Below are 130,159 nucleotides of genomic sequence, written 5' to 3'. Positions count from 1 at the left end.
AAAGTTTGTTGATAGGTGGGCAGGGCAATGGAAGTCTCTGCCTGGAGAATGGCAAGGCAGATTAAGCAGGTCTGTTTTTCTCCGCTTGTCTGGGTCCTCTGATTTGGGGTCTCACGCTGAGTGCCTCAGCCAGGGTGGACCCCGAGTTCCAGAGCTCCAAAGTTCCAAAGGGCAGGCTCTAGACAGCGAGAGTGGCGCTGGGACCCTACAGAGGACTTCAGCCAGAAATGGAACCAGCATCTCTGAGGGGCGGGTGCCCAGAGCCTCCCTGTGTGACCGGCGGCTTGATGCCGGGTGCCCGGGCTGGAAACAATGCAGCTGGGGAGGGATCTGGAGGGGGCTGGGACCGGAGACTTCCACACACGAGTAGCACGGCAGCAGTGGGGGGAGGGGCGCAATATCTGGCCTTGCGTGGGACTGACCCCAGCACGGTTGGTGGTGGGCTGGGGGATGGGGGTAGCGAAGTGATAGCCTTTTTGGGAACTCACGTTCAGAGAATCTCACCAGTTCACCTATGCCGTCGCCATCTTGCCCCGTCTCTCCCTGGTGCAAGATTTAAAGGATAGAAAATTATTATTTCCCATTACCAGAGTTTTTGCCAGAAACAAGCGCCCGGTGGAAGATTCAAGGGAAAAAAAAAATAAAACCACATTTCTATTTAATTGATCTTAGTGTCTTCTCAAAAAACAGATCATTAAAGGGTTTCTTCCTTGGTGTGTCTAGAGCCTTAGAAGTTTCCAGTGCTATCAAGGTCTCTGCCATTTCTCCTTTGGCTTTGATCTTTTTGCCTTCTCTGGGTGTTCGCAGTTAGCTTTTCCCTGTGTGTGACTTTTTCAATGATGTCTCTTAAATGCTCAGCCAGTGGAGATCGGAGGTTATGCCCAAAGCAAATGATGCCGACTTGAGGGATTTTATCTTAAAGACTGGCCTTTGCTTTGTTGCAAATACCTTGACATCCTGCCTGACACTTCCCCTCTGCATAGTATTTCTGACTTCAGGCATGTGGAGGGCTAGCAGGGGAACAGATGCTATTCTGAAGGTGAGAACAGAACACACTGTGTGGCAGACACTAGTTTAACTGCTTTACATTTGTTACCTGCTTGTTACCTGCTGACTCTTTACACCAAATCTTGGAGGTAGACATGATTTTTACCTTCTTTTTACAGAATCAAATAGAATGGTTTCTGTGGTTTCCTATTCCTATGTTCTGGTCCCACATCAGGGTTCAGCAAACCTTTTTTTGTGTGCTGGGCCAGCTAGTAAATATCTTAAGCTTTGCAGAACATACAGTGTCAGTTGCTACTACTTGAGTTTGTTATTGTAGCACGACAGCATCCATAGACAACACACAGACAAATAGGCATGGCGGCATCCCAATAAAACTTTATGGACACTGAAATTTGAACATCATATCATTTCCATGGGCTATGAAATATTGTTCTACTTTTGATTGCTTTCAACCATGTAAAAATGTAAAACCTGTTCTTAGCAAAATCAGGTGATGGTCCAGATTTGACCTGCAGGCTCCAGTTTTAGATTAAAAGTGGAGACATCAGGCAGAATAATGGCTAGCAAGAATCTGAGTCCCAATCCCCAGGAGCTGTGAATTGATAACCTTCCATGGCAAAGGGGACTTTGTGGGTGTGATTACATTAAGGATCCTGAGATGAGGAGAAGATCCTAGACTATCCAGTGTAATCACTTGGGTCCTCGTAAGTGAAAAATCAAAGCAGGAGACTCAGAGAAGGTGATAATGACAGAATCAAGGTTGGAGTGATGTAACAGGAGGACTCAACATACCCTTGAGGCTTTGAAGACAGGAGTGGGTCTGCAAGCCAAGGAATGCAAACAGCCTCTATAAACTGGAAAAGGTGACAAAATGGATTCTTCCCAGAGTCTCCACAAGGGATGCAGTCTTGCCTTTGAAATTCAGTTGGGACTTCTGACCTATATAATGTAAGCTAATAAAGAAATATTGTTTCATATCACAAAAAAACAAAAAAACAAAAAAAAAAGGCTGGGCATGGAGGCTCATGCCTATAATCCCAGCAGAAAGGAGGTGGAGATGAGAGGATTGTCTGAGCCCAGGGTTTGAGACCAGCCTGGGCAATATGGGGAAACCTCATCTCTACAATAAATAAGAAAGTTAGCTGGGCCTGGTGGCACACATCTGTAGTTCCAAATTCTTGAAAGTCTGAGGTGGAAGGACCACCTGAGCCCAGCAGGTCGAGGCTGTGGTGGCCGTGATCATGCTACTGCACTTCAGCCTGGGTGACAGTGAGACTCTGACTCAAAAAAAAAAAAAGACATCCTTGCTCTCTCATCAGGTCTGAATATCAGTTACCTGGGGTGAATTGACTTGTAAGATGCGGTGCTTAGCATTTAAAAAAATATTTTATTTTAATTTTATAGACTTAGCAGGCATAAGTGCTGTTTCATTATGTGGGTATATTGCGTAGTGGTGAAGTCTGAGCTTTTGGAGTAACCATCACCTGAATAGGATACATTGTATTCTTTTTTATTTTTTTTTAGTTGAAGTCTCACTCTGTCGCCCAGACTGGAGTGCAGTGGCCGCTCCCGGCCACCGCAGCCTCGACCTGCTGGGCTTCGGCGATCCTTCCTCCTCAGCCTTCCAAGTAGCTGGAACTACAGGCACGTGCTACCATGCCCGGCTAATTTTTGATTTATTGTAGAAATGAGGTCTCGCCAAGTTTCCCAGGCGGGTCTCAAACCCATGGGCTCAGGCAATCCACTCACCTCAGCCTCCCAAAGGCACGGGATTACAGACTGAGCCACCAAGCCCGGCTGTATTCTTTATTTCTAATCCCTCACCCCTCTCTCACCCTCCCTCCCTTCTGTGTTTCAATCTCTATGATTCCATTCTTTATGCCCATGTGTAACATTATTCAGCTCCCACTTGTAAGTGACAATATGCAGCATTTAACTTTCTGTTTCTGGTTTATTTTACTTTATTTTACCTTCAATTCCCTCCATATTCCTTTTTTGGTTTAAAATAAGAAATGACATAAACCATGTCATTTTGAAATGCTGTGCCATAGCATCCAAAAGAGCAGCTGGCTCTTGACCATAAAATATTGGTAATGAAGTTGGTTCCAACCCTGAAAAGCACTTTTGAATGAGGTCAACTTACATTTGTGTCTTGTGTTTGTACTTATTAGCCATGTAGCCTTGAGCAAGTCGTTTTCCTCTTTGAGTGTCAGAGTCCTCACCATAACATGAAGATAAGAATTCCTCTTTTATGAATATTAAGTGAAACAATATGAATATTACTTGGCAACATAAAAAATGGTATGCTGCTTGGAATAGTAGGGTTTGGTGAAAGATGTATCTACTATATTCCTGCCCAATACTGTTAAGTGCAGGGGTCCTTTTAGATTGCATCATATTTCATCCAATGATTCTGTAATTAAAAAGGCAGGAGTTGTATCTCTTTTAATCATTACAAAATATATAGTACATAGAAGATTACATAACAGAGTATATACAATATATGTGTCATTTAAATAATAATTGAAAAATACCCATGATTCCCTAACTTTGCTTGTGAATCAGAACATTGTCAGTTGCTCTGGACTCCCATGTGTCCCCCCCGGACGCCTTCCCTCCCTCCCTCACTCTTCTGAGTTTTGGGTTAGTCATTCTCTTGTTTTGCTTTTGCAAATGTACAACGGGGACGCGAAAAACCAGAATTATTTTTTTGAAGGGCAAGTCCCTTGTAGTACAGTCTTCCCCTGCTAGATGAATGTTCTAGGAACCTATCAGCATCAGTGTACCAGCTAGCGTTGTTGTGAGAGGCTGCATTCAACTTCAGTGAAATTTTTTATGGAGATTCTTTCAACGCATTTGCCCATTTCATGATGGGTGACTTATGAGTGCACCTACCTACACCACGCTGAATGTTCAGCAGCTTTTGCCTGAAACTGGCATGACTCCCATGCCCCACCCTCCCTGTTCACTTGATCTCACGCTGAGTGACTTTCTTTTTGTTTCCCTGGATGAGAAAAGTCCTCTAAGGCAAATGTCTTGCTGATGTGAAAGAGGGGAAACAAAAAATGGCAGAAATACTAAAAGGCATCAAAACTGATGAGTTCAAAAATTGTTTTAAGCAGTGGAAAAAGCGTCTCAGTAGATGTATTGCATCAAACAGAGAGTACTTTGAGGGTGAATGAAGTTTAAACATGTAAGAATAAGTACACAATTTTTTATAAATAAATTCTGTTTTTTTAAAATCCTCTCTTGTTCTTCATACATATTATCAGTAGATAATGTATGGCTTTATTTTTGCCTATTTTTACTTTTATATGAATGAACTCATACATTCTTGCGTCTCATTTTTTCTCTATGAACATTATCATTCTGAGGTTCTTCCACATTGATGCAAACAGCCATAGGTCTTCCTTTTCACTTCTGCATAATTAATTTTCTATCGTAGGAACAAGCCACATTTTTTTATGTGTCCGTTCTCCTGTTGGAGGACATTTGGGTTTTATCCAGGTTTTTGTTATTACAAGCAAAGTTGCTATGGTTTCTTGAATAATTCTCCTGAGGCACATGTGCAGGAGTCCCTAGCCTAGGTACAAACCTAAGTGAGGAATTGTGGGGCCATACACACAACTTTGCATACCTTTAGCTTTTCTAGGGAATGGCAGTTTGCTGAAGTGGTTGCTTTAGCTTATGTTCACACCAGCAGTAGATGAGGGTTCCCGGTGGTTCACACCCCTTTTAATTTTTTTATCAAACTTATAAAAGTTGAAGCATAACACAGAGTCAGAGAAGGGTGCAAATGTAAAGCTCAATTAATTATTACAAGACAAGACTGTATGTAATCACCACCCAGGTCAAATAGAAAATTGGCAACACCTCAAAAGCCCCTGTTAGGCCCTTCCCGATTTTTCCTTTTTCCCTTTTCCTCAAAGGTAATCATATCTCTGGCTTTTAGCACTTTAGTTTTATTTTGCTCATTTTTGAAAGCCATGAATGTCCAAGTGAATGTGTGTGCTTGACAGACAAAGAGAGTGCCTTATTATATGTGAATTCAAGACTGATCTGTATGGCTCATTTTTTGGTGAAAGGCAAGATATTACTTCAGGAACTTATGAAAAAGCTGTGGAGAAATACCTGTATGCAGTGAAAAAACTTTCAAAAGGATCATTTTTCCATCTCTGCCAATATAGTTGGTGACTTTCTTGGGTTTATTGTCATTTTATCAAAAGAAGAACTAATCACAATCACTGTATCTTGAAAAGAAAACCAACACTAGTAATTAAAAGGGCCCACACAATGCTAATCAAGATGAATAAATGAAGATGCTCCCTATATATATCACAGTGACATACCAGAGCACTAAAACTGAAGAGAAAATCCTGAAAAGCTTTAGACTTAATTTTTCTAAAGCATGAATTTGAGTTAATTCCTCAGGAGTATTCTGTAAAGGATGACTTTAAAATGATCTCTTCTATTAAAATAAAAAGGTGGCATATGTAGCTACCTTCTCTTTCTTGCCCAAACTCTGATGGATCATAGAAAAATCATTAAAAAGGGTATATGAGGAAGCATACCACCATTGGATCAGAAATCCTAAGACATGGGATTATAGAGATAGAAAGATAGGAAATGGGGAATCCAGGCCAAACACAAACAAAGGGGAAGTAGTTCTGGGTGCTTCAGGCAACAGATACATACAGTGGCCATCATGGTGAGAGCGGGCAATTGCATCTGGACAACTCTCACCCCTTCCTCTGATTCACTTGTGCTGAGTCATGGACAATAGCAGGCTTAAACTGGAGATATCCTGGGTGTGGGTAACACCCAGAAGGAACTAGAACCTTCAGCCCAAAAGCAAGTTACCGATACACACTGTTCACACATGGCATATCCCATGCTTCCCTACAACCTCTGGAGTCAATTGAGTTAAAAAGATACATCAAATATAAAGATGAATGACTAACCAAGAATCAGCAAAACATCATTTCCATGAATGAGAGACTCAGCCTAGCACACAAAAAAGACTTTCACCAAGAAAGTGGCAATAATGGAGCCAATAGGATTAGACCTTAATAAAAATGAAGTGGTCTCCCTCAGAGGGATAAGGAATTATGTTCATGAATTGAGAACACACTGGTGTTTCAAGATTCAAATAGATACTACATTTGAAATGAAATAGTTAATTGATATCTTAAAAATTTATAAATGAGATGAAAAGCAGAATGTACATAGCCAAATAATAAGTTAACAAGTTGGAGTTTTGATTGAAGAAATAATTCAGAAAGTAATACTAAAAGAGATTAAAAACAATGAAATAAAGGCAAAAAGTCATGGAGGACAAAGAAAACCATCAAGAGAGTAGACAACCCACAGAATGGGAAAAAATATTTGCAAATTATGCATCCGACAAAGGCCTAACACCCAGGATCTACAAGGAACTCAAATGAATCGAAAGGAAAAAAACAAACAACCCCATTAAAAAGTGGCCAAGGACATGAACAGACACTTCTCAAAAAGATGACATGCAGGCAGCCAATAGACACATGAAAAACTGCTCAGTCTCACTAATAAGAGAAATACAAATCAGAACTACAATGAGATGCTACCTAACTCCGGTAAGGATGTCTATCATTAATAAGTCAAAAAACAACCGATGCTGGCATGGGCACAGAGAAGAGGGAACGCTTCTATACTGTTGGTGGGACTGCAAACTAGTTTAACCTCCTTGGAAAGCAGTGTGGTGATTCCTAAAAGAACTAAAGATTGACCTTCCATATGATCCAGTGATTCCTCTCCTGGGTTACCAGAGGAACATAAATTGTTCTACAAAAAAGACACCTGTACGTGCATGTTTATTGCTGCACTATTCACAACAGCAAAAACATGGAACCAACCCTACTGCCCATTGAAAGTGGAGTGGATAAAGAAAATGTGGTACAAATACATGATGGAGTATTACACAGTCATAAAAAAGAACAAAATCATAGACTTCACAGCAAATTGGATGGAGTTGGAGACCATGATACTAAGTGAACTGTCACAGAAACAAAGAACTGAATACTGTATGTTCTCACTTATAAGTGGGATTTGAACACTAGTCACATTAGCCCAAGGGAGGGATCAGCAGTTGCTGGGCACTGCTAAGGGAGGGAGAGAGGGAGGAAGGTGCGGACATGAGACAATACAAAGGGTACTTGGTCTACTACCAGGGGAAATGAGGGCCAGTTAAGTGCCCATACTTCATCTGCATGCAGCCTACTTATGTAACTAATACTCAATTGTAGCCTACATCTCTATAATAAAATCAATTTTTAAAAAAAGTGGCTGGGCCCGGTGGCTCAGCCTATAATCCCAGCACTTTGGGAGGCCAAGGCAAGTGGATTGTCTGAGCCTACGGGTTTCACTGGGGCAACTTGGCTAGACCTCATCTCTACAATAAATCAAACATTAGCCGGGCGTGGTAACACACGCCTGTAATTCTGGCTACTTGGAAGGCTGAGGTGGAAGGATTGCCGGAGCCCAGTAGGTCGACGCTGAGATGGCCGGGAGTGTGCCACTGCACTCCAGCCTGGGCGACGGAGACGCCAACTCAAGAAGAAGAAAAAAAAAAGTCATGGAGGATACATTCAGGGGTTTCAAAATCCATTTACTAGAGCCTCTCAAAGGAGAGAAGAGAGCGAGTGTGATTGGGGGTAAGGAAGGAGGGAGGTAGGGAAGAGAAGAACAGAATTAAGAAATGATAAAGAAATTGTATCCCCCATCTTTAAAATAAAAACTTAAAAAAAAAGAAATGATAAAGAAAGATATGTGTTGTTGGATGAAAAGAGTCTACACTGTGCTGATCATGATGAATAAAGATGCTTCTTAGACATATCAGAGTAACTTTAGACATGTTCTAACTTTAGTATATTAAACGTAAAGAGAAGATCTTGAAAGGTTTTAGGGAGAAAGTAGATGGATGCTGTTTTGATGTAGAGGTATGATGACACTACACTGCCTCGATGAGGTGTAGGAGAAGTCCATCTCTGAGGAGAAGCTTGGGTGGAGAGAGGTTTCATATTGCAGTATAATTTTACATCTTAAAAATAAAAATGGATTCCCATTGTTTTCTGTAGCAAACTCTTCTTGGGCATTAGAGTGCTATAATTATCCTTGAAGGAATGGTTCAGATCCTCAAATATACATGTAATATCATTGTGGGTCAAAGTGAGGTTTTTGAAATATTGCACAATCCAAGTTTAGAAGTCAGCCCTGAAAAAACTCCACAGTCATCTATATTTGTAGGTAGCCCTTTTTTCACCGAGGCCAAAACCGTGTTTACCACCCTGAAGGACAGTGCTATGACTATTGGATGAGATTTCCTTTCAAAATCCAGGGCTCTCCATGGGTTGGTTGACAATTCTCTTTGCCCAGATGGCTCTGTTTGGGCTTGTTGACTGGGTAACAGGATTACACATTTTCAACCCTGAGCAAGAAGGCATGCCAATTACTCTGGATAATCTTTTAAAATGAATAGGAAAGAACAGATGCTGAGGTTTATTTTGTATTAAGATTGAATTTGCAAGGGCCTCCTTATTGGTAACTTGATAACCTTGATTAACTGTACGGGTCACTGGAGTACTTGGAGTATGTGTGATGGAACAATTAGCTAGAGAACATGAGCTCGGATTCCTTAAGCAAAGGACTCCTTGTGTTGAGAGATAATGATCAGTCCAACTGATTACCATTTATGTTTTTCTCTTTATTTAGCTTAGAATATCATACCTTATTGAATGAAGAGACTCCATGTTTCTGTTCTTTTCCATTTAACTTCCTCAACTTTTCTTGTGTGATTTTAGAGGACAAAGCCCGCCGGTTGCTGAATTTAACCTACTCCTGAAAGCTCACACTTTGGAAACCTATGGGGTGGATCCTCACCCCTGCAAGGTAACTGCCCCTCACAGCAGGCCACCATATGATTGCTGTTTTGCCCAAAAGGGAATTAATTGGCGTGCAGGCCTGGGAGAGCCCTCTTGGGCCATTTCCTTAGCCTGACCCACAGCTCCTAATTGAAAGAAACAACAGCGGGCTGTTGCCACATATGTTAGCAGTTGATTTTCTCCACTGGAGATCTCCAGTTGCGCACTAATTGCTATGTTGTAGCCACATTTTCCTAGACTAACAACCATGGACTCACTCACTAAGTGGATGGTTTACCCTTGAGGAGTTCCAGAATCCTGACAGATGGGCTTCCAAGGCCCTTGCCAGCCAAAATGCAGTCTTTAAAAATGGGGAAGTGGAAGAAAAAAAGAAAGATTTCAAATGACATTTTGGCATTAGGAGCAATTGCTTTTATTTTTTTCCTTTACTCATATTGCTTGACAGCATTTGTCTTAAGAGTGAATCACAGACCTATATCAGAATTACCTTGGCCTCACCCCAGAGCTACTGACTCGAAATTCCTGGGCTACAACCAGGGAATCTTGCTTTTTTATCAGTCTCCCAAGGTGATGCCTGTGGGCACACTTTCCAGAAATGTTTGGTGGATGCATTTTTCGCCTTTCCTCATATTAAAACTAACTATAGGTCAACCAGACACAAGCCCCTTTCCTAAACTGAGCTTTTATATCAGTCAGGCTCTTAAAGAGAGGTTCTTGAGTTTTAGTGGATCCTTGTTTTACCCAGATTGGCCTGGCTGATAGCGTTTGGTTAAGCACCAGTTCTGAAGCTCTCAGTTCAGGCTGCTCCTTAGAAGCACCCGGAAAGCTTCATAAAGCTCCTGCTGCCAGAACACACTCCACACCGATTACATCAGGGCCTGTGGGGGGTGGAGGCCAGCTTCCCAGATGATTCTAACTTGCAGCCAAGGCAGAGAGCCAGTGATGCTTGTCTATATTGGCATTTGCATCCTCTTGTTCTGCCTACACAATTATTTCAGAATATTTGCCAGCTGCCTCTTCCTAGTAATGATATTAATCAGTCTATTCCATTTAGTGAATTGGCTTTTTAGACAGAAATTTGAGTGTATTTATTTTACTTATAACTTGTAGACTTGGAGACTGTCTTGATCTTTTTGTTGTTGTTATTCCTTTGCCTTTGCTTGTCTATGAGATGCTTAGTTTCCCTGGTCTAGGCTGGAAGCATGGTCGTTTTTCATTTGTTGTTTTTTTTTCAACTGAAATTGCCAGAAATCTATGAGGGATTGAATTAAGTTAGATTAGATGCCCAGGGCTTTAGTTTCATTGCATTAGAGTGCTAATGGCAACCAAGAACAGTTTTCTCACATTACAAAGCAAATCTAGAACACAAGGAGCCCCAGAAGACACTTGGAAGTAGACATAATAATTTGTGACTAATCTGTATTTTTCCCAGGAGGTTCCTGGAGGGGCAGAAAGTCCTTTCCTCAAAGGGAAAAGCTACATATTCCTGGACCATGTCCAGATTTTGGAAGGGCTGCTCTTAGAGTTTTCACTTCAGAAGCCTGGTTCATTGCTATAATCATTGAAATTAATCTGAGATTAACCTAGGGCGAGGATGAATAAGTATATTGTTTATCATTTATTTTATTTTCCTCAGTCCAAACAGGTTTTTTTTTTCTATTTTTTTTTTTTCAGGATTCAACCGGTACAACAACATTTTTAGGATTCACTGCTTCCGGCTTTGTGGTATTCCAGGGAAATAAGAGAATCCATCTGATAAAATGGTGAGTACCTCTTTGGAAGACTGGCTTACTCTTTTTCTGGATCTTATCTCTCCTCTTCCCTCTTTGACTTTTTTTATTTGGGGGGTGGGTGGGGAGTTAGGTAGAATACCTTGTATTCATTTACCTGGCTTGGAGCTATATCATGAAAGGATTTATCCAATCTAGGTTGCCCTTAGTGGGGAATTGGGTTTGCCAAACTGAGGGGTCAATTTAGGAGTTCTGCCTAATCTCAGGAGTTCTGCCTTCAAAGAGAAGGTGTCCAGTGTTTCCTCACCTGTAGCTTCTCTGATTCTGGCCAGAATGGAGACGTGGGTGGGTCAGGGCAGGGTAAAATCTTTAGATCCTGTGAGCAACTCAGGACCCATTCCCCGCCCCTCTGCTCACTTCTCTGCACTCTCCTCTTCTGTTGACTCTTTGGTGCTAATTCGTCCTTTGTTATTCAGTGTATCAGTGAAGATGATTTTGGCAACAAATAACAGGAATGTCTACTCACAATGGCTCATGAATAAGAGGACTGATCAGCTCACAAAGCAAATGTGGAGTGGTTCCACAGTCTGTCAACTTAATTGACTGACAACATGTGACAGATTTAGGTATCCATTTTCTTCTCTGCCATTCCAGGGTGGTGGCTTTGGTCCCCAGGATCATGTTCCAGAGATGGCTATGTCCATGACTGGCCTTCACATCTCCCCACATCAGTGCCCAGAGCCTGGAGGAGATCAGTCCCTTCCATCTGTCTCCTTTTTAAACAAGGGGAACTTTTTAAAAAGTCCTGTAGACTTCCTGTATATTTAATTGGACAGAATTGGGTCACATGTTTCTACTTAAACCAGTCCTTGCTGAAAAGAATGGCAACTCCATACCTGGGGTGCTTGAATCAAGATCTATCCCTGGGGGCTGGAAAGGGGACAATCTGCATGGACAACACCTCAAGGAGGAGTAAAGTCAAGGCTGTGTCAGCAGGGAAGCGGTAGGATGGAGCAGGGTAGGTGACCAGTTGTGCTTGCCATATCCAATCAAGTGACAAAATGGTTTTGATAAAGAGTGAGGAAGGCTGAATGTTGCATGAGCTTTGGAATATTATAAAGGCTTAGTCTTGTTCATACCTGCAGCTTGACTCAGTTCCCTCTCTGATGGCCTCTGACAGGCTTGTCATCCCTGGGTCTTACCGTGTTGTGGACTTGCCCTTAGGTTTATGGTTCTTTTTTCCCCCCTCTCCCTCTGTGGTTCTTCCTGACGGGTCAGATGGCACCCTCAGGCCTGGGTTGGATGAGTTCTTGCACTTAGCCGAAGCTTAGCCTATTGGTTCTATTAGAGTCAGGACTTCTTCCAGCACTTCTCTATCAAATCCTTCCATCTCTTAGCACTCTCCTTGCAGCACTTACCTTCCTTTCTAACCTTCCCTGCTAGGTTAGGCTCAGTCAGCAATGTCTACTCCACTTCCTACATCTTCTGCTCTTGGTTATAATCAGTCCTCCCTCCCTAAGACCCCCAGGTTTTCTAACTAGTGTCCTTGCCCCCTCTATCATTGTCTCTTACTCAATTCATACTTTCACCTCCTCTCTGGGCCCACTTCTTCCACAATTAGCCTTCTTAAAACTCTTGTTTGTCTTTGATATGTCACTTAACTTCTCTGAGTTTCATTGGACACATCCATAAAGTGAGGATCAGAGGGAGGGAAGGAAGAACATGGGGAGGAGCAAATGAAGGAATGTGTGTGAAATCTGTAAATCTGGTGTGGTTTGTGAGCTATAAAGGGCAATATACATATAGCATGCTGATGTTACCCAATTTATTTTTCTGTATTTTCTGTACCTTGCAAAGAAACGCCATTGTTAACCACCTTTAGTCCATTCTGCAATATCCTTCCTAGGAATTCCCACTGACTTTGGGGAGCATGAGTAATTTGGAGACTTCCCCTATCTTACCCTAGGACTGCAAAAGGCCTGGAAGTCCTGAAGGATATTAGATCCTCAGGGTTCTGAGGAGTAGTTAGGTTAGAACCTGATGTGTCCCAGTGCAGAATCATTGCAGATCTCTCTCCTCATTGGGTCTCATTTTCATCTTGGGTACATTGAAGAGTGGAGAGGGATAATCTCTGGGCCATTTGTTTCTGGCGTCTACATCTTGTTTACTTCTCGTTGGTGTTCCCAGTGTGGTGCTGATACAGATCCATCCTTCCTAGCTTCTGCTTAGGCACGTGTATTTGGAACAGTCATGTGCATGTTACAAAAACAAATTTTCCTCTCACATTAATTTTCTTTTTTTTTATCCAGTGAGCTTTGTCATGCTCATAAATCCTCTACTTAATTTAAAACAGATTAATGTGACCTCTCTGTTCTTATTCCCTTGGGAAGAGCATGAGCATGCATCACTATCCTAGGAATGAGATCAAAGAAATAAAAATAGAATTCTCTCCTCTCTTTATTCAAATCTCATCAGGGAGGTGACCTGGGGTCTACATTTCCGGCAGCTTTTAACTGAGCAGCTCCTTAAGATGATACCTAAAGTCGCTCTTTTGACCACGGTTTGTCATTCTTCAAGTTGTTCTCTCAATCTTGAACATCTCAATATATTAAAAAAGCAACTCATTTGTCAACAGAGAACAGGAATGGACATTTTGCAGTGTGGTGGTTGTGTTTCTTGGAGATGGATGTGGAAGGATGAGAAAGTCAGACACTGTGAATCCACATCATTTCATTAACAGAATCTGAAATAACCACACATATTTCCTACCTTGCCAAGTGGGCTGGCCAATCAATGTGGTTTTGGTCGTTAATGTTCACAAACACTGTAGAGCTTCTTGGAAGAAAGATGCAGCCTAACTGTAAAAAAAAAAAAAATGGAATAAATAATTCTGAGCTGTCTATAGATCCTCTCTTGGGAAGAAAATTGCTGTATAATTCACTTGGGGCTTTTTGCTGCTCATTAGACCTTCACCGATGATAAGATAATATCTTGCTTCATTGCAGTCTGCTTGCATTTGTGAGTCAGCCGGGTTCCTATGGGAAAGTCAGGTACCTTGGGTAGCTGCCACTTTTTTTCTCCTCACCCAGAGATTTTCTTTTCTTAGGCCAGATGTCTGCAAGTTGAAGTTTGAAGGGAAGACGTTTTATGTGATTGGCACCCAGAAAGAGGTCAGATACTGCTTTTCTAACTACTGTTGTTGTGTGTGCGTGAGAAAGATTCAAGGATAAAACAGACCTTTGGTATTATAGCTCCCAAAGCCTGTGGCTTGAAGTGTGTGATGACAATGATGAAAGCTATATGCTGCAAACATCTTAGAGGTAAACAAAGAAATGCTGGGTTTGCACATTTAAGAATAAAGTCAGTGAGCAATGCTGACTTTACACCCCTGCGTAGAAAATAGAATGAGATAAACCCCTACCTCTTTTTGCCAAGATATACAAGAGAAATAAGGAACACTTACAGAGCTTAATATCAACAAGTGCTTGTTAGCCTGTTTTAAACAGATCCGTAAGTTCTGCAAATCATAAAATAAAGGTGTTACCAGATAGAGGTTGTGGGTTCATTAGGGGATGCATTTTAGAGAAGGCCATTGCCAAAATGTTAACCCTCAGAGCAGTTCTAGAAGTTGGCAGATTTTTTGACCCTGGTTTTCAGCTCAAGTACTAGTTCTTCAAGGACGGCAAGTAAATATTTTAGACTTAGCTAAGTCTGATAGGGAAGTAGATAATGCCTGGAACACTGAGAAGAATTGTAACCCAACTTTTTATCAAAAATAGTACCTAGATAGATTACTAATATCTGGAAAGGGTGGAAGAAGGGGATATGCCATTTCAACAGTGCTTTCAAGAACATAATAATGTGTGAAGTTACCTAAAATCTGTGTAGTAGGAGGCAAAACACAAATGGGTAAATATCTGAAGGTAAAACATAAAATATGCTTAACATATTCTTTCTTGTTTTGTTATTGTTTATTAGAAAAAAGCCATGTTGGCATTCCATACTTCAACACCAGCTGCCTGCAAACATCTTTGGAAGTGTGGAGTGGAGAACCAGGCTTTTTATAAGTGAGTAGCTTATATTCATTTAATCATAGATTTTAAAAGCACCCATGGATCCTTTTATGCATTACAAATGACTGCGTATTTAATTTCTTTTAATACAGTCCCTTGTATTATATTTAAGTGAATTATAAATTTAGTATGAAGGGGACCCAAAAAACCCAGAATTATCTTTTAGAGGGCAGGCGCCTTGTAGTGCAGGCTTCCCATGCTAGGTAGGTAGGTGTTCTATGAACCATCAGCATCAATGTACCAGCTAGTGTTGTTGTAAGAGACTGTGTTTGGCTTCAGTGAGTGTGTGTGTGTGTGTGTGTGTGTGTGTGTGTGTGTGTGTAGATTCTTTCAATGTGTTTGTCTATTTCATGATGGACAAAGTACTGAGTATTCAGCAGTTTTGACTAAGGAGCATGACCTCCCATGCCCCACCCTCCCTATTCACTAGATCTCACCCTGTGAGGCTTTGTTAGTTTGTGTGTTCCCCTGGATGAAGAAAGTCTTCAAAGGGAAATGTTTTGACAATGTGGAAAAGGTGAAAAAAAATGGCAGGAGCACTAAAGGCATCAAAATAGGTCAGTTCAAAACTGTTTTGAGCAGTGGAAATAGTGTCTCAATGGGTGCATTGCATCAAATAGAGAGTACTTTGAAGGTGACTAAAGTTAAAATATGTAAGAATAAGTATACAATTTTTTATAAATAGTCAAAAAGAAGGAACAACTCAAATGATCATCAATGGATAAAGGGACAACCAAAATGTGGTTTATCCAAACACATCAGAATATCTTCATACATTGTTTAGGGCTTCTCAACCATTGTTGGCCTGACCAAGCCCCAAGCTCAATACTGGGTGTTTCCCATAGGATTGCTGTGGGCTAGTGTGTGTGTGTGTGTGTGTGTGTGTGTGTGTGTGTGTGTGTGTGTGTATGTTTGTTTCAAATTGCTATTTCTGTGAAATGTGTCACAGAATCAGTTGGTTGGGTGTCCCTAAAAGCAGACCTTGAGTTACAATTAAATGTAAGCAGCCTATTTGGGATGTGAGGATTATGTAAGAAAGGGAAGCCAGGACTATAGGGTACATTACTGAGCAGAAGCCTGCTGTGGGTAGGTAAACTCAGATCTGCCAGGGAACTCTGGACACTGTTTAATATGCCTCAAAGTTCTTCCACTGACAGGCAAAGAGGTGAGACTGTTTATCTACTAATTCCCCATTCATTTTGGTTGAGGGCTGCGTCGGAGGCAGAGTTAATACTCTCTGTTAATTTTGCATTTCTCTAAAGATGAGTTGTATATGTTCTCACAGCCAGAAAAGAGTCACATGTGTTCACTGTAAGAAGGATATAGAAAGGAGAGCCAAGTTTTTTTGAGTGGAATGCTGTCAAAGTCTAGGATCGTAGGACGTGGGTTCTGGACAGGACTTTAGAAACATCCATAAAACTCTCAGGTTTCAAAAGAGGTTGAAAATGGGGATCTGTCCTGGAGTTCCACCTTCTCCTCTTAGACCCACTTGCTGATTGGAAGGGCAGTGATGATGGACACAGTCAAGAACCTAACCCAGCCCTGCCCACATCACCTGTCTATCCCTGGACCCCATCCAGGTAGCTTTTGTTCAGTTCTCCCTCTGCAACGGTGAGATTCTGTCTTACACATTGGACTCATCTCACTGAAAATGTTTCGTCTCTGAACCTTTTGGGCTTTGACTGATGGGAGCCCTTGGGATAATCATGGCTTGGGTCATGACTTTCAAACCTGTTTCAGTCACAGAATACTTTGCCTCAAAGTGAAGGGATAGGCAAAGTCTAGTATGTAAAAGAGAGAAAAAAAATAGAGAAGTTGTGTTTGTAGGTGGACCCCTGGTTGGTATTAGAGATTGAAGACCCTTCACCTTTGCTTGTTGCTCTTCAGGGGCTTGGAAGACCAATTGTCCAGGTGCCTAGGACTTTCTCAGGTTGAGCACTGAGAGATCATGTTGCAGAAAATGCCTCAGTTCTGGGAAAATGCTATCAAGAGCATAATTTGTAAAGCTCTGGAAGAAATGACCTATTAAATGGGTTGCTTCAAGCAGTGACAGGAAAAGGTGATATTTATCAGTAGACTTTCCCATGACCATCAACACCTCAAGGCCTCTGTGTGCCTCTTGCAGTATCTGGAGATTGGTAAAAAAAGAATACTCATTGGCCTCTGAAAAATCAGCATGTCTAGAATGTACCACCTACATGAGAGTTCAGCGAGGGAGGCACACAGTCTTTAGTCAGAGCCTAAGTTTGTTTTTGTTTTTTTTTTTGAGTTGGAGTCTCACTCTGTCACCCAGACTGGAGTGCAATGGCCGCTCCCAGCCACCGTAGCCTTGACCTGCAGCGATCCTTCTGCCTCAGCCTTCCAAGTAGCTGGAACTACAGGCGCGCGCTACCATGCCCGGCTAATTTTTGATTTATTGTAGCGGTGAGGTCTCGCCAAGTTGCCCAGGCAGGTCTCGAACCCGTGGGCTCAGGCAATTCACTCACCTCGGCCTCCCAAAGCGCTGGGATTACAGGCTGAGCCACTGGGCCCGGCTAGAGCCTAAGTTTTTAAAAAAATCATTTTAAAAATTGAATTCTCACTTACATGCCATCAAATTCACCCTGTTAAAGTATACAATTTAGTGGTTTTTTAGTATAATTCACAAAGTTATGTAACCACCACCACTATCTAATTCCAGAACATTTTTATCACCTACCCTCCCACCAAAGAAACTTTGTACCTATTGGCAGTTGCTACCCTCTCCCCAGGCCCTGGAAACCATGAATCTACTTTCTTTCTTAATGGATTTACCTATTTTAGACATTTTATATAACTGGGATCACAAATTACGTGGCCGTTTATGCCTGACCTCTTCACTGTAAATAACGTTTCCAGGAATCACCTGTGTTGTCACCTGTGTCAGTACTTCATTCCTTTTATTGACTGAAGACATTCCATTATTTGGATAAACCATATTTTGCTTATCCAGGTATCAGTCGATGGTCATTTGGGTTGTTCCTTCTTTGTGTCTATTATGAATTTATGAATAAAACTTCTGTGAACATTCTATACATGTTTTTGTGTGGACAGTTCTCTTGGGTATATGAGGGAGCACCCCAAAAAACCAGACTTTATTTATAAAAAATTGTGTACTTATTCTTACATGTTTAAACTTCAGTCACCTTCAAAGTACTCTCCGTTTGATGCAATACAGCTATCGAGACACTTTTCCACTGCTCAAAACAGTTCTCGAACTGACCAATTTTGATGGCTTTTAGTGCTTCTGCCGTTTTTATTTCACTTCTTCCACATCGGCAACATGTTTTCCTTTGGTGACTTTTTTCATTCGGGGAAATAAAAAATAAGTCTGTCAGGGTGAGATTGGGTGAATAGGGAGGGTGGGGCACGGGGGTCATGTCGTTTTGGGTCAAAAGTCAAAATCTGCTGAACATTCAGCGTGGTGTGGGCAGGTGTGCTTCTAAATCACCCATCATGAAATGGGCAAACGCATTGAAAGAATCTTAAAAAAAAAAAAATCACTGAAGCCGAACGCAGCTCTCATAACAATGCTGGTTGGTACTTTAATGCAGATAGATTCCTAGAACACTTACCTAGCAGGGGAGGCATCTACTATACAGGACCAGCCGTCTAAAAAGTAATTTTGGGGGGAGGGGTCCCCCTTGTTTACCTAGGAATGGAATTTCTGGGTCATAGTGTCATTCTATATTTACCTTTTTTGACAGGTTATTTTCAGAACCTAGGCTTTGGGAACTCTTCTGTTCCTCCTTTAATGAAGTCTTATCAAAGAATAACTTAGAGCTGCTCAGTTAGTTATCGTCAATGAATATTTTCTCACAAATGAAGGAGTTGAATGGAATCACAAACAAGGTACATCATGAGACCTTTTTACTGTAGATTGTTACATACATATCTGTACTAGAGCTGGTCTCTCTTTTATTGGGGATTTTTTACATACATAGTTGTACTGGATTTGATCTCTCTGAGGGCAGAAACTAGGTTCTGCTTTTCTTTGTATTTCCTGAAGACCTCAAGCATTGGAAACATATTTACTAGATAAAATTGGTAAAGCATGGTTTCTGCCCTCAGATTTTTCTTTCATGTAAGAGACCAAGAGTGAAATAAAATATAAAAAAAATATAAAAGCAAGAGGGCAGAGAAGAGGGTGAGTCTTCCTGCCAGGGGAGCTCAGAGATGGAAGACCCTGTCAAGTGGAGGAAGGACGTCCTATTCAAGTAAGGGACCAAGGCAGGAACAGGGAAGATGCAATTTTGGGAACATGAGTGGCCACAAGGCTGGAGCAGAGGGTAGATGAGGTATAAAATTAGATGATGAGGGTCCAGGAGGTCTTGGTGCCAGACAGAACAGCTCAGCCAGCATGGCAGAGGCAGCAAAGGCGCATCTACAGCAAATGTGGTTGATGGCTCCTGATGGCCCAGAGGCAGGACTGGGACAGGAAGTGGTAAAGAAGACCCAGCAGACAAGCCTTCTTCAGAGCCACCCCGTGCAACCCGTGTGGATTTTGGCACATTCCTGAGGATCCTTTTGTGAAATCACAGGGTCCCTCTCACAGAATAACTTAGAGACATCAATTCATTATTTTTACACTTGTTGTTTTATCGTGTGTGACGAAGTCATTTGGGAGTTGGAGCCAAATAAAGGCAAACACCAAATTGAAGAGGGAGGAGAGAGGGAAGGGGAACACTGCAAACCAGGGAATCGGCTTTGCACATTTTGGGTAAGTGGATTAGCTGGCAGCTGGCAAGGAGGTCCGTCTGATAATTCCATCATTGATTAGGTCAAATAGGTATGTCAAAGAAACCCCTTCCAGTCATTTGTGCATGCTTCAGAAGACTTGGAGGGTTTAGCTGGGAGCACAAGTAACAGACTGTATACAGTTGATAGAGTCCTTGGTTTAGCACCTCTGTCTTTGGCCATGCGACTCTGCCTGTCTCGTTCAGTTTCTGACCCCTAAGATTTGTACTTATTTGAGATTCGCCTAAACCTTTGTTCCCCCATTATTCCATAACCATCCTTGTCTTTAGGAAGAAGGGGAGATTGCGTTTGTTCTGATCCAGCTGTGTGACCTTGGGCAATCACTTTAGCACTGTCTGACCTCAGCCTTCTCAGCTGTAGAATGGGAGGTTGGGAGCTGACCGGTGCCATTGCTCGCACTGCTGTGGCATAGTATAACGAGCATGGGCTTTGGAAGTAAACAGGCTTGGGTGCCATCTTGGGGTTCTGTTTCTTACCAGGAGTGTGGCCTAGAACAGAGCCCTTACACTCTGAGTCGTGTATTTAATTTTTATCTGTGAAATGCAGTTGGTGATGCCTGTCAGTCCTGTCAGGCATATTAGCCAGCGAGAGTGGCAGCTGCTGCTATGGCTACTAGTACTGCCCCCTCTGCTAATGATGAGAGTTTTGTGAGTACCAGCCGGATGAGGGCCCAGTCCCTCTGACTTTGCCAGGTGTGATTCTGGGAACCTTGGGGGTGGGTGCCTGTTTCCTCTGCAACGCCCACCCTCCCCAGGCAGAGGTCCTGGTCCTGCCTCTGGCTCTGTCTGTCCCACTGACACTGTGTTGTAATGGTTTCAGCTGGCAGAGCAAGGCCCTGGTCTTGTTTCCTGGGTGGTTTGTTCCTTTCATTTTTACTTCACCTGTGTGGGAAGGGGGTGGCCCCATGGCTGCTGCTGACTATAAATCCCTAGGGTGCTTTTAAGACGTGAATGTGCTGCTGGTTGTCAGCTGGCCTGGGGCCACTGATCTGTTTTGAAAACCCTGGCTCTGAGATCTGCTGCCTGGGAACAGAGCCCAGATGTAGAAACTCTGATTTCTCCACCTACTCTGGACCCCAGGGGATCCCCCACATAGCGTTGGTCACCATTTAAGAGCTTCCTTTATTCCATGTGTTGTCTGTCGAGGTGCTGCCAAACCCTGGAGCTCGCTGTTCCTGGGCGCTGGTCCAGTGAGAGACATGAGACATGTGGGAAGATTCTGTGGTTCATTGGTCTCTATCTCACCCCTGTTCTATGCTGTGCACTGTCCTTGGCACTGAGGACACAGCAGAGGCTCAAATATCACTCCCTGTCACCAATTCAGTATGGAACTGTGTGCAGGAGATAAAAGCAGTCCCTGACAAGTTTCTTATTCAGAGTTTGGTATGCATTTTGTCAGAGAAATAATATTACACTTGGTAGGTAAGAACCCAGAGTGATTTCCTAATCTATTGCCTCTCATATGTTAATGTACACAGAAATTACCTGAAGGGCTTGTTAAAATGCAGATTCTGATTCAGAAGGTCTGGGGTGGGCATGAGATTCCCCATTTCTTTTTCTTTCTTTTTTTTTTTTTTTTTTGAGTTGGAGTCTCACTCTATCGTCCAGGCTGGAGTGAATGGCACACTCATGGCCACCACAGCATTGACCTGCTGGACTCCGGCAATTCTTCTGCCTCAGCCCTCCAAGTAGCCAGAACTACAGGCCCCGCTACCACGCCCGGCTAATTTTTATTTATTGTAGAGACGAGGTTTCACCAAGTTGTCGGGCTGGTCTGGAACCCACGGGCTCAGGCAGTCCACTCGCCTCGGCCTCCCAAAGTGCTGGGATGACAGGCGGAGCCACCGAGCCCGGCCAGAATATCTTTTTAATAGACATTTTTTTTTTTTTGAGTTGAATTTTCACTCTGTTGCCCAGACTGGAGTGCAGTGGCACGCTCATGGCCACCACAGCCTCAACCTGCTAGGCTCAGGCGATCCTTCTGCCTCAGCCTTCCAAGTAACTGGAACTACAGGCGTGCACCACCATGCCTTAATTGATGCACCACCGTACTTCTTTTTTTCTTTCCCATAATCTGGATATGGTTTATTATATTGTTTTTCAGAATAATATAAACTGTACCACAAGATCACTTCAAATTCCATTCCTTCAGAAGAACGACAAATTGACTATTTCTGATAACTTTTCTAAACATCATTTTAGGAATTCAGGGTTTTCCCATGTCAAGATTCTATTTGTATCCACTGCACACTCTGTTTATATCCTTCCTTATGTTTGCACTTAGGTTTGCTTGTAAAACTTGAAGATAATCCCATCAGAAATTATGTTTAATCAGGGTGCAAAATGGGATTTTTCTGGTTTTACACTGTTGTCAACCTAGCACTTTAGAGAATCTCAGAATTGCAAATGGTCTCTTTGGAGATGACAGAGCCTTTCACATCCCCTCCTCTACAATTAGACCTATTGAAAATCTGTGGTTGGCCTTGTCACTTCCATTTTCTAGAACCTCATTACTTTGCCAGACCCCTTACTGCACAGCAAGAGGACTCAAATTAGAAAGTTCTTTCTTTTTTTTTTTTTTTTTTGAGTTGGAGTCTCACTCTGTCGCCCAGACTGGAGTGCAGTGGCCGCTTCCGGCCACCGCAGCCTCGGCCTGTTGGGCTCCGGCGATCCTTCCGCCTCAGCCTTCCAAGTAGCCGGAATTACAGGCGCGCGCTACTACACCCGGCTGATTTTTTGATTTATGGTAGAGATGAGGTCTTGCTGCCCAGGCGGGTCTCGAACCCGCGGGCTCAGGCAATCCACTCACCTCAGCCTCCCAAAGGCACGGGATTACAGGCTGAGCCACCGAACCCGGCAGAAAGTTATTTCTTATATTGAATTTTAATCTCCCTTTCTTTTTTTATAATCAATATTTTTTATTATGATATTGTGGGGTACAGTTAAGGGTTAGTTATACAAATATGCTTCGTTCAGGCACCCTTGTTGATAAGAGGTGTCTTCCCGTCCCCAGACAGATATTGACTACTGTTAATCCCACTTCCCTTCCCCTCCCCGCCATAGTTTCCCACCACTGTCAGTCACTTTCTTATAGTATTACGTTGGATGATCAAGGTCCACTATATGAGTGAGAACATGTGATACTCAGATCTTTGTTTCTGTGAGAGGTCGCTCAGTGTTATAGACTCTAGTTCCATCCAGGTTGCCACAAAATTCATGATTCTGTTCTTTTTTATGGCTGTGTAGTATTCCGTCATGTATATGTACCATACTTTTTTGACTTATTGTAGAGATGAGGCCTTGCCAAGTTGCCCAGGCTGATCTTGAACCTGCAGGCTCAGGCAGTCCACTCACCTCAGCCTGCAGGTTCAAGTGCTGGGATGACAGGCTGAGCCACTGAGCCCGGCCTCCCCATTTCTAGTAAGCTCCAGGTGACACTGTGGTGCAGGTCCATGCACCACACTTTGCATAATAAGGTTTTAAACCAGCGGTTCTCAACCCTGACTGCATGCTAGTATCTCCAGGGGGAGCTTTTGAAAAATTCCAGTGCTGTGGGTGCTTGGATCCTACCCCAGGCCCAATTAAACCAGAATCGGGGTCCTCACCAACACTCGCTCAGGACTGTTCACAGTAGCATTATTCCTAGCTAAAAAGTGATGACAACCCAAATGTTCACCAATTGGTGAATGAATAAGTAAAATGTGGCATATCCATACAATGAAATATTATCCAGTCATAGAAAGGAATGAAGTACTGATCGATGCTACAACAAGGATGAACTTTGAAAACAGTATGCTAAGTAAAGGAAGCCCTTTGCAAAATACCACATATTGGATGATTCCATTGAAATGCCCCAAATAAGCAGATATATGGAGACAGACAGCAAATCAGTGTTTGCTGAGGGCTGGGAGTAGGCGAGATAAGGACGGAGGAAGGGGAGTGACTGCCAATAGGTACAGGGGTTTCTTTTGAGGGACAAAAAATGTTTTCATATTAGATTGTAGTGATTGATATTTTGGTCAATTTTTAAAAAATGTGTGAATTACACTGAAAACCACCGAAGTGTTCAATCTAAAAGTTGAACTTTATGGCATATGAATTCTATCTCAACAAAACTGTTAATTTAAAGCATCTGAATCTGGGATGAGGGGTCTAGGTGTTGGTAATGCTAAAAGTCTTCCAGTTGGGCTAACATGCAGTCCAGGTTGAAGACAGTACTCTGTCCCAGTGATTGTCTCTGTAGGGCTCCAGGACCAGCATCAGCACTCCGGAAATTTGTAGGAACTGCAGATTCTTGGACTCTACTCCAGACCTATTAAATCAGAGACTTGTGTTTTAAAAAGGCTTCCAGGTGATTCTGCTGCTCACTAAAGTATGAGACCCTGTATAGCTAAAGCATTATTTTTAAAACAGTGAAATCAGGCAGACTTGGATTTGCAACCTTTTTTGTAGGACCATAGTTAAGTGAATGAATCCTTCTGTGTCTTGGTTTTCTTTTATAAAAATGTGAATCTCTATCCTCTTGTGAGGATACAATGAATTAGTGTATTTAAAGCGCTTTGCATGGGACATGGCCCATAGTAAGGGCTCAGTAATGACAGATGCTGTTATTGTTATACTTACTTGGGAGCTTGTACCATGATATCAGTAGAAATTGTGCAGTTAATTCTAGAACTGGTCTCTTGCAGCTTTGTCCAGTGTCCCCCTCCCCAGCACCTATCCTGACCTCCATCCATGCCCCTGCAGTAGCAGGTGTCAGGGAAGAAATCACAGATCTGGGTGAAGGGAGAGGTGCTCCTGCAGAGACTGACTGAATTTCTCTGTGAGGTCAGATGTGTGAACATAGTCAGGCTTCCATGTTGGGATTTTGATGGGGAGTGGGAGGTGGAGGTGGGAGAAGACAGGCAGAAAAGCAGGCTGAGGGTCAGAGGGGAGCACATTGCTAGTCTAACTAGGTTGTGAATTCTTTGCTTTCCGTGGGAAGACTTCCCCTGGGCTTGATGTTGATGAGGAAGTCTGGTGAATAGAACAAATGGAACGTTTTGGTTAGAGTTAGAGCTCTTTTATTTGCTTTCAGAGTGTTTAACATGGTTCTCTGGAACCTCTATAGTTTTGAGAATAGTTTTGAGGTGCTTTCAAAACATTTAATCTTGTGTAACTCTTCTCAGAGTACCATGAAGTAGGTATTATAGCACCCTCCCACTTTACAATACTTGGAGAAAATGGGGTTCAGAAAACCTGCACAACGTGACCAAGGTCACAGAACCCAAAGGAGGTAGGAATCTGAGCCACTGTTCTTTTAGGTGAAATGTCACCTCTTGGGTCATCCAAGAATATGGGGATGCAGAGTTTCTCCAATGTTGCCTTGGAATCACCTTGGAGTGCTTGATTAAAATCAAGCCCCTCTTCAGACCTGCTGAATCAGAATCTCATGATCAAGCCTGAGAACCTGTGCTTTTAATACATACTCCATGTGCGGCTGGGTTTGGGCATCGCTACCCTGGATCTGTGCACCTTAACCCAGGCACCATTCTCTTTCCCTGCCACTTCCCTACCCACTACAGTCTGTGCTTCCCAATTCCCAGTGGGTTTATGTTGTTTGAACTTTCATAATAAACTCCCCTGTTAAAGTTCTATTAAAAATCTCAACTGAAACGTTTTAAGAATCTGCCTGGACATTTGGGAGGGCAGGGAATTGGCAGTAGTGCTCTTGGGAAAGTGTCTCTGAGCAAATCAAGTGACACAAATAATCATCCAGGGGAAACACCTGCCAGAAAGGAGCAAACACTTTTTTCTCTCCTTTCATTCTGAGCAGACAGTTATTGGCTATTTTTGTTAAATGTATCTTTTGATCTGTATTTCTTGAGTCACGTAAGAGGGTTTTTTTGATGAGGTCTCTCTCTAAGAGGTCAATCTGGGTCTAAAGGGACAGTAGTGGCCTTCTCAATGGAGGCTAGAAGGGTGGGAACTGAGACTGAACCAGTGTAAAAGAGCTATCACCTCCCCTGCACAGGCTCCTTGTGACCCTGGAGGTTGAATAACTACCGTGCTAATTGCAGGTGTGACTTCTGTAAAATGGCCACAGTGTTAAATTTGAATTTCAAAAATCCATTGAAGGCTCTTAATCTTTTTTTTTTCTTTTTGGCAAATAACTTTGCCCCAAGGATCTTTAGGAACCTAGAATAAAATAATAATAATAAAGTAGAAGCTTTTTAAAAGCTTTCTCTTCCCCCAGTCTGAGAACTTGGGAACAACAGCTCCACTAAGACAATGGGGAAAGGACATAGGTGATTATTATTCCCTCAGGCTCAGTAGACAAAGTGTCCGGCTTATAGCTTTGTAGGGCTGGTGGGGAGAGGGTGTAGATGGGCCCAGAGCAGGGGTGTCCTCATAGGAGGAGAAGGAGGATGCAGCCAGTACCACCTTAATGTGGCTAGCTACGGATTTCTATCCTCTTGGATGGGTGTGCTCTGTCTATGACCAGCAGGCTGTGCTGCCAGTCCTCGGTGTCAGGACCCTCCAAGGTGTGGCTCTCCTGTCTCCCTGTGTGTCCTCAGGGATCTTGCACCATCTTCTCTGGGCCCTGCATTGATGGGAATCTCTCTATCCCCACAGAGGTTCTCAACCCTCCCTTGCCTGTGTCACTCTCCCTGTTTATCATTTGTAGCCAGTGCCCAGCTGGGTCTCAGGCTGTTTACACAGATTCAGGGGAGAAGGAACTTTTTGGCAAAAGATAGTTACTCTGGCTTTCCATTGTTCTTTGGATAAAGATACAGATTTTTTTTTTTTTGAGTCGGAGTCTCACTCTGTCGCCCAGACTGGAGTGCAGTGGCCACTCCCGGCCACCGCAGCCTCGACCTGCTGGGCTCCGGCGATCCTTCCGCCTCAGCCTTCCGAGTAGCTGGAACTACAGGCGTGCGCTACCACGCCCGGCTGATTTTTTTTTTTTTTTATTTATTGTAGAGATGAGGTCTCGCTGCCCAGGCGAGTCTCGAACCCGCGGGCTCAGTCAATCCACTCACCTCAGCCTCCCAAAGGCGCGGGATTACAGGCTGAGTCACCGAGCCCGGCTAAGATACAAATCTTTAACAAGGACACTTAAGATCAGGTCCTGCAAAATTGGACTCTGCCTACCTCTCCAGGTTTACATTATTCTACTCTGCATATCTGTATATTCACTTTTCTTTATTAGGAAAAGAAAAAATATGTGTGCATGATAATAATAATAATAACCACAACGGTGGAAAAATGCACACTGGATTTCTCCAGTTCCCTAAATGCGCAGGCATTGGTGCCTGCTGGCTCTTCTGGGTACATCCACCACTGTCCCCTGATTGACACCTTCCTGTCCCTGGAACTCAGCTCAGATGTCCCTTTCTCAGGGCACCTTACCTGGCTCTCTAGACTAGACCAGCCACGGGCTTCCTTGTGCTTACCTTGGTGTGTGGAGCAGGGTTGGCACTCAGTTAATAATTGCTGAGCGAATGAATGGAGGTCAGGAAGCTCAGATCGCTGGCTACCCTGGGACTTTCCTGGCTCTTCTCAGAATTCCATCGAACGTACTGGTTTTGTGTGTGTGCATGTGTACTTAAGATTTCATGACTATCAATATTTTAAATGATCCTGAACTCTGGGAGACCTGATCTTTCTAATTTGTTGGATTCAATTGCGTAAGTCTTAAAGTGACAGCTAAAGAACCAACATTGCTGACTGTCACAGTAATTCAGGGTCCTGTGTGCAGCCTCCAGGCAGCCTAGGTTCTAGAATGCTTTTCAGCGTGTTGCTGTTTGGTTCTTATTTGTGAGTACAGCTCAGAGGTGCTGAATTAGTGCTTGGCTGGGTTTCTTGCTCCTCGTGTATCTTAGTCATCTACCAGTGTGGGTTCTTTTAAAGGGCACTGGGTCATGGTGACATAGAAGCCAGTGGCCATTCCCGTGGTGACATGGGGTCCTCATTCCCTCCCTTGGGCAGTACAAAGTAAGTGAGATTTTAGTGACGCAGTCAGTGACCCATGTTGCTGGGAAGCTATTTTCTGCTGCAATGTGAATATGGGCTTAGTTAACAAGGTGCTCCAATGCTAGTGAACTTACCGATGCCATGTCACAAAATTCCATGCTCTCCATGTCTTTCAAATAGAAATTGGGGAAGAATCCCTTCAGACCATTAGCATTGCCTAGTCCTTTTTGAAGGTATGACTCAGTAATGAATTATGAAACCAAATGTGTGGATCATGACTGGAATTAAAAAAAAAACAAAAGGAAATAGCATAGACATATATCAACTTGCAATACCCATAGTGAAACTTTTGTGAAACCTTTCTTTCTTTCCTCTCCTCTTCTCTCTTTCCTTTCCTTTCTTTTCCTTTCCTTTCCTTTCCTTTCCTTTCCCTTTCCCTTTCCTCTTCTTTCCTTTCCCTTTCCCTTTCCCTTTCCTCTCTCCTTCCCTCCCTTCCTCTTTCTTTCTTCTTTCCTTCCTCTGTCTCTTTTTCTCTCCCTTCCTTCTTTCCTTATTTATTTTTTGAGTCAGGGTCTCAATCTGTTATCTAGGCTGGAGTGTAGTGGTACTTTCACGGCTCACTGCAATCTTGACCTCTTGGACTCAAGTGATCCTCCTTCCTCTACCTCCCGAGTAGCTGGAACTACAGGCATGCACCACCATGCCTAGCTATTTATTTTTGTAGAGACGCGGTCTCTCTCTGTGTTGCCTAGGCTGGTCTCAAACCCTTGTCTTCAAGCAGTCCTCCCACTGCAGCCTCTCGAAGTACTAGGATTACAGGTGTGAGCAACTGTACCCAGCCAAAATTTTTTTTTCAGTGTGTGTGTGTGTGCACATCTGGGTCACACTATAAAATTTATTTCATTCTTGCAGTCAAAATATCCCATGACCACAGCTTTAGAGCATGTTTTACTTGGACTTTCCAGTGTCATTACCACCTGTGTTTTGCTTTTCTTAAAGGTATGCAAAATCCAGTCAGATCAAGACTGTGTCAAGCAGCAAGATATTTTTTAAAGGAAGTAGATTCCGATACAGGTGGGTACCAATGGGTCCTTTTTGGTGATGGGGTAGGGATGGGGGAATCCATTTACCTTTGAATATTTTGTTTATAAATACGTGCCCTTGGGCTTGTGGCTCTGCTTTGTCTTCTGTCTGCACTCTACAGCTCTCTCATGCTCACAGGACCCTCTCAAATTCCATGGTAATTTACCCTCATGAATTTCTATAGCTGGGTCAGGCCACTGTGGAGTTAAAAAATGGTGCCTGTGCATATCCCTGCCCATCTACTCTGAGTGTCTGTGCACACACATTGTGTCCCTGTCTTTTTCAGTGGTAAAGTTGCCAAAGAGGTGGTGGAGGCCAGCTCCAAAATCCAGAGAGAGCCTCCTGAGGTGCACAGGTGAGTGGTTGGGTGGTCCTTTTGGGTTCTGGGTGGCTTCTGGGATGGACAGAGGGATTTAAAGGCTGGCTTTTCCAAATTCCCTGTAATGTTCCTGTGTGTAGTGATGTCCAGCATTAAATAAGGACACTCTCACCTCCTTGATAGTCTTCCTCAGACAAACTTAGCTGGGCTGTGGTGACGTGAGTGCAGCTGAGCTCCACTCTGAGTTACTCACTCTTTGGAGAGTCATTGGTAGGTCTGGAGTGTCACCTGAATAAGTAGGGTATGGGAGGTGCGGCTGTACCTCTTGGTACACTCCTGGCCAAACTCTGATATCCTGTCCTTTTAGAAGTGCTCTCTGTTCCTGCCTGCATTCATCAGATTTGGCCGGTTTCCACCGGCCTACTCCTACTGGGTAGGCTGTCTTACACGAGGGGAGAGGCCTACCTCTCATGGGGCCCGTGACTCCCAAGGGTCATACAGAGGAATGAAGGACTGAGTTATTGATGGTTCAAGATTTGCATCTCCACTAAGGTAATGATGTGTGGTGCTTCTTAGGAATTAAATATTCTCTTGGCCATGTTGAACTTCTTACCACCACAATTTACACGAATCATTGTATATTCCACACCTCAGACATGTTAAATATGTAAAGCTGAATATTCTTGTTATGACACCTCCTCCTTTTAAAGGCAAGATCATCATAAGTTATATTCTTTAGTAAGTTCCACAGATACTGTTTGATGCCTACCCTTCCTTTTCCTTCTTGGAACCTAGAGATGTCTACCTTATGCTCAGATTTGTCCAATCTCTTCCATTAGGGTGACTTCTAGAGTGAGCTGAGTGACTTCCCACCCTGTCTCCTGGGGTTGTCAGTGGGAGGAGGCTGTTGTTCCTAAGAAATGTGGTTAAGCCAGCCTGGCATGGCATCTAGACGACACTTCTCGCCCACACCAGGGGTGCAGAACTGCAGTTGTAATAAGATCTCGTGCAGATGATCATTCCTGTTTTTGGATGGCCCAGTGGGGAGCCATCACATGCAAGACTGCAAAACCAGTCACTCCTGCTTTAAGAAGCAGGAGAAAACTGCAGGGCTAGAGAAAGCGGAACACCTTGGCAGTGGGCACCTCTGGTTAATACCTGAATATCTTTGGCTTGCCACACCAATGAGAAAAGTCTCTTGATGGACCCCTCCCCTGTCCCAAATTGTGGTTATTCAGTGCAGCAGCAATGAAAAAGAAGAAACGGTAAAACGGATCGTTTCATCTCTTCCAGAATCTTTGTTCTGGAAATGATCTCAGGGACTGCCTAGTCTGATGCTTCTGATTTATAGACCAGGAAACTTCAGTGTCAAACAATTTAAGTGATTCATCCAAGGCCCTAAATTTTTTTTTTTTTTGAGTTGGAGTCTCACTCTGTCGCCCAGACTGGAGTGCAGTGGCCGCTCCCGGCCACCGCAGCCTCAACCTGCTGGACTCCAGCGATCCTTCCGTCTCAGCCTTCCAAGTAGCCAGAATTACAGGCGTGCACTACCACGCCCGGCTGATTTTTTGATTTATTGTAGAGATGAGGTCTCGCTGCCCAGGCGGGTCTCGAACCCGCGGGCTCAGGCAATCCACTCACCTCAACCTCCCAAAGGCACGGGATTACAGGCTGAGCCACTGAGCCCGGCAGCCCGAAATTTTTTTGATGGCAGACATAAGCCTAGACCTCCAGTATCCTGCTTCTGCGTTCTGAGCATTTTTCTATGTAGCACCCTGAAACCTTCTGGCCTTTTCTTGGAAGCTAGTAGTAGAGGCAGCACAACCCCGAGTGGTTAAGTTTGGGTTTTATTCTTCTTGTTTGAAGCTCTACTGTTTTATCTTAAATACTTGTTACTAGAGGAGTTTCTTGAAGGTACAAACACAGATCAGAAAACTGGTTTTTTTGACAATTACTTTCAGAGAGACAAAAAATATAAGGCTTTCCAAGAGTCTCATAGTTACCATCTATGGGTGGTTAATGAATACTTCTCTTATAAATTGAGGTCTGCATTATTCATGGAAACCAAGGTTTCCTGGCTCAGGGTCTCTCAAACTTGAACTTTCACAGGGATCACCTTGGGATCCTGTTGAAAATACACATCCTTATTCAAAAAGTATGGAGTGATACTCCCTTCCTTCCTTCCTTCCTTCCTTCCTTCCTTCCTTCCTTCCTTCCTTCCTTCCTTCCTTCCTTCCTTCTTTCTTCCTCTAGTCAGAATCCCACTCTGTCACCCAAGATGGAGTGCAGTGGCATAATCACAGCTTTCCACAGACTCAAACTACTGGGTTCAGGCGATCCTTCTGCCTCAGCCTCCTGAGTAGCTAGGACTTCAGGCACCCGTCAGCACGTCCAGCTAATTTTTTTGATTTTTGTAGAATCGAGGTCTCACTGTCTTGCCCAGGCTGGTCTCAAACTCCTAGGCTCAAGTGATCCTCCCACCTCAGCCTCCCATAGTGCTGGGGTTATAAGCATGAGCCAGTGTGCCTGGCCTTAGTCTGTAGTTCTATGTAGCTTCCAGGTGTGGCCATTTGGCTGGCTCTTTGAGTGGACAGGCTCTTGATAAAAGGTTGTGGAGGGATGAAGGGAATGGGTTTTCTGGAGTGAAGCACTCTTCCTGGAGTGGACTGAATCCCTGATGTAGAAGGGAAATGAATACATGCTGAGGCATCCAACAATTCATTGTTTCCCTTTTCTAGAATCTTCTAAAATCTTCCAAGGTATTACGGCAAAAAAAAAGACTTAGAAACCCTTGAGACCATATTCACATGCTCTTTCTTTCTCTTCTACCACCTCCAGTGTATGCAAGAGACTATTGGGTCCACATCCTCAGGATGCCTCTGTGGTCATCTGTTCTTTGGCAGCATCTCTCAGATCTCTGACAACACCAGAAAGAATTTGGTTGAAGTAATGCTAAAAGCAAGCTCTGGGAGACAAGGGCTGTATCTGTCTTGGTCATCTCCATATCCCTCAGCACCCAACACAGTGTTTGGCATATAGCAGAGGCCAGTACACATTTGTTGAATGAATGCATACACTAGGAGTGTGGGAAGACAGCCACACCTGTCATTTTTGGAAACGTGAGATCTGTCCAAGGTGCTGCCCTAGGGACCTTGATTTCCCCTGAGGCAGCATTGTGACCAGAGCCATGGTGATGTGTAATACTTTCTTGCTGGTAACTCCTCCTTCCTTCCTAGTGGCCAGTTGTATCGGAGTAAATTGTTTCTCTTTGATAATTCTTTTATTTCCAAATTATTTCAAGTTCTTTGGTGTGGCTCTCAAAAGTGAGAGTAGAATAATGGGCTCTCCTTTTCTTTTTCTCCTTGTCAGTAGGCACTCAGAGGTAACTATTAGTCTAGAGTGGTGATGATAAGGTTTTCATTAGCTGTCTTTCCTCACATCTGAGATTCTGCTTGTCAAAGAATGACAAGTTTAAGGAGTCCTACTTCTGCTGAGGAGGGTGTGTGTGTGTGTGTGTGTGTGTGTGTGTGTGTGTGTGTATGTGTATGTGTGTGTGTGAGAGAGATGAACTGAAAATACTGATGACAAGATTTCCAAGCAGAGATTTCCCTGACTGGCTACTGAGTGAGAATTACTTGCCCATCCCAGAGGCCCAGGGAGGCAGACAACTACAGCTTGGTGAGCCCAGGGCTGGCTGTAAGCCACCTGGGCATAGCAGCCACCCCCAGCAGACACCCAGAGGCATTATTTGTATCTGAAATGAGCAAATGTGCAAGAGTCACAAATGGCTTCTCTTCTTGGTTGTGTCACTTACCAGCTGTGTGGCCTTGTGTGAGTCACTTAACTTCTCAGTTCATCAGTTTATTCATCTATAAAATGAGATTCATAACATTGCTTTGTCTGTTTTTTAGGTTTTATTATAGGGACTAAAATAAAATGCTTTAAAAATCATAAAGAGCCACATACATATGAGGTGGAGATATTATTTCTACTGTCTCTCACCCAAATATGAGAAGCTAGACTATGATAGATGCATTCACATTACAATCCCTCAGATGAAGTTTTTAGAGGCTAGATAACAGGCCAGCACTACTTTTATTTTCAAGGAGAGGTACTGGAATCCCATGAGCTTAATTTTAGACATTATATTTTATGCCACCATAACACATTTTTAGTCAGGTTATATGACATCAGTTTTCTCATCTGTAAATAAGGTATTTTTCTTACCTATCTTACAAGCACATTGAGAAAAACAAATGGGTAAAGTGCCAGTGTTAGAATGTCCTTGCAGTTTCCAGAGGAACCCTTTCTTTCTCAACTGAGGTCTTAATGACAGTCCAGAGTTTTCATTTGGAGATTGTTCTATGCTGGGAGTACATGCATGAGTGGACTGCAAAGTGGACCAAGCATTTTTGCAGATCAGCTGATGGATGGATTCTGAGAGTGGAGAAACTGGGCACATATGCCAGCCTGTCCTAGGGAGACCCCAGCCATAGAAGTGATACTGAGGAAATCAGGTGAAAGTGCAGAGTGGAAGCTGGCTGGGACATTTGCCCATACTTTAGAAAAGTGCTCAACACAGTGGGACCTCATGTAGCTAGAGACAAAAGGGCATTTTAGGGGGAGGGAACAGAGTCCCCTTGGTTTGTTTCAGGCTGAATCATGTAGAAAGGCAATGTGGAGTGCAGCAAAAGCACCAGCCTACAATCAGATGATGTGGCTTTCAGTCCTGAGTCTGCTCATATAAGTGTCTTTAGTCAAGACACTCTGAGTCTTGGTTTCTCATCTGTAAATATGGCATTTACCTTGCCTATCTTATAGGCACACTGAGAAAAAAAGATGAGATAAAGTATATGTAAACCACTTAGCAAATGAAAAAAAAGGAGCCATTCAAGTTCTGGTATTTTATTTGTTGTTAGAACAACTGTGCTGGTGGGATCTTGCTTTAAATGAAGCCTAGATCAGTTGGCACCTTAAGAAAGTTGCAAAAAGAGAATTAGATAAAAAGGCATAATCTTTAGCCCCAAGGAGTTTCAGTTATATTAATTCATTCAGGCTGCTTTAGCAAAATATGACAGACTTGGTGACTTATAAAAAACAGAAATTTATTTCTCACAGTCCTAGAGGTTGGTAAGTCTGAGATCAAAGTGCCTGCAGATTTAACGTCTGGTGAGGGTTCATTTTCTCATAGATGGTGCCTTTTTACTGGGTCCTCATGTGGTGGAAGGGGGAGACAAGTTCCCTTAGACTTTTTTATATGGACACTAATTCTATTCAAGGTGACTATAACCTAATCACCTCCCGAGGGCCCCGCCTCTTAATACCATTACATTGAAGATTAGGCTTCAACAAATGAATTTTGGGGGAACCCAGACTTTCAGACCATAGCAGTAGGGAAAGGTGAGAGCTCTGCATTATTTTTTCTAATCTTGCTTACTTTTTCCCCCCAAGCTGTCATAGTGTCTAACACCAGGGCTTGAGACCCTGGATTCTAGTTGTGTCTGTCTTTGGGTTTATCTGCATCTTATACTTATCAGGGAAGAGATATTCCTCTCTGAAACATAATTTTGGAGAGTCTTGGGGTTGTAACCCATTGCTGGAGTCATCTGGTCTAATCCCAGGCATACCCTGTATGCCCCTGTCCGTAGCCATGAGCTCCTGCTACAACACAGCAGCAGAAGCCTGTGAGCATCTGGGTTAAGATGGCATCCTCCTAGCCATCCAGTGTCAAGGCACAATCAAGCCTAGGAGTTCATCCCTGGTGAGGTCAGCCTATCCTAGGACCATGTAATTGCCTGGACATTGAGATGTTGCAGGGTGGGCGGCAGGATGCTTGATACATCCAGTGGAAGAACGTTAGGAGGAAGGCTGATGGTGAGCAAAAGTTCCCCATAAAGCCTGGCTGAGAGCCCATCATTGTAGCATAAGCAGTGATTCCTAGGGATTGGACAGCTGCCAGCTCAGCTGATAGGGATGGTCAGAGATGGGGTAGAGCCATTCAGAGTCACTTTGTGCAAAGGTGGATGGATGGGCTTTTCAGAGCTACAACAGTCCACATCTACATGGCAATATGTTGTGCTTTGCAGAGTTAGAATTACAATCATGAACGACCATAGGGCCAGAGTAAATCCCAGGAGAGCTAAAAAATGGAGGACCTTCACAACAAAAGAAGGAACTGCTCATGGCAAAGGAGCTCCTCTCTCCCTTCCTTCCTTCTTTCTGTTTTTTTTTTTTTTTTTTGCAATTTTAAAGATGTGGGGCACAATTCAGGGTTAGGTATGCAAATGTTCATTATACAGGTACCCTTGTTGATGAGGTGTGCCCCCCCTTCCCTGGCAGTTTCCCACTACTGCCAATCCGGCTCCCCAGTCCCATGGCAGTTCCCCACTACTGCCAGTCCCTTTCTTATAGTATTATGATAATTGTTCAAGGTCCACTTATGAGTGAGAACATGTGATACTCAGTTCTCTGTTTCTGTGAAAGATCACTCAGTATTATAGACTCTGATTCCACCCAGGTTGCTGCAAAGTTCATGATTCTTTCTTTCTTTATGGCTGCACAATGTTCCCAATCCTTTTCCTATAAAATCCACTGTGCTCATTAGAGCTTACTGCAGGTGTCACCGCCCATGGGAGGTTGTCCCTGGCTCTTCCCTCAGTCACACAGGGTCGGGGTCCCCTCTTTAGTACGCTCATGTGACCCTTAGTCATCAGTCACCTTCATAAGAGGCATGCTTTTCCAGCTGTGGTTATAGTACATTAGTGAGTCATGAAATGAAGACCGATGCTTCAAACAAAATGAAGTCGAATTTTAAAAAATAATGACTTATAGCTACAGTTACTACTGTTGCATAAAATATTTATTTTGGTTGTGTGTCTTCCTGTGTGTGTGGCAGGGGAGACAGAGAGGGAATATAAAATGTATATCTTAATGTGGGTCTCAGACAAGTTGGACAATCATGCTTCTAGATCCTGAGTTATTTAAGGCAAGGACTACAGTTTCCCAGAAGAAAGCAGAATGTCTAATACATACATATCAGCTGCAAAGTGAGTGTATGTAGAATGAAAGAATAAAGAAAAGGACTCTGTGGTTAATTTACTTTCCAGCCAGTGCCAGCTGTGAGAACTTTTAAATCAAGACACTAGCAGGTATCTTACTCTTTCTTGCTCCTCCCACACCCAATGGAAATGCTCAGGCTAGAAGGCAGAACCAGCTTAGGGAGTACTGGCCAGGTGGAAATGGCAACCAGGACTGCATTCAGTTAACTTCAGTTTCAAACCTGAACACACCTTAACAGGACACCTACTGGGGCACTGTGAGGACACGGGAATAGCTAGGTCAGTCTCTGCCTTGAGGCGCTTGTTAAGTGGAACTGGTACAGACGCCAATCACTAGAGAGAGGTGACAAATGAGCTGAGCTGTGAAAGAAGAGAGAGCTGTGTGTGTGTGTGCGTGTGTGTGTGTGTGTGTGTGTGTGTGTGTGTGTGTGTGTGTGTGTTGCAAGAGGCAACCCAGGAGGACTTCAAGGGGAAGGACACATTTGACACCATCTTCAAAGGATAGGTTGGTTTTGGTTTTGATGGGTAATATGCGAGGGGGAAAGGTGCTCCCTGAAGACTAGGGAAGGCGGCTGGTCTTCCTGCAGCAGGCAGTGTAAACAGGCATCCTAGCCACCTGCCAATAGTCTTCATGAGAAACCTGCACAGTTTCATTGCCATCTGCTGCCGGTCACAGCCACTAACACCCCTGCATGCTCCTTTCCGAAGGAGAAAACAGCCGTGACCAGCTGATGAGTAGGGAGTAACTGAGAATATTAAACACTGATGTTAAACATTGGACATCCAGCAACACAGAGAGTTCGTAGCTGTAGAACATCTGTGCCATCTATCTGGCAGGGTTTTGTTTGTGTTTTGTGGTGGTTGTCCAGTGTCTCTGAGCCATACCCTTCATCACCTTTCTGCATTTCTAGTTCGGTGATAACTGCCTCCCCAACTTTTTGTTTACTGTTTCTCTTTAAATGCCCTGGTTGTCACCTAGCATGCTCAGGTCTGGTGACACGTAGGGAACTCTATTTTCTTTCACTGGGTTGCATGAAGACATATGGACATCTTGTCAGGACCATAAGGACAGAAAGGGCTATGTGTCTTGAGCATTATGTCATCTTTACACTGGTTCAAGTGTGTGTCTAGATGCCGTTTCCAGCCTGGGTAGACCACTGAGTTGGAGGGGCCAGCTTTCGCACTAGAAACCAACTCTAACTGGCTTGTGTCTGTTTCCAGAGCCAACATTACTCAGAGCCGCAGTTCCCACTCCTTGAACAAACAACTCATCATTAACATGGAGCCTCTGCAGCCCTTGCTTCCTTCCCCTAGTGAGCAAGAAGAGGAACTTCCTCCGGGTGAGGGTAAGTCATCCATTTCCTTCCAAAGGCTCACTCTGGAGGAATGAAGGAGGCACCCATTCTATGTATGTTGGATAGTGAGTTTTGTGGGGAGGGTTCTGGGGTGAGTCATAAACTATGTTTTCAGTAAGTAAGCTTTTCACAGCTGGAAGGCCGTGTGATGTTGTGAGTTCTATTAGTTTCTCCTAGAGAGAGTTCACTGGTACAAAGTATTTCTACAATTACACGTGGAAGCACTAATGGTGTCAGACCTACACTAACCAAGGTGGTAACCACTAGCCATGTATGGCTATTTAAAACAAAGTTTAGGTTCGTCAGAATTAAAAATCCAGTTACTCAGTCACACTAGCCAGATTTCCAATGCTTAGTAGCCACATGTGGTTGGTGGCTGCCATATCGGACACTGAAACTTGGAATGTTGTCTTCATCACGGGAAGTTCTGTGTGATGGTGTTGTTTTCTACTGTAACCACAATTAAATTGGTAATTATAAAGAATTCTCCACAAGTATCTCTACCCTGGGCATCCCCTTTCTGCCTCACTATTTTCCCAGCCTCTTGTTTCCTTTTCCTCAGTTATGTTGGCTAACGGTTTTGATACAAGCCTTAATAAATGAAATGTTCACTTCCACCCAAAATTTTTTATATTTTTAAAGACAACCATGTATGTCTAGGCTTTTTAAAGAACGTCAGGGAAGAAGCTCATCACACTGCTTGCTGCAGACACCTGGTGAGGCAAATCTCACATTCTTATTAATTTCAAAGTAAATTGAAAATAAATACATGCAAAATAAAGGTTATTGGAATCCTGGATACCAACATGACTTTCTTAACATTTTATGATTTTTTGTTTCATCCTTGAAAATTTGGCAGTTTCAAGAGAGTAGTTCATTCTGTTCCCAAAAGATCACCTTCACCTCTAGCTTCAAGTGAAGGCTTCTGTTCATAGAAGAAAACTTTTCAGTGCATAATAATGCTATGGCTATCTGCATACTGTTGGGAGAGGTACCAGTAACTGATGTGTAAAGAATTTTGACAAATAATTTCCTGAAGGGAAACTTTGATGGTTAGAAGGAGAACTGGGCAGCTGGAGCCCAACAGGTTGAGGCTACAGTAGCTGGGCATGTGCCACTGCACTCCAGTCTGGGCAACAGAGTGAGACTCCAACTCAAAAAAGAAAAGAAAAGGAGAACTGACGGTTGAATGCCAAAAATGGATAGAGGGAGAGTATGCAAAATATATAAGATGGGCTCTTGGAAGACACCTTTTATCCCCCACTGGGTCACAAAATACAATGATAATAGTCTTGTTTTAATGACCTTCCCTGTCTGTCTTAACAATGAGTTCTATAAGTTTCGTGTTAAATTTAATTTTCCTAGCCAGAATCTCTGGGTCCATGTTGCTTGTCTATGTTTTTCAGCAGATTTGTTCCACATCTGTTTGTGTGTGTTTTGCAAGTGAAAAAAAAAAGCAGCTTTCATTTCTGATCACTGATAGTTTTCTGGGTTTCCTCCCGTGTATGCCCCGAATATTGCTTTGAGTGACTTTTTCTGAAGGTCATGAATGTTGAATGAAGGAGGATGTGGTTAATGGAAGAGAGAGGAGAAAGGACAGCTCCCAACTGGAATTTAATTGTACCTTGTCTGCAAAGATGGAATCCTAGATGGAAATAAAATTTAGAGGACCAGACTGGTTGATTGGTTGTCATGGGGAAATATGGAACCCAAGCCATGACTGTCTAGGAGTCCCCCAGGATGTGAAGGGTTACCTGGGCAAGCTTTACTCTGGATCTCTCACCCCATTCAATTAGAAACATCCATTTTCTGTAGTGATTTCGCTGCTACATATTGGCTGTGTCTTTAACATAGAAACTATATTGACAGTAGACAAACCATCATAATTAACTGCAATATATATTTTTTAAAAATTCATGGTGCATGATAGGAATGCACAAGCTACCTTTTCAGTTTTCCCAGATGTTTTAAAGAACTACATTAAATCCTTTCATCAGTGGTAAAGCCAAACTGATGGTTCTCTCTCTCTTAAAAAGTCTGCAATAGCTCTATAAGTGTCTAATAAAATTATTTTCTTCAGGAGATTTGTCTCCTTATAGGACATATTTGTAGGTTTTGAAGAGCAGACAAATCACAACAACCTCTAGGTTATAGAATCAGTTTAAAAGGAAGAGGAGTAGAAATATCAATTTTATTAATTATTAAGAAAATGCAGTGATCTTCCTTGTCTGGAGTAAGAGCAAAATAATGCTAGGCACCACGAAATTAAAAGGCTTATTCCCACAGCGGACACAGCTCTGAGTTGTGGATAACATTGCATCTTGGTTACAGGTCGAATTCTGTTCCACGTCTCTTGTCTTTGAGTGTCAGGCAATGAGATTCAGACATTCCATATGATGAATATTTATTTTATAGATTTATGGCTGATATATAAGAGAAGAGAGACAGAGAATGTAGCTCTAAACAACGATGGCATTTCTGCCTTTGTGGATGGGCCCTGTGGCTAGGCTTTTGAGCACATGATGAATTTTGTTTTGTCCTTACATTTTAATATTTTATTACTTATGTCTGAGCAAGAGCCAAACTTAAAGAGACTGGGAATCATTCACTCCTTAATGCAACAGCTGTAACAGATGCCACTTAAACAGCTTGTGGACCACTCCTGCTGTGGGCTATAGAGATGGAGACTCTCCCAGGAGACTCATAGCCTGTTGGGGAGATGGCAGTGGAATCACAGAGGCCAGAGTAAGTTCTCTTTCTGCTGCTTGAATTGTGTGCTCGCTTTTCTGTGTGTCCAGCCAGATATCAGGGCCTTGAGCTGCCTGAAGAACTTCCTGTTCCTTTTTAGTCACATTGGAGCATCTGACATAAAATTAGTAGGCAGAGGAATAAATGGATGAGCTGGACAGGAAGGAGTGATGAGTGGTCTCTTCCACCTGCATTGGTTGCGTGTGTGGTTTCAGGGCAGAGGGCTTCAGGGAATGGTAGAGGTGAAGCAGAAAATTAGAAAAGGGCCAGATCACGATAGGTCTACTGTTCCTTGCTGGAGAGTTTAGACTTTCACCTGAGAGCAACTGGAAGGCGCTGAAAGATTTCGGGCATGAACTTGACCTCAATGGAATGGTATTTAGTATCACTCCGGTGGCACATAGAGAACAAATCAGAGGTGGGTGTGGCTGAAGCCGAGTTTCTCAACCTCAGCGCCATTGATCTTTTGATTGGGGCAGTTATTTGTTGGGGGACTATCTTGTGCACTTGTAGGATGTTTAGCAGCACACTTGGCTTCAACCCCACCCGTCTTGACAACCCAAAATGTCTCCAGATTTTGCCAAATGTCCCCTGGGGAGCAAAATGGCTCTCTGCTTGTAGAACCACTGGTTTGCAGGCACAGAGACCACGCAGGAATCACTGGAATAGTCCAGAGAGTCGATACGCAAGGTTGAAGTAGCCAGAGAGAATGCAACTAGGGAGGATTCAAGGCACAGTAAGAGGCAGAGTTGTGGAGACAGGGTTACTGATTACTTAGCAGGTTCACGGTCTATGACTCACATTGTCCAGGTCCTGCCCTGTCTCAGAAACATAAAGTGTGAGTGAAAAACCTTCAACTCTTTATTTTAAAGATGAAACTGTAGAGACACAGAAAGGTTATAGAGGTGTGTCAGCATCATGCAGAAAGTGCATAGCAAATACATGATTTCGTGGAGTTGTCAGAACCATCAAGAGAGTCATGTATTGCTGGTGCTTCTCTGAGCTTCAAGCACAGAGTGGTGAGACTCAGATGTCACCACTCACCTTTGATGTTGCTGTTCCCTATCTGGATATAATGGCTTGGATTCTTGCTTGGGGAAGTTTTGAATGACATATTTTGGAACTAGATTGATAAACAGGTCAAGATCAGCAGCCTGAGCCCTGTTAAAAAGAGTTGTCTAATTAGGAATTTTAAAAAAATCAGGTTGGGAGAAGAAAGACAGTCTTAGCCCTGACCTTTAGAAGCTCCATCTCCAAGTCATGAGAAGGTCCTGCCACCTTGTCTTGGGTGATGTAATTGTTAGGGGCATCTCTGCTGCCACCATAGCTCTCTGGGGTCATGACAACCCATTTATCTGACAAACTCTTTCCATTCTTTTCACGTTTCTCAAAGACAGCTGGGAAAAGTATTATTACCCAGATTAAACCAGTGATGTTTTGGAAGAATGTGTGACCCCATTCACCCATATGACAGCTGGAGGATTAGATCTAAAGTTGGCTGTGTCTGGGTAGAGAAAAAACAAAATCAGTTCCTAGGCACCATTAGGCAACAGGAACATTTTCAATGCTCACCCCAAAGTTGCTTGGTTACAGGATATGAGAGAACTAGTGCTGTGGACAACTTTAGATAACAAGGGCAAACGGTTCGAAAAGTGCCACTTAGCGCTTATAAGAATTTCGGGAGAAGAAAAACTTGAGAGTGGGAATTATTCTGGGTGAAATGACATTTTAAGGAGTCATTCATCTGAGTGATTTCACAAAATGGAGCCGGTTATCCTTGATGTAGATAGGAAAACGCCTGTGTGTTTTATTGGTGGAGTGTGTTTCTCATTAGGGAAGAATGATGGATTATAGTAGAGAAGGAAGGTGAAATTAAGTGTGCGAGACTTGGTAACTGGACATAACTGACACACCGTGAAGATCATTCTTGTCAGCCATAGCAACAGTATATTAGACATGGTAGAAAAGCCATGCTTGGGAGGTAAACCTAAATCAGGGCTGAAAAAGTTTGATTCCTCTCTGCTGGCAAAACAAAAGCACAGTGAAGATGCTTGAATTTCTACCAAGGAGGATCTTGAGGGTGGCCATATGGTTGGGTTAAAGGGCCGTTTGAAGTTTATTTTGCATGTGATTGAGAAAATGGATCTATTAAATAATAGGTGGAAATTAAAGAGAATGATAAAACAAACTCTCCTAAACCACCTTTTACCATCGTCCCTATAAATGTTTGTGTGTGTGTGTGTGTGTTTGTACTGTGTGTGTATGGATGCATGCATGTGTTGTGGGTGTGTTGGGGTGTGTGTAGGGAGGACAGCAGGGGTGTTTAGAGGGTTGTTTATTGTGTCTAGCCCTAATCATAGATGGCTTAAGTGGCTTCGTTGAAATTCTAGAGTGTCTGCATGTGAACATGTGAAGGCATTTTGAGCATATAAAAAGAGTATTGTCCTCATCCATCAAGGATGCCATACTCTTGGTCCGACCCACCCTCCACCCCAACATGTAGCAGGTGACCAGGAGGGCCTGCTGCGTTGTCCATGTGCTTGCCTTTCACGCACGACTCAGCTGCTCTGATCCGTCATTGGTGAAGTCTCTGACAGCCCAAGGCCGCTGTGGTTACACTATGGTGAATTCCTTTTATCACATTCCATGTTTCACATTCTGGTCTCCTCCCTGCCTGTCTGATACGAACATTCTCCACTGTCTTTTCTTTCTTTCTGGAGTTCCATGGTTATGGCTCAGACAGATTGACCCTCTTCTTACACTTCAGTGCCTTTTTTCCCCCACCATTTTACCCAAGTGCTACGTCATTTCTTTCCTTTGGCTTGGGTATGTCAGGACATATCCATTAGCAGCAATGCACTGGGAGTTCTGAAATTTCATGAAACAGTAGCAACTGTTGATAAATCCTAGTTCCTGCTACTTGGTATTGGCAGATCAACTGTCACCAGCTCTAATTACACTTGTCCCTGCCAAATGCTTTTTTGGTTACTATATGCTTTGTTTTCTCCTTATAAAACTAGTGCACATCATCATCAATCAGTTTTAGAAAATACAAAAAAAAAAGCACACATAACAGAAAAAAGTCACCTCCCAGATTGTCCTCTTCCTAGAGGCAATCCATGTTAGGGTTTTTGCAAATTTCCTACTCTATGCATTTGAATGCAGCTGTGATCATCCTGTATATACAATTTTTAAAATTCCTGCTTCATTGGCTTGATGTTGAAAACACCAGTGCATGAAAATACATCATACATTGAACTATTGGTCAAGCAATGAATTGGGAACATATTTAACACACATGCCGACAAATGGCAAATGACTTAACGTCCTAAATTAGAAGGAACTCATACAAAGCACTGGTTTAAGCCTCAACTTCACACTGCACGTGCTCAGTCTAACCTGAACATTCTCATTCAGTGACATGCACAGCTCCTTGCTTCAGACAGGCCCAGGCAGCCAGTCTTGCTTCTGCAGGAGCTAGGAGGCCTCCACAGAGCAGAGGACAGCTTCTGCTTTTATGTATAATTGCAATATAGGATTTGCAAAATCTGAATTCAAAATTCATTGTTGCACTTACTGAACTCCAGAAGAAAGCACCGGTTTGGGTCGACAGCTTCCCTAGAGTAGGAGATGCCAGCAGCAGCTCACGAAACAAGATAAAGGCCTGAGCAGACTCTGCAGAGTTGCACTTTGCAGTCTCTTCAGAAGCTTTCCACCTTCCCTTGCATACTGTTTTTTGGCACCATCTCATCTTTGGAACTCGGCTTTCTGGTATTTACTGACAACTTAAGTGCTCACAAGATGTTTGAATCACTTGAAAGAGGTCTTTGAGATTTTGAGTGTTTACTGTGCTATAAGGAGGCTCAATGCTTTGTTCCTGATGCAAGCTCTGTTCATTTCATCTTGCAGAGATTTTGTGTTCTACACCTTTTTATTTTTTATTTTTTTGAGTCAGTGTCTTATGCTGTCACCCAAGCTGGAGTGCAGTGGCATGATCACAGTTTACAACAGCCTCTAACTCCTAGGCTTGGGCGATCCTTTTGTCTCAGCCTCCTGAGTAGCTGGGACTACAGATGTGAGCCTACACCCAGTTAATTTTTTGATTTCTTTTTTTTTTTTTTGGTAGGGACAAGGTCTCACAACGTTGCCAAGGTTGGTCCTTAACTCCTGGGCTCAGTCAGTCCTCCTGCCTTGGCCTCCCAAAGTGCTGGGATTACAGGGGTGAGCCGCCGCATCTGGCTGTGTTTGACATCTTAAGCTGCCAACAGTGTGCATCATTTCACAATAGGCTAATTCCCCACAAATAGATCATTTTGTGGAGTATAGTATTCCTCAATGAAAACATAGTGCTTCAGGTGACTGCTCTATTTATGCATGAATGTCTTGGATGGACCCTGGTCTTGGCTCTGCCACCAAGCAGAGACCACAAACAAGACTCTTCACCTTTTGGAATGCCATTGTTTTTGTCTATGAAATAAGAAGATTGGACTTGAGCACCACTCAGATGCTTTCTACCTCTAAATTCTGATTATTTTGCTGAATGTCAAAGTCAAAAATCCAAGACTATGGATAGAGATCTTTTTGAGGACAGGGATATTTTTCATAGCTTTTGAGGGTTATTCAAAGGGAATGTTGAGGAAAGTCTAGCCTAGGGTTCAGCAAAGTACAGCTGTGGCTGGCCCAGTGCCTGTTTATTTCTGGACTTGAAGCTAACAATTATGTTTTAAATGATTATGTAAGTATCTATATAATGTCCTCGATTTTGCCCCTTTTGAGCAAACCTGAACTTTGAACCTTTGAAACTTCATCTGTAAACCTTAAGATTTCTAATCTAGGCCTTTATAGAAAAAGTTTGCTGACCCCTGATCTAGCATATGTTCTCAGGAGTCTTGACAAATGGGAAGGCTTGGGAGGGTGAAAGCATTTGCCCAATGTCTCATAGTATAGGAAGTATTTGGACTGGGATCATATCCTCCCTCTCAAATTTGTGGCCTAGGTATCTCAGATGACACCAAACACCTCTAAAATGACTCAACTCCTCTGGGCACAATGGTTCATACCTGGAACCCCAGCACCTTTTGGAGTCCGAAATGGGAGGATTGCTTGAGCCCAAGAGTTCAAGGAGCCTGGACAACACAACAAGACCTTGTCTCTACAAATAAATTTAAAAAATTTAGCCAGGTGTGGTAGCATGTGCCTGTAATATAAGCTACTTAGGAATTCAAGACTGTGATAAGCCATGATTGTGCCACTGCATTCCAGCCTGAGTGACAGAGTGACACCCTGACTCAAAAACGAAAACAAAAACAAAAAAAGAAAAGAAAAAGGGCTCAGTTCCTTCTTGCTAAAACAGAACGAGTATCTAAGAAACTATAGTTATTTTTCAATTATGACACATGAATTATAAGAGGAGATAACTTATTTTATATACATGTTGGACGTTTCTGTGATTCCGTGAGAAGGGCTCCTGTGTATTTGTGATCCTCTGAAGCCTTGAGTCTTCTGTTGCAGCATGCCAGGATCTAGTGACTCCTTGGAGACTTCAGACCCCTTAGAATATGTGGTAAGGAGGCTGGTGACCCAGTGTGCTGCAATGAACAGAATTCTTTGTAAAGCCAGGCTGCGGGGTGGGGTGGGGGTGGGGGGTTGGAGACAGACTTCCCACAGGAAGCTCGTTCCCTTCTGGGAATCAATCCTAATTTTAAAGTCAAATTCATTAAATAAGGAATGACTCACTCCGGGGCTAGTTCTAATTACTCATTTGCTCACAGTCTATGATAAGGTTTACTAGTAGAAACGATTTGGTGGTGGAGCTTCCCAAATCATCACTCCTGCTCAGGTGAGCATCTGGTTGCTGCTCTTAAGCATTAAAAATTCATTGTTTTTTTTTTATCTAGAGGGAGAGAGATAAATAAGATGGAATGGTAATGATACAGCCTCGATACTGGCACAAAAACAGATACATAGACCAATGAAACAGAGGGAAAAGCCAGAAATTAATCCACACATTTACAGTGAACTCATTTTCAACAAAGGTGCCAAGAACATATATTGGGTAAAGAACAATCTCCTCCATAAACGGCGCTGGGAAAACTGGATGCCCATGTGCAGTGGAATGAAACTAGAACCACTGAAATTAGCAAAGAACTGGCACTGTTTAGTCTAAAGAAAATAATGAAGCATTTACCAGTATTCAAATAGAGTTTATAATTAATTATAAGCAAAAAAAAAAATTGTTTTAAAGGATTCGGCTAGGGTGAAAAAATATGTTGGTCAAGCATCCTGTGAAACAATCCAGTCATAGTCCTCAAGGGCTGGGATTTGGGCCAGCAGAAAGTGTTAGTGTGACCATCATGATAGCCAGCGTGGTCTGCGAAGGGGAACACATTTTGCTTGGCATTTAGACAAGCAAATACTCCCACCGTTTCCCTAAGAAACCGCAGGAGAGGAAGAGTGAAAATATTACTAAACCCCTTGTTGCTAGAAAGCAGAAGCTAGAATTTTCTGAGTTATAGCTGCATTCCACAACTAGCATGAGGTTCTTTTTCTGTTCTTTTGCATTTTTGTGAGTGGGTTGGTAGTGAGTGTTAAGTAGAAGTTTTTCACTTGTGATACCCAGGCTTAAATTGAGGCGAGATCTTACAGCCTCTTCTCCCCCTCCTCTCTTCTCTTAAGACCTAGTGCCACTTACATGGGGGAAAATTTGGGGCATTGTGTGCTAGTTTCATTATTTTAGGTCAGCCCATACATGGTAGGTCTGTGAGAGTACAGACAGGGTTCAAAAAAGAGGCTCTGGTCTGTTGGCCCAAGGCTGGTTGTTGGGGTGTCCACTAGGGTATATGCCCAATGCCATATAAAGAGGGATACAGCCTTCTTCTTGGTTTGGTGGCTTATGAATTGGGGGGCCCTAGAGCCATGGTTTCCAGAGAGAGGTGCATGCACAGTAGGTGCTTACAATGATCCACTTGAGTGGAGGAAGAAACCATTCAGACTTCTGCTGATTATTTAATTTTTATTCCTTCCTTATAAAATTTCTATTGTGTAGGTTTTATAATGTGCGTAATTTATAAAGATAGCTATACACATAACTAATTTACAAATAAATTTGCAGTTATTCATAAGCATGTGCAAACTTTTTTTCCCCAAAAGAAGATTTGGATGCAGCCTCTCTGGATCTTATCGATGAGTCTATCAAGAAGAAAAGGGGGGGCATGTTTTGGAAACTCTGAAATCCCTGTTCATGCCAAAGCCCAGATTCCAAAATAGATGTGTGATCTATCTGCTCTAGTTACGGTGGTGGTGACACGCTATTTTACATGCTTTTGGTCTATCACTCCGGTAAGCCAGGGTGAGTCACCTAAGCATAGTCTAGGCTTTTGCTAAGCTGTTTGGTAGGTGCTGTGTCACTCTCATTTAGGTGTCCTATGGTGACCCCTGAGTTCCCAATTTTCATGGGTGCTGGACTCTGTTTTGTGGACACGGAGCACAACAGTAGTGGAGATTCTCTGGTGGTGGAAAGAGCACTGGATAGAGAATGAGAGAGTAGGACTTCATTCATTCATTCATTCATTCACTTGATAGACATTTACTTCTTATCTGGCACATGCCGGGCTGACACCTAGATTTTCTTTCTCTTCTATAAAACAAAGTGAGATAATCCGGCTTTCCTTCCTGTCCTGATTGTTATTTGATCATTCTTCCCTCAAATTGTTGCTGTTCTTATATATATATATGCTGTAGGGTCATTGGTCATTGCTTTTGAGAGCAAAAGGTATAGCCCCTCTTTTAAAAAATGTGCTAAATGAGCCAGTAAGAATGTGGGACAATGATTTCCAAAAGTAGGGTTCAATTTTGTTTTCCTTTCTCTTTGTGAGTTGCAAATTTCCAGCATAAAGTAGAAAATTAATGACAGATAGCTTAAAAGGGAATATAAAATGAATGTTTTCTCACTTGAAAGAACCCTTGTTTCCTTTAGAGGAGTCCATTTGGGAACTTTTTACACTCTCAGATCTTCACTTCAACTTTAGGAATATGGAAATGGGCAGATGCTTTGGTTGAAAAGAAATAAAAAGGATTTTTAATATGACTGAAATGATAATCTGAACATAGTCTGGAAACCTTTCTCTTAAAGAAAAGAGTATCTGTATTTTTAAAGAAAAAATAGCATCCCTTATGATTTGTGGTCTTGTCAGTTCCTGCCTGGCTCCCTCGGCCACAGCTGAACAAATTGGCCAATAAATACTAGCTTGGCCTCACTTGGGCTCTAAGACCAATTGTACCCTGCCTTACGAGGGAACTGAGAAGCCCAAGCCCAACGCTTTGTGTGGGCTCTTAGTCTGCTCTGTCTGTTGCTCTATCCTGCCTTCTGGCCATCATCCAGGCTTGTCCTCTTTCCTGAGCCCTGGTGGCCTTCCAGCATTCTACTCCCCTAGGACCTTGATGGTCCTTCTTTCTGGGGCTAGACTACACCCCTGACCCTGACACAGTAGCTGGGGACTTGCCCCTGTTCTGCTGATTCACAGTCTGCGTGGGTCTCCCCTTATGTCTTGTATCCCCTGGGGCCATGTTCGGTTCCTTCCCAGCCTTTCCTAGCACTTGCCTGAAAAGTAGAACCAGGTTTGTAAATGCCTGCTTTCCCGGGTCAAGCTTTTCCCAGTGCCCTGTGGTCATTAGATATTGAATTGTCAAATCCATCTGCAAAATCCTGTTTAACATTTTCAATAAGCCCTAGATTCATTTCCATCATGCCACGCAAGCTGCAGCCACTCATTTCTGTTTACTGGATGCTACAGTTATATATAAAAAGAGGGTCTTTTTATCCCTCTTCTCCACCCGTGTTTTCTACACAGCAGCCGGGATGAATTTTTTTATAGGTGGAACGCAGATCTAATTATGATAAAAATCCGAACTCCTTCCTCTGGTCTAGGAAGCCCTGTGTGCTTTGCCCCCTGGTACCCCTCAGGCTCTCTTTCCTTTCATCTCTATATTCCCACCATGCTGGCCTTTCCATTCTTTCCTGAATATGCCGAGCTCATTGCTACCTGAGGACCTTTTCACGAACTGTTTCCTCTACCCAGAAGGGCCTTTTCTCTGGTCTTTATATGGCTATTTCTTGTCTTTACGTCTTAGCTCAAATTTCAGCACCTTGGGAGATCTTCCCTGAGTGCCCAATTCTGGTTACTTCCCTCAGTCTATTCATGTGTGTTCTCTCATGCCATCACCCTGTTTTATTTCCTTCAGAGCACTTGGCACTATTGAACCCTTTCTCATTTATTTATTCGTCTTCCTATTTATTGATTGCCTTCCCCGAATAAAACATCAGCTCCATGAGAGCAAGGATTTTGCCTCCCTTGTTCCCCTCAGTCTCCCCAGCATTTAGAGATGTTCTGGCACACAGTAAGAGCTAAATTACTAGCTGAAGATCAGCGAATGAATGAATGCATTAATTCTAAATGCAACCAGGACAGCATTTGTTTATACAAAAGAAAACATACGCTTGGCGCAGAGGCTCACACCTGTAGCTCTAGCGCTTTTGGAAGCTGAGGCAGTAGGTTCCCTTGAGTCCAGGAGGTCGAGGTTGAGGATGCTGCAATAAACTATAATTATACAACTGCACTCCAGCCTGGGTGACAGAGCAAGACCCTGTTTCAAAAAACACACAAACAGAAGAAGGAGAAGGAGAAAGAAAAGGAGGAGAAAAAGGAAAGGAAAGGAAAGGAATAAAGAAAGGAAAGAAAAAGAAAAAAGAAAGCATATATTTTTCTGGGATTAGGATTTACCAGGAGTGGAGCAGTTCATTTGTTTGTTTCTTTTGCTTTTTAAAGTGAAATCAAAAGCAATACCATAGCCATTGTAGAAAACACAGAAAAATATAATTGAAAAACAACCTACAATCTCTGATGTTCAAACTGTGATATAAATGTGTACAATCTATTTATACATTGTAAACATAATTTTAACAAAAATGTACTGGAGAGGTTATTTAATAATCTGCTTTTCCACTTTACAATATGACAGGTATATTTCCCCATGACATTAAATATTTTCTCACAATTTTATTTTTATAGACATATATTATTCTGCCACTTAAATATACAAAAATATCTCTCACCTCCCCCTCCACCAAATCCCACCAAACTGATATGAGAGTGTCTCTCATTGCAGCCTTACAAAAACTGGGTATAACAATTTTTAAGAATCTTTGATAATTTGGAAGGCAAAATCTAAAGTGATTGGACATTTTTCTTGCCTTTATTGACCCTTGTCTTTCCTTCCCTCCCTCCCCTCTTCCCCCTCCCCTTCCTTCTCCCTCCTTCCTTCCCTCCTTTTCCTTTTCTTTCTCCTTCCTTCCTTCCTTCCTTCCTTCCTTCCTTCCTTCCTTCCTTCCTTCTTTCCTTCCTTCCTTCCCTCTCTCTCTCTTTCTTTCTTTCCATGTCATAACTAGAATGCAAGAGAGAGGTGCCCTTGGTAGTATGCTGGGTGGAGGGATTGGGCTTTGCTACCTCTAGCTTCTTGATCACATAGCCATAATACACAGTTCCAGAAGAGCCTGGGTTTTTCCACAGGGAGACACAGATATCCTGTTTCTTAATACCATCTGCAAAGCTGTTGAGAAATATGGAGGAAAAATCAGAGCTCCATTTATTTATGCAATCTAATCTAATTTCCTTTACTCAGAGAGAAATGGCTTATCTGTAAGGATGGCTTGTACCTGGAAGGAGTGAGATAATAAAGCAGAAGTGATGGGGAAACAAAGTTATCCTGTTCAGAGACCAAAGAAACAGATTCTTGCCTGAGAGTATTACACACAAACCAAAGGAAGCTGTGCTAATTGAAAGCAGAAAGTACAACGGGTGTCACGCATTCTTCTTCCAGCACTCAGACATTGTTCCCAGCTCTTCCCCCTGCGGCTCTGACTTCATTTCAGAGCTCCTTTCTTGTTGTTTCTTGGAACATTGCAACATCGTCCTTATTGATCTCCCTGTAACCCATCCTACTAGTGCTGTTGCTTGAAGTGATTTCTAGAACCTACCCACTGACTGGAAGGAGAGTCTAATCCCACAGGGTGTTTGTGGCTCCTCACACACTGGCCCCCGCTCAACTCACCATCTTGTTTCCATCCTTTCTTCCTGCCTCGACCCTCTGATCATGCTAAAGCAAAGCTTTCCCTTCCAGTGCTGAGGGCTGTGCATGTCCATCCAACATACGCTTGTTCCTTTGCTCCTGCTGTCCTTTTTTCTTTCCTTTGCTTCAGTAAGTAACTCTATGCTGATTTCTCAAGTGGCTCCTCTTCTATGACACATTTCTTGGCTCTTGACATGACATTAATATTTTTCTTATTTGTGTGTGTATTTTTTAAATTATGCTACTTAAAACACCTCCTTCTAACCATCAGTTCACATGTCTGGCATAACTGGGGGCCCTATCCCAACACAGGGCCTGAAACCATCTTGATAAAGTATTCTAACTGACTTTTCTGGTCCCAACACGAAGCCGTAAGATGAAATATATAAGTCCTGCATTGTGGAATAAAAGTCAAAATTCAGACTTCTAATCTGCTTTCATTGAGAACTCAGAGCAAGTACTATGCAGATTTATAATGCATTAGGCTTTTTATATCATTAAAAAGAACAAGTGGCCTTTAAAAAATACTCTTTACTCTAACTTCATTTGAAAAAGCATTTAAACATTCCCATGTTGGAGCAGAGTATGACAATTTTAAACACTTTGTGCAGTAATCCTACAGTCAATTTTTTTGGGGGGGAGGAATGTGAGGGACTAAATGCATTCTTTAGAACACAGAAGCAATGACTCAACAAAAGCATTTATCTTGAGTCACAAGCATGCTTTTTCACTTTCCTTACTCAGAGCTGACGGCTTGAGATAATAGGCTCTTTCCTGTTTAGAAGTCAGTTGGAGAGTCAGAAAAATATGAGGAACTAACTGTGAGGAGGTTCTTAGAGCTACTGAGAACAACGGTGTTGAAGAGAGCCCAGCTACACTGCTTGAATCCTTCTCCTCTGCAACTGTATTCTCTGGAAGATTTTTATTGACCCTTCTCTCCACACTACAAGGCGTGCCCAGGCCCACAGAGCAGTGCTTGCAACATATGGGCAGGAAACGTGCAATCTGTAACGGCAATCGTAAGAAGAGTATCTACTATGTCAAGGGATCGTGTTTGTTTGGGGTTTTTTAAAATGTAAGCTAACATAATTTGATACTCATGACCATTTCTTTGAAATGGTTAGAACAGATATCGTTGCCTTGCTTTCCAAACGAGGAAATTGAATTATACAGATGGTGGATTACCTGGCCATGTGGTCCTGTCTCTCAGTGATGTTGGGAACAGTTTCCATTTCTCCTTACTATCACCAAGGATATATCCATCCTATCCACAAGTATCTTATTAACATATTTCCTTTAGTATTTATCTATGTATTATTTATTATATTATAAAATTAATAAAATAATAGAAAAGTCTTCTGGTATATGTGATAGTCCCAGGGATTCTTTTTTATAGTTTTTATTTCAGTGGCTTTAGAGGGTATAAATGATTTTTGGATACACAGATACATCATATATTGGTGAAGAGGTCTGGGTTTTAAGTGTACCCTCTACCCTCAACCTGAGCACATTGTACCTGATAGGTGATTTTTTTCATCCCTACCTTCTCACACTCCTTCTTCTGAGTTTTCAGTGTCCATTATGTCATTCTATATGCCTTTGCAGTTTTTAAGTTTAGCTTCTAATAAGTGAGAACATGTGGTGTTTGGTTTTCTGTTCCTGCATTACTTTAATTAGGATGATGGTCACCAGTTCTATCCAAGTTGCTGCAAAAGACATTATTATTTCATTCCTTTTCATGGCAGAATAGTAATTTATGTTATATATATCACAGCCCACAGACTGGGAAAAATTATTTACCAACTGTATGTCTGACAAAGGCCTAACATCTAGGATCTACAAGGAACTCAAACATGCCAAAAAGAAAAAAAAAGCCCCATTGCAAAGTGGGCAAAAGATATGAACAGACAGTTCTCAAAAGAAGACATACGAGCAGCCAACAGATACATGAAAAAATGCTCAGCCTCACCAGTCACCAAAGAAATGCAAATTAAAACTATGCTGAGATACCACCTAACTCCAGTAAGAATGCCATCATCAATAACTCAAACAACAACAGATGCTGGAGAGAATGTGGCAAAAAGGAACACTTCTACACTGTTGGTGGGAGTGTTAACTAGTACAGCCTCTGTGGAAGACAGTGTGGTGATTCCTAAAATTTCTAAACATCAACCTTCCATATGACCCCGCAATTCCCTTACTGGGAATATACCCGAAAGAACTCAAATCACTCTATAAATAAGTACTTGCACATGTATGTTTATTGCAGCATTGTTCACAGTAGCAAGAACATGGAACCAACCATGCTGTCCATCAAAAGAGGACCGGATAAAAAAAAGTGTGGTACATATACACGATGAAATATTACGCAGCCATAAAGAACAAAATCATGAACTTCACAGCCTGGATGGATTTAGAGTCTATAGTATTGAGTGATCTTTTACAGAAACAAAGAACTGAATATCACATCTTCTCACTCATAAGTGGACCTTGAACAATTATCATAAAACTATAAGAAAAGAATTGGCAGTAGTAGGAAACTACCGGGAGGGGAGCAGGAAAGCCAGATTGGCAGTAGTAGAAATCTGCCTGGGAAAGGTGGGGGGGGGGCACACTTCATTAATAAGGGTACCTGCATAATAATGAGCATTTGTATACCTAATCCTGAATTGTACCCCACATCTTTAAAATAAAAAAAAAGAAAATCAGTTGGTTGTAGGTTTTTTTGGTTTTTTGTTTTAGTTGGAATCTCGCTCTGTCGCCCAGACCGGAGTGCAGTGGCCGCTCCCGGCCACCTCAGCCTTGACTTGCTGGGCTCCTGATATCCTTCCGCCTCAGTCTTCCAAGTAGCTGGAACTACAGGCACGTGCCACCACGCCCGGCTTATTTTTTGATTTATTGTAGAGATGAGGTCTCACCAAGTTGCCTGGGCGGATCTCGAACCCGCGGGCTCAGGCAATCCACTCACCTCAGCCTCCCAAGGTGTGGGATGACAGACTGAGCCTCTGAACCCCGCTGGTTGTAGGTTTTTGGGTTTATTTATGGAGTCTCTATTCTGTTCCATTGGTCCTTGTGTCTGCACTTGTTCTAGTATCAGTACCATGCTGTCTTGGTTACTATAGTATTGTACTATAATTTGAAGTCAGGTGATGTGATGCCTCCAGGTTTTCCCTTTTTGCTTATGATTGCTTTAGCTATTCTGGCTCCTTTTTTGTTCCATATGAATTTTATGGTTGTTCTTTCTAATTCTGTGAAAAATGACATTGGTACGGATTGTGTTGAATCTGTATATTACTTTGGGTAATATGGTCATTTTAACAATGTTGATTTTTCCAGTCCATGAGTGTGGGATGCTTCTCCATTTGTGTCTTCTGCCATTTCTTTCATCAGTGTTTTGTAGTTCTCCTTGTAGAGATCTTTCACTTCCTTGGTTAACTATATGTCTATGTATTTTGGCTTTTTGGCTGCTATTGTAAATGGAATTGAGTTCTTGATTTGATTCTCAGTTTGGTTGCTACTGGTGTATAGAAGTGCTACTAATTTGTGTGCGTTGATTTTGTGTCCTGAAACTTTACTGAATTCATTTATTAAGTCTAGACATCTTTTAGAGTAGTCTTTTGGATTCTTTAGGTAACTCATACATATCATCAAAATACAGAGATAGTTCAATTTCTTCTTTTCTAATCTGGATACACTTTATTTCTTTCTTTTGACTGATTGCTCTGGCTAGGAATTCCAGTACTATGTTGATAGGAGTGGTGTAGTGGGCATCCTTGCCTTGTTCCAATTCTGAGGGGGAGTGTGATTCACTTTTCCCCATTCAGGATAACACTGGCTATGTGTTTGTCTTATACAGCTTTTTTTATTTTGAGGGATATTCCTTCTATGACTATTTTGCTGAAGGTTTTTTTTATCATGATCGATGCTGGATTTTAGCAAACGCTTTTTCTGCATCTATTGAAATGATCATATGAGTTTTTAAAAAATTCTATTTATGTCATGGATCATATTTATTGAGTTGTGTATGCTGAACCATCCTTGCATCCCTCAATTCCATTTTAATGTACTGTTGAATTTGGTTTGCTAGTATTTTGTTGATTTTTGCATCTATGTTCATCAGGGATATTAGTATGTAGTTCACTTTTTTTGTTGTTATGTCTTTTCCTGGCTTTAGTATTAGAGTGATACTGGCTTTGTAGAGTTAGAATTCCCTCCTTTTTAATCTTTTTTTTCTTTTTTTTGAGTTGGAGTCTCACTGTGTCACCCAGGCTGGAGTGCAGTGGCGTACTCACGGCCACCCCAGTGTTGACTTGCTGGGCTCAGGTGATTGTTCCGCCTCAGTCTTCCAAGTAGCTGGAACTACAGGCACCTGTTACCACACCCAGCTAATTTTTTTATTTTATTGTAGAGACGAGGTCTCACCAGGTTGCCTGGGCTGGTCTCAAACCCACAGGCTCAGGTAATCCACTTGCCTCACCCTCCCAAAGTGCTGGAATTACAGGCTGAGCCACTGAGCCCAGCCTTCTTTTCAATCTTACGGAATAGTTTTAGTAAAATTGGTACCAGTTCTTTTTTGAATAATGGCTTTTTAAACACTAAGTTTATTACAAAGAACATTTGATGAATGTAATAATAGTTTATTATCTTTCAACTTGGAATTAACAGTTATCTAACTTTTCAGTGAATCTCCAAGACTATTTTAACTAATGACTAAATCCACTACACCTCTGAAATCTGTTAATAACCAAAAGAGTTTATTGATAACATAATTATAGTTAGTGTTTATTAAGTGCCTACTTTGCAGTAGACACCCAGTCATGGAAGCACCAGCATAGTCACTATTTTTTACAGATAGAAAAACTGCATTTCAGCAATCTTCTGTAACTTCCCCAGGGTAACAGGGTTAATAACCAGCAATACTGCTACTATTTGGGGAGAAATAACTAGTAATGACATGTTAAAGAGACAGATGGTTGACAGAAGGAAGAGAGTCCAGACTATTTAAAATCCTTACTGTCTTCTTCTGGAGCAGTTAAAACAGACAAAAATAAAATGAGCATGTGTTAAAATAAATCACTAACATTTTAAAATAAATTGCTGTGTGAGGCACTGATCTGAATGTGTCTCGTAATCACTTGATTAATCCTCACCACAATCCTCAGAGATACACACTGCCTTTATAACATGCATTTTACAGGTGTGAAAACTGAGGTTCAGAGATGAGAAATTGTGCAGTCAGGATCACAACTGCTCCACAGTCTGTGCTTTAAACCTTGCTTTCTACAACCACATAGTACGTTCTGGTTCATCGACTAGGAAACAGCACTGTGTTAGGCACCTGATATGCATATTTCATTTCCTTGTCATAACAACCACTAGAAGAGTTACTCTCTCCATTTTAGAGCCCAGGCACTAGGGCTCCAAGTTGTCTAGTAATGTCTAGTCATCCACAAAGTAGAGGCAAGTTTGCTGAAGGAGCAGACATGGAATTCAGGTCCATCATTGAATGCTATTCTTCCTCTTGTGGCTTCTGTCTGATTTAGCAAGCCATGTTTCTGACAGCTCATTATGGAAAATCGATTCTTCTTTTCATCCACCCTCTGCTTTTGTGGGCCTCTTGTCACTGCCAGACATGCATTCCCAATTCTTCAAACAGACAAATGGCTCAGAACAGGGAAAGTATTCAAGGGCATCCAAAAGTCATGCTCCTAATGGTGTTCTGTTGAGCACAGTGCCTGAAACAAGAACAACACTCACGGCAGTCTCTATCATGAATAATCTTCAGGTTGGCTCCATATTCCTGCTTCCCTTTGCTTCTTCCTCTTCAGATATGTTCTTCAGTGACCTAAAGAGTTTTCAGTAGTCCTTCAAGAACCACTGTTGGTGACTAGTGAGGGAAGCCTAGTAGGTACTGCTACAGGGCCCCACTTCAGTGTCAGTCTATCTGTTTTGCATATAAGGATTCTGCTCAGAATTATACCTTAAGAGGAATTGCAAAGGGCGGAAGATTTTGTGAGCTTTTAGGGGTCTCTTCCTTTCGAGTTTCAGTAGCCACACCTTTGGGCAAAGTCAGACAAGGTGGAGAGGAATGACTGGGGCAACACAGAATGTTGGCCTGATAGGTTCTCTTTCAATAAATAAAAACAGAAGATCCACAAAAGAAAGAGAGTGGAGGAATCTACTTAGGATCTCTGAAAAGTAGCACAGAGAGCGAGAACAAATTCAGGGGAGAGAAAAATGCAAACCATATGAAATGCTAAATAGTATGACTGGCTGTAGTTAAAAATGACAATGATTAATAGTTAAAAAATGAAAGATAGGAAGGAGTATTTGAAACAATGGTGAGTTGTTAAGCTTGAGAAGTAATGTCCCGGTAGAAAAGAACAGAAGTGTGGCAGTGGTTTTGTTTCAGGTTTTTCACTTTCTTTCTTTTTTTATTTTTAATTTTAAAGAAGTAGTGTACAATTCAGGGTTAGGTATACAAATGTTCATTATGCTGGTACCCTTGTGGATGAGGTGTGCCCCGCCCCCTCCCCTGGCAGTTCCCCACTACCCTTTCTTATAGTATTACGACAGTTGTTCAAGGTCCACTTATGAATGAGAACATATGGTACTCAGTTCTTTGTTTCTGTGATAGATCATTCAGTATTATAGCCTCCGGGTCCATCCAAGTTGCTGTTTCACTTGCTTTCTGATTTGTTTTTGGGAAATCTGTTCCAAGTGATCTCTCGGGTCAGAAGTTGTTGAAACATGATGATAAGCATGAAGATTTATCTGTATTCCCTCCCAGCAGGCCAAAGGGAGATTTCCTTAGTGCTGAGCCTTGGCCTACTGCCATGCAAAATGAACCCTCATTAAACTTTGGAATTCTTCATCTGTGTTACTGCAACATAGCGGTTCATCTGGGAAAGTGGTCTTCAGATACAGTCTTCAATGTCCTAAAGAGTTTTCAGTAGTCCTTCAAGAAGCACTGTTGGTGAGAAGGCCTGGTAGGTTCTGCTACAGGGTCCCTCCTCTGTGTCAGTCTATCTGTCTTATATATAAGGATTCTGCTCAGAATTATGCCACCAGAATAATTGCAAAGGGTGGAAGATTTTGTGAGCTTTTAGGGGTATCTTCCTTTCAAGTGACAGGTTTGAAAATTGACCAGCCCCCTTGAGAGTAGGAATTGCTGTGTCATATGTGGGGCTGCTAACCCATGAGAGGGGAGTGGGACCCCTGTGAGACCCCCAGAAGTGGCCTGCCCCACCTCAATCATACTATATGGCTGGCCATGGCTTCTTCCCTCCTAGAACTTACTATCAGTCTTATCTTTTTGTCTGTATGCATTTTTACATAGTTGAAGTCACACTGCTTATCTAAAGGTGCTTTTTTTCATTTGATGGTATGTTGCAAGCATTTTCTCACATCATTAAATTCCTTGAATCATGAATGTTAATTTCTGTACAATATTCTACCACATATATTTAACCATTTTCCCACTGCAAATTTAAATGAACTTTTGTTGAGCTATAATAAATGAGACTCTGATGCACATCTTTGTCCAAAATTTTTTTATCAACACTTCTGATTATTTCCCTCAGGACAACATTTGAGGAATGCAATAATTCCTAAAAGTAGGATTTCTGGGTCAAAGAATACCACAGCTGTAAAACTCCATACATTTTGCTAAATTTCCTTCCAGAAATGCTAAATTAATTTATATTCCCACAATGAAGCATAACAACGCAGTATTTCAGCTGACTGCGCTGAATAATAAGCCTTTGTTTCATTGGGAAGGAAAAAAGAATATTTTTCTTATTAGAAAAATCGTCTTTTGGTGGCAGTAGCTATTTAAAGAAGGAAAATGTATGCATGCATGATGAAGTTGTGCGAGGGAAGTTTTTTCTGCTGAAAGTCAGGGTGAGAAAAATGTATCAGCCAAGAAATGTAACTCTTAATAAGATATGATGAAGGGGCAGTTATTAATCAGTTGAAAATTTTCCAAATTTTAGCACGTCCCTAAAAAAAATGAAAACAGTTTGTTTCTTTGAGCACTTATACTGGGATGCAAGCACATTTGATGCCTCCGATGTACAAGTGCAGGACTTTCAAAGCACTAAGATTCAGAATGTGATGGTTGGTTGGTTGGACCCTGCATTTAAAACACTAGCAACTCTCATTCTGGGATTTTAAAGTCAGCTAGTACTGGTTGAATGCCTAGGTTCAATCATGGCTTTGCCATTTACTGACATTGTGATTTTGGTCAGGTCAGTTACTCTCCAAGCCGATGTTTCTTTATCTATAAAGTTAAAAAAGAAAATCTTAGCATTGTTGTGGGGATGGAGATAATGTGTGTGAGGACTCAGCACATTGTCAAGGGCCGTGCTGTCCAATATGGCTGCCCCACGTAGCTACTGAACACTTGAAATGAGGCCGGTCCGAATTGAGATGTGCTATATGTGTGCCACACACACCAGTTTTAAAGACCTGGTCCCCCAAAAGAATGTCAACAGTTTTATGAAAAATTTTCATATTATTTCATGTTGAGATACTATTTTAGAGATCTTGACTTCAAATAAAAGACGTTATTAAAATTAATTATAATATATTTTCTTTACTTTTTAAATGTTTCTTCCTTGTTCTGAAGTGGCTTGCATTGTATTCTTGTTGGACAGTACTGCTCTATCTAGAACACCGTGAAGCCTCAATAAGTAGTTTTTAAAAGAAGTCAAGGTGGATTATTTTTCCCTTTGGGAGTTACCCCCATTGTCATCGTATCTCCTGGGGGCATTTGATTCTTGGGAAACTGGAAGTCAACTGCCCAGGGTCCACTGGTCTGGATGGGCTAGAAAGGTTGGGGTCGGGATGATGAATAACATTTCATTGTTTGTTAGAGGAGTGAGTGGAGAGTTTAAAAATAGCATCCCCCTCCTTCCTCCCCTCCTGATGCTGATCCCTCATGAGTTATTTCTGTTGGCGGCATTAGGAACCTGACATTTGATTCATTCAGCGGGTCCTGCCTAGGTCCTTTATAACAGAATGGACGGTTAGGGAAAGGCTGCCCTGGGCCATGACCGGCAGAGGAGACCAAGGGAGGTTGGAATAACCAGTATGGCAAAATGCTTGGTCAGGATCCAGACTCGACGAAGCCTTCACTTGCACATGGTGAACCACTGCAACAGTAACGTATTTGTCCGTCTGCTGAGACACGGCTCCAAGGTCACAGCTCGGAATGCCGGTATGTGCCAGACCCTGGGCTGTCATCCCGTGCCTGGAGAAGTGTGCGGGTTCCCAGCTTCCTGCTCTCCCCTCTCTGGAGAGAAGCCAGGGTGAATTGGCTTCAGAGGTTTTTGACAAGGGTGGGAAGAGAGAGAAGGAGGAAGAAATGCAGAAACAAGCAGGAGGAGAGGGAGCAAGCTAGTGCAAAGGGGAAACGGGAGGGTGTGTTCCCTTGCTCAAGGAAAATGATGTCAAGTGGTTATAAAGACAAATGATGCCCTAGTCAGCAGGGAGGTACAGGGGGACAGCAGTGGTGTGCCCCTTCAGATTGCGCAGTAGTGAGAGGAGATTACAGAGAAGGCAGATTGGACGATCAAAACACGCCTCCCTCTTTTCATTGTTGACAGGGTCGATCTCAGATTTGCTTGCCGGGGAGGAGGCAAAGTTCCCCTTGACCCTCAAAGCAGAGCTTACTCCAAGAAAAGATTAGCTGAAGAATTGGGATCAAACTGACATTCTGCCAGTTTCGTTTTCGTTGTAAATATTACATTTTATGATCCTTAGGGAAAATATAAATTGAAATAGTAATTTTAAAAGTCAGAGCTTACAGCCGGAAAGAAGCTTTGATTCTATGTGTATATGTAGTTTTTATCCATTGATTAAAACCAAATACATCCTGGGAAATGTCTGGAATTGATCATATCTCACGTTCATGTGTGGAACTGACTCCTAAGTGAATTGAAATGAAATTAATTGTTTTTGTATGATGTACGTAATATATGGTGTGTGCTTGTAGTAAAAGATTTTTAAAGCACAGATATGTAGATGTTTTCCTTTACCTAAGACTCCCAATAGCCAATCTATGAATATTGCCATGTGGGATATGGGATGATTTTTGCATGAATGGGATTGTTTGAGGTATATTATTTTATAATTCATGTTTTTCACTTTATCATATGACTTGGAGGACTTTCCATATCAGTATATATTAATGCACATCCCTTTGTAAAATGACTGAATAATATGTAATACAGAGATACAATAATTCACTCATTTAATTACCAAATTATTGCTGGAAGTGGAAGTCTTATTTTTTGACTATCACAGATGGTGCTATAATGAATGTGTATATGCATGCATTTTGCTATGATAGAGTCCCAAAAGTGTAATTGTTGGGTTGAAGGTTATACACATTTTAACCTTTGAGAGAGGTGGACCAATTATCCTCTAGAAGATGAGTACTCACTAACAAAGTGAGTATTAGAGTGTCTACTATCTCACATGATCACTAGCCCTGATACGGTCAATTTTGCAAGATCATTGAAATAAAAATGGGATTTTATTGTTTTAATTTGCATATCCCTTTTTACCAGTCAGGATGAGCATCTTTTCAAATGATAATTATCCATTTTCCTTTTTACTTCTGAGACTTGTCTATTTGTTTACTTTGCAGATTTTAGGAATTCTTTTAAAATCTGAATATTGATCCTTTGCCTTTTCGAAATGTTACCTTTTTTTCTTCTAATAGGTACTTGGCTTTTAACCTTTTTCAAATGTTAACTTTGTAACACAGGCGCTTCTTACATGTACAGACAACTTCTATATGTGCAGACCACTACATTTTTGCATATTTTAGGTTTTATTTATTTTTACTGTCAGTTTTCTTCATGTCAAGATTATAAAGTGTTTCCTGTGTTTTCTCCTTCATAATTAATGCAGTAGCTTGAATTATATGTAACTGCTGATAATTAGGTACTTTTGACCCACAAAAATGGCAATTTCCTTTTTTTTTTGAGTTGGAGTCTCACTCCGTCACTCAGACTGGAGTGCAGTGGCACGCTTCCGGCCGCAGCCTCCAGTTGCTGGGCTCCCTGATCCTTCCGCCTCAGTCTTCCAAGTAGCCGGAACTACAGGTGTACGCTACCACGCCCAGCTAATTTTTGGTTTATTGTAGAGATGAGCTCTCGCCAAGTTGCCCGGGCAGGTCTCGAACCTGCGGGCTCAGGCAATTCACTCGCCCCAGCCTCCCAAAGTGCTGGGATTACAGACTGAACCACCGAGCCGGCCAAAAATGGCAATTTCATGTAGCATTTAATATTTGTTTTAGTTCGACCTTTTAACTTCTTAGGAATTTTTGTATGTGAATGACATATAAAGATGTACCTTCTTTCCTTAAATGGTTAGCAGTTTTTAAAAAATTATATATCAGAAACACATTTCCATTATATTCAAGCATATGTTTCTGAACTGTGTCTTTTATTATTCCCCCTCCACTATTAACTTTGTAGAATAGTTTTGATATTGGGAAGGTCAAATCTCTCCCCTGCATTTTTTAAAACAAATTTATTTTTTAGAGCATTTTTTAGGTTCACAGTAAAATTAAGAGGAAGGTATACAGATTTCCCATATCTCCTCTGCCCTGTGCTCACAGAGTCTCCCCTAAAATCAACATGTGCATTAGAGCAATGCATTTGTTGCAGCTGATGAACCTGCATTGACACATCATGAATACACAAAGTTCGTAGTCTACATTAGGGCATACCTTGATGTTGCACATTCTATGGGTTTGAGCAAAGGTGTATTGACATGTATCTACCACTATAGTGTCATACAAGGTAGTGACACTGCTCTAAAAATCCTATGTTAACCTGTTTATTATTCCTCACCTAATCCCTGGCAACCACTGATCTTTGGCTGTCTCCATAGTTTTGCATTTTCCAGAATATCATTTAGTTGGAATCATACAGTATGTGACCTTCTCGGACACTTAGAAATATGCATTTACGTTTCTTCCATGTCCTTTTTTAGTGCTTTAAGCTTTTCTTCTTAATGTTGCCTAGTAGTCCATGGTCTAATATACTCATTGCTTTTTGTGATATAGGACTTTTTGATTATTCATGGGTACTTTTTCCATTTGGCTTCTTAAAAGATATGTTGGGATTTCTATTAAAATAGCATCCAATTTTAGATTTTGAGAAGAGAGCTGAATTTTCAAAATTTCAAGGCATCCTATTCGAGAACATCATGTTTTCTTATTTATTGAGATTTTCTTTTGTGCCACTTATATTTTAACATTGTCCTCATGATATCTCGAAGACTTCTTTTATAGATATTCTTGGATATTATATGAGTATTTTAATTTGTGCACTTAGCTATTTTGAATGGGATTTTTCATTTTCATAGTTTTATATTTTCTTGGCATACATGCCAAGAAAAACATCAGCTTTAATATCTTGATCTTGGATTTGAACACCTTATTGAACTCTTATTAATTCTCCTGGTTTATTTTAATCTCTTCTCTATGTAGATAATTCTATTGTCTGGAAATTATGAGAGTTTTGTGCCTTCCTTTCCAATATTTACACTTCTTATTTTTTGTCTTTATCATAATTCATTATCTAGAGGCATCACAATAATATTGATGTGTGATGAGAGTTTTTTGTCATGTTCCTGACTTTGGTGAGAATTTTTCTAACGTTTTGCTATTATACATTTGCCATTGCACATAGTGATTTCTGCAGTTCTCTGGTAGATATCTCATGTCTCTGCCTTTCATGAGCTAAAAACTTAATGGAAAAAAACCATAATAAATCTGCAGCACAGTGTGATGATTGATTGTGATGATAAAGAGAGTCACAAGATGGTGTGACAGCTGCATCAGTTAGGATGCCATCAGTGCAAGTAATGGAGAATTCTAATTAGCACTAGTTTAAATAATAAGGTGATTTATTATCCAGAGTCAGAAAGGATTCCAGGGTGGAGACCAGTTTCATTTCATCTCTACACTGCTCTTTTCACTTGGCCAAACTTCCCATCCAACAGTTGCCGACACCATCACAGGCTGGCTGCCAAAGTTTCTGCTGTTCCCTTCAGTTACAACAATGTCACGAGACAAAGAGACTGTATCTTTCAAGGATGTTCTTCTTAGAAGCAAAAAACCTTTCTCAGAAGTCTCTCCCCCATGCCTCACTGTCTCTCTGTGTCCTTTTCAATTTTTATTTTCAAGGTTGGCTCATATGCTCATTTCTAAACCAAATGTGACCAAGAGACTGGAATTACCATGATTGATGTAGACTAATCATTTGGGCAAAAGTGAATGATAAGCAGTCAACCATGAAACTACAAGATAAGATATATCTATATCATACTGGGAGTGGGAAGGGTGTAAGAAAGCCTTCCCAGAGGAGGTTACATATGGGGTCTTGAAGAATGTGGGTGCAGAGGGCATTCCAGGAAGAGGCAGTGGTCTGTGCAAAGGCACAGAGGCATGACATATCATGGCACTCATGGGCCTCTCTCAATAGCTGGGTATGGAGGAAGTGGGTGGGGCAAAAGAGAGCTTTTCATGCTAAGCTCAAGAGAGTTTAGTTTCCTAGTTAGGCTGAAAGGCAAAACGCACCATATAAGAGGATTGATGGAACGAATTAGGCATTTAAAAATAATTGTTCTGGAAATAATTCACAAGGAACTGACGTCAAGTCTCAAGTCAAGGAAACAAGTTGGGGAGCCATTGCTATTATCCAGTTGAGAAGGAAGAAACGGAGAAGCGGGAATGGCTTTGAAAGTGGCGGAGTTTGTAGACGTTAATGACAGATGTAAACAGTGAGTGAGAATTCTTGGCCAACTCTAAGACTGCTGTCTTATTAAGAGACCAAGTAGAAGGTGATGGCATTTACTAGGCAGTGAATGGTGGAGGAGGGAAAGCTTTGGTGGAGAGGTGATGTGTTTGACTTTGCACTTCCTGAGGGTGATGTTCCTGGGTACAGTTGGAGGGTAAATCTGGAGTTCATCGGAGGGTTTTGAGTGGAGATGGCCCAGAGGTTCTGCAACACGTGTTTCCTGAACTAAGTTGTTCTCTAAGTTCTCTGGGCAAATAAACTTGGGAGATATTTAGTTAAATGGAGTAAATCTAATTTTTTTCTCTTCAGGACCTTTCAGATGTTTTAATATACTGGGAGCAATATTATTGAGTGCCTGCCATGTGTCAGGCACTCTACACGCATGAACTCCTGTATTCCTCTTCAATCAGCATCCCCATGCAGTATGTCTTAGAATTCTTCCCATTTTTTGATGAGGAAACTGGAATAGAACAATTAAGTGTTGAATTAAGTAATTATCCATGACAATTAGTACAAGGTCAGGATTGAAACCCAGAAAGGTGACTTTGGAGCTTATACTCTTAACCTTGATGGTAGTGTCTAAAAGAAATATAGAATGTGCACAATTTCCCAGATTTCTCTGACCACAGAGCCCTTCATTCAAGGAACAACTGGTGACACCCTAAGGGACACTGGTGACCTGCAGTACCAGGATAAACGGTGCTGCAGTAGCGTATTGAAGCTATGAGTATGAGACTCCAAGGAAGAGGGTCCAGCAGGAGGAGAGCAGAGAGCTGAGGCCTCCACAAATAGAGGGAAGAGACTATGAAGGCGGAGGTAGCTTAGAGTCATCGGATGACAACTGAGAGAGTCAAGGGATCAGTAGGAGGGTGGAAAAAACACTCCATGCTTTAGCAACATGGTGGTCTTTGGAGATCTTGGGAGAGCCATTTCAGTGAGCTGGGAGGGGCAGCTGACCTTGCAAATGCCAGGACAAGGAGTGATGACTCATCCTCATGAATTCTTCCTCATCCTCGTGGGGAAGTCACCCAGGATGATGGTAAGACTATGGGTCAGTGAAAGTAGAGGCAAACCAGGAGGTCGGCAGATGACGGCCACCAGGAGAGGACAGTTTAGTCTGCAAGGAAGAAGCCTAAGGGTGGGGCAAGGGGAGTAAGAAGCGTGCCGGCCCCATGTTGCCAGCTCTGGATGCTGGGCGAAGATGTCTGCATGGAAGCCAGTGTTCTAGGTTTCAGCTGAGGCGCAGCGATGGGGTAGCGGTAGGATTTGCTCTGTGTGTCAGTGTTTGTGTCTAAGTTTCCATTTGTGCATACTTTCCTGAGTCACTGAGATCACTCTTCATAGGTTTTAAATAGAATGAACGGGCCGCCTCCCAAGGATATTCAGTGGCACCAGGAACATTTCTAGTGTTAGATATTCTCCAATGTCCGTGCCTGAAAGCAAAAACCCTCATCTGGAAAAGTAAATGTGATTCCTGGTATTTTTGTTGTTGTTGTTTAAACCCAGGGAGCAGGAGTTTCACTTGAAGACTTCAACTTTAACCCCCCAAAAAGAAGCAATGAGTGAATCTCACATGAGGTTAATGGCATACTGTCTTACTAAATGTTAGCAGTCTGCATGATGCTTAATTTGGAGAGAAAATGTTAGGGGGGTGGATAGCAGAATATAGTAAATTTTAAAGTTTATTTTACTTCTGACCCACACTGTTCATTCCCACGAGAGCAAGTGATTTTGTGTGCATGCTTATGCGGCTTCTATCTTGGCGATGATACAATCACAGGAGAGCTGACATATAATTAAGTGATCATATAATTTATTAGGTAAAATTTTTGAGGGTGAAAAAGGAACTTTAATAATGCTACCAAGACAACGGGCATAGAGTAGGACTGTTCCAGGCAAATGCAGATGAATGGGTGCCCAACATATAATGACACTGTGGTTTTAGCAGATGAAATGGGGCCAGTCACAGAGAAGGTTCTTGCTCCTTAGTTAGGTGAGGTGAGGGTCACCCTGAGCCTCTCAGATCTTCTCTTCAAGCAACATGGTAGTCTGGAGAAAGCATGGGCTTTGGAGTCAGACAGGCATGGATACAAACCCCTGCTGTATTGCTTTCTAGTGTTCTAGTGTGTGACCTTCACCTCCCCAAGCCTCAGTTTTCTCATCTCCTTTTGTGAATATCAGTGATTATGTACTTTAAGGTATCTCGCCATGTACAATTTTTCTTTCCATTTCTATTTTAGATCCAGGGGGTACACCTGCATGTTTTTTACATGGACATACTGTGTGGTGGGGAGGATTGGGTCTCGCCATGTAGACAGTTTTTAAAAGTCTTATTGCCCTTGTCTCCTTCTCCTCTCTCTCTGTTTAGCTATAAGTGGGACCGTTTATTGTCAGATATAATCTAAGGTGGAGCCACAGAATGCAGGAACTGGGAGGGGTCCATTTCACAGGTAAAAAGTCCAAGACAATAGAACTGAAGTGGCACGTCTCGTGTTGCTCAGATAGCTATGGCTCAGCCGGGGGAATGCAGATGTCTTGTATCCCAGGTCACGGCTCTTTCTGCTCCATCCCATTGATCAGAAGTAGAGTGATGGCCTGTTCTGTTTCCCTCTCCCACTCTTCCTTCACCTTTCTCTTTCTTACCCTTGATTTAAGAGGGCAGCACAACTTCCAGAGCCAGTGTTGATTGCCAAGCTGATCAACACAGGTAGGTCACTTAGAGAAGGATGGTTTCCACTTTGAGAAGGATGGTTCTGGTCAGTAAGCAGCAAATAGGTGAAGTCCGTAGAGACCTGATAATTTCACAGTGCACTTGAACTGTGGTTGCCAGCACTCTTGGACCCAGTGATCCCCTGTAAAAGCAAGCACCGTGTCATGTTTTCTTGACCATCTTGAGATGCAACTTATAGGAAACACAGTCTACCGACACTTCACATTAAAGTCAAACTACTGCTTTGACTGCACTATAAAGAGAAAGTAGAAGTAAATCGTTTATGATACAGTGATAAAGGTTTTTTCCTAGCATGACTCCTCAGGAGGCAGAAAAGGTGTGAGAAGCTTGGAAAAGGAGGGGAATGAGTATTAAGGGAATCAGCTAACAGAGGTAGGGTGGTAATATGTGCTACCACACAGGCAACTTGAAACCTTGGGCATCCCTGATGGTGATGTGATATTCTGAACTGCTAAACAACTCCCAGCAAAAGTCTTCCTTCAATTTATCCAGTGGTTGCATTTCTGGGAAATTCAAAATTTGTTACAATGACACCCCAGATGCTTTAGATTTAAATATAAAACAGAGGTAGGTTACAGATTCAGATCATTATAAATAGGAGTTTCATTTATATGAATAATATCTGATATTCTGACATTTGGAATTGTGTGGACTATTCACAATAGCAAAAACATGGAACCAACCATGCTGCCCATCGAAACCGGACTGGATTAAAAAAATGTGGTACATATATGCAATGGAATATTACACAGCCATAAAGAAGGACAAACATATGGACTTTGCAGCAACTTGGATGGATTTAGAGTCCATAATACTCAGCGATCTATCACAGAAACAAAGAACAGAGTACCACATGTTCTCACTCAAAAGCAGACCCTGTACATTTACCACAATACTATAAGAAAGGGATTGGCAGTCGTGGGATACAGCTGGGGTGGGGTGGGCTGGCCCAAACATCAATAAGCGTACCTGATCTCAAACCAGGCAAAGTGGGGACCGAAGGGAAGCCCAAACTTTACCTGTACGATGACCACTTGTATACCTAACCCTGAATTGCACCCCGCATCTTTAAAATAAAAAAATTAATTAATTAAAAAGTTTTTTTGAAAACGAAAGTTGTGTGGTATGCAAACACGTCTTTTGTCTTGTAGGACCATCCTATACACTTTGGCATGTCTGTTTCCCTGACCCCATCGTCCTAATGACACTAATCTCTCCAATCACTATGATGTCTAAAAAGCCTCTGTGATATTCTAAAACACCCTCCTCCCTGCTGAATGGTGGTGCTGCTTTCTTTGTAGCACTGCCCTGAAGGTTTAATGGGCATTCCATAGCCAGGTGTCAGCACAGGGTGTCTCAGGGCACCTCAGAGGGAACCAGCATGGTGGTTTCCAGTGATACCATTTGCCAAAGCCTCCCAGGGTAGAGAAAGGCCTTGTGCTCACAGGGCCAGCGTCGGGGCCAAGGTAGAAGGAGCAGGACGTAAAGCTGAAGGAATGTCTCCTGCAAAGTGAGCCAGTTTGTTTTCAACCAGATGACAGTGATGACAATGCCGATTCCACACAGGAAGGACATCGTCAAGTGGGTTTAGAGTTACCCCAAGGAACCCAGACTGATCCGTTATATTCTGATATCACCATTTTGTCCCCTAAGTGTTTTTGCTCATTTTCCTTTTCTCCACATTTTCGTCCTTTCCACAACTTGTGAGAGAGTTAAGGGTATTAGTGTCCTCATTTTAGTACCTTTTTTTTTTCCGCTGATGACACCCAGTATTGCATTGCTTTGTTCCTAAATATCATCGTGCACAGGCACATTAGACAAGGGTTGTTATCCGGGCTCTCGAGCTGATTTGGATACACACAAGCTGCTGGAAACCTCAGTTGTAACATTTGGATTCTGTCCCAAATATGCCTAGAGTAAGCAGAGAGGCTGTTTCTGAGTGTAAGTGTGAGCTCTGCTCATTCTATTTTTGCTTGCCACCAATTTGGCTGTATTTTGCCTTTGGCCATGAGATAAAAAGTAGCTTCTCTAGTTAATGGCATCTATCAGTAGCCTGCCCAGTAGGTAGCATTGTGATGCCTGGTTTATCTTTAGGGAATACTAGGATCTATGTGAATGGTGCAGATGGGAATGAGCAGTGCACAACCTGCTTGACTGTACACGGCAGGCACTCTGCCTGTACCTCATCAGTCTTTTCCATTAGCACCTTTTTATTATTGGCATTTCACTTTATAAGACATTTCTTCAAGTTCAATAGTAACAACAATGGTATAAAACATATAATTATATTGTTATACTAAAAGGTAATAATAGCTAACATTTGTTTCCTGTGTGTAAGAAACTTTATAGCTATTATCTAATTTTAATTGGGCTGGATAATTATATACATTTGAAAGCTATTTTCTTAAGTCATTGTCATTTTACTTCTAAAACAAAAAAGTTATTAACCTTATTATTTGAGCTCTGTGAATATATTCAGGAGGCATCTCTGATATGGATGAAATAAAATAAATTTAATGAGGCAGTGTGGATAATCTTATTTAGTATTTCTGTTCTCTGTATGTTACTGTTAAAATTCACCAGAAAAGGTGCATAGGAAATTTTAGATAGATGTTCGTATGATACTATGAGGAAAATTAAGAGAATATGGATAGCCAGCTATAATAAAATTCACCCTGTATTCTATATTGATGTATATGTTAATAAAATGATATCGTTTGATAATAGATCAAATGAGATAGTAATTCCTAATTTCGATCACTTTCTTTTTTGCTACAGGGGACAATATTTACACATCCATACTTTCATATAACCCTTCCCCAGCCTATGAGATAGATGTTACTTGTGTAGTTAAACAGAGTTCCAAGAATATCAAGGAACTTTTAATTACATAGTAACTAAGTCTCATAACATAAGTAGATGACAGAGCTGGGATTTAAACCCAGGGTTGTTCAACCTTTGTTGGGTCCTCTTCTACTCTACCCCACAGCCTCACAATTTAAGCATAAAGAAGAGGGAAAAGTATATTTAACACCCATCATTAGAAAAATGATGAAAGGGAAGAAAGCATTGATTTCCTTGTCTGCCTCATGCTTTTCAGAAAAATAAGTGGATACTTCTGTCATTGAGATTAAAGCACTAGAACACTGAGTGACTTGAAACAGAAATCCAGCTGACTTTTATTACAGCAGCATTTATAGACTGGCGGCCTGTATGCCTAAAAGACCCACAGGTGCATTTTTGTGTGGGCAGCACAGCTGTTTTTTAAAGTTTGAACTTCAAAGCTTTTAGATGGAGCTCAAAATTATCAGTTCTTCCCAGTCACCACCACTCCCTATAGTCCCACGCTTGGGCCACACCCATTCACATTAGTCACCCACCTGGCCTGTGGAGACCCTGGTCCTTGTGATCCCCGGGTTAGTTACTATGATTGTGTCGTCCCTAGAAGCTGCTGGTTTGCCAGTCTTCTCAGAAGAGAAATAAATGAAAGAAAAGACTAAGGGTGCTGAGGATAAAGATTAAGATTTTATATAGCATGGCTAGGGGAACCCCAACAGAGAGGGTGGCATTTGACGAAAGGCCTTCAAAGACAGAGTGCTCCAAGCAGAGGGAACAGCCAGTACGGAGGCCCTGTGGAGGGGAACATGACTCGTGTGTTTGAGAGACAGCAGGGTGGCCAGTGAGAGAAGAGAACAAAGAACAGTTGGAGTGGGAACAGTTGAAGGGTGCATTGAGTCGGGCTCCAGAAACTCCTGCAAGGACTTGGCTTTTACTCTGAGGAAGATGAGAAGCCACTGGAGTGTTGAGCAGAGGCGTGGTGAGATTGGTGTGATCCACCTTCATTTTCCCAAGGTGCTCCAGCTGCTCTGTCAGTAGTGGCCCTTACATGGGCAAGGGCTGAAGCAGGGAGACCAGAGAAGGTGCTGTTGCAATAATCTAGATGAGAAAGGATGGTTGTAATAATCTAGATGAGAAAGGATGGTGGACCAGGACAGTAGCGGTAGATGCGGTGAGAAGCTGTCGGTTGTGGCCATGTTTTGAAAGCCGAGATGTAGAAGTTGCTTGGTGGGGGGGGAGGGAAATTAAAAAAATTTCAAAATGAAATATATAATATTCTTTATGTCAAAACAGCAAATACCAATTCTATTATATAAATAGATGCATGTAAATGTATAGAAAAATATTTTAAGGCTACTTCGCACAATATTAAAATATCTGAATGGATTATGCTTTGGAGATACATACATGATAACTATTTCATAGGATTTGATAGTGATTCTCATACTGATGGGCAGTCAAAATTTTTCTAATATTTCCTTATAATAAATAAAACCACGATTAATATTGTGGTATGTTTTGTTTTAAACTACAAGTGATTTTCCAGAACAGATATATATTTTTTTCTCTTTTAATTTTTATTTAAAATTGTGGGGTACGATTCAGAGCTAGGTATACAGATATTCATCGTGCAGGTACCCTTATCGATGAGGTGTGTACCCCCATCCCCAGGCAGAAATCAACTACTGTCAATCCTGCCTCCCCAAAGTCTACTGCCACTTTCAATCCTTTTCTTATACTAATGTGGTAGTTCAAGGTTCACTCAGAACAGATATTGAGAGTAGAATCACTGAAACATAAGGTATGCAAATTTTGTCTGTTAATAAATATTATTAAATTTTAAACAAAAGTGTTCATAGCAATTCACATTTCTACCTATGATAACTAGTTCCCTCATGTTTGTCAATAGTTTCTATTATCCAGCTTCAAATTGTGACGTACAAAGGATTCATTGCTATTTTCATTTTTTTCCTGATCAATAAAGAAACTAAGCATCTTTAAAAAAAAAAAAAAGAAGTTGCTGACAGTTCCAATATGGGTATGAGTAGAGGAAACCAAGGATTTTGGACTGAATAACTGGAGGAACGGAGCTATCAACAAATACTGCAGTCTGGAAACTTGAGGTTTTTCTCACCCCCTTGTTATAGGAAAGGATATAGACGGCAGAAAGAAGACAGTGGGAGAATGGGTTGAATATTGGGAATCTTAAAGAGGAAAGGTCACACAGAAGAGGCATCCTACCCTGTCGAGCAACAGCAAAGAGCGTGGAAAATCCCTGTGATGACGGGAATAAAGAAAATAGCAAATGACAATTATCAATAACTCAAAAAATAACAGTTGCTGGAGAGGGTGTAGTGAAAAGGGAACACTTCTACACTGTTGGTGGGAGTGCAAACTAGCGCAACCTCTGTGGAAAGTAGTGTGGCAATTCCTAAAAGCTCTAACTATCAACTTCCCATATGACCCCGCAATCCTCCTACTGGGAATATACCCTGAAGAACTCAAGTCACTCTATCAAAAAGATACCTGCACACAAATGTTTATCACAGCATTGTTCACAATAGCAAGAACCTGGAATCAACCATGCTGTCCATCAAAAGAGAACTGGATTTAAAAAATGTAGTACATATACACGATGGAATACTACGCAGCCATAAAAAAGAACAAAATCATGAATTTTGCAGCAACCTGGATGGAGCTAGAGTCTATAATACTGAGTGACCTCTCACAGAAACAAAGATCTGAGTATCACATGTTCTCACTCATATAGTGGACCTTGAACATCTATCGTAATACTATAAGAAAGGGATTGACAGTGGTGGGAAACTATGAGCGGGGGGAGAGAGGAGAAGGGAGGTGGGATTAACGGTAGTAAATATCTGTCTGGGAACGGGGAGACACCCTTTATCAACAAGGGTGCCTGAATGAAACATTTTGTGTACCTAACCCTTAACTGTACCCCACAATACCAAAATAAAAAATATTGATAAAAAAAAAAAGAAAATAGCAAAAGGAGTGGAAGTGGCCTTCAAAGAGCAGTGCCACGGCTCACCTACAATATGTTACCTTCCACACTTTCCTGAAGAGGCCAGTGCAGTGAGTCTCCTGTTGGGGACAGGGGACGCCCCCATGGGTCAAGCCTTTCAAAAAGCTGTAACTCTTTTCTTCCTTCTCTACACTGTAGTCTACACTCCCTTCAGGTTTCATGGAATATTGTACGGCAGTAGACAATTTGTGGCTTGCATTTATTTTTTTATTCCAGTTGAGGTGAAGATCACACAGCAGAAATCATTTTGAAGTGAACAATTGAGTGGCATTTAGGACATTTCACAGGGTGGTGCAACTCACACCTCTATCCAGTTCGTTGTTATTACTAAATGGTATTTCATAGTACAGATGCACTACATTTTGTTTTTCCACTCACCTGTGGATGGATATTTTGGGTTGTTTCCAGTCTTTGGATATTGCGAATCTATAAATATGGTTTATTTCTCTATTTGTTTCACTTTTCAAAATAATTTTTCATGGCCACGTCGAAGACATTTTGTTGCAGAGGTTTGCACATCTTTCGTTAAATTTATCCCTAAGTATTTTATGTTTTTTGGAATGTAAATAGAATTGTTTTTGTAAATTTTACTTTTCTAATGTTTGCAGTTAGTATAGAATTTAAATATAATGAAGTGTTTTTATGGTTTCTGACTCTTTATTTTCATAAAACACATTTTATACTTGTAAGGTTTTTAATATTTACCTATATTTTCTTTTGCTACATTTATAAATTTCTTTTTTTTCAACATTAGAATCCAGAGTTTTATTTCTCTGTAAAAATGGTGTTTGCCGTCATTATTCTGAACAACTTCTGATATAGAGCAAGCATATTTTCCATGCCTTAGTAAACTGTCTTACTTCTAAGTTTGGATTCAACATTTTATTTGTGCCTTCAATGTCATGATAGAACTCTAAGAGTACCTTTTTTTTTTGAGTTGGAGTCTCACTCTGTCGCCCAGACTGGAGTGCAGTGGCCGCTCCCGGCCACCGCAGCCTCGACCTGCTGGGCTCCGGCGATCCTTCCGCCTCAGCCTTCCGAGTAGCCGGAATTACAGGCACGTGCTACCATGCCTGGCTGATTTTTTGATTTCTTGTAGAGATGAGGTCTTGCCAAGTTGCCCAGGCGAGTCTCGAACCCACGGACTCAGGCAATCCACTCACTTCAGCCTCCCAAAGTGTGGGATTATAGGCTGAGCCACCGAGCCCGGCTAAGGGTACCTTTAATGTGGAGTTTTTCACCAGTGTCACTTCCTTGGGGAATCTTTATCCTTTTCTTTCTTTCTTTTTTTTTTTTTCATTTAGGTTAATAAGTTTGCCTTCACAATGTTTCTCTGGCTGCACATCTAGTCTCTAGAACAACAGAAATCTCAACATTCCCACATCACCTATTTCTTTTATAGCTTTATTTGCATTCTATTTACATTTTGTTTTCAGTGTTATCATTTGATATTTTTGCTGTATGTTCATCCTTGTTGCTCCATACCCTCTCAGTTCTGTTCTTTAAAATGCATGAAGGTTTATTGAAGGAGACAAAAAAGAAACATACTGGGAACTGCTAGGCTTCTACCTATTTTTCTTTTTCTTTTTTTTCTGAGTAGCTGGGACTACAGGCATGTGCCACCACGCTAGCTAATTGTTTATATTTTTTGGTCAAGGTGAGGTTTCTTTAGCTGCCTACGCCAGTCTGAAACTCCTGGGCTCAAGGGATTCTCCCATTGTGGCCCGCCAAAGTGCTGGGATGACAGGTGTGAGCCACCATGCCTGACCTGAATTTGCCTTTTTTTTTTAATTTTTAATTTTTTTATTTGAAAGATGTGGGGTACAATTCAGGGTTAGGTCTACCAATGTTCGTTATGTAGGTACCCTTGTTGATGAAGTGTGTCCTCTGTTCCCCAGGCAGATTCCTACTACTGCCAATTCCGCTCCCTGTCCCCCCAACCCCCAGCAATTTCCCTCTGCTTCCAATCCTTTTCTCATAGTATTATAATTGTTCAAGATCTACTTATGAGTGAGAACATGTGATACTCAGTTATTTCTTTCTGTGATAGATCACTCATTATAGACTCTAAGTCCATCCAAGTTGGGCAGCTCTTATAAAATAATACCAACAGGAGTGGTGTCATAGACATGTTTATTCTAAAATGCTAAATGAAAGGAGTAAGATTTAGCTTACGCACGTAATATGATTGCAGTTTTATAAAACTAGATCTTAAAATTGTGTCTAGAATTAAGACTAAAATGCAATACATAAAAATAATAAAGTTATCATTGAATGGTAGATTCTATAGTGTTCCTATAATGCTATAGTGGAAGACAGTATTGACTTCTAAAAGACGCCACTCATAATTATTGTATAATAGTGATTTATTGTCATTTTATCCTTGCAAACATGACCAGAATTGGAGGTTTGCCATTCAGAATTGCACACATAAATGTTGTAAATAGGGCCAACCATTTGAGAAGTGTTGCTTACTTTGAGCTTAGCATGTTGACCTTAGAACTTAACGGTACAGGATCTGTTATTAACAGGACTTTGTTTAAAGTCAGGATTCCACAGAACAATTTCACAGATTCCTTAAATTCCTAGTTCTTCTTTTCTTTTCGGTGTTTGCCTTCAGATTTTTATGAAAAAAGAAAATTTGAAGTTTAAAGTTAAAATACGGGGCAAGTCCCTCAGGTCCCCTCCCGCTGTGGGAGCTTTTCTGTCCTCTCAATAAATCTTGCTTGCCGAAAATAATTAATTAATTAAATGACAGTACAACGGTCTCTTTTCAGGTGTTCCGTTGCCTAAAGAGGACACCATTTCTGCCCCCTTGATCTCCAGCTCCCCCGTGAAGGAAGCCCGGGACTATGAAGACCCCCCGAGTGAAGAGGATGATAAAATCCAAGAAGAGCCCTTAACCATCTCTGAACTAGCCTACAACCCAAGTGCCAGCCTGCTCCCCACCCCTGTGGATGACGATGAGATTGACATGCTCTTTGACTGTCCATCCAGGCTCGAGTTGGAAAGAGAAGACACAGATTCGTTTGAGGAACTGGAAGCAGACGAAAACGCCTTTTTGATTGCTGAAGAGGAAGAGCTGAAGGAGGCTCGCCGAGCATTGTCGTGGAGCTACGACATTCTGACCGGCCATATTCGGGTGAACCCGCTGGTCAAGAGTTTTTCCAGGCTCCTTGTGGTGGGCCTGGGACTGCTGCTTTTTGTATTTCCCCTGCTCCTCCTCCTTTTGGAGTCAGGTATTGATCTCTCCTTCTTATGTGAAATCCGCCAGACACCAGAGTTTGAGCAGTTTCACTATGAATACTACTGTCCCCTCAAGGAGTGGGTGGCTGGGAAGGTCAACCTCATCCTCTACATGCTGGGTTGCTCGTGAAGTTAATATCTCATATGACTAAGGGCTATATTCAATACTAGTAATTTTTTTCCCCCGGTAAATGCCTGGTTCTGAATGGTCATGGGGCTGTCAACAGGTATACCTTACTCATAACTGATTCTTCAGACCCTTAAGTTAGCTTTCCATAACTCGCTACCTTTAAATAAGTTTCAATCAGATGTAGTTATTTTAGTTACAGGTCAGGAAGATGACCTTGAAATAACCAAAAAATACGTTTATTTTCTATTATAGTGTAGACACACTCTTTATCTATTATATCATAATACATAATATACTGGACTGATTAGATTTTCCTATTTCTAATAGTTGATGCTATTACAAGCCAAAAGGTTCAGAATCAGAATTTTAGTAAAAACCCAAGAGAAAGTTTTTGAATATAATCCTTAGTGAAAACGATGTCCTCTAACCAATGCCTATACAATGAAATTTATGCTGGGTTTTTGGTTTTGTTTTTTTAAAAATATTTTTATGTGTTCAAACTATTTTGGTAAATTTTTAGCAAAAAAAAAAAAAAAAAAAAGAAGAAGCCTCCTGGAGTTATTTACATGTACAGATTGTAAGACTAATGCACAAAGGGTATATCAGAAATTTTTTAATGTTTTGGCGCTGGTTTGTTTTTTAAAATATTTTTGGCTGGAAAAAATCCCATCATTTGTTATTATCTTCACTGAGGTAGAAACTGAGTAGAAAGACACTGTAGTAAGTAAGCTGCTGAAACAGGTAACGGACCTGGAGGACGTTGAAATGGAGGGTATTAAATGGACACAGACTGGTCCATTTTTCAAAGTATTTGGACAAGAAGACTTATTCTTTCATTTGTATTCTGTCCATATCTTTTGGCTGGGAAAGCAGAATGGTTTTAAAAGAAAGTGAAAATTTAAAGGAAAAAAATGTAAAAGATATGCTAGTTAACTGCATGTTAGTGTACATTAACCGAAGAGTGGAAGCAGATAGGAACTGGACAAGTGGAAAGTGAAAAAGAAAGAGTCTGGTGAGGCTGGTAGGCAAGAGGTGGTAGGAAAGATTTACCGTTGTATGGAAGTGATGGTGACGCAAAGGACAGTGCCCTCACTGTCCAAGTTAATATGAACTTGTTTAAGTGGATCTAAATAAAAGTGGAGAAACTTTAGGTACATTTTTTGGGTCCCTCATGCCATTTGTTGTGATTATGTAGAAGAAACTTCAAAAGCGTGTTTGTATGTATGTGTGTGTATGTGTGTGTGTGTGTGTGTGTGTGTGTGAGAGAGAGAGAGAGAGAGAGAGAGAGAATCAAAAGCGTGTTTGTATGTGTGTGTGTGTGTGTGTGTGTGTGTGTGTGTGTGTGTGTGAGTGTGAGAGAGAGAGAGAGAGAGAGAGAGAGAGAGAGAGAGAGAGAGAGAGAGAGAGAATGAGAATAAATGACATTTTGATGAAAGCCAATGATCATCCTTTGTGGTAGTCAATAGTCAATATATTCTTTTCCTTTCTGGTTCCCGTAAGATCTTAACTCATTTATAACTGGAACTTCCATTGAGAAAATGGAGGGCACTTATCAGAATCAGATGACATATCATTTCAGCTTGGGTAAAGTAGTGACATTACTCCCTAATCAGACAGTAGAGGGGACAAATGCTCTAGTACCTTCCTTCATACCATTAGATCTGTGACAGAAGGGTCTGATGTCTTCCCCATGCAGACTACTTCCCAACACCGTATTCTAAGGGAGAAAGAAAGGAATCTAGAGCTTAATGGCACGGGGCACAGAATTTCTCCATGGATTGAACACGTTTTGCTGCCTTCATTTATGAAGATACAGGGCCCACGTGAAATCTTTCTCCGACTCTAGTGAAACTCCAACCCTATCATTAGCACAGTTTCTAAATTGGGCATTCCAGTTCTTCTCGGAAGTCAGTTCATGAAGCCTTCAGTTGAACAAACATTAATGTATATTTGCTATTAAGTTTGCAGGGAATTTTTGTGCTTTTATTGATTTATTTTGCTTTCTTAAATAGAGTGTTTAATACCTGAAATTTGACAATGATATAGAAATATATCTTCTATCGTTGGAACCCTCACCAGTTTCGAATGGAAGTTTTTATTTTTCCTCTTTTTTTCTCATATGACTTTTTTTTGGAGTTGGAGTCTCACTCTGTCACTCAGACTGGAGTGTAGTGGCCGCTCCCGGCCACCGCAGCCTCGCCTGCTGGGCTCCGGCGATCCTCCCACCTCAGCCTTCCAAGTAGCTGGAACTACAGGCGTGCACTACCACGCCCGGCTAATTTTTTGATTTATTGTAGAGATGAAGTCTCGCCAAGTTGCCCAGGCGGGTCTCGAACCTGTGGGCTCAGGCCATCCACTCACCTCAGCCTCCCAAAGGCGCGGGACGACAGGCTGAGCCACCGAGCCCGGCTTCTCATATGACTTCTAAGTCATCCTTTGTGGCATAAAAGTACTCTAGCATTGTCTACACAAAATTAGTCCCCCTTTCTTATCATATATCATATATTTTTTTCTTGAGATTCTAACCATGACAAATCATCTAGCCCTCACCTTTCCAAAATAATATTAGATAACATATTTTAAATCGTGGAAGTAGTGATATTTTCCATAGTAAAGTATTTGAAAAAATTACAGAATAAATATTACATGCAATCCAATTGTGCAGATTTATATTAAGAACTAATAAATTTATTATTTTAACATTTCCAGCTAACATCGTTTTTCTCTTAGGCAGACACTTCCTTGTTGAATAGAAATGTTTTCAAGTGAAGGAGTTGGCAGATTAGGGTCTGCTGAATTTAAAAAATAGCCATCCAAAGTTACACTGGAATCCTGAAACGCCATTTGCTCGGCATTGAATTAGAGTCTTCTAGAAACATCCATTTGAGTTTTGTTAGAAGATAGTCACCAGTTGCCTAAATCAAATGAGGAAGAGACTGCTTCCAAAGAGGGACAGTATATAATATAGTGAGATACAGAGTTCAAAGCAAGAGTGTGAGTATATGTATATTCCATATTATTGATACATGTGTGTTACATAATGAACCTGTATATATGTGTGTCTTTGGATAGACACATGATATGCCCTTTATTCATAGTTGTGCTTATTTTGCCCCAATTGAGGAATTTATGACAAGTTATTGTTCTTTTTTCCCTCTCAGATATCATGGTGGGTAAAACTCACAGCCTCAAAGGTTTAAATTTTCCATGAAAACTACCATGTGTACATTTGTGGATATACACACACACACTTATATGGCAAATACATATACACACAATCTTGTCTTTAGTGCTAATGCAAGCTGGGTCATGAAAACATTGTAGGTAACGTACGCATTTCTGTCTGTGCTTGAAACATATTGTAAAATGTATGTATTTGGAATATATTTTGTGGTTTGTCTAATATTTATAATCACATCTCGGGGTGAATTTATGAGTTGATTTCATTAAAATACTAGAGATATGGGGGCCATGTTACTGTGATTGGAGCCTTACCTTTGTATAGTGAAATTTGCATTTCTATGTCAACATCCAGATTGTTTTATATGTTAATATGGTGACAGGAATCCCTAATAAAAATACTCTGGGGTAAAAATAATTTTGCAATCATTCAGTTTATTTAAAGTAAAGTTGTATAGTCAGCCTGTAGAAAACTACAGAAGGATAACCTGTAGGACTGTGAAATGAGGTCAACATAGAGTGGTGATAGTATTTTTAAAAAATCCCAGGTAATGAATGAGATTAACCCTTTGCCAAGAGAGGGCTAAAACCAGCCATCCAGGCCCAAAGTAGAAATATTGGCACTGGGAATGTACTGAAACATAAAAAGAAATATATGATCTAATTAATGATATTAAGATAACAGGAGAATTATAAATGCATAGAAAAAAATATAAGAGGGGGCTTCTAGACAGGCAGGTGGATGAATGTCAGGGTGCTAGAAATTAATGTCATCACCACTGGCCAGACCAGTGGTGATCACTCCTGCATCAGACTCTTAACTCTGTGATACTTGCCATTAAACTTCTCTTTCCATCTGTTCACGGGCCCCGGAAGAATCTTATGATTCCACTTCTATTCTCCTCTCCATACAACATAGCCTTGACACGTCTTCTGCATAGGTTTAACACAAAGCTAAGAACTCCACATATGACAGTCAAACTAGAAGGTGTTACTTGGAATGAAACAAAAGGCATGGCTCTCTTTATTAGTTGGAATACCATAGCTGTCGAGTCAAATTGGCCCTCAGCTATGGTGGCCTCTTAAATCTGTCAGGTTCTTACTCAGCAGTCCTTAAAAGTGCAGGTTTCAGAAGATAGGCAAGACAAGGAATTAAATGATTAGTGTCCAGATTTGAGGTGAGTCATTGGATCCATAGTTCTGGCTCCAGCAACTCTAACCAGAGCCTTTGTTTGGATTAATGTCTGCTGACCCCAAAGGCTCACACAAAATGGCACTTGGGCAGTTATTCACTGAGCAGTTAGTTGAGCTCCTGACCCAATTCCCCCCCCGGGGGAAGCCTTTTTCTTTCATTCCTACATTTTCTGCTCAGCCAGATAGAAGAAACTCTACCACCAACATTCCCAAGCTGGAGAGAAAGTACTGGGGAGAGGGTTCCACTTCTGTGGTGACTTCTGGGATGGTTGCGTTGATGGGGCTTAAGTCGCTTTGGGCTGTCTTTCTCTACTGGGCGGAGACAATATGCTAAAGGTACCTGCTTACTTGTCCTCCTGCTTCTTCTCTCTCTCTCTCTCTCTCCCTTTCTCTTGGACCTGTTTTGGGCTTCCAGTCTCCATGCAGTAAACAGACCCAGCAGGACCTGCCCGTGGTGAGCTCAGCCAGGACTTGGCTCCCCATGTTCCAGCTTCGGTCTGTGACTGGGTGGGTAAGTTCAGTGAGCCCCACCCAATGGGCTCCACTGCCATCACTTCAGAGAGGAAGAAAGGAGCATCACGCAGGCTTCACATCACAGCTGTGCTCTCCAATCCATCAATAAAGCTGGTTTTAGCCCTCTCTTGGCTACTGTGTCTATTATCTACTGGGAACTGGGGTGGTGGAGGAGATGGTGGTGAATATTTGGGATCTCTGAAACGTCTAGTATAAACCAAGGAAGGAGTGGAGAAGGATGCCTCTGGCTAAACTTCAAGCATCAGGGGATGCCAGCCATTGATATCAGCGCTCACAGGCCTTGCCAATTGGTGAGAGAACTTGGGAGTCCATGTTAGTGAAAAACAGAGGGTTGGTTGGAATGACACATCCCTATTCTTTACTTTTAGCTGATGATTACCCCCACATATCTCTTTGGAAAGTGAACCGAGTCCATTAGCATGGTTTATAGAGGAAATTTCTTTCTTTCTTTTTTTTTTTTGAGTTAGAGTCTCACTCTGTTGCCCAGACTGGAGTGCAGTGGCCGCTCCCAGCCACCGCAGCCTTGACTTGCTGGGCTCCGGCGATCCTTCCGCCTCAGCCTTCCAAGTAGCCGGAATTACAGGCACGTGCCACCACGCCCGGCTGATTTTTTGATTTATTGTAGAGATGAGGTCTCGCTGCCCAGGCGGGTTTCGAACCCGGGAAATTTCTTAATCAGCCAAAGATATACTTTCTTTGAGTTTCAATTATTGAAACATGCCTTGCAAATTCCAGCAGCTTTTTTGGCTAACACCCATGCCTGGATTCCTCTCATCCAAATCATTATGATTAAGATAGTTGGTTCTCCAAGAAGACTACCCTTCAAGGGTGAGAACATACTGGCAAACCAATGTTCGTTTTTACTCTGACAGCCACATCCTTCATGAGAAGTTAAAAACTCAGTGTTCTGGTTTAAACATCAGTCTCCCGGAATTTCCTTAGTGTGAATCAGCTTCTTCCTACCTCAGTCATCCTGAGCTTCCTGACACCCCTGAGCTTCTGGTTCTACAAAGTTGTGAGCCAGACCCCGAACAGTGGTGGCCACCATAAAGGAACTTCTCCCAAGACATAAGGATAACCATATAATTTATCATCCAAACCAGGACTCTTTTGAGAATGAATAAGAAAGAGAGAGGAGATTCATCTCCCCAAGGTAGGGGAGGGGGCCAAAGCTAGGAAACATGGCGGCCATAGCTCAAGGAGCCACATGGATACACCAGGGTTTAACAAAGCAATGGCCAGGGAATATTTTAAATGAAGCTTCTGGCATTGGATATTTAATGCTACATACTCAATTTGTTTCCCATTAGTAATGCTTAACTTCTTGTTTAAAATGGGACATGTGGAGGGTTAAAATGATCCTGATGCTACCTTTACCTCCATATCTCTGAATTTGATATTTATCAGCTGCACATACAGAACATTAATAACCAGCTTAACTGTGAACAACTTATTCACACTAAATACACTCAAAACCAAGTTTCACAGAAAGCCAACTTTATCATTTATAAAGAGGAGTATCAGGCTTTTGGGCACTTCTTGCTGGATGCTCCACACACACTCTTTTCAGAACATAAGCTATAATGAGAACCAAACACTATTAATGAGTAGAAAGAATCACAGCTTGAAAGCTACCTTCCAGGGAAGTCCGCCCTAAACAGACCAGATGCTGCCATATTGCTGCCTGTCTCCGAAGGGCTGGAGATGCATTATATACATTTTTCTTCAAACCCCACATTTTTGCAAATTTCTTGTGGTAGAGACTGGAAGCAGATCACCAAAACCATTTTCTCTTCATTTCTGGAGCAGAATTCGATTACACTTCCAGCTATCTCCTGTCCCCCATGTAGTTAGGTGTGACCATATTTCTGAGTTCTGGCCAATGGGATTTGATAAGAAGTAATCTATATTGCTTCCAAGACTTAAGCTAGGTGTGAGCCTTCATCTGTCACTGGTCCAACACCTACAGTGACCTTTAAGTCACCAGTTGAGGATGATGGAACTTACAGCAACTTGAATTACTAAATGCCTTTGTGGAACAGAGTACCTATCTTAGTCTGTTTTATGTTACGATCACAGAATACCTGAGACTGGGTAATTTATAAACACGGAAAATTTATCGGCTCACTGTTCTGGCGACTGGGAAGTCCAGGATCAAGCAAGGGACCACATCTGGTGAGGTCACAACAAGGCTGAAGATATCACATGGGTGAGAGAAAGAGAAGTGGGGCAGGAAGGGAAGGGGTCCAAACTTATCCTTTTATCAGGAATCTACTCTCTTGATAATGACATTAATCTATTCATGGGGACTCTGCATGATCACCTGTTAAGTCCCATCTCTCAACACTGTTTCAATGGAGATTAAGATAATAGAGAAACAATAGATAAATTCTACAAATTCAAAAGTTGATTCTTTTGAAAAATGCCAATAAAATTGACAGACCTCTAGCTAGATTGATCAAGATAAAAAGAGAGAACTCAAATTACTAAAACTAAGAATGAAATAGAGGATATCAATACGAAACTTTACAGAAATAAAAAGGACTATAAGGAAATACTATGAACAACTGTATATCAACAATTTCGCTAACCTGAAAAAAAAGGAAAAATTATTAAAAGACAAAAACTAAGAAGAAATGGAAAATTGCCATAGATTGGTAACAAGTAAAAGATTGAATTAGTAATAAGAGATCTTCACACAATTAAAAGTGCAGTTTCTGATAGCTATACTGGCAAATTCTACCAAACTTTAAAAAAACAAATACCAATATTCACAAACTCTACCAAAAAACAGAGGAGGGAAAGGAACAATTCCTCATTCATTTTGAGGTCAGTATGGCCCTGAAGAAAGACAGTTTAAGAAAGTAAAAGTACAAATATATTTTATAAGCACAGATGAAAAAAATTATCAAAATATACAAGCAAACAAAATCCAGCAACATATGGACAGAATTATATTCCATGATCAAGTAGGATTTATCACAGGAATTCAAAGTTGAAGTTGCTTAACATATAAAAATCGATCAATGAGATACACGATATAAACAGAATAAAAGAAACTAAACGATCATTTCAATAAATACATTTGACAAAATCCAACAGTCTTTCACAATAAAAAAAAATTAAGTGAACTAGAAATAGATTTTTAAAATTCTCAATCTGATAAAGGCTATAAAAACCCCATAAATATCATATGTGATAGTTTTTCCCCTAGGGCTGGAATAAGTAAGACAAGAATATCTCTCTTTACTATTACTATTCAACGTTGTACTTCAAGTTGCAGACAGGACAATTAAGAGAGAAAAAGATAAAAGGTATTAGGTTGGTTGGAAAGGAATTAGTAAAACTATCCCTCCTATAACATCATGTTATGTATAGAAAACCTAAAGAAAATCAAAAAGCAGTTTTCGAACTAATGGACAAATTCAATAAGGTCACAGGATATAAGACCATTATACAAGAATCAATTAAATTTCTATATACTAGCATGAAACAGTGAAAAAATGAAATTACTTGCAATACCATCAGAAACAACCACAAAAAAATACTTAGCAAAAATAAATAAAAGAAGTGCAAGACTTATATAGTTAACAAAAAAATTATTTAAAAATTTAAAGACCTGGGGAAACACCTCTTATCAACAGGGTGCCTGAATGAAACGTAATTGTACACCTAACCCTTAACTGTACCCCACAAAACCATAATAAAAAATATTGAAAAAAAAATGTAAAGACCTAAATAAATAGAAAAACATTCCATGTTCATGGATTAGAATAATTAGTATTATCAAGATGGCAATACTTCTCAAATTGAGTTTCAGATTCAAGGCAACACCTATCAAAATCTCAGCTTTCCACTTTGTAGAATTTGACAAGCTGGTTCTAAAATTTCATATGGAAATTCAAGAGATCCAGAACAGCTAAAGCAATCTTGAAAAAAACAAAGCTAGAATACTCACACTTCCCAACTTCAAAACTTAATGTGGTGCAATCATGAGGATGGATACATAGATCCATGGAACAGAATTGTAAGTCCAGAAATAAACCCATGCATTTGAGGAAAACTTATTTCAAAAAAGGTTCCAAGACAATTCAAAGGGGAAAAAACAGTCTTTTCAACAACTGATATCCACATGCAAAATAATAAAGTTGGACTCATTCTTCACATCATATACAAGTTAACTCAAAATGGATCAAAGACCTTGATGTAAGTACTAAAATTACAAAACGTTTAGAAGAAGCATGGAAGTAGATCTTTGTGACCTTTGATTAGGGAATAATTTTTTAGATATTACAGCAACAGCACTAGTGACAAAAGAAAAACAGATAAACTGGATAATAACAGATAAATTTATACTTCAAAAGATATTGTCAAGAAAGTGAAAACATGATCCACAAAAGGGATGAAGCTGTATGTAAATCAAATATCTGATAAAATATTTGTATCAATAATATAAAAAGACTACCTACTTTTCAGTATTAAAAATCATAAACAACCCAGTTTCTAAAATGGGGAAAATATCACAATAGATATTTTGCCAAACAAAACAAAACAAATGACCAGAGAGCACACGACAAGATGCACAATATGATTAGTATTAAAGAAATCGCAAATCAAAAATTGGAATCCTTATGTACAAAGGAGACACCCCCAAACCTGTAATTATCCTTTGGGGGGTAGGCCCCTTATAGTCATTCAGAAGTTGTTCCTCTTGATCAAATGGTCAACCTAAGTTTTTATCTGGAGGTTCTGAGATGGTTGCATCATGATTTGTGAAAGCAATGTCCTGAGTTGTGGCAAACAGCTGACTGATTCTTCCACCATGATAATGCACCTGTTCATACTATGCTGAGTGTTCAGCAGTTTCTGACTCAAAATGGCATAAGCCCCAAGCCCCACCCTCCCCCCCATTCATCTGATGTCATTCTGAGTGACTTTTTTTTTAGTTTTCCAGGATGAAAAAACTCCTCAAAGGGAAAAGTTTTGCTGATGTGGAAGAGGTGAAACAAAAAACGGCAGAAGCACTAAAAGACATCAAAACTGACCAGTTATAAACCTGTTTTGAGCAGTGGAAAAAGTATCTGAATAGGTGTATTGCGTCAAATGGAGGTTTCTTTGAAGGTGACTGAAGTTTGAACATTAAGAATAAATACACAATTTTCTATAAATAAATTCCAGGTTGTTTGGGTTCCTCCTCATATGGCTGGTGGGAACGTAAAACTGAGCTACTCTGGAAAACTATTTGGCAGTTCCTCAAAAAGTTGAACATAAGGTTACCATACAAACCAGAAATTCCACTCTTAGGTACATACTCAGGAGAACAGAAGACATATGCTCACACAAAAACTGGCAGGCAATTTTCAAAGCAGCACTTTTCATAATAGCACAAAAGTGGAAACAACATAAATTCCATCTACACATAAATTGGTTAAACAAATGTGGTGTATCCATTTCATAAAACTGAATGAAGTATTGATATATGCTGCATCATTGATGAACTTGGAAAACATTACACTAAGTGAAAGAAGCCAGAAGCAAAAGGCTGTGCATTGTATAATTCAATTCATATGAAATGTCCAGAATAGGCAAATCTATATATAGAGAAAGCAGGTTAGTGATTTCCAGGGACCAGGGCCAGGAGGATAAGAAGTGATTGCTAATGGGTATAGAGTTTCTTTTTTAGACAATGAAAATTCTCTGGGGTTATAGAGTGGTGATGGTTATACAACTCTGTGAATAAAGAACAATGAATTTTGTGCTTTAAATGGGTAAGTTTTATGGTATGTGAATTATATCTCAGTAAAGCTGTTTCAAAAATCATGTTTATTTATGGTTAACTATGTTATTTTTATAACATTTTATAAGGAGCACATGCGCTGAGTGACTTTGTTATAACCAAAGTCTTTCCATCTATTTGTCAGCAGGTCTTGTCAGTACTTAATTCTATAAAAATGAAAAACAGGTGATACGAGGCCAATTTCAATCATTAGCAATAAGTAATATTTGTCTATGGACAAAAAATGAAGAATGCCATTCACACCACTGATATGTGTTTTTAATAAAACTTTACTCTTTATATTTAACATTTACCTAAACTACTATAAAGTAACTAATAATATTTTACTGTGAAGTAACATTAATATTTTAATCATTTTATAAAAACGCTTAAAAACAAAAACTTAAATTTTTCACAAAATAGCGATGCATTATTATTAATACTGATAGTTTCTGTAAAAATAACAAAAGGCCAGAGTAAACACTTCTGCCTAGAAGACACTGATACAAGGATAAAAGTAGTAGGTGTACTAGGAGCAGAAAGTCAGTGTAGCATGATGGCAAAGAACTCAGGCTCCAGAGCCAGATGGCCTGGGCTCTAATCTCAGCTTTGCTGTTCTTAGGTATGACTTTGGGTAGGTCATTTAATTTCTTGAATTCTTGATATCCTCATTTAAAAAATGACGTTTACTTGCAGCACTTATCTTAAGAGTTGTCGTGAGACTTAAATATGTTAGTATCTGCACATCCTTAGCAGAGTCTTGGACACAGAGTAACAGCTTTAGAAATGCTGGCCCAGGTGGAGAAAAGAGAATGCTTCTACATTGTTGGTGGGAGTGCAAACTAGTTCAACCCCTATGGAAAGCAGTGTGGTGATTCCTAAAAGAACTAAAAATTGACCTTCTGTACCATCTAGCAGTCCCACTCCTGTGAATATACCCAGAGGGACATAAATCATTCTACAAAAAAGACAACTGCACACACATTTACTGCAACAATATTCACAATAGCAAAAACATGGAATCAATCCTACTGCTCATTGAAAGGGGACTGGATAAAGAAAATGTGGTACATATACATGACGGAGTATTATGCCGCCATAATGCAGAACAAAATCATGGGCATTGCAGCAAAATGTATGGAGTTGGAGGAACATCATAAAAGTGATCCATCACAGAAATAAAGAGCTGAATACAACATGTTCTCACTCATAAGTAGGCCCTGAGCATTGGTCACATTAGCACAAGACAGGGATCCGTAGTTGTTGGGCGCTATTAGAGGAGGGAGGGTGGAAGGAGGTTGGAGGGCACATAACAACACAAAGGGTACCTGTTAGGTTGGTGAGCTGAGTTGAGCCAGTGCCACAGGTATGCAAAGAACTGCACTGGGAGTAGGTCAGAAAAAGTTTATTTAGAAAGAGTAGAGCGCAAAAAAAGAGTATATCCACATCTTCAAGAGAGGAGAAGGGGGCCAGACGTTTAAAGGAATCGTTGACCTTGAAAGCTGGGAGCTGGGGTTTATAAGACTTCCATTTTTAGAAGACTGGAAATGAAAGTTGTCAGACTGACAAAAGGCTTTCCTGTAGAATGGGATGGTGGCAGGGGGTTGTCATTGCCACGGTGTTTAACTGTTCAGGACAGCAGCGGCCAAGGTTTCAGGTATTTGATCATATAGACAGGAATATTGGGCCAAGGTCTGTAAAACAAAGTCTTAGGACACAAATGTTAATTTTCAAATGTCCTTGAGTGCTAGGGAACCAAAAAGTGCTTAGCTAGGAGTCTATTATTTATGGGTGAGATAGCAGGAAGGCTGGGGTAGAAAAACATTCTTGGAGGAGAGCTCAGGAGAGCTGGTGCCCTCATGACTGTCCATTTCTTTTATCTCGGAGACCAGGTGGTTTATCACATAAACAGGAAGACTGGGCTGATAGCTAGAAACACATATTCAAGATGAGATGTTCATTATAAAATCCTGGTGCCAGTTACTGGAGGCAGGTTACAGTTTTACTTATCGGTGACTCTAAACAGAGGCGTTAACCAAGCTTACCTCAGAGCAAGACCATTAACAGAGCCGATTACAACATAAGACATTAGTCACTATAGCATGCCACTGATTGGTAGTTATAACAAGACAAAAGTATGAGCCAACGCCAAGCCACCTGCCCAAAATGGTTGAGGTAACTCCATTTTGACTTTTGCCCTTTCAGTACCTGGGCCTATACCAGGGGGAGTGAGGGCCCAAATTTCACATGTGTACAACCTACTTGTATAGTTAATCATTACTTGTACCCCACATTTCTATAATAAAATAATATTTAATTGAAAAAGAAAAGAAATGCTGAGGGTTAGGGTACATAGTCTTGCACCTCTGGGGCATTGTAGACTCATGGTAATCATTTACTTTTTGAGGACTGTTCTACTGAATTAATGTCCTCATGGAGGTAATGGAGAAAAAAATTGGATTTGGAAGTTTCAGAAGACACAATAAGAACCAAAATATGCTCCTTAAAAGTGTCTATTTTTCTTTGATATTTATTTATAAACACAATTTATTGTTGCCTATAAAGTGATTATGCATTCCAAATAGTAATATATCAGAAAATGTAACACATCAAAATCCTTTTTAGTTGGAATATTTTACCTGTAAGGGAGAAATGCTTGGGTAAGTTGTTTGGGGGTAGGGAGTAGTATATTATAAATGTGTAGTCAAGTTACCAATGCAAGGTCTCTTGACATCTTTCTCTGTGCAATGCTCTCTTTTCTGATCCTCTGTCTTGTGATATTTATGTTTTAATACAAGTTCTAAATGGAAGCTGATTTGCAAAAAGAGATTTTAAAGGTGACAGAGGTAGTCTTTAAACTTTTACTGAGTGTCCTCTCTTTTGGCCACACTCTACACAGACACAAAGCGACAGCTATTTTGTCTGCAAAAAAGAGAATCGAGATGGAAGAAGTACAGAGGGAGTTTTCTGAGCTAAGCCTCAGTTTCCAGAAAGCATTGCGACTTTTTAGAAGCCCAAGAAACTTCTCTCTCTTATGTTTAGGTTCACAGTCAAGGAAAGGCTGAATCCCTAAAGAGAATTAATCAAAAAGTTAAGAAAAATAGTGATGTAAAATTTTGCATGCTGAGCCCGCTCTTAAGCATTTGCTATCAGGTATATTCTTGCAGTTCTCATGCAGAATGCCCATTCCAGTACAAGATGCTTTCTGGAGCTCAGGATGCTTTGAGGTCAGCTGGCATGGGGTTCCTGCTGCAGGGCTCCTCCTCGTGTCGACAGGGACATCTTTGAATCTACAGAGCCGGCCCAGAGCTAGATAGGCTCAAAGCACAAATGTCCTGACACGGAGAGTTACCCAGCAGTCAGTGTCGCTGTATGAAACTGAATGAGAACTACAAACAAAATGTGAGGATCAAAGATCAGAAGCTGGGCAAGGCTTGCACACTCAGCTGTGGAAAGAACAGAGCCTGGGTCCTGCGTCTTTCATGTGTGGTTTCAAGGATTAACAAGCAAGTGTCAGAAAATACCAGACGCCTCTCAGACTTGAAAAACTCTTTAATCACAGGCAGTATCCATCTTCAAAAAAGTTTATTCCAAAAGTCATTTGTAAGTCAGGTGCTTGAACCTGGAAATGCTTTCATCCTCAGAACAAGCCCTCTGCCCTCCACATCCATTTACCCCTATAGGCATTCATTCATTCTGAAGTCACCAACTGACATTTAATGAGCACCTACTCTGTGCCCAGTAGGGTGCAAAACATATAGCAGTGAATGAACAGACAGAAATCCCAGCTATCATGGAGCTTAAATTCTAGGGGGATGATGCAGACAACTAGATAAGAAATACATAAGAAATGTATTCTATAGTGATAAAAGCCAAACAAAAACAACAAGTAGGAGTGGGGAAAAAATGCTAGGGCATGTGGTTAGGGGAGGCCTCACTGGAGAAGGGACATTTGAGTGGGGACCTTAAGAGGTGCAGGAGTTAACTGTGTGGGCATGCGGAGGATTGGCATTCAGGGCTGAGGGAACAGCAAGCGCAAAGACCCTGAGGCAGGAGCATGACGCCATGGATGAAGAACAGAAAAGGGGCCAGTGTGGCTGGAGTGGATTGAGCAAGCAGGAGAGCCCTACTGCACACAGAGAAGCAAAGAACGGAGTCCAAGCAGAGGCAGGAAGGAGCTGGCTGGTATTGGGAAGCTGCAATAGTCAGATAGGGCTTATATCCACAGAGTGATGGGCACATGGGCAGTGTGTTATGTATGGGCAGACAGAGTAGCCCTTGGGCCCTTTGTTATTCAGATCCCTCCCCTGGGCTACCACTTCAAACCTTACCTACTTCTGGCCTGTGAGCGGAGCAGCAGATGACAGGTAGAGTGACAGTAGCAGAGCCACCTCAAAAGGGAGATGAGGGTCCAAGCTATGATTACAAAAGGGGCCAGGGACATTCCAGTGGCTTCTAGTCCAGTAGCCACCATGCTGCTGAGCATGTGATCGAACTGTTTGTAGGACCAATGCTGGGTCCCAGAGATTCATTCAACTATGAGGCCAAGGAAAGATGTTGTTTCAAGGTCTCTTTCTGCCATGAAAAAGGAGCTTGTTAAAACACATCCTTGGGAAAAGGAAGTGGTCTTGAGTTAGAAGGGAAATGGCTTTGGAAAGGGAGATGTACCAAAGGAGGGAAATGTAAGGGGATAAAGAGCATATAGTCAAATCTAGCTTTGTATTTTGGCTGTATGACTTGGTTTGCATGAGGTGGAGAAGTGATACAGAAGACCATAGAAAGCATAGTCGAGGCTATCTTCAAGAATTTCTCCTCACTGGCACATTTAGGAGGGTATTACTGCCCATGAGAATTTCTTCCTCTTTGTTAGAATAATTTCTTCAGGCGATGCTAAGTCTTTTTGAGGAAGAATGCTCTTTGCTTCTCTGTTTTCTGTCTTTATTTAAATAAATAAACAAATAAATAAAAGACCAGGTATTTCTATTGATTATTCTCTCTAAAATTTCCTTCATTTGGATCTTTCATTACAAAAGGGACTCCACTTTTTTACCAATTAAAACAGTTGATCTAAAAATTGACCTTCCATATGACCCTGCAATCCCCCTACTGGGAATATACCCTGAAGAACACAAATCACTCTATAAAAAAGATATCTGCACATGTATGTTTATCGCAGCATTGTTCACAATAGCAAGAACCTGGAAACAACCATGCTGCCCATCAAAAGAGGACTGGATTAAAAAAATGTGGTACATATACACGATGGAATACTACACAGCCATAAAAAAGAACAAAATCATGAATTTTGCCGCAACCTGGATGGAACTAGAGTCTATAATACTGAGTGACCTCTCACAGAAACAAAGATCCGAGTATCACATGTTCTAACTCATATAATGGACCTTGAACATCCAATGTAATACTATAAGAAAATGACTGACGGTACTGGGAAACTATGGGGGGGAGGGAGATGGGATTAACAGTAGCAAATATCTGTCGGGGGATGGGAAAACACCTCTTATCAACAGGGTGCCTGAATGAAACGTAATTGTACACCTAACCCTTAACTGTACCCCACAAAACCATAATAAAAAATACTGATTAATGAAAAAAATAAAAATAAAACAGTTGATTATAAAAAGAATCCAAATCCATGGTTATAAGTTTGAAAAAGAAAGTTACAAAGAGTGAAATAAAAATCACCCATAGTCCTACTCCCCAGGAATAACCAATGCTAAATTTGGATTTTTAGCTTTTCTGAATTGAAATAATGCTAAGTTTTTCAAAGAGGGCAAAGAGACTGAGCAAAGGATCTCTCAGAGTGTTACATTTCAGGGGTTCTCACAATTAAAAACACACCCATTTGCTTTGATCCTATTCTTTCTGCCACCACCATCTGCCTACCCCTAACCTTTTCCATGGAAGTGCAGGGCTCTAATTTAGGGAAGACTCTTTTTAGTTTGGCTGCATGACTTCTCTCCCTTCTACTCTTGTATGCACATCTAGCTGTCTGAAGGCATCCATCCAATCCTTCTAATACACAGTCTTGGAATCCTGTGCCTGACCAGCTGTTGGCAAACCCAGAGGCCCCTTGGCATGGCCCAGCCACATCAAAAGTCAGTTCTCTTTTCAACAGTTGATTTTGGCTTTTTTAAACAGCATGCCTATCAGATCTCTGGCCTCCAGCCACAGGTCCTGCCGGAAGATTAACTTTCCAAAAGTTGGGCCTGTCATGTCCAGATAAAATTTAAGTTGGGTGCAAACTGCTCCCTTTGTGAGAGTTTCTGTGGGCTTCCTCCCCCAGCAGGAGATCATCTAGCCTTGGCTGAATCCTTTTGCAGATACGCTAATTCTAGCTTGAAGGAAAGAGTCTGTGTTTCTCCATGGGGGAATTTCATAAATGACTCCAAGGACAAGAGAAAGGCACATGTTCTATCCTCTTCTCAGACATTTCTCTCTACGTAAGCAGGACTGGCTTACTTTGATCTCTCTCTCTTTGCTTGAGTAAGGCTTGCCTTTACAGTCATACTTTGTTTTGTTGCACTTGGCTTATTGTGCTTTGCTGGTATTGTGTTTTTTACAATTTAAGGTTTATGGCAACCCTGTGTCAAGCAAGTCTATTGGGATCACTTTTCTGACTACGTGTGCTCACTTTGTGTCTCTGTGCCACATTTTTGTAATTCTTGCAATATTTCAAACTTTCTTTATTGTTATTATTGTAATATCTGTTATGGTAATCTGTGATCAGTGATCCATGATGTTCTATTGTAATTGTTTTGAAGAGCCACAAACTGTGCCTGTAGACGACAGTGAACTTAATCAATAAATGTTGTGTGCATTCTGACTGCTCTGTTGACCAGCCAATTCCCTATCTCTCTCTCTCCTCTGGACTCCCTATTTCCTGAGACACAGCAATATTGAAATTAGGTCAATTAATAACCCTACAATGGCCTCTAAGTGTTCAAGTGAAGGAAGAGTCACATATCTCTCACTTTAAACCAAAAGCTAGGAATAATTAAGCTTAATGAGGAAGGTATGTTGAAAACCAAGATAGGCTAAAAGCTAGGCCTCTTGGGCCAGTTAGCCAAATTGTGAATGCAAAGAAAAAGTTCGTGAAGAAAACTGAAAGTGCTACTCCAGTGAACACACAAATGATAAGAAAGCAAAAGAGCCTAATTGCTGAGATGGAGAAAGTTTTAGTGGTCTTGATAGAAGATCAAACCGCCATATTTGCTTGATAAAATTTCTGAAAAAAAGTCCCACATAAAGAAGTACATTTAATCAAGTATTTTACACGCTTATTTGACTGTAGGTCCCTTTCTTACGTAAAACAACATGTATTATCGCAAAGGATAGATTGTGGCCTGCTTACCTGGCCCTACCCATCTTGACCCCTTACCTTCTTTTAGCAATAATTCATGATTTGGAAATTTGAATTGGAAGAAGTACATTCCAGAATTATATAGAACAAGCTACTCTTATTTCTTATATGCTGCTAAAATAGAGATCATAAGACTGATGGAAGTGACTCTTTGTGTCAATACAATACCATATTATAAACAGGATCTAAAGCCATGCAAGGCAAAGTTAGGTCATGCACTCCTATACTTAAAGAATAAGTATGTCCTAACTTACAGAAGGATTTTCTTTTTCTCTAGCAGCTAAGCAAATGTTGGCCTCCAGATAAACAATATTGAAACAATTGCAGCTTACTGGCCACCAGACACAAGCTAACTGACCTCCCTATCCCACAAGCCATAACCACATCTTTAATTGAACAAGAGACTGATTTCAGTAACTTGCTCCTGATAATAGATCAATGATGGTGGACAGGCTCTGGCTGGTTTACAAAACCTGCATGCTGAGTGCCTTCATGTGACTGTTTCACCTTTTGATATACATATAGGCCTAATTTTACAGTATCTTAATGTTAAGTCTCCACCCCAAAGGGGACATGGGTCATATATAACATACATATTTATTCAATACACGTGCATTAAGACTTCCTCATAAGTATTCATAAGATTTTTCTCTAACCTACTGAATATTTATGTATAGCTAATCTCTTTGTGTATCAATCTCAGTTTCTCTCTTTCGACCTCTGAAGTGCCCGCATTTGGTCTCTACCTGAGGCTAGCTTTGCAGCCTGTCAGGGTGGCCACCCTGCAGGCTGCAAACCTTTATACGAATAAAGTCTTCTCTCCAAACTTAAGATCTCGTGATTTTAAGTTGACAGTGTCATACATGCAATCACACAGAATTCAGACCTATAAATGGGTTATCAAAATAAGGCATGGTAAATGCATAAGGTACGACTACATATTATCCCACATATTATCTCACTCTGTTGAGCTGAGCCTCCACTAAGTCACTATGAGAGGCGGCGCGAATATTGCAGGTCCCTCCCGATTTTACAGCCAGGGAGGCCTGTACTAGGGGGATCTCCATTAGCGCAGAAGCGAATTCCCTTTGGCTACCATATTGCCTCTCGACTTGGTCAGATGAGGCCCATGATTTCCCAGGGGCCAGCCAGGGCTAGGAGATGTCTACGTCAATCCCGAAGCCCCGCCTGGTTGCCCCGCCCAGGACTTGGCTCGCGGGCTGAGAACAAGGTCGTTCAGTTCCCGTGTACTATCCTCAAGGAGAGCATTATTGCTTTACAGGTGTGTACACTCTTCTGAACCCTCACTGTAAACCGGGAATTGGGGCTACGAGCTTCTTGCCTTTAAAGACCTAGGCCCTGCTACTGGCCCGTTCCTCCTCGGGAGCCGTCTCTCTGCCTCCAAGATCCGCTTTCTCGAAGCGCTCACATTATTAACCAGGCTGCAGCCCAAATGAGCTAGAATCCACAGTGGGCTATTGCTCTGAGGAAGGAACAGGAGCAAAGGACAACGCTGCCCCCCAGTGGGAAACCCACAGGGAGCCGCGAGGATTCCAACCAGCTTAAACCTCACAGTATTCCTAGGATCTGACCGGGCTCCGTAACTCCAGCTCCAAGGACCTCCTTGAGAGCCGCTGGAGAGGCAGCTGGGGTGCAGATTGCCTTACCATTGTGGGGTGGTGGCAGGGCGTTGAGGGGAAAGGACAGGCGAACCCAGTGTCTACCAATCTCCCTACCTTATGAACGGCCCCTGGATTAATCCAGATTCCGGGTCCCTCGCCTGGGAGATTTTGATTCATCAGGCCAGAAGTGGGGAAACGGGGATGGATCTAGGTTCCGGATCATCGTGATTCTGATGATCGGGAAAATAGGGATATTCTGGGCTGGGAAGCGTCTTGTTTTCCTTCTCCCGACAGAGCTCTCGCGGGTCAAGCGAACCCAGAAACGGCTTTCTTGGCTCTGCGTTCGCTCGGCACCCCGTGGCATCTCTGGAGTCTCCTGGGCCGTCCGGCCCCGCCCACCCGTTCCGGCCCCGCCCACCCCAGACTCCGCCCACCCAGGCCACGCCCACCCACAGGCCTCGCCCACCACCAGGCCACGCCCACCAGGCTCCGCCCACCCGTCTAGCCGAGTCACTCCCGGGTCCGCCCAGCCGCCGCCGCCGCGGTTTCCATGGCGACCCCGACGCGCCGCGCGCAGCCTTTTTAGGGCGGTGGAAGCGGCCACCTCTGCCAGGCACTCACCGCCCGACCTGCAAGGGGGGATTCTCGTCCAGGCCAGTCAGGCTGAGAAGTAACTTTCATTGTTATTATTATTATTTGCTGATTAGTTTGAGTACTTCTTTAATGCCCACCGTTAAAAAGGAACTTTAATGCCTTTTGCTTTTGTTTGGGCGGGGAAGGGAACCTCCGTGACATGGTTTCTTCTTCTCAACATTCTACCTTCAGATTTAAATACTTTGAACAGACAGACTGATTCCCTGGCTGAGGTGATTCACGAGGTCTTCCTCCTTAACAATTTGCCTTAGCACGGTCCTTTGGTGGAGAACGAGGACACCGGGTGTGTGACTTGTGGAACTGGCCACCCTTAGGGGCTTCCCAGACTGTGGACTCTCTGAAACAAGTAACTGAATGTCGGTTTTTTTGACTGTCCAGTCCTGCCTTTCTTTCCAAGGGCTATTGCCTCCTCCGCGGAATCTAGATGGAGGTGGTCAGGTTCTCAGGTGGCCAGGCAGGAATGCAAAGGCTGTGCTCTCAGAAGCATTGGGGGGGGGGGGGGGCGAGGGGGTGGGGATCTTCATGCTCAGAAGCTGGAAGCACTAGTCTAATCAACTTTCCTTGTGAGAGAGGCACACTGGGGTCTGGTGTACCTGGGCATACCCCACAAGGTGCTGGGGGTAGCTTGTTAGCATGTTTCAGCTACTTAGGTCCTACCTGAGGAGTCTGTCGGCTTTTATTTTTGAAACCATGTGATGGATTTTGAAGACTCTGGGTGACCTTCAATCCAGGGTGATTTCTTGAGGGCAGTTTGGCTGTCTAAGCTGAGTGGAGGCTAAAGGGAAATCTAGACTCTCAGGAAACCGGTTGAAATGCCAGGTGAGTTCCCATTGAGGAGAAGTGAAGAATGCTAGGGAGGGTTATTGCTTTATTTTTCACAGTAACTTGAAGGAAAACCATTGCCATCTCCATTTTGAAGTCGAGGAAAGAAAGGAAGGCACAGAGAATTTCAGAAATTTGCCCAGTGGTGGAAGTACAGTGTCAAACTCACACGGGATCTGGCTTCCAAGCTCGCACTCAGTACTTTGAATTTAGCTTCATTTGTTTTTGTCTTAATGGAGCTTTAACTCATTTTCACCCTACCCCCACCTCATCATCTAAACAGTTCATCCACTTATTTATCTGTGGGCTGTTTCATTTCTACCCTCTCCTCCTCCCCACAAGAACAGAGACAAGCACACCTGTTTTATGAAGTTCTGTTTCTGACACCTAGTAGGCAGCCAGGAAAGTTTGTGAATGAACAAAGAACAAAAAGAGCGAGTGCTTCAGAGTTTTTTCATTTATTGTATAAATTAGGAGAGAAGGAAACATAAGTTACATTTATAATGACTTTTTCTGAGTCAGGTGCCTAAAATATTGTACTCTCGTTTATTCCTGTTTCTTGGGAAAGGAAAATAGTTTGTCTCACTTTTTCTCCCCCTTTTTTCTGAATGAGGAAACCAACATTCAGTTACTTGTTTCAAGTCACACTGATATCTTGTGACGAGCCTGGGACTTAAACCCAGGACTGTTGGCCTGACTCTGGAATCTATACATTAAAGTAATTAGTTAATTAATTAATTTTGGAGACAAGTTCTCGCTATGTTGCTCAGACCAGAGTGCAGTGGCTGTTCACAGGTTATGATTGGAGTGTACTATAGCCTCAAACTCTTGGCCTCAGATAACCTTTCTGTCTCAACCTCCTTCGTATCTGGGACTATAGGTGCGTCCATACCTTTTCTTTGTGCCATACCACCTGCGGGAGCATCTGGAATAATGGAGTAGGGCCAAGGGGAATCCATACCTTTTCTTTGTGCCACACCACCTGGAGAATCCATACCTTTTCTTTGTGCTACACCACCTGTTGGAGCATCTAGAATAATGAAGTAGGGCCAAGGGGAAGATAGAATTTTTGTTTTCCTAAGTGAAGAGTTAAATGTGAATATTTGATTGTAATTGTGTAATTTTTTAGCCAGTCATCAAGGGAGTGTGGAGGTTCCACATATACTGGGCATTAGAGGAGTGATAAAGCGTGTGTGTGTGTGTGTGTGTGTGTGTGTGTGTGTGTGTGTGTGTGTGTATCTTGACGCTGGGGAAAGAGCTCCTCTTTCACCAGGGTCCTGGTTTAGGGAACCCTGAAGCTTTGGCCTTAAATTAGAGACTGGGAAAACTAGGAAAGTTTTATCCATTAGCTACTTCTATTATAAGTTCTGAGATGGAATTGCAGGTTGTTTTGTTGTCTTAAATAAAAAAGATATTGTATAAGCACCAGAAAAAGAACAGTGGTGTCTGTTAGATTTGGGAGAGCGGTGCTTGCCATGGCATACGTAGGGTTTTGTTTTGTTTTTGTTTTTGCTTTAATCTACATTTTGCTTCCCAGTTTATCTTCCTAAAAGAAGAATCTATTCTGTGTTCTAATAATTTTATCAGTGTGCATGTGGTTTGGCTTTTGGAAAACGATATCTTCTGTTTCCGGTTTGTAACTGACAACACTCTCCTAATTTTCCCAGCCTTTAATTTAATGTGGTTATTCTTCTGTTTCCTTTCCTTCAGTTCAGTTCCCACTTTTCTTCTCAATCTCTCTCTCAATGTGGTCAGTTTTTATACTAACCATACCCTTTGATTCTCCCTTGACTTCTGCCCTGCCTGCTAGGGCCTTTGGGGATGATAGTTAAACTATCCGCTGGCTGCTCTGGAGAAAGCCAGCATCTTTTTAATACCTGTAGGTGGCATGTATAGACTGCAGTGTGTGGAGGAGCTGGGAGGTAATGCTTAATTCTTGGGAGTTCTCAGTGGATTGCAAGGAGCAGCTATGGACACAATGAAGTGCTTATGTCCTTAAATAAATTTTCTCACTCAAGAAATAATAAAATAAAGACTTATTAAGCAAATATCTGCTTATCTATATATACTGGCACTGCCAGTTCTGTATCGTGCTGTTAAGTAATTGCAAACCATAATTTTAAAACATTTTTTTCAACTTAGCTTCAGATACTTTCTTTTCCATAGGCAAACAAGTTTATTTATGTTTGAATTAATGGCCTATCAAGCTGAGATCTAAAAACACAACTTGAGCTATGTATTGGTTATGACAGTTCAGAGTCAACTAAATAATTAAAAGCGAGAGGCAGTATATCCAAGAGTTAACAGCAAGACCTCTGGAACCAGTAGACTTTGACTGGAATTACGGCTCTTTTACCTGCAAGCTACGTGACCTTGGGCAAGTTGCTTAACCTATCTATGCCTCTGTTTTCAGAGCACTAAGTGCTGTGTGCTAGCAGTTATTGCTGTTATTATTGTTGTTAGTGTTATTACATAGTTTTCATAGATCCCACTGGACCCTGATTTTATATACATACATATATACTGAGAGTGCCAAAAAAAGATATAGACATTTTAAGAGATGCTATCTATGTATTATTTTAGTTTGCCGTAATCAGAAGTGTCTGAACGCTGATGGTAACCACTCTGAGCACCTCTTGTAATTGCAGAAGTCAAATGTGACTTGTCTTCATCTTTTCTTATCAGTATATGTTGAGTATTGCAATTTTAATACTTTCTTCCCCTTTTTAACAATGTATATACATTTTTTGGCACCCTCTGTATATATACACACATGTGAACACATATTAAGTTTTCTTTTTCTATTTAAGTTACTGGTTTCCAGATTTCTATAGTCTTGAGTAGACAATTATACTAATCATACATCAGTACAATTTCCTGACAATGAGTCTTCATGCTGCTGTAGTTTATAGTCAGAAAGTCATGGAAAGAGCACTGGGCTTCCAACAGCCACAGCGTTCCTCATAACTGGGTCACTTGTTGCCTGTGGTCCTGCTCTCTGTGTCTGAGAGTCCATCTCTAATAAGAGATAGGCACAGTTGGCCAAGACAAGAACCAAGTCATCTTTACCCCCATTGTGACCCTAATAACACCCTTATCTGCATCGTGACAAAAAATAAGGTCAGTTCAAGGCAATGTGCAATATGAGAAATGTGTAGAATGCTGAGGCCATAAATGCCCTTCTGACTAATTTCCAGAGTCCCTGTATTTCATTCCTTGATAAATTAATCAAGTTCTGCTGAGGCTGTTGGGGTCATGCTAGAATGAAATGTTCTTGGCTTCAAAAGGGAATAGGAACGAAAGAAAACAGAGTCTTCTTATTCATTGGCTTCACTAGAGTGTGAAAACCAGTCTCTCTCTGGGTGTTTAAGTTGTTGCTGAGAACAACTGGTTCAATGTTCCAGTAGCTGCTTTACTATCTTCCTTTACTGGCTAGCTGACTTTCATGACTTCCTTTACTGGCTAGCTGAATTCATGTTAGTTGCTCAGTTATTCACCTTCTATGTGAATAAAAAAACTTCTGGTGCTCTCGAAGCACAAAAACCTCCATAACGTAATATATGTGCCCTAAAGGAACTTGGACCCTAATCAGAGAGGGTAGATGTGGCTACCTTCAAAGTTAGGTACCAACATTGAAGTCAAGGAAAGACTGAGGATCTATCCAGACTAAAGCGGCATGACAACTAAATGCAACATGTGAGTTGGAACTGAATTCTTGTTAACAAGGATATTATTGGGACAAGTGGTGAACATTGAGTGGGGTCTGAGAATAAGATGGTGGTGGTGAATCAATGCTACTTTCCTGGTTATGAAGGATAATGTCCTGTTTGTAGAAAACTTACATTAAAGTAATCACGGATGATAAAGTATAGGTTGACAACTTATTCTCAGGAAATAAAAGGACCTGGTACTTAGGGTGATTAACCAACTTTGTTTTCTTGAGACAGTTTCAGTTTTAACACTGAATCGTGTGTTGGGGGAAGCCCCTCAATCCTAGGCAAACTTGAATGGTTGCTCATCCTATCTGTATGGTACCTGCAACTTATCTGTACATTGGAGTTGTTTCAAAATAAATATTTTTAAATAAAAAGTTAGGTAGTTAAAGCAATAGTAATTCAAGTGACCAATATAAGCATGAATGAAGTGACAGTGCATGAGAGTTTCCAAGCAATGGTACAGACACTAAGTGGTATAGTTGGCAGAAGTGCTCACGGTAAGCTGGAATGGTCAGAGATGGGGGATGATACCACACAAGGGGTCCCAGGTGTGCTGTCAATCTGAGAACATCCCACCACTGTAGTGCAGAGGAGACAGGGCCCTGGTCCTGGTCCTGCCATTCTCAACTAGACTGAGCTTGAACAAGTCATTTGTTTATTCCAAGGCTCAGTCTCTCTCTTCATCTGCAGAATAAGATGTTGTATAGAGGATTTCAATTTTTTTTTCTTGGCAGTTGAATCCCTTCCTTAAAGGAAATGTCACCATTTAAAACATAATGGAACTACCCTAGTTGTAGTGCAGGGAGGATTTCAAGTCCTGTGGCCTCTTAGGTCTTTCCCAAGCCTCCTTTGTTGTGGTCTCAGATCCTCCTTGCTGCCCTGGAGCTCTGTAGAATGCAGTGTGAAAACCACTGAGCTAGAAAGTATTTCTTTGTCATTTAGAATCACTCTTTTGCCTTCTAAGATGGAAGGATCCCTTTCCTCTAGAAAATTTCATGATGCAAATATCTGTTACCTCTAGGACAAACGTGGTGTTTTCAGAAATTATTTGTCAAAGTTCATAAATACATGTTTAAGAGAAAGTCCATTTAACGTTATTTAGCGTCAGAATTATGTGTATAGCATTATAATTTCTTGTCATAGCAAAATCTAGAAATGAATTCATTGATGAGGTTGATTTCCTCTTGGGCATAAGAGTCAAATCAAATGCAGCCTGAGAACACTAAATGGAGGATAAGAAAGAGGGAGAGTAGAGATGAAGTCTAGGTCAACATGGAACATGACTTTTTGAATATGAGGTCCAGGTTTCTACCTGAAAATTTTTCTTCAAAAACAGCAGGACAGTCATTATACTTTTTGTCATCATACTTTTAGTATAATGATTAATAAGTATACAATACCAAAAGGCTTCTCTGCTTTCAGTCATTTGTATGTGAATATGTATTTTATGAATTGTGGTGTTATTTGCTTATAAATCAAGCAATTCTTAGCTCACACAGGAATTCCTCGGCTGTTTGCAGCAGCTGTGACTCACCTACCTCCAGGGGTCTGCAGTCCTGGGCCTGGGCCAATGTCTTCTGACTAAATTCTCACTCATCTGCCAGCTTCTACACATGTTGTTCCTTGTTTATGAAATATTCTTACCCCGTTTCTCTTGGCTGATCTAATTTTGGTACAGCCTTCAAGGCTCAGTTGAAGTACCGTGTCTCCAGAAGTCTTTTGAGGTACTCTCCAGTGGGAACTCCCAGCTGCTATGATCACACACTTTACGCTGCAGTGTCTTTGCTCACCTAACAGGAAGAATGTCTATTAATACTCCTCTCCCTATAGTTGTTTCTGTGGCTGGGCTAGGTTTCAGTAACTGAAGAGACCTTTATGACTGTGAATTGGAAAGAACTGGAACAGAGCCTGATTCCTCCACATAAGAAAGGGCTGATAGCCGGGCGTGGTAGCGTGCGCCTGTAGTTCCAGCTACTTGGAAAGCTGAGGCAGAAGGATCGCTGGAGCCCAGCAGGTCGAGGCCGGCCACTGCTCTCCAGTCTGGGTGACAGAGTGAGATTCCGACTCAAAAAAAAAAAAAAAAAAAAAAAAAAGAAAGGGCTGAGAAGGTGGGATGGTGCCCTGCATCAAAAGTAAGGAAACAATCATAGGAATCAGAGAGACTTCAAAGGAAGACATATTGAATAGGGGTTTATGAAGCTGTACAGTCTGGGTTAGGCAGTCTATCATTTTTAGGAAAGGCTAATATAAAATTATGAATACTTGATATGCTCAGGTATTTTTGTAGGGGAAAAAAGCCACATTCAGCGTATTGATTGCAGTGTAGCCAACCTAAAATCAGCTGGCTGTTCATCATGACAGCCATACATTTGTCTCCCACTCTAGACCCTACACATTTAATCTGCATGCATTTTTCCTTTCATACATACCACATGGTAGGTCCCTAATAAATGTTGACTGAATTAAGAAGAACCTTGGTTCTAGAGAAGAGTGAATACTGACTGTTTTAAGTAACCCTTTTGAAATTGGGGCCATTTTGATGAGGCCAATTGAGCATTTGACAACATCAGGTGATGTCTGGGACAGCTGCTCTCTTTTTTTTGTGTGTGTGTTGGAGTCTCACTCTGTCGCCCAGACTGGAGTGCAGTGGCCACTCCCGGCCACCGCAGCCACGACCTGCTGGGCTCTGGTGATCCTTCTGCCTCAGCCTTCCAAGTAGCCGGAATTACAGGCAAGTGCTACCATGCCCGGCTGATTTGTTGATTTATTGTAGAGACTAGGTCTCGCCAAGTTGCCCAGGCGGGTCTCGAACCCGCGGGCTCAGGCAATCCACTCACCTCAGCCTCCCAAAGGCGCGGGATTACAGGCTGAGCCACTGAGCCCGGCTGCTGCTCTCACTCCCAGATTCATGTTGACTTGGGACAGGGATGGTGGAACGTTCAAAGATGTCTGCTTCACATGGTTCTTGTTAATAAAATCACAGTGATTTTTTTTTAACATCATAAGATCCCCTTTAAAATGGTCTCACAAAGATCTGGTCCTTCCTCCAGAATGGGGAATTCTTAACCACTGAGCATCTTGGACAGGGCAAGAAGTTACATTTCGGTACCGATGATTCACAATGAAGTAGGAGAAAGAGACTTGGATTTAGGACCAGAAAATCTGCCGTTTGGTCTCGGCTCAGCAGGTGTAATTTCAATCTGGAAAAATTCCTCACACCCTTGGAACCTCATTTATAGCAACTAAAGCCCTCTTGGGGACACTGTGAAGATCAAAGGAGAGACGATGAGGAAAATGGCCAAGCGTAGCAGCTTTAAATCTGTTATTAGTGTCAGTCATGCATGCATTCATTATTTTATTCATTCATTCAGAAATTTCCGGCAGCTCTTCATATATGGCAGAGATATACTGAAGAACTCTATGCATAGAAGGGTATTTTTAAATACTGGTAATTTATAAATTGCTGGAGGTGCCACAGGGAAGACTTGGGTGAATTGCGGGAGGAGGGTGGAAGAAAGAGAAGGTGTTTTATTTTATGAAACCTGCCTTTTGTTAAAGAGGAAGGGGTCATGTTTTTAATTAGTGTTTTTAAGTGCAGATCTGTCAGGGGTTCAGTTTTGGTAAGTAGCCTATTAATTGACAGGTGACCCTGAGGTCATTTTCTGACTTTCTGGACTCTTTCTATCTACCTTCATTATCTTGTTTCTGACTATTTTGGCCTGTATTGGCTGGATATGTAGGGAGGATAAATTGGAATGAGATGATTGTACTGGGTGGGTCCAAATAAATTTTCTTTTGCTGTCTTGTCCTCTTCTCCTTCCTTCTTTTCTAAGACTTTTTTCCTTTCATACTTTTAAAATTCCTATGCCATTTATAAAAATCAAAGTAACTTGTATAATTGGTGAAAAAGTGGAAAAATCTTGAAATAAATCAGGTTATCTTTGTTTAAAAGTCACCTATTTTATAACTCACTTAATTGGCATGTATCACCTGCAAAAGACAAAATTAACCTTTCTTATTTAATAACTGAGACCCATAGCATGACTGAATGTGATACAATACTAATAGTGAAGTTTTTCTCTGTTTTTCTTAGTACCTTAGTTGCCTGGCTCTTGTAGTTGCAAAATTACTCCAAGTACTTATTAAAGTGTTGATTTGTAGGATGCTAGGCTGCCACAGTAGGACCACATGGTAGATAGAAGAAGCATTGATGGTATGCTTTTAAAAGTTTCTTCCTTCCTTGGTTCCCACACTGACTGGATATTCTTCAGAGAATGAGGCAGACACTCCTCGAACCCGTGGCCTGAAGCACTTATGAGCCACGTGTGTAGCTTACTATGAATCATTGGGATCCTTGAGGGAGATTCTTCCAGAAATGCCAGCCAACCAGTGTTGACAGTTTCCCGTGGCACCAAAGTGAAACCCACAGAACATCAGACCTCTGGGTTGACAGGTCCTCGGCTAGTAGAAGGATACCTCTATTCCATGAAGTGTTCCAACTGGTTCCCAAAGGAGCAGAACTACACTGGGGCCAGAGTGCCCAGGAGGGGCCCAAGAGAAAGAGCTGCTCAATCGAATTAGGTCTCCGCATGTAGGCTGAGGCCTTGATCCCTGAGACATAGAAGCTGAGATGTGTTATAAATTGGGCCCAGAAGTTCTTGTCTAACTCTTCTGAAGAGCATGGGTTGAAGAGTCCCAAACCTTCTCTAGTTCTCTCTCAGTCTGATCTTTGCCAAAGTTCAAAAGCTCTAGGGAGCAACAAAAAGGCTCATCTGAGATCATCGGATCCTTCCTGTCTGTTCAGAGAAAAGCAGTCCAGTTCCCAAATGTATATTCACAGCTTATTTTCGAGCTCCCGAAATAACTTTTCAGAAATGACCTTGTCTTCAGAATTTTCAGATTCCTTCCTGAAGAAGGATTTTCCTGACAATCAGTCTTGTGGGTGGCAAGAAACTGTAGTTGAGAATGAGAGGGAGGGAAGAGCTGCTGTGTCCCCCGCTGATAGTCTTAAGCAGGAAGATTCAACCCAGCAAATGTATGACACAGCAGGAAATAGAAATATTCAGAACCCCAGTGAAGATGAGATATCTTCTGAGAGGATGGCGTTTCAGCCACGACTCAGACACACTTATGAAGAAAGTAAGGTTTTAGGGGAGTCTGGACAGAGCCCACCCAGAAATGGTTACTTCTGGACTCCACTGACAGAAGACTCAGAGGAGGAATCTAGATAAATCTGAGGGAGATAAGGGAAGTCTTAGAAGGGCTGTTCTTGGCAGAAAATACAGGGAGTTTTCAGGAGTTGTCTTATCTCCCACAAGTGATAGCACACTAGTGTCGAAAACCACTGTGCTGGAAAGTGGTGCTTCCTCTCTGGGGGAGACACATCTGAAGGCTGAGATCAGGGAGAAGTTCAGAAGAGTGGAGCCCGAGGGGACACCCAAGGATGTCACAGCAAGGTGTAAGGTTGACAGCTGCAGAGAGGAAGGCCCCAGCCAAGGACTACCTGAGGGTCAACATATACACCCCTGTGACAGCTCCAATGGAAGGAGAAAGGAATCAGACAATGCTGGTTTTACTTTGGGCTCCCCCCAAACTGATATTAATCATAAAAATGAAAAATGAACCACCCCATTGCAAAGAGAGAAGGGAAGACCCTCATGGGGAGATTGCTAAGAGGTGGTCAGAACAGTCATATGCAGAGTTCTGTTAAAAGCAGCCCTCTTGTGACAACTCAGAAGCAGTTTGATCGAGCCCATCATGAAAGCAACTTGGCCCCTCAAGTTGCCAGTGACTTGATGGATATGTTAGAAGACCCCTTAGAGAATAGTGCCTTTTGCCCACATTGGTCAAACCATTTGCTGCCACCTGGGATGGACAACAGATCAGTGCAGACACCTGGAGTGGTGACCAAGGAAATAATTCAGAGGCAAAAGGAAAAACCTCTACCTCCAAGCCACCCCATTTCCAGAGACTTTTTCAAAGCTAGTTTGAAGGGATCCTTACCACTCCAGGAAATCAGCAATAGCCTCTTTTGGAGGAATGACCCGCCTCATGAACCAGAGGCAGGGGCCAGTGTATTGGAGACATATTTGTATTATTTGCATGTGTTGAACAAGGTCAAGGGTCTCTCTTCAGAAGGGAGGAACTCTTCTTTGCCTTTCCAGGGGCCTCCACTGTCGGAATCAGAGTTGGTTTTACATCTCCAGAAGAGAAAGGCAGGTTTGAAGGGGCCGGGCTGGAAGGGAAGACACAGGGATGGAGAGGTGGGAGCAAGGGTGGTACAGTTGAGGAAAGTGATGGGCTAGCCCATTCCCAAGGATGACGCTGTGCTAAAGAGGTCACTCTGAAGAACAGCTTTTGGAAACCTGAAAGCAACTATGGTATGGTACGGTATGAAATCAGAGCTGGGCAAAAAAGTCTCACAAGCAACAAATGTGTTGGCACTTGTAGACTGTATCACGTAGCCACTGGGATAAGACACATGTCCTTACTGTGTGACCTCTAGGCTTCCATAAGCATAACATGGGGATAATTACCAGGGTAATTAAAGCATAAAGTATGAGATACTATGTCAATGTTAGTTTTGTTTTGTCAGATCAAAAAGCCATTAACTAATTAAAAAGTAATATTAGAAAATAGTTATTCTTAAAGGTAAAAGCTACAGCATTCTTGTGGTTGAAGCTCTTTCTCTCTCTCAGGTGCTGACATTTTCCATGATTATGATGGTTCGATTCATTTTTATGTCTGGTAATTTGGATGGAAATAAACATTTTATGCCTTTCATCTGTAGTACATTTCAATAACCCAGCGTCTGAAAATATAATCCGCCTCTCCAATTTGAGTGCTGTGTAGATAGAAAATAATTAATTCATTTGAATTTAATAGAATAAGCCCAGATTAGGAATATAAAACACCTTGCTAGATCTTTATGCAAAAAGAAAAAAAATCTTATTTGGATTCACTGTTTTCCTTTTTTTGGAAATAGGTTACATGATTTGTTATGAACAATAGTAAAATATAACATTCCAAAGATATTTTGAGAAATAGCTAAAATGGTAGAAGATACAGATTATTAAAGTATGCTTATAATATTCTCATAAGATTTGGGAGGGTCATACATGCCTTCTATCAGTGCAGCTAACAGAGAACATATGCAAGATAAAATCTGTGTGCTTAATATGAAACGTGAAGGGTTTGTAACTTTTCATGTTTTTAGGCATGTTCTGTTGTTACCCCCCAAATGATATCCAGAACGACCAGTTGCAGAAAGTCCTGTGAAATGGCTGATTCTATTTGCTCCTCAAATATAGGTGGAAATATGAAGCCAAGGTTTGACCATTCTTTTGTTTTGTCAAATAAGGTTAACATTTTAAATAGCTAAATGTCAACACTAGCGATCTTCTGAGAAACTGGTTAATATTCTAGTTCATACAATGTGGTAAAATTGATTAACTGTTGAAGGTCCACCTTGTGTAAGACACTACGTGTGGGAAGAAGAGACAGTTACTTGAGAGGATGAGAGTAAGGGAGGAAATGCAATTACAGTGCTTGGGGAGCAAAAGAAGAAGAAGTGATTGTACCGGTGGAATAAGGACATATTTTATTTTGTAGGTGGTAATTGAGGGGGCTTGTGAAGAATGGTTGGGAGTTCAACAAGTGAAAAAAGGAGGCCGGGCTTGGTGGCTCAGCCTGTAATCCCAGCGCTTTGGGAGGCCGAGGCGAATGGATTGCCTGAGCCTGCAGTTTCGAGACCCACGTGGGCAACTTGGTGAGACCTCGTCTCTGCAATAAATCAAAAACTAGCCAGGTGTGGTAGTGCACGCCTGTAGTTCCGGCTACTTGGAAGGCTTAGGCAGAAAGATCACCAGAGCCCATCAGGGCGAGGCTGTGGTGGCCGGGAGCGTGCCACTACACTCCAGTCTGGGCGACAGAGTGAAACGCCAACTCAGGAAAAAAAAAAGAAAGAAAAAAGGAATAGTCACTGGTAGAAAAAGCATGAGCATAACCGTAGAGCATGTATTTTGTTGAAAGAGTAGCAGGTTGTCCAGTGTCATTGGATACATTAGTCAGCATTATTTTGTTGCAAATGATAGAAGCATTACTCAAACTAGTGGGGACAACAGGAACAATATACTGGTTTGCTTACTGGAACATCTGTTCAGGCTTCATCTAGTAACTCTGCACAATAGCATCAGTATTCTACCTCTCTCCAATTCTTTGCTCTGCTTTTAATATGGCAGGGACCTTCATTAAGCTTTCTGATTGTTTGGCCTCAGGGCAACCTTCTATAGATGGGTCTCCTAAAACAAACTCCTCCAAAGATTTCATCAACTTAGTTTTGTGTTTCTTCTGGGATCCTTTAACCAGTGCAGGTATATAGAAATTGAAGTCAAAGACTTCATGTGTTTCATGGCTCTGCCACTTGTTGACTGAATGTCTTCGGTTGAGTTACTTAAGCGCTCTGAGATTTGTTTTCATTAACTGTAAATGGGTGTGACATTTGCCCCACTTGCTTGGCAGGATTGTTTTGAAGATGATAAGAATACGGTATATGGAGGAGTTTTGAGAATCACAAAGTGTGATACACATGTAAGATGTAATTAGTAACACTAATATTAACAATATGTCTATGTGGTACACAGCAAGTTATCCTAGAACTAGATGACCTTTTTTGGCTTACGTTTATATCCCTTCTATAAAACAGTCTCAAGTCATCATTGTCATCAGCATCAATACCATCAGATCAGTGAAAGTTTATTATGTACTTGGCCCACGTGTGCCAAGCAACCAATGTATCTTTATATTAGATGACAGCCACTGTGCACTCTTAGATGACATGTTTGTATGGTTTCTTCAGCTTTATGACCTGGAATCCATTTTTTCTTGTTTCATCCCATGTCTCTGGAAAGTGTGAGTGGTCTAATTATCTGAAACAAAACTTACCAAAAGCACTTTTCTCCAGGAATTTTTTGTTTTCCCAGTGACGAGTTTGGCAATAGAAATCTGTTGTTTTTCCAGGCTTCTAGGGCCTATAAATAGTGTAAGTGGAGGGCTTTAAGTTCACATCTGGAATCTAGACGTGGCCTCTGGACTCTAGACACATATACCTTCTTAATTGGCATGCCCATTTGAATGTTTCACAGGAACTTCAAACTTGGCAGGTTGAAATGACATTCATCAGTACCTCCCCGACCCACAGTAACCCTGCACTTCTGCAGGTCCTGTATTTGTGGCTAATGCCCCTGTGCTCATAACTACCCTGGCCAGAAGACTGAGGTCATCCCTTACTCCTTTTTCTTCCTCACCTTCCATATTTGGTCCATCCCCAAATCCTGTCTGTTTTCACCTCCTAAATATTTTCCAATATAGCTACTCATCTTCATCCTCAGCGCCTTACCATCAGCTCTTCCTAGAGGACTGCAACGTCTCCTGCCTTTTCCCCCGTAAGCACTTGGACTCTCACTCTGAAGTTTTTTCCACACTGCCATCACAGCAATTTTTTCCCAACATCTTAATAGTGGTGCGGTGGAAGCAGTGAATCTCCATTTCCCTTAGAATACGATTAATTACGTTAGCGTGTCCTTTGGGGTTCAGAGTGTTTCCACCCCTGCCTCTCACCCTCTCCTGCCAGCCATACCACCTTCCTCAGTTCCTTGGGCACCTTATATTTCCTTCCACCCCAGAGCTTTTGTATTTGCTATTCCCCAGCCTGGAGTGTTCACCCCACAGTTTAGTCAAGTGCTTTCACTCTTGGGACTGAGCTTTAAGATCATCAGACTAGATCTGGTCTACTTTTCAATTTGCTCCAAAGCACTCTATTTTTCTCTTTCAAGAAACTTAACTAAACTTGTTCCTGCCCTGGGTCTACAAGAGCAGGATCAAGTCTATCTAGCATACGAGGATAAAAAAATGTATGTAAATTGTGCTGAAAGCTGCACTGATTTTTATTGCGTTGCTAGCTATCATCTATCTATTACACATATGAAATATATAACATATATACATATAGATTCCATGTATACAATAACTTTTACTTTGCTAGCTTTAAGAGTTGGGTCTTTTTAAGAAAATAATCTAGATAAGAACCACCTTTTTCTTTTAAACACACTTTCTATTTATTTATTTTTAGTAGACAAGTAAAAATTGTGTATCTTTATGGTGTACAACATGATATTTTGATATATGTATACATTGTGGAATGACTAAATCAGGTTATTTAACATATGTATTACTTTACATACTTTTTTTGTAGTGAGAGCACTTAAAATCTAATCTCATCAATGTTCATATATATAAACACTGCTTTCTTATAATGTCATTTCTGCCTCAATTTTTAAATAAAATACATTAGATTGCTTTCTGCCATTACAATGTATGCTGATCTTAGCTATATACTGTCTTGACAATTGTCCTTCATACTGAATATTCATTATTTATAGTTCTTTTGTTATCATTATCTATCACATCTCTGAGTCACTGCAGCTGCTTGAATCTTATGACTTTTTCTTCGGCGATTTTCCATCCAATGTGCATAGATTTAGAACTTAATTATATACACTTGTTAGGCTTATGTGCTAAGTAAGAGTTAATAAGACTTTGAATAAGAGCTTTAAGAGTAAAGTGCATGTATCTATGATGCAGCATTTTCTATGCAGCATTTTCATTTACATCCTGAGCTGGCTTCTGGGTGCATTAAGGAGTTATAGGTCTGATAATCTGGGAAGGGAGATGTTATTTTATATATTCGTGCATTTAAGAGTTAAATATTTAAAATAAAATGCTAAAATACTTGATAAATAGAACTGAAGAGAACACAAACCAAGCATGAAATCATACCAAGCAGTTTTCCTTATCTACATACTAAGTAGAGGTACCTCTCTGGGAAGTAACTAATTTATAGTAAAGAATGGAGAAATAGGAAGCATCTCATAAATATTTACAGTTAGCCCAACTGCTATATATTGGTCCACATGACAATACATGATTTGCTTCAAAAATGTGTCTCACAATTATATTTTTAAAAAATTCTAAAACAGGCCTAGATTGGGTAAGCAGTTGTCCCCAGAGTCCAATTAGTATTTGGAGGGATCTCCTCCATCAGCAAAGCCTGTGGCATCCTCTACTTCCAAGGAACAATTCAAAACAATTTCAGCAAAACATGATGATAGGAATATGTTTTCCTCCCTCCTTAGAACCCTGGATAAGCTTTTGCTTGTCATTCTGCAGCATCTTTTTGGTGTATGATTTGAGGCTGAATGAGATGGGTTGTGTGGAGGAGAACTGTGTTCCAGATGGGAACACACGGCTAACCTGGCCATTGACTGTTTTCCTCCCATCGACAGTCAAGGTGGAGGAGGCTGGTCTGACTTGTTAAGCAGGTGTCCTTCTTGTCCAGCTTCTCCAGGAACCTCCAAATGAAGAGGATGGCCTTTCTGGGAAGAGGGGTGCTGTTGTTAGGCTTATTATTAGAGTTGTTTGTGATAGTGTGGATAATATATCATGATAACATTGGATTTAAGAACTTGGAGGATTGGGTTGCTTTTGGGGGTGATATATTTAGTTTGTTTCGTGAAGATTCTGTAGGGGTGGCATCTTTATATAGCGGTGGTAGTTGGTTGATAGGGGTTGCTGGTTGAACTTTATTTGTCACTATTTTTATTGTGCTTGAGATTACTCGGGGTTTTAGATAATGAGAAGGGCTCCAAGTATAATAGTGATGAGAAAGGATAAAAAGTATAGTTTAATTATGCCTGATTGACTGGAGGTAACACATTTCCACAAATGCCATCATTAAAGAGCATGCTGTCTACTGGTCTGACTTGTTAAGCAGGTGTCCTTCTTGTCCAGCTTCTCCAGGAACCTCCAAATGAAGAGGATGGCCTTTCTGGGGAGAGAAGGGCCCTCTTGTGATTAGCTGCATTAATCTGCATTAAGCTGCATGTCCCCTTTTAGAACCTGACATTCCAGACAGTGAAGTCCTTTATGTACAAAATCCTAGGCTGTCAGATGTAGGAGAGGGGAGATGCCTTTGAACCCTTTCACCCACCTCTGGAGCAAAGTCAATTGGAGGTCATGTCTGGATTAGCAGCTTTACCTCTGTGTCATTACCTTGGTAACCTGAGTAGCTTCTAGCTCTTTTCTCAGTTCAGGGAACAACATAAGATAAAACTTAACTCATTCATGTGACAAGCTTGTTGAGGCCCTGCTCTGAGCAGACACTGCTTTTAGACCCTGGAATACGGCAGTGAGCCCAACAGACAAAAACGTCTCACCCTTCATGGAGCTCACATTCCAGTAGGATGAGACAGAAAAGAAAACCTGGGAATAAATAAGTAAGCCATGAAACGTGCCAGGTGATGATAGGTGTGTTGGAAGAAAACAAGGTAGCAAAGGATGATAGTAATGTTGGAGGGATTGCGGTCTTAAATATGGTGGCTGGGTTTTCTCATCAAGGGGATAACTGAGTAGAATTCAGGACAGGATCTGGGGAAGGATCTTTCTAAATGGGGGCAACAGCAAGTGCAGGGGCTCTGATAGGAGCCTTCTTGTTTTCATTTGTGTATGTTTTCAGAAGAATTTTATGCATGTGTGTGTGAGTATGCATCCTTAACACATTTCCACAAATGCCATCATTAAAGAGCATGCTGTCTACTAGTTTCTCACTTAAGCATGTCTTAGAGGACTTCCATGCCAACAGGAAGGTGCCCTCACTTTCAGGTGGCTGCAGAGCCGGACTGTGCCTGGACTTTGTGCATTTAACTAGTTCCTGCTGAGGCGCTAGGCTGCTGCTAATTCATAGACCAGCTCCAGGTACAAGAACTCCAGAGACATTTTCCTGCTTGCGTCTCTGCTGTCTCCTCCAATGATGGACAGGTTTGTATGTTTGTATCTCGGCCTCTCTCTTGCCAATACCCATGTTCTGTCTGCTCATCTTCCTTCTCTCCTTTAGTTCATGAAAGAACTGTCCATATTTGCTCCAGGCCCTGAGTCCTTAATACAGTGGCAGATTCTTGCTGACAAATGTTGTCCTGTCAGTGCCTCGTGTGCTCACTGATTTAGATGTGGAGGGAAACGCTGTGTAAGGGGATTCAGAATGCATTTTACCAGCATGTCTCCGACAGTTTTGGTGTCACTCACTGATGCTCTTGTGCTTTGTTTCTTTCTGAGTCTTGTATTTGGTTCCCCTGGAATCTGAATGGGCCCCAGCAGCGCTGCACAGGACAGTCTCATTCTGGCCTCTAGTGGATGATGAGGTTCCAACAAGCAGGCTGGTCCTGTTTGCGATCCTGGCTACAATCAGGCTGCAACTGTGGATGCTTTTGTTAAAAATATGTAACTCTCTATAATGGGTCTCTAACAGGAAAAAAAAAAAAACCAAAACTGACTTTGTCTTAATAGCTTCTCAAAGGCCAGGTGCTTTTAAAAAAAAATTTAGTTCTGTCCAGTGCCTCCAAAATATGTGGGGGGAGAATGACACCTTCTCAGCCTCGGTACCATCAGATCAGTGAAAGTGATCTTCCAAATGTGCAAGCTGGTTTGTTTCTGGACCTAAAATCCTGCCGAACTTTGGAAGCACATTGTGTCTTACGTCTCTTGTGAAAGATCTTAGAACTATGCATGAAATGGCAATTAATAACAAAAGTAATTAGGAATGAAAGCACGCCATTGCTTAGCACAGTCATTTGACAGTTGTCGCTTGTTATATGACTCTTTTCCGAGTAGCTTTTGTGGCGGTCCTTTCTGCTTCTTTCCTTGTGTTAATATTGAAGATTTTTATTTCTTTCTATGGGAAAATGTCTTCTCTACGTTTATCTCTTTTCCCCATCTATTTATAACTTTTTAAAATTCTATGGGAACAGAAAGTTACTCCATGTGCCTTTTCTTGTGTTTTGGGGCATTGTTTTGCCCAGTCCTGCCTGCTCAGGAGACTGCAGTATGCTCTGTGGAGTGACCCAACAAGAGCGGAGCCAGGTTCTGTTTTCCAGGCCCGGCCCGTTAAGCCTCAGACTGCCTGAAATGTTGTTGGGCTGAGGTAAATGGCTGGTGTTATGTGGCAGGAGGAAACCTGAGGTTGTTTGTCCTTGGAGTAATTTGGCTTCCATATCTCCATGTTGCACTGCATTAGTCAGTCCAGTGGGTAAACAAAACGGGGCCACTCTCTGGGGTCTCCCATGGGGGCAGCTGGCATGGTGGTCCATCCATCTGTAAGGACATGCAGAGAGTGGAAGTGAAAGGTACTAAATTATGCATCAGGAAAGAGGTTTCCTTATGCATGACAAAAAGGCAGTATTGTTGACGTTGCATTTTTTTAGACAGTAGAGAGAATGGGATAAAATCTGTTGAGTAGTCTTTACTTAAATTGTGTTAGGTTGTCTGTTTCTTTTGAGCATAAACATTGTGTTGTCATAGTTTTCAGTTGGCTCTGTGTTTCCAAATGATTTGTTTTGGGGGTAATTTAGAAAGGGAAACATTACTGGGGAGTCCTGATGTTGTAGATCTATATTAAAACAATGATGAATTGTGGTCACTGACTAGTAAATAAAATAGTCCAAGAAGTCATTTTTGTTCCAGGCTTCTCTCTCAGACCAGAGAGAGGAGATTTGAGGAGCTGGACACAAGTGCAATGGCACCGAGAAAAGTACATGTGAATTTCCTAAAGACAGTTCTCTCTGACAAACAAGTGCAAAGCAGCACCACTACTGAGCAATTAATTCATTTTCCTGTGCTTTTATTGCCGTCGATCTCAAAGCGTTTCAAGACCAAGCTTAGCTGAAGCAGAGGAGCGACCCTCCACTGAGATTTATCCCAGTGTTTGTGCCGTTGGTAGGTGGCCAAATCGTTAATAAGTCAAGTGGCCTAATCTGTCAGACTGATGGGAGCGAAAAGGGAACAGCTGCATGCGCCAGACCCAATTAAAATGTCAAATCCAGGAGGAGCTGGTAAGGAGGGGTGGGGAAGGGGAGCTGAGAGCCAGGGCCCTCCAGGGGCTTGAATGTTAGCCTCACTTTTGGATGAGCACTCATGACATTCATGGCCCCAAGAACAATTTTTAAAACTTGACTTCAGAATTCCTTATTCCAGAATCACAAATGAATGGCACGAGCATTGCTTTTTATAATGTGCTCTCACTTTTTCTTCTCTTGAAACCTTTTGAGGAAGGAGGAAGGATCAGGCTCAACCCCCGTAGCTCTCTGTGATGATGGACCAGCGTGCCCATGAACTGTAGCCAAGACCTCACTGTAGTCTTCCTATGTTTCCTGTGGACTGTGTTGATGCAGTAATGCAGGAGATGCTTCAGGAAGTGGTAAAGCGACTCCTGTGACCAGTGACTGTCCTGCCCTTGGTGAGAGCCCAGCCTTCCAAAGATAGGTTGGGGCCGTCCTCTGCTTACTATAACTGGGCCTCAGCCACAGACCATTTTGTTCAGTGCTTTCTGTGACCACCCGCACAGAAGAACAGTTCTTTCTTTCTGTTTGGGAACCATATGTTCATCATGAAAGGAGCAGCACTAGAGAAAATTTCTCATTCCAAGTATTGGGTAAAGATCCAATTGATCAGACAGTGTTGGGTGTTCATGTCTACAGTTGACTTTCTGCCTTCTGAGTTACTATAAAGACTGATCTGCACAAATCACAGTCTGAAGGAAACTCCCAACCAGATGTTGGAAATTTAGGGAGTCAATAGTCAATACCTCTCTCTTCCTTTCTCAGTTATGGAGTTAAAGGAGTCAGACAAGGTGATATTAAAATACCAGGATTATTATACAGCAGGACAGCTGTGGTTAAGGATTCAAGGTGCTGTATACTCAGGAGACACAAATGGGTTTTAGTATTATGTGTAGGTGGCTTTACAGCGAGACACAAAGCTGGGGCCATGGCAGGCATGGCGTCTTCATCTTGTCAAGGGGCCCAGCAGCGATCCACCTACCAGCTCTTCTTTCCCTGTCTCCCACTTGAGGTGTGCAAGGCTCTCACACATGAGAGCCAAGCTGTGTGGAGTCAACCTTGACTCAGAGAAGCCATAGCTCCTTTTCTCATTACTGTTTTCCATCATTCTAGTCATTTGCAGTTTCAAGACCTTGTAGAACTTTGTGCCAATGCATAACTCCCCAAACCCGATGCAGAGTCACTCAGCAAAGAGGGAAGAGATACTTCCGTTTTTCTTAATTCTGCTGTTTCTAAGGAAACATTTCTTAGGGAGACCAGATCTTTGCAGACCTGGTATTAACCCTTTTTTTGGTCATTACCAAGTCCTGACCCTTTCCACTCCTACTTGTTCCTTCTGCTTTTCCCATCTCAATCAAGTCCATCTCCGCCTGCCATTCGCTCAGACCAAACATTTTCAAGCAACCCGAGGCTTCTTCTCTTTCATGCGCCACATCTACTGCCACCACCCCAGTCCAAGGCACCCTCATATCTGGCCTGGATTATCCTAAGAGCCACCCAACTGTTCTTTGGCTTTTATCCTCACCTTTTGTCTTCCCACTGCCCACTACTTCCTTCCACAGGCTATTTTAAACATGGCCGTCAGAGTGTTCTCTAAAAGGAGAGAAAGAGAAAGAAATATCCGATTCCTCTGTTCATAGACATCCAGTGACTTCCCATGTCACTCACAGTCCATGACCTGCAGAATCTGACCCCTCCTAGGATCCTGTGTCCTCCTGGGTGCTCCCTGCATGTACGCTCTCCCTTCATGGTGGCTCTCTCTGGTCAACCTGCCCTGTCTCTTTATATCACTGGTAGCCACCTGACCTTTGAATATTTATATTTATATACCTTTGCTTTTTATCTTTATTCCCTTTCTAGTATGTTGGCTCCCCGAGGGCAGGAAATCTGTTTCTTGTCTGCCTATTTTCCACTGCAGTATCACCAGTGTCTAGAGCACTGCTGGCATGTATAGACATTAAATAAGCATTTGTTAACTAAGAAGCACACAAAGGAGTGAGTGCCTGGTTGACTCAACAGCTTGGACTCAGTGGACCTCCTCAACCTCTATCTCAAAATGAGATAGATTTTCCAACCTGGCTGTCAGCTTGTTAGAAAACCCCAGACCGTGTTGACTCTCAGATAGCCAACTGCTGCCCTTGCTTTTCCCTCAGCCACATCAGAAAGAAAGAGTTCTGAAAGGGTTGGGCAGACTTAGCCCCTTTTTCGAAATCCCCTAGCAGGTAATTCACTCTGCCTCCCCTGGGGTGAGTGATGAGTGAGAGGGAGGGAAGGAAACTACTCAAATGGAAGTCCCACCAGATAGGAACATGTAGCCAGAGGCATAGGGATTGCCTTTGATGCAAGACAAACTTAATTCAGCAAGAAGATGCTGGTAGACCAAGTGTATGCCCATGGACAAAGTATATGCTGCAGAAGACGACCAAGTCTGTCACAGACAGTTGCAGTGTGACCTCTGGGTCCAAAAACAAGGGAATAACAGCCGGTGCACAGACTTTATTTTGTAATACATGCTTTGATTAAAAAAAATAAATCTCCTTGGAGAAATGGCTATTCTAGGCCTGGGTCAAGGAATATACAAAATGACCTGAAATATACAGTGGCAAGAATTGCTTTAAAAAACCCAAAGAATGAGGCATGTCAAAGGGACATGGGAGCAATCTTGAAAGAACTGACCCAAGCTGTAGCAATTTGAGCAATAAAATAAATAATGTAGTATTAGATTATAACAAAGTATGGAATAAATGTCCATGAGTCCATACAGATATAAATGAATGAATGAGTGAATAAATAAATAAGTGAGGGAGAAGAGATTGATCTTCCCTACAGAAGAATTCCAAATAATTTATGTATTGATTATTAACTTATATAATAAAGAGATGGAGCTTAATTATCCCTTCCAAGTTGAGTGTGGGCATTAGTGAGTGATTTTTTAGGGCATGGAAGAGGGGAAAAAACTTCCCAGTGGAGATACCTGGTGAACACTGCCCAGTCAGGTGGTTGAGGCTGACGTTATCCATGACAAGTCATGTTGGCAGCTTCTACCCATCACATAGGTGAGGACTCCTATAGTATTTTCTGTATAGCTCTGTAGTATTCTCCCTCCTACCCATAGCATCCATTAGATAAACCCAAATTGAGGAGTGGTCTATGAAATGCTTGATCATTACTCCTTAAAGGTGCCCAGGTCATGAAAAACAAGAAAAGTCTGAGAGACTTGGGAACTCAGTCTGATGGACACATACATGGGCTTGACAGTTCCTTTCTATCTTACTTTCCCTTTTTGGCCACTATTCTTGCTGCACTTAGATCACAGAGTCAAGAAATTCCAACAGTTCTGCACAGCAAACATTCCATTCCATACTTTAAGCCTCTGAGAGGTTTAGCATGAGAGTGGATGCATGTATTTAACTTCTGGAGCTTAAGACCTGTTTCTCACTAGAATCTTGGGCACATTGACCAACACACAATCTCCTCACTTTTTAATAGTAAAGTCATTTTTGTTAGAAATTGTAATAAAACACCAGTTTGTGTTTCAGCATTGAACTTGTCCTTTCATTGCTTCAGGCAACTTCAAGCAATTAGTTTCACTCACTCCTGATATAGTCTGCAATCTATCACTGTTGTCATTCTCCAACTTGTTTTTACTTCTTATTTTGAAATAATTTTATATTTACAGAAAGTTGCAAAAATACTACAAAGAGTTTCTCTGTACTATTCATCCAATTTTTCCTAATGTTAGTAACTCTCAATGATGTTTTAGCCTACATCATTGTAAACAAAACATTTCTTTTACAGGATTGAGGGAAGTAAGAAGAATTGGACAGTAATTTGATACTTTGAAATCAGTAATTCCTCAAGGGAAAAGCGTGGGCAAGGTTAAGCCGTTGAAGCATCATGAGCTTCCATTTTCTCCAAGGGCTGGTGTGGAAGTGGCTTCTAGGCTTGAGATAATCACAGACCACATGGGTTCTTTCTCATAGATTCTAAGTGTTTAAAAAAACGATGCCCGAAAATTGCAACCAAGATGTACTTTACAACTGTTGGATGAAATGGGTGAATCTGTCCAGTGGCTTTCCTCTTTTCATCACCTGCTAGTCTTTTATTCTTAGTCTGTCAAGAAGTAATAAAGGGGTAGCTATTAAGTGGAAACGACTGTCTTCTGGGGATTATAATTGGTGCCTGTCTGCCAGTTCATCCCTCTGTAATGGAAAAATATAATCAAACTAAGATGTCCTCTGTCCGCCAAAAGGCCATGATCTTTTCTGGAGTCTTTGTTAGCAAATTGGTTTTTTTTTTTTTTTAATGTTTGAAAGTTTGAAATTCACAGACTTGTCACAACTTCCCAGGATAGGTTTTTCTTTTTTTGAATTGAGTGTGATTACTTACAGCCTCTTTAGGGTAGCAGGGATATTTGCACATTAGACTAGAGGGATATGTCACTGTTTGGCTTCCTCTGATTGGCCTTAAGTGCTAAATTTCATTTCTTCTTCTAGGATCTGTTGAAAATTTCTTTCCCGAGAAAATGAGGTACCCAGGCCACATTCTGTTTGAATAATCAACATCCTAGTCTCATTGTTATTTAAGTTTGAATAATCCCAGTGTTTCTAAAGGGAAAATCTTTGCTTGAGTAGGAAAGTTATTTGGTAATTTCATGGGCATGGAACATAGTGGATGGGAGAGACTGAGTTCCTGAATTATGTTTTGCCCAAAGCCAGGTGAGGATTTCAGAGTCTTTCTTCACCAGTCATTGCTTCAGCAGAGTAGTGGCAATTGGAGTGAAAATGCACTTAAAGTGGATCATTGGTAATTATGTATATTAACAAGTAATTTAATGCAGGTGGGAACCTTGGCAAACAGCCATGCCTTTTCCAGGTGTTCTGCTCTCTTGTTTAGATACCCTGTTTTTTTTTTTTGTAATTCTAATATACAAAGTTGGTATCATTAAGCACCAACATAAAAAGTGCAGTGTTTGCAAAGTAAAAATATTGAGTGTTGTGAAATCCATAATTGTAAGTAAAATAAAAAGCTAAGAGTGTAAACCTGAGTTTTCAAAGACCCAAGTTAGCATCATCAAAGGACAGTTGTTTGTGTGTGTGTGTGTGTGTGTGTGTGTGTGTGTGTGTGTGTGTGTGTAAAACAAATGTCCATTAATCCATTAGCACTAAATGAATAATTTACAATTCTTTTAATGATTTACAAATATTTTTTTTTAAATTTTATTTATTTCAATAGCTTTGGGGGTACAAATAGTTTTTGGTTACCATGTTTTAAGATGCTTTAGCTATTTAATAATACAGTGTACTTTTCCCACTGTTTTAAAGAGCATATTTTCCATGGGGCTTATATTGTACATATAATTCAGATGCTTCATGTAACTGGGACAAATTTTAAATACAGGGCTATCTACAGTCTTACTGGCTGTAGGTAGAACCCTAGAAATTTGTGTTGCTAATTATGATATTGTGGAGAAAGTGCTGCAAAATTGGAGGGAACCAAATAGGCCACTGAGATTTTATACTAGAAAGAAAGCTAGTAGAAGGAAATAATCCAGAAATGCAGGGGGTGGGGCAGACTGTGTGGGAAGGACATTTGGGGCAGCTTAGAGAGAGCAACAAGAATAGTCTATGGGGCCACTCCAGAGTGTGAGGAAATTTGAGAGAGAGAGAAATAGGGATGCAGTAGTTTTAGGTTTTTTTACTGGACTTGAGTGTCTGATATTTTTAGACAAATTCCAGTAAATATTTGATTACTCCTTAAATTTTTTTTGATGGTTGAACTGATGTTTATTTGAATCAGACACCCAGGAACAAGCTCTAGGGAAGAAGTAATTTTGCTACATTGATATCCAGGATTGGAGGTAGGCCTCTCAGGTTTATTCCAGAATTGAGACAAGAACATGAGTTTATCACATTTGCCTTACTTATGGAATGAATATATAAGACTATAAAGTGAGCAACAATAAGCCATAACACGGTCATTCTTTGTCAGTTACACCGAAAGCCAGAAGGTCACCATGCTGAACTCGGGATTACAACTTTTCAGATAATATGTGGTTTAGGACTAGATGTTGCCAGTGGAGACTCAGTTCTCTGTGATATTGTGAGGGATCTCTAAGATGAGGAAGTCTAACAAACTTCCTGATAAATGTCTGATCTGAGGAGTAGATTTTACCCCAACCTTAACAGTACCCAATTTGTCAAGAAACTGGAGAGTCATTCATGGAAGGGGCAAGGAGACTTGTGACAAAGATGCTTTGACAAGTTCAAGAGCCCAGCACCAGCAGCTGAGGCTACCTCCCCCAACATGGGCTGGGCTCTGACTGTGGCTGGGGACACAGTCAAACCAAGGAACCACAGAACTGTGGTCGGGGCTCCTCCTTGCTAGATGCTAGTAACATTTGCGGACAGAACCTCATCAGAGACCAAAGTGGAAGACCCTGAGCTGTGGTTAACTAATACCAATAAGATGCCACAAGGTAGTGAACCCAGAGGGGTTTAAAATCTTCAGTTGGATTTCTCTGTTGATATTTTTCATTTTGATTTCCAAACTTTGAGATGTGGAGTCTGTCTTGTGTTTGAGATGGGCTTGAGGTGGGTGGAAGGAGAGAAAAGAGGTCTTGGTCTCTTTGCGGTCTAAGGGTTTTGTGCAAATGCAGTGCATTTCATTCTTTTTATTTTGGAGATGTGTGACCTTTCCTTGCTGTGCTAGCCTTTTAATGCACATTGTCTCTTGTTCCGTTCCAGGTGCACAGAAGAGATGCTGATTTTTCACGGTGGCTACTACTGCTTGATGAAATATAGATTTGCATATTTTCTCTTCTGTCACACAAGGAACTTGCTTGGGCCGCACAAGTGTGTCACCACTTCTACCAACTTGCTGGTGATAAAAGCCTCTGTGAGCAACAAAACAATATTTGAAATGAGTGGACCGTAATTGGGAAAAATATTCATATGGTGTTGTCAAATTTACTTTCCCATTTTTCCGTTGTCAAGTTCATGACACCTTCCTGGCCATTATTATGTTGGTTATCACAGTTCTGACACTATTTCATTTGTTCCTTCATCTGTCTAACCTATAAATTAGATGCTACAGGGTAACAAGGAGAATGTATTGTTGACCCCACCATCAAAGTACTTTTATGCCATAGGGAGATGGATTGATAGTCAACTAACTGAGATACAACTATAAAGGCAATAATAATGATGATCATTGTAATTATTTGTTGAGTACTTATTATATGCCAGAATTATACTGTTTCATGTACTTATTTGTCACAATAATGAAATGAATCAGAACTTTCTCCATCTTCATCTTGCAGACGAAGGAAGTCAGTCTTGGAGAGGTTAATGATGTGCTTATAATCTCTTGGTTAGTAGATGGAAAAACTGATTGTTGAGCTCCAGTACTGCTATTACACAGGTGAAAAGCAAAGTGTTAAGTCGCTGTGGAAGAAGGAAGTGATGGCATTTGTGCCAAGTGTTGAAGAATAAGTAGTATTTTGAAAAGTGGAGAAATGGAAAGGAGAGGGAAGAAGAGTTTCTGAAGAGACTGAATAGGGTGAGGAAAGCAAAGAACCATTGTATCAGTTAGGGTTTTTGGCTACTGATTTTGGCTACAGATGATGGAGGCCTGAAGTAACAGTGACCTAAACGAGAAAGAGTTTTTTCTCTCCCATGACATGAATTTCAGAGGTAGGTTGCTCGGGGCTAGTTTAACTACCTGGTGATGTCATCAAGGAACCAGTTCCTTTCCTGTTTTTATTTTGTCCTCCTTAGGGTATGACTTCTATTGTCAAGGTCACTTCGTGGCCACAAGGTGGCCCCTGGGTGTCAACCATCATCCATAGTCAGGAGGAGGAGTAAGAGGAGAGGAAGAGAAGAAGAGGAAGAGGAGGAGGAGGAGGAGGAGGAGGAGGAGGAGGAGGAGGAGGAGGAGAAGGGGAAGAAAAGAGCAGCTACCATCTGAGTAAACTCTATAGTTTGTGTCTTTGTGTGTGTTAGTCTTCAGTTGTGGCCACAAGAGGAGACAGAAGAGAGGCTCAGGAAAACATAGTTGATTATATGCACATGCCCTAGAGACAAGAAGCAGGGCGCACAGCCAGGGTCAAATGGGAAGGACACTGATGATCAGGAAGCAGAGGACAGGAGAGAGGGGAAGGTTTGGACCAGAGCCTCTGTTGGAGTTTATATGGGACAGGTGAGGCAAGGCAGGGCGAACAGTTGAGAATCGACTAGTTTCAATAATTTTTTGTGGGACGGGGTTCTAGCTATAGGGGTGGTTTCCAGTAGCCTGGCACTTGACCCTGGGATGATTAAGGCAGAGGAATATTGTCTCCTGGGACTACAGGCCAGATAGAGTAGGTATGGCTCTGGACTTGTTCCTTTGCATACCTAAGACATGCTGGAGTGGACCCTTCGCTATCTCTAAGAATTGGCAAGGTTTTGATGTCATAAAATACAAAACATCATAATATGCAAAATAAAAATATTTGTAAGTACAATCACAATGTGAATACTGAGTACTCACACTTAAATTTTCCTTCAGTGGAGCAAATGATAATACCAAACCTGTTAATTGATGGTTAACCTTAATTAAAGGTCATTTTGAGATTATGATTTGAGGTCTGGAAATAAACAGAATAACTCTTCCCTGTGGTGAAATAATAATTTGTTCAGCAGACCTTCATCCTGCAAACGGTTGCTAAGGCAGGCCCTCTAATTACCACTGTAGCTGCACACTCAGTCAGAAGGAACACAATTTAAGAATAGATCAGACCCCTCTAGCTTTGGCTGCCTCCCGTGGCTGCACCCCAGCATTTAGCTGCCTGGAATCTCAGGGTTGCTGCTGTGCAGTGTCTGTTAGTCACCCAGTTGAGAGTGAGGCGTGGCTGAGGCTCTGTAGTTCATCCATACTTCTGGGCACCCGGAAATATGGACCTCCGGGAGCTGCTTGTCTCCCTGCTTTATAGAGTCCCCTGGGTAGTATCTCATCTGGCCTCTGGCAATCATCAGCTTATGTTGAGGAACAGTCTTGAAAGACTCATTATGTTTTTGGGGACACGTGTTTTGTTGTTGAGAACATCAGACTGTATGTGACATAGCCATCTCCCGTGAGGACCCTGGGGGAGGTCTCACTACCAGACTTAGTACTTCCAAGTGATTCTTTTCTTGCATTTCACGGTACCGCATTGCACAATTGACTGTGCTTGCTGCGTTTTTTGAGTTGGGATCTCACTCTGTTGCCCAGGCTGGAGGGCTGGAGTGCAGTAGTATAATCACAGCTTACCACAGCCTCCAACTTCTGGACTCAAATGATTTTCCTGCTTCAGCCTCCTGAGTAGCTGGGACTACAGGTGCAACCACCACAACCAACTTTTTTTTTTTTTCTTCACTTTTTATGGAGACGAGGTCTCATTATGTTGCCTAGGCGGGTCTTGAATTCCTTGGCTCAAGCAATTCTCCTGCCATGGCCTCCCAAAGTGCTGGGATTACAGGCATGAGTCACCACACCCGGCTTGAGTGTGTGCGTCTTTAGAAAGTATAGTGCCATACTAATGGCTTAACTCTGACATGTATAAAGGATTTGGGAGGTATTTATTTTGTTGACCAAACACAGTGTTAACTCTTAAATTTTCCTGTTTGTTTTCTCTTCGAATCATTTTGTGTTCCTATTTAAATTGTGTTACTAAAAATGATGATAAAAATGATCACTGTACTACCTTCAGACTCTTAAAAGCTGCCTGAACTTGTTTCGGGATTCAGGCTGGGTAGAAAGCAGTGGTTTGTAAACTTGAGCATATATCAAAATCACCTGAGAGGCCTGTTTTAAATCACAGATTTCTGACTCTTTCCCACAGCTTGGGATTCCCTAGGTCTGGGGCGGGGCTTGAATCTGTGCCTTTCTTGCACAATCTCAGGAGGTGCTGATGCTACAGGCTCAGGAGTTACACTGCATGCCGGTGACATAAATAAAACGTCAGTGGCAGCAACTGTTGACTATTATATCAGTAACCTGTCAATCAGGAAGTGAGGTTTTTATTTTGTTTGTTTTTTTGAGTTGGAGTCTCACTCTCTTGCCCAGGCTGGAGTGCAGTGGCATGCTCATTACCACCACAGCCTTGACCTGCTGGGCTCAGGCGATCCTTCTGCCTCATCTTTCTAGTAGCTGGAACTACAGATGCACGCCACCACGCCTAGGTAGTTTTTGTGATTTATTGTACAGACGTGGTCTCACCAAGTTGTCCAGGTTGGTCTTGAAACTCCAGGCTCAGGCAATCCTCTCCTCGGCCTCCCAAATTGCTGGGATTACAGGCTGAGCTGCTGCACCCAGCCAGATTTTTAAGTTATTATTATTATTTTATTTTATTATTATTATTTATTTATTTTATTATTATTATTATTATTTTAAATTTTATTACACAGCTGGCACAAACTAGGTATTGTGGGGTGATAGGGCCCTTGTTCTGAGGGAATTTTCTGACTGGAAGCAGAGATGAGAAATGCAAACTCAGAGAAAAGGACAATATCTAGCAAGGTATGGATTAGGGGTGGGACAGTTCAAGATGAATTTGGATCATTAGGAAGAAACATAGGGTGAAAAAGGGCTGTTTGGTTTGAAAATGGAATAAAGGATGGTGAGAAAGGACATTTTCATTAGAGGACCAGCATGGGCAAAAAGTCCAGCCTTGGGGGAGAAAAAAGCCCTCTGAAACTACTTAAGACTGTATCATGCAGAAGACAGAAGCTCTGACTCCACAGAGCAGTGCACCCTCCACGGCCATGGAGGGGGTGCGTTTCCAAGAGCTGATATCCCCTCCTGTTGCATCTCCCACCCTGCTTTCCATTTTATTAGATCCTTCATTGTTCTCGGACAACATTCTATGCTTCCCAAGGCTGTTCCTTTGCTGCTTATGTCTCCTTCACCTGATGTACACTTTTCACCTATCTTTGCCAGTTTCCTAAGGGGAAGCTCAAAAGCTACCAACCGGTATGGTGGCTCACGCCTGTAATCCCAGCATTTGGGAGGCCAAGGCAAGAGGATTGCTTGAACCCAGGAGTTTGAGGTCAGCCTGGGCAAGATAGCAAAGCCTCATCTCTACAAAAAATTTTAAAAAGCCTGAGGCAGGAAGATTGCCTGACTCAGGAGGTCAAGGCTGTGGTGAGCCGTGATTGTGTCAATGCACTCCAGCCTGGTCAACCGTGTGAGACCCCGACTCAATACATGAATGAATGAATGAATTAATAGATAGATAGACAGATAGATCAATCAATAAATAAAAATTTAAAAAGCTACCAACCAACCATTTAATGAAAATGCTCCCCATCCTTCCCCCAGCCCTACCTTAGTGGTGAGCAAGTAACTTTCATTGACAAGGTTAACACTCCTTCCCCTCATTCACTTGTGCCCAAGTTTCACTCCCATCTGTCAATTCCAGTTTCTTCCTGCACTTCCTGATAATTCCCATTCTCAAAGTGCGGCCCACAGACCAGCAGCATTGGCCTTACCTGGGAACGTGTTGAAGTGCTAATACTCACCAGCTGAGACCTGAATGGGAAACTCAAGGTATGGGGCCTGGCGATCTGAGTTTTAACAGACCCTTCAGGTGATTCATGATGAGTGATGCTCCATGAGGAAAGCTAATTATTGGCAAATGGCTACCACAGCCCTCCCAGAGAGATGGCTCTCTGCTCTCTAATTACTAAGAGTTCATTTCAAGAGTCGAGGTTTTGCATTTCTTACAAGATGAACAGTTTTAATTTCCTCAGCAGTTTGCTTTAAAAATAAAATGAGAATGTTTTCTCCCTAAGTTTAACATCTCACTGACTTTATTAGTAGTACAAATGCCCTGAACAGCTTTTTAAAATGATTATAATTCAAACATAGATAATGAATGCTTTGGAGTACTGCAACAAATTGGATAATAACAATGATTTAATGGAAGTCAAGCTATCTAACAGTAGGAGGAAAAACCCTGCTGATTAATTTCATTTTTCTAAAAATCATATTTGTTTAAAGTATACTATATTCATACCTAAAATCTTCTAATGCCTTGCTTAATCCATGTCTAGTTTATATACTTTCTTATAGGAATAATTAAAAAAAACAAGGAACTCTTATGTAGAAACATTGCAGTATTCAAAGATTTACAATATATTGCTTATTTTCCAGTGAAATTGCAACTGCTTGGCTAAGTCCAGGGTATGCAAGAATGCTGTTTTCTACAAAAATGCAAATTTGTGTACATAGACACAAATCTGAGTGTGTCTACATAAGCGAATTTGTGTTCTTTTTATTAATTTTTTCTCCTTAATTGAAGTATAATTAACAAAATAAAAATGCACTCATTTAAAGGATACTGTTTGATGAGTTTTGACAGCTACACTCATGAAACTGCCATCAAAATTAAGTTATAGAACATTCCTATTACCCTCCAATATTTCCTTGTGTGCAGTTTCGTCGTCTATCTCACCCTTCAACCCTGGTTTCAGGCAACTTTTTGTTACTATGGATTAATTAGCAATCTGTATAAATAGAATTATAACAGTATGTACTCTTTTGTGCTGTCTTCTTTGCCTTTCATCTTTCATTCTGTTGCATATATTAGTAGGTCATTCATCTTTATTTCTAAGTAGTATTCCATGGTATATAGATGTACCACGTTTTGTTTTTCCATTCACCTATTGATGGATATTTCGGGTTGTTTCCAGTTTTTGAATATTGCGAATCTATAAATATGGTTTATTTCTCTATTTGTTTCACTTTTCACAATAATTTTTCTTGGCCATGTCTAAGGGATTTTATTGTAGAGGTCTGCACATCTTCTGTTAAATTTATCTCAAAGTATTCTGTTTTTGGAATGTAAATGGAATCATTTTTGTAAATTTGATTTTTCTAATGTTTACAGTTAGTATAGAATTTAAATATCATGAAATGTTTTTATGGTTTTTGACTCCTTTTTCATAAAACATTTTATACTTTTAAGGTTTTAAAATATTTACCTATATTTTCTTTTGCTACATTTATACATTTCTACGCTTACCTATTTAATTTACCCGGCATTTGGTACCCCAGGGAATCTAACTCTTTTCCCCAAATGCAAGTCAACCAAATACTTATAAATATTTATTTTTTCTGGATTTTTATATTCTATTCCACACATCAGTCTACCTACTCTGCTAATGATAATGCAATTGATTAACTGAAACCAAGATATGGATGCATTTGTCTAAGTGTTTATACGAATGAAATGATACTTAAATTGGAATTTTATAAACGAATCACAGAGTTCCTCTGATTTTCAGTGTAATTTTTGATTGCTGAATGACAGTGATGTTATGTGTGTAGAAAACTTCCAGTTTTAATGATCAATGTCAAAG

At 41.4% G+C, this 130,159-nt stretch overlaps 1 protein-coding gene across 1 annotated transcript; it reads left to right on the top strand.

Moving 5' to 3' along the window:
• The first annotated feature begins 8,830 nt into the window (after nucleotides 1–8,830).
• LOC103262872 (FERM domain-containing protein 3) lies at nucleotides 8,831–81,971 on the top strand. Its single transcript, XM_008060520.1, has 9 exons — nucleotides 8,831–8,931; nucleotides 10,599–10,687; nucleotides 13,761–13,824; nucleotides 14,633–14,721; nucleotides 28,458–28,532; nucleotides 28,828–28,896; nucleotides 37,140–37,264; nucleotides 76,358–76,819; nucleotides 81,746–81,971. Exons 4-9 carry the CDS (start codon nucleotides 14,642–14,644, stop codon nucleotides 81,757–81,759), a joined length of 825 nt encoding a protein of 274 aa, XP_008058711.1. The 5' UTR covers nucleotides 8,831–8,931; nucleotides 10,599–10,687; nucleotides 13,761–13,824; nucleotides 14,633–14,641; the 3' UTR covers nucleotides 81,760–81,971.
• The last annotated feature ends 48,188 nt before the right edge of the window (nucleotides 81,972–130,159 follow it).

Source organism: Carlito syrichta, unplaced genomic scaffold, assembly GCF_000164805.1.
Source record: "Carlito syrichta isolate Samal-C Ts95f unplaced genomic scaffold, Tarsius_syrichta-2.0.1 Scaffold304638, whole genome shotgun sequence".
Taxonomy (NCBI): Eukaryota; Metazoa; Chordata; class Mammalia; order Primates; family Tarsiidae; genus Carlito; species Carlito syrichta.
Note: the sequence above shows the minus strand (reverse complement) of the source record. Positions and strands in the feature narration are given on the sequence as shown.

Bases quoted from the DNA above. Each gene is read 5' to 3' on its own strand.
- LOC103262872 (XM_008060520.1), top strand. From the start codon at position 14,642: ATGTTGGCATTCCATACTTCAACACCAGCTGCCTGCAAACATCTTTGG. The intron at 14,722-28,457 runs GTGAGTAGCTTA...CTTTTCTTAAAG, and splicing joins GAGAACCAGGCTTTTTATAA to GTATGCAAAATCCAGTCAGA. The intron at 37,265-76,357 runs GTAAGTCATCCA...GTCTCTTTTCAG, and splicing joins GGAACTTCCTCCGGGTGAGG to GTGTTCCGTTGCCTAAAGAG.